This window comes from Dermacentor variabilis, chromosome 1 (assembly GCF_050947875.1).
Source record: "Dermacentor variabilis isolate Ectoservices chromosome 1, ASM5094787v1, whole genome shotgun sequence".
Lineage (NCBI taxonomy): Eukaryota > Metazoa > Arthropoda > Arachnida > Ixodida > Ixodidae > Dermacentor > Dermacentor variabilis.
In genome coordinates, this window is record NC_134568.1 from 33,664,871 (window position 1) to 33,809,049 (window position 144,179).

Genomic DNA, 144,179 nt, shown 5'->3' on the forward strand with positions numbered 1-144,179 from the left:
CTTTTCGTGCGCTAAAAACCTCAGTGAGGGAAAGGTCTCGCGTCAGCTTGTGGTCTAGGTAATCTTTAATGTTTTTTTTTTAATTTGAGCCTGGTTAACCTGTCGTGGCGTCATACTGTCGTGCCGGGTCACAGCAAACTACCACGAACCCGGTTGAATGCCATCTTGGAACTGTGACTTACGCCTGGCTGATAATTTGGCACCTTCTGCTCACAGCTGAATGAAGCCCGAAGTTGTCACAAGCAAATGGCTCTTTGCAGACCATGCTTGAACCGTTGAAGTAGTGACTCAACTTTGATAGAGGCGGATCAATGTAGATTGGACTGTCCCTTTATACATGACGTTCGAATCATCCCAAGAGCGTCTGAGTCGTTCTGGGTGCCGACAGAGACGACGGCAGTGCCCTGTTCATGATATTTGCCGGGCCCGTAGCAGCGGCTATGAAACACGTGAATGCGGCGTGTTAGATTCAGGTCCAGGCAACACTTGATGAAAACCGGCTCAAAGTCGCTTCGCATATCAGTAACGTTATGTAGTAAAACGATAGTCTTGTGAGAATATTTATCACCAAAGAGGTTAACCGAATGAACGACGTCCTCAAGCGCGAAGTCCCATCACTGTAAAACGAAGCACATTCTTTAGCGGCACCTGCCTCGATACGAAGCCGTCATCTTCTATCTGACATCAGCCAAACGATGGGCACGTTTCAAGATAAACTGGCAAGACATGAAGTCGTGTCCGGAGAAGATTTGGCTAAAATCCTGCACCTCCTGGTTGTCCAGTCTCTTGCCGTCAATGCCAACGTGTTAAATGTCTTCAACACATGTGAACAGATTGTCAATGTCTTCTCAGTCATCGACAATCCCTTCACACGTCTCAGAGGCGTTTAACGCGTTGTTTCTGACAACACTTGAAGGGTTGAGCGGAAATAAAAGTGTCTAACATCTTACGTTGTTTTTTTTTTTACAGAGAAGAGATTTCGGTTCAACTTCCTATAAAAAATAGCTATAAAATAGCTACAAAAAGGGTAACATCTTTTCCAACGTACATAATTTAGTTTGCATATCAATGCGATGAATAGCAACTGCCTATCTAGAAAGCGCTTCTTCAATTCAGTGATTATGAATAGGTCTCTCACCACCAGATATTCATTAGACGGTCACCAATTACAAACGCCCACGAGCGCATTACTAACATAGTCGCCTCCGGACGGGGCCACTTGAAAAAGCGCATTATCGGCGCTGCCTCTTCTAAAATGACAGCAAGCTTGCGTGCATCTATACAAACTAGGTGGCATGATTTAGCCACAAGTGCAGGCAAAACATGGACGAAAATCCGAGGGAAGATGGACAACCTGAGCCGAAACCCTTATGTTTTCCGTTTCGTTCCGGAGTGAAAAAATAAATAGTTGCGTTCCGGTTCAGTTCGGTTCAGTTCAGTACAAGCAAAAAGGAACAAATAATGTGTGATAGAGTAAAAAATGCAGGTGCGCCTGAAAACGGTATAGAGAATTTAGTGTAACGACTTCACCCGGAAGTTTATTCCAGTTGACTATTGTTATTGTAAAATAAGAGCATTTGAAGCAATTGTTATGCGGAGTTAATGGGGTTACTGCTAGGCAGTTTTTAGGACGAGTAGCATAACCAGTTCAAGGTGTTAAAATGTGCGAGCTATCAATATGGTAGTGGCCATTCACGAGCTGGAAAAATAATTTCTATTGGGAAACACTATTTTGTTCTGTAATCGAAGAGAAGCCAGTACATCTACGGAGATCTGTTATAGAAGCTCGACCGTAAGAATTGTAGATAAATCGGACAGCCTTCTTTTGAGTTCTTTCTAATTTTTCAATATTTGTTTTCCTGCAGGGCTCCGAAATGATTATTGCATATTGTGAAGTTGGACGAACTATTGTATTATGCGTCAGAAGGCGGCCAACTGGTGTCGACATATTTAACAACCGTTTTATGGTGAACAATTTGCGAAGATAATATTACGAGGATATAATGACCAATGCAACTTTCTCGTTCCTGGCACGAGGCGGGTTTTAAGAAATTATACAAGAAATCATGATAGATAATCTGCATGGCAATTTGCATTATCTCTGTGACGCAAGGATGATACCTTATCAATTCTGCTCAATCAATAATGGAATATTTCATCAATTCGCTGATTGAGTATTCGAAATCATTCTAATACTACCAAATCTGCTCTCTACATATAGTTATAATCATCTTTAATTCAGTTATTGCCAAGTAAGTTTGTTTCCTAACTATTAAACATTTCTACCTTACCCTGACTTACTTTCTATTTTAAGTTTTCACTCTCTCTCTTGCCTACAACCGCCGGCTTCTTGGCCATTCAATCCCCCGTAGTGGGTAAGCGCCACGAAATGAGGAGCAAACAAGATGCCGCTCGTGGGCGCGAGAGGATTACGTGCGAGTAAAAGGCAAAGAAGAAGCATGGCACCCTGTTCGATCCCGCACGAGACACCAGCGCACATATCAGATTATGTCTCGTCCGACCCCACTGACTTCCTTCGAGCCTTCCGGAATGAGTACAGGCAGCGTCGCCGAAGGCGTCATCGGCGACTGGACTTCGTCCAGCGTCCTGAACCCCTTCCCATCCTTTTTGGAGCTGACAGCGCCAGGGACCCGCCGTCTGACAAACAGTTTTCACCCCCGTCTCGACCTCACGAGGGCTGCAGCAGGTCTCGCCACGTCTTCCACCGCAAGTTTCCGCATGACGTCATCTCAGGCGGCCTTTTTCGGATCAGCAGCAGCGTCAGCGCCTCGCATTCCGCTACGCGTTACCGGAGGCAGGAGCGATGCGAGCCTTTCGTTGATCCTTCGTCCTGGCATCTTCAAGGCCACATCATTCTCCGGGCTCCGGAACAGACGGCTGCGAAGGTACGTAGGCAGTTTCGTCGAACGTCAGCACTGAAAACGATGGCTCTGGCGTCAAAATGATTTGATAGGCACAGATGGTACGACGCGTCACCCGTAATTCTTCAATTCATTTTCAGCTGGATCTCGATGACTTACTTTTTGTAGTTCGAAATACCTGAGGTTCACATTATTCGCAATTAAATATGTAGTGACTTACCACAAGTTTCTATTAATTATCTTTTCATTTTTTTTAGATCCCCCGTGTGAATGTAAAAAAGAAGAAAAACTATCAAAACTGCTTTTTATGTGCTTGATCGAACAGGCACAGCATATACGAGCTGAATTTATTGTGCCATTTTATAACAAGCTCTTAACGGTGCTAAAGGCAAGGAAACGGGCTCTAATTAGCCAATAGTCGAATCACTGCACAGTTCTCGACGTCAGGCGGGCGAACATTGCTGGAGCTTTATGGTGAGGCATGGATGTCTCTAAATTAAGAGGAAAGTACATTGCGTGTATTGCCTCTCACAATCTACGAGACAATAAATCAGCATTACCAAACCATTCTCTCAAGTGTCGGAAATGGCAATGTCCTTAAGAACACTAGTAATTTTAATTCAGCAGAGTCTACAAGCAGCCCTTCACCAATATTCAAAGGTGACGCACCAAAGCGAAATATCATTTAATAATCAAAAAGCAAACTCAGCTTGATACAAACAACAGTGCCCAAAATTTGAAACGCGAACGATTTCTAAACTATTCCAATGCGTCGTTTCGTTTCCAGATTCACCTACATTTGTAACAGCGGCCTATACAGATAAGCAAACGCCCATTTGGGATTACTTCATGCTTAGAAATGGGCTGCAGAGTGACTGCTCGTTGCAGTTCGATGTAACGACCCATGAAATGCCCTGGTTGCAGTCCGTTGCTGTTTGAGCTTCAAATTTTGAGCACTTTGCAAAACTGAAGGATTTTATTTTTAAAAAGGGGCATCCTTGCGAAGTGGCTATCCCTGGCCCCGCTCGACTATTCCCGAGCGACTGGCCCCTCGAGGCACTTTGTGTTTATTCGGGGGCTGCTTTCACGATCGGAAAAGCACTCATATGTAACGCGTATTGAGCAACTGAAAGCTGTACCGGGAGTTTTTCATGTCGCTATATGATTTTCTCATTGGCACGTTTAATATAATTGAAATATTTGAGAAGGTGCATAATTAAGGCTAATATCTAATTAGGCGGAATGCAAACAATCTGTCTCCAAGCGACGACAAACAATATACCTCGGTTCTGCAACGCTACGTGGAATTTGCATATTTTTAATCTTTGTGCAAGATAGTTGGGACACCCTGTATATAGCGAACGCCAGTCAACTCTCCAGCTCATCCCCAGCTCAATTCCCATACCAGTTAGTCATCACCACTGCTTGTAGCGACCAGAAAGCGATAGTGTCCGCAGTCACTGGCATAGCGACCTCTGTGTATATATAGGAAACACTCATCGACTTCACGCATTAGGTTAAGCAATGCATGGAGTTACGCGTCGCCATGCGCAAATGTTACGCAAGATGACGCGTAATTGGCGCTCAGTGGTAGCTTCAGTCGATCGCCCATGTTGCCTTCCGCTTTCTGTAGTCGACGTGGTCTTACGTGCCGTAAAAAGTTAAGAAACCTCTGTTAAGTGAGTGAACGTTCCAGCAGTATTGGATGGCATTTACTTTCAACAAATGGGTTCAAAGCAAGCAGGAAAATGGTGCGCGTTGCTCCGCATTCGCTAGCAAGGCGGCGTAGCTGTAGCTTGCAGCGTAAGAGTGGTCAAACAGCGACTTGGAAGCTGTATGTTCTGGAGGGCACGAAGGCAAATGGCAGTAAGGGTCGCAAGACTTGGTTAACCATTCAGAAGTATATTGAACGTTTTATAGGGCATGTTACCGTGAGTGTCTCCCTGCTGAAAATCGATCAATACCCCGGGAATAATTGGGTTTGCCATCAGCCTGCTTACTTCGAGACCCGTATCCATGCATTTATGAAATTTTCAGTCGGCATTCGCTCAATTCAAGCTGTGCTTGTGTTGACTGTCGCAGTGTCCCGAGCTGCCGTCGCGCTGCACTGTCGGCGACGTTGCGGTGGCTGCTCAATGCGGATGAAACACAGGCAGCAGCACAGTGACACGGGCCGCGTCCGTCATCAAGGGCTTCGGCTGCGGTAGCTGCGTCATCACCAGCTGCTCTGCTGTGCCGATGCGCTGTCGTAGACTACTGCGCCAGGGCAGAGTGTGCGCGCCCGTGACGCGTACTTTTTTCTGGGCGCTTTCATTTTTATGTACTGTCACTTCCCGCGGATCAAGTTCGCGCGGTTCTTTATCTACCTGCGTTATTTTTTGATTAAATAAGGATTTGATTGTTCATTTCTGTGGTGTCTATGCTGGAGCATTCTCGCTATGCTACGTCGGGTATAATTCATAGCTGTGCACCAGGATATCCTATCGAATACGCAGTATAAGAATCGGAAAAGTTGGGAAAAACTGCTGCACTAACTCCGTGGTGCCTTGCGGCCGCATGGGTGAAGGTCGGCGGGCCACAATAGAGGGCATAGAATCTCACTTTGTAGCTCTCAGAGCGAATTGCCGAGCTGCCCTTGGAAAGGATCTTGCTGCAAAAGGCAAGCATTTCGCACATCTCACGACTGCTTTCAAAAGTGAAGCACTCGAGCGCATCTCTCCGTGCTTGCATTTCTCGCTTTAACTGAAAAATTAATATGTGTCGTGCTAAAAAGAAATATGGCTGTTTACGTTTAAAAATATCTAATCGCACATAAATGCCTGATTCCATATTGCAGTTTTGAATTAAATGCGAGTGCACTTAACACTTTAGCACTACACTTTTGTAATGCACGTAGGAACGAGCGTTGCCCGCCACGAAGTTTGCTTTCTACTGCACTACCACGATTTACTCCGATGTAAGTACAAGCGCGGTATCAGGCTGGGCGCACAGTAAAAGCGAATGCGTTGTGGTGCATGCTTCGTGTTTGAGCAACACGGCGATATGTGAACACGTGCTTTCGGCTATCGGTGACTCAGAGGAAATTATGCTTAGTCTTTCCCTCAAGTGCGCGCAACAATAGAAAGCAAGGCCTGCGCGAGGTCTTTCCTTTATTGCACTGATAATGACGATGATGATTATGACGATGATTCCTTCAACAATGGCGCATCACGGAATTAGTGCTTTACGTCGCAGGGGATACCTCATATATAGGCAGCTCGATCGTCAGTGCATTTTACTGTTTTGAACATGGAGTCCACAAAACTGAGTGCATGCACCAAGATTCACCTAAACTTTTCTCATGTTGCTCTGTTAATTTATACTCTTAATGATTTTTATAAACTGCTCCATAAATGCGGTTGCGCAGCGGCTCTGTCATTCGCAAAGCACTTCATTACACGTCCAGATAACCGCCTCAGGCGTGCATGAACCGTCTTTTGTGACTCTATATACCAGCCTCTGCGCTTAGACGAGGACTTTACATTAGTGGCTTGTTCACGAAGTGGCCGCACTGTACCAGCCTTGCCTTGCGAAATGAGTATTGCTGCATACCATTCGAGTGGGTTCCCGGACACTGCTGTGCTGATGGAAATTCGCTCTGTGCTGATGGAAATTCGAGACACTTTCGCGATACCATGAGGTCACAGCCATTTGGGGGCTGCTGTTAGCGTTGGACTCAACCGACAGCTTGAGTACAAAGTCACTTATCTGCGTGCCGTCCTGGCCACTGGATGGCATCGTGATTTCGTTGACGTTGATTCCACATGTTCTAATAATGGCTTGGAGAAGGAGCACTGAAGTTGCTGACAATTTTGGTTAACTATTGGTGGGGATCCAAACGTTCAAGCATTTGTTTTCCTTTAGCTTTCGTTTAAATTTTCTTCACTCTGTCAGTCTAAATTCCGGCCGCGAACAAACAACAACCGTACTGTTAACCATCTTTTCGCGGCGTCTGTTGTACGGTCTGAATGTGCGCTCTCTTAAGTTCGCGATATAAATGATCATAACTGATATGGTGACACAACGCTGTGCTATCTACGCCTGCAAACATGCGCGCAGGTTTTTAGTTGTAAGCTTACTGAACAATGAGTGGTGTGTATGGTGATTCTTGTTTGCGTAACACTCTTTCCCTGCCGCCTGTGTGCTTTGCTTGCTGCCGTCTCCGTGGAAAACTGCAAAGCGGACGCACATCGCCAGAAACGTCCCCACGATTTTGGAACATGTACACGTCGCGCCGCCTCTCGGCGTAACTGCCGTAACTGATAGGAAAAAAGACGGAAAACATTATACCACGAACAAAATTAGGGCGCTATAACGTAAAACTATTCCAAACTATTCTATTCCAATTCTGCAATCACGCTTCCACGATGGGCCAAAAACTTTTTTGAAACACCCCTATGCACTTCGCCTGTCTTTCACGCGACGTCACGACAACCGCGATAGCTCCCCATCTGATATGACGTGTACAGACTGATTATGCATGATCGGACCGAACAAAAGAAAAATAGTTATTTAAGAGTCGACGTCTTTTCGCCGTTAGACCTCGGCTATTGGTCAAAAGCTTTAGGGCTGCACCCACTTCACCTGGCTGTCACGCGACATCACAAAACCGCGAAAACTCACCGCGTCAAAGTGACGTGTACGCGTTAAAGATGCATTAATATGCCGAACAAAACCGAATTTTCTTCTGAATAGCCGCAGGCTGCCCCGTTACGAAAGGAATAAAATATGGCTGCCGCCGATCGCTCAGGCACTGGCTACTCGCACCTGCCCGAGAGCATGGGTTCTTTTGCGTGTAATAAAACTTCTTGCGTGGCCGTGTAACGTTTTCGAGCACTTTCGGAACGTTTACAACCTCGTTCTGCCAGCTCTTGTTTACTGAGGATCCGTTTTAGCGTCATTCGTAAGCTTCCGTTTCTTGCCGCCAGGAATTTCGACCAACCACCGCAAGCTAAGTCGCACACGCCGGCACCACCTCTTTTATCCGGTTATCGATCTTTAGTGCAGTGGCTCGGCCCCATTGAATCCCTCTCCACTTGAGCGTGCTCCTCGTCTCTTGTGAGCTAATTAGATAAAAAAAACGCTCAATGTAGGCAATGTTATTCTTTTTTCAAGCAAACAAATGTGACCTCCTATGAACGAGGAGAACGTTTGATTGGCTTGTTCAGACAACCGTGCAGGTGACCGCCCGGTGCTTGCGTCGGCGGTCACGCAAATTTGACGTCAGGAGAATGGAATAAAAATATATTGGAATAGTTTTACGTTGTAGGGCCCTTAGTTATCGAAAACGACTCGCGGTTATACATACCAGAGGCCCGCTGGGACATTGCGGTGAAGTTCTAGTAGCATGCTGTAAAGCAGGTGGGTTCTTAACACATTTGAATATTTTACAACACAGCCTATTAAGAGTGTTACGGAATCGCCACGGTAGCGGCGCACGAAGTCCGGGAGTCACGCCTACAATCGCGGTCGTTGAATGCGCACTTTTCGCGGTGCAATCACGGCCACGAAGAGGCGCGTTCCGCCACGCGTTGACAAAAACCCAGAGTGAGCCAACCCAGAGGGATGAGAAAATATGCTTCTAGATATATACAAGAGATGGGCGGAACTACCTCGTATCTCGTCAACTTTGTGTTACTGCGAACATCCGTCTCGAGAGAGTAGAGAACGTGCCGGCATTCAGTGACACTGAAAAAGTTTATAGGGAATGGCATTCTTTACTCACTTCGGGCAATTCGAATCTATTTACCTAGCCTCACACGCCGACCCAACGACCCAAATTTTCTACCAGCTTTGGTCACAAGTATGTGCTCGTGGTGGCGATGCCGTCGTGGTCGCTCCATCATCATCACTGCAGCTTCGTGGTCCGACTCTCGTCGCACCGTGTTCGTCATGCCATCGTCGTCAAACAGTCGTCCTCACCCCATTGTCGTCTTGCCGTCGTCGCCTAACACATTCGTCGACCTGGCGGCGTCGTTCTGTATTCGTCAAGCCGTCGGAATCATTCATGATTCCATCATGATTGTGCCGGCGTTGTTATGACATCGTTATCATTGCATCACTGTCATACAGTCGTCGTCATGCATTCATTGCCATACTGCCGTCGTGATGCCGTTCCATGTTCCTCATCCGATTATCATGATACCGTCGCCGACATTTCGTCCTCGTCATGACATCGTCATCATACAGTCTTCATCACGCCATCGTCTTCATACACTAGTAATCGTCCCATCTGCCTTAAGCTGTCAACGCCACGCCATCATCGTCTTCTCGTTATCATCTTGCCATATAGCCGTCATAACGGCCTTGTCGTTCCCATGAACGTCATTTCTTCTTCGCTATTCCTTCTCCGCCATTCTATCGCCAACACTGCGTCGACGTCATACAGTTGTCGGGATGGCGTCGTGGTCATGGCCGACCCTGGCGAGCGAGCGTCACGGCATCGTCGACTGATCCCCCAGGCACTGTGTGTCGCATATAACCGAGGGAATATAAATTTCAGAATGAGCACTACATGTTCTAAATAAAGGTGTCTTCGGCGGTACAATGGGTCGCAACAGTGCCTGAACTATCACAACAATGTCCATAGACAGTCAACATCAGATAGTCTGTGCCGGAATTTTCGGGGGGGGGGGGGAGGTGGGTGTACGTTCTTGTTCTTTCAGCTGTAGCTTTTCGGTTCAAACAGGCACTGATATGAGAAAGGCCCACGCAACTGCATTTAGCTTTTACAAAAACCTGGTGTGCTTACCAGCAACGGGTAGTCTTCAGCATCGGCGCATGCCACTATGCTTTACAAGAAGAAAAAAAGAGCCGAGCGAGCGCTGACTAAGGAGCTGAAAGAGGTTTAGCGTGATCGCAGGAAAGTGAATTAACGTCGTTTCACATATACCAATAAAGCTGTACGGCTCTTCGGGTGTGCGATTCTTCATTCTTGCGAGGTGCTGGACATCTACAAAAATACCCGCGAACACACAAACGCGGAGCCAACAAACGACGTCGCTCGTCGGACAAGTCAGGTTGACCTGCTTGCTCTTCTTTTTGTAAATAATAATGAGCTCAAACAGGAAAGAAAGTCTTGCAAAATGTCTCAAATTTCTTTTGCTGCCTTTGCACGAAGCGGCCGCGAGTCAATAAGGCTACGCCAACAAAAATTTGTTTTCCTATAGGCGCCCGCAAATGCGGGAATAGCACTTCTTTCGATGCATATGAAATGGTAATGCGAAGACCATATATGCGGTTTTCTCAGCTTCGGAAGACGTTGGCAATCGTTGCACGTCAGAGTGGTTTAAGCAAAGCAGTCGACGAGCTTAACTGGCAAGGCCATCTTCCTTATAAAAGGAGCATTTCACACTCCGTCATGCTTACACGTTTGTAACTCAGTGCCGCTATCGCATTGCTAAGTGTCCCAAGGTTGAAGAGGACAGTCGCCTAGAGGCTTTGACGCCAGGTCTTGACTGTCGCTGGCCTGGGCATTACAATAGGGCAACTTGTACTCGTTGGAACGGAAAGTATGACAGTTCAGAAAAGTGGGATGAGTTATGTTACTGAAATAGCGGAAAATATTAGTCGGCGCGAAATCAATTGGAAGAAACATTAGTTTAGACAGGACGGGCGTAGATGTCAACACGAAAACAGTCGCTGCCCAATGCCTGCCCTGTGTTCCTTGTCGGTGCACATAGCTCTATTTTCGTGTTGCCATTACTGCAGTGTAACTGTCGTGAGCCCGGCTTGAAGATACAAAAATAGTCGTTCTAGGACGCGTGCCTGGCATGCTTGTGCATACTTGTCGCAACTATCTCAATTGCAAGGATGGGCTTCCCATAGAAAAAAAAAAGATAAATAGTGAACGCAGGAATTCGCGCGTGCTTTGTAGTAAAAAAAAATGGCAGAATACTAATACTGTTTACTATGATTCAGAACTAACGCAATGAAAAGCTGGGTCCCTATAACGTAAAACTATTCCAATATGTTTTTATTTCAATCTCCTGACGTCAAATTTGCGTAACCACCGACGTAAGCACCGGTCGGTCAACCGCAGGCTTGTCTGAACAGCCCAATCAAACGCTCTCCTCGTTCATAGGTGGTCATTTTTGTTTGCTTGAAAAACGAATAACATTGCCTACACTGACCGGATTGTCGTATCTAATTGGCTGACAAGAGGCGAGGAGAACGCTCAAGTGGAGAGGGATTCGATGGGCAGAGCCAGTGCACTGAAAATCGATGACCGGATGAAGAGGGTGGTGCCCGCGTCTGCGATTTGTCCGCTTTCTGTTACTTAGATTGTGGTGGTTGGTCGAAAATCCTGGCGGCATGCAACGGAAGCTATACGAATGACGCAAAAACGGATCCTCAGCAAAGAAGAATTGGCAGAATGTGGTCGTAAACGTGCCGAAAGAGCTCGAAAACGTTACACGGCCACGCGAGAATCTTTATTACACGCAAATAAGCCCATGCTCTCCGGAAGGTGAGAGTAGCCGTGCAGCGCCTGAGCGATCGATGGCAGCCATCTTTTATAACTTTCGGAACGGGGCAGCCTGCGGCTATTCAGAAGAAAATTCAGTTTTGTTCGGCATATTAATGCATCTTCAATGCGTACACGTCACTTTGACGCGGTGAGTTTTCAAGGTTTTGTGACGTCGCGTGACAGGCAGGTGAAGTGGGTGCAGCCCGAAGACTGTTGACCAATATCCGGGGGCTAATGGCGAAAAGGCATCGAATCAGAAATAACTGTTTTTCTTTTTTCGGTGAAATCATGCATAGTCAGTGTGGACACATCGTACCAGATGGGGAGGTATCGCGGTTTTCGTGACGTCGCGGGATAAACAGGTCAAGTGGAGGTGGTCCAAAAAAGTTTTTTGACCAATCGCAGAGGGCTGATAGCAGAATTTGAATAGAAAGGTTTGGAATAGTTTTACGTTATAGCGCCCCTGAACATGACATACGTGCAGGCCGTCAAAATATCAAGTAGTTTAATTCATAATATATATACAGAATGCAGAGTTTTCTGTTGAAAGCGAAAAGTGAACTATGCATTTATTTTAAGGATTCGGTTTTAACCGAAAATGGTGAGCGAAAGCGCATTTATCGGAAAGCTAAGACGTCGATCGGTGCTCGGCTGCGACCGGAACCTACATATGCTCCGATGCAGGGAGCCTAGCGAGAGAAAAGGTCTCGCGTCAGCTTGTGGTCTAGGTAATCTTTAACGTTTTTCCTTTTAAATTTGAGCCTGGTTAACCTGTCGTGGCGTCATACTGTCGTACCGGGTCACAGCAAACTACCACGAACTCGGTTGAATGCCATCTTGCAACTGTGACTTACGCCTGGCTGATAATTTGGCACCTTCTGCTCACAGCTGAATGAAGCCCAAAGTTGTCACAAGCAAATGGCTCTTTGCAGACCATGCTTGAGCCGTTGAAGTAGTGACTCAACTTTGATAGAGGCGGGTCAATGTAGATTGGACTGTCCCTTTATACATGACGTTCGAATCATCCCAAGAGCGTCTGAGTCGTTCTGGGTGCCGACAGAGACGACGCCAGTGCCCTGTTCATGTTATTTGCCGGGCCCGTAGCAGCGGCTACGAAACACGCGAATGCGGTGTGTTAGATTCAGGTCCAGGCAAGACTTGATGAAAACCGGCTCAAAGTCGCTTCGCATATCAGTAACGTAACATACTAAAGCGATAGTCTTGTGAGAATATTTATCACCAAAGAGGGTAACCGAATGAAGGGCGTCCTCAAGCGCGAAGTCCCATCACTGTAAAACGAAGCACATTCTTTAGCGGCTCCTGGCTCGATACGAAGCCGTCATCGTCTATCTGACATCCGCCAAACGATCGGCATGTTTCAAGATAAACTGGCTAGACATGAAGTCGTGTCCGGAGAAGATTTGGCTGCACCTGGTTGTCCTGCACCTCCTGGTTGTCCAGTCTCTTGCCGTCAATAGCAACGTGTTGAATGTCTTCGACACATGTGAACAGATTGTCAATGTCTTCTCAGTCATCGACAATCCCTTCACACGTCTCAGAGGCGTTTAACGCGTTGTTTCTGACAACACTTGAAGGGTTGAGCGGGAATAGAAGTGTCTAACATTTTACGTTGTTTTAGAGAAGAGATTTCGAGTTCAACTTCCTATAAAAAATAAATCAAAAAATCAAAAATCAAAGTTTTATTTCATCTCTCAAACAAAGAGAGAAAGGGGGTGGCGGGAAAAAGCTGCATTACTGCAGCTTGACTAAGCCCGGCCCCCTATGGTACAATTCGACAGTGTGCAGCAGTAGTATAGGTACATAACATAAGTCAAGGCACTGAACAGGAAATGTGAAGGAGAAAAAAAAATGGTAACATGGACGTACAGGCAGTAATCTTTTTTTGTGCAGGACAACAACAACAAAAGAAATTGACGAGAATAGAATTACATACGAAATGATTTCAGAAAATAAGCTGTGAATGCAGCTAAAAAATGAACAAAAATTGAATACATCATATGTATCAAACTCGATATAAATAGACGACATAAGCATATGTACATACATACACATATACATACACTAATACTAATGTATACCAATACCAATGTATGTACTAATATGTATACAATAATCTAATACAAGTACAGGAATCACACAGCGGGATTTTGCGAGAGAAATTAAGTGAAGAAAGAACGAGGAGACATAGTATCCGGGTTTAATCCACTTGTAGTTAGGGTGTTTAGTAGATCAGCTATGCGGTAGGACACTGACTGCTGTCCATAATTAGTACGACAAAAGCTTGTTAACCAAATGTCGGTATGCCTCGTGTTATAGGGAATTTCGCGACGATTCAGGTTAAACAACTTTACATAATCAACATTTCCCTTTCTCAACGTTGTTCTGTACAGGCATGCTAGACGAAATGAATAAATGAATTCAACCGGCATTATTTTGTATTCGTAAAAATATTTAGACGTGTGTTCTTTGGAGGAAAGATTAGCTACAGCACGAATTGCTCGTTTTTGACATAATTTTACTTTAGCGATGTTTTGTTTTGATGTCGTTGCCCAGACTAGGTGACAGTAATTTAGTGTAGAAAGAAAAAGTGAGTGATATACAGTTCGTTTCACAGTGGTAGGCAAGACATGTCGGTGTCTATGTAACAGTCCCGTTATTCTGTTTAGCTTTCCGCAAAGAGATTCCTCATGTTTGTTCCAAATCAGATTTTCTGAAAATGTAACTCCTAGTGTTTTAACGTCATTTAAAATTTTAATTTCCTCACTTTTTAAATACAACCTGTCTTCAAGATTTAGGGCCTTATGCTTTGGGCGAAACATGATCACTTGCGTTTTTTTAGCATTAATTCGTAAATAGTTTCTATCACACCAATTTGCGATATCCTGGAGCACAATGTTTGCATAATTGACCAGAGTGTCCGGATTTGTGCCCCTGAAAAAAATGGTGGTATCGTCTGCATAGCCTATCCATTTGATGCTTTCAGCGGTCGAAAAAAAGATCATCCATGTAAACAATGAAAAGAAGTGGTCCGAGAATGCTCCCTTGTGGCACACCATGTGGGATAGCTTTTATTTTTGAGTTTGAATGATTATGGCAAACGTACTGACACCGATGTTGCAGATACGAAGACAAAAGCTCGTTTGCGTGACCACGTACTCCGTGTTGTTCAAGCTTAGCTAAAAGTGTAATATGAGGAACAGTATCGAATGCTTTGGTGAAATGTAAATATATACCTAAGACTAGTTTTTTTGCATCAAACGCTGTAGCTATAAATTCTTTTTGTGTTAGTAAAGCCAATTCCGTTGATTTGCCTTTGAGAAAACCATACTGTGATGTCGAGATGAGCGAGTGTTTGTCTAAGAAACCATACAATTGCTTGTGTAGGATTTTTTCTAAGCCCTTCGAAAAGACAGACAAAATCGAAATGGGACTAAAATTATTTGGGTCGTTTCTTTTTCCACCTTTGTGGATTGCTACCACTTTTGCAATCTGCATCTCCTTCGGAAAGCAGCTCTTTTCTAAGCATAAGTTGTAGATTTCAACTAATATGGGCGCAATTATGTCTATAACAAATTTGACTGGTCTAACTTGCACATCATTTACATCACGTGATTTGGAATTTTTTAGGCTATAAAACATATTTTTATAGCTATAAAATAGCTACAAAAAAGGTAACATCTTTTCTAACGTACATAATTTAGTTTGCATATCGATGCGATGAATAGCAACTGCCTATCTAGAAAGCGCTTCTGCAATTCAGTGATTATGTATAGGTCTTTCACCACCACATATTCATTAGACGATCACCAATTGCAAACGCCCACGAGCGCATTACTAACATAGTCGCCTCCGGACGGGGCCACTTGAAAAAGCGCATTATCGGCGCTGCCTCTTCTAAAATGACCGCAAGCTTGCGTGCATCTATACAAACCAGGTGGCATGGTTTAGCCACAAGTGCAGGCAAAACATGGAGGAAAATGGACAACCTGAGCCGAAACCCTTATGTTTTCCTTTTCGTTCCGGAGTGAAAAAATAAATAGTTACGTTCCGGTTCAGTTCAGCTTCAAGAAAAAGTAAAGTTATTTTTCTTTTCTTTTTTTTTCGACTCGGCATAGGGCGCTATAACGCAAAGCTATTCAAATCTGGTTCAATTCCATTTATGCCATTAGCCCTCCACAAGTGAAATTTTCTGGGTTACGCCCCCACTTCGCCTGTCTGCCACGCGATGTCACGAAAAATGGTCAAAACTCCCCGTCGGGTATGACGTGTGCCCACTGAATATGCCCATGATTAGGTCGAACAAAATGAAAATACTTTATGGTTCTACACGCCTCTTTCGCCATGAACCCTACGCTAGTGGTAAAAAATTTCCGGGCTACAGCAACTTATAGCACTTGTCTGCCACGTGTCGTCACGTATTCAGCGAAAACTCCAATCGTCAAAGTGACGTGTACGCACTAAAGGTGCATTAATAATGACCGGCGTCTGTCCCGCTAGGAAATGAATAAAAGATGGCGGGCCACCGATCGTTCCACTGGCGACTTGCAGCTGCCAGCGAGAATAGATTTCTCAGAGTATAATTAAAATATTTGGGTGGCAGTATAACACTGTCGAGCGAAAAGACTATTTCAAACGCCGGGAGTTGTACGTCTGCTCCAAAGCTCACGCACCACGTGACGCTAGCTTTTAAAATGGTGCACCACGTCCGCGCCTGGGCCGTTAGCGGCGCCGGCTAACACGGCTAGCACATGGCTTGTATACACTTAGCACTAACACTCACCGAATTGGGTGGAAGGATCGCGCTATATACGGCAGCACAGTTGGTAGAGCACCGCAAGCAAAAAGCGGAAGATGTGGGTTCGGTCCAGGAGTGCCGATCCAAGCTTTTCTCAGGTTCGGTTCGGGAGCTCCGGAGCGAAAATTATTACGGTTAGAACCGGTTAGGAGATGAAATGCGGGCTCAAACGGGTTCGAGGAAAAAGAAAAAAAGAATTCGCGTGCCTCCGACTTTCGGGAAAATGCGCAGCGCACTTGAACAAATATCAAAATTCGCATGTGTATATTCTAGAACTTCTGTGAAGTATTTTCCTTTGCAAAAGCATTAACTCGAGACAAATCAGAAACATGAGGCGCCATGCACTGTCGTTCATATGCATGTCGCAATTTGCGCAATCTGGAGACTTAACGGCACCCTGTGAGAGTTTCCAATACGCTACCCACTTCCTCGCCCAAGTTTTCTCATTTAATGAATTTCGAAAAGAGCACAGACAAGAACTTTTCGCATGTTTTTTTTTCTATTTTTTCTTGGTTTGTTAGATAGCTGCCGGCCCGTTGAACACGATATGATATCTGACTTCCTCGACGGTGTATTTACTCCTGAATTATATTTCATCAGAAGGGTTCAAAATGCGCGCCAAATAAAGCGCTATTTGTTGCCGCAGGATTTGTTCGCAAAGGCTCCCCACGATGTCACGCAAATTGGAGATCGGCGGTCAAGTGGTACATCACTGATGCGGGGTCTCTGATAGGGATAGGTTTTCCTAACTTCGAGACAATAAATAATCATTCAGGCTGCTTAACAATTATACATTATTACTGAACCACTGCAAATTCTTGAGCAGAAATTATCTGCTTCATGCGTTCTCTCAAAAAATGTAGCTGAATTCACGAAGCTTTTCGTTACTTAAGCGCCCTTTGCACGTCGGCCGTGCGGTTTCGAGGGTGGACGGGTTATTACATGCCAACCTTCAGGATTGGTTCAAATTTGCTTTCGCGAACCATTCCAGCGCAAGAGGTTTCTTGTGAATGCGGGCCCTGCACCAGTCATTCTGCGGCAGAACAATTCGGAACAGTACTAACTTTTAGTCGGTTTCTTTCCGTCAAGACTCCAATAATTGTTGGTATCCGCCGCTCCAATAGAAGTGAATATTCGGCAATAATAGAATGGTGAATTCTCGAATTGAATACGGGTCGAATAGCAAGGACCTGCTTGACTCGTATTCGAAATTTTCAATATTCGCACAAGCCCACTTTTTTGTCGTTCCATCACGATACAGGTTCCGTCCTGCCTCTCTCCATAGCACTCGCGTAAGCTGCCTCACAAATAGTCATGCTGCCTAAAAGTTCTACAGGGAGCTTACAATTACATAAATTCGCGATCCGCTTACTAGTAGCCGAACACCGCGAAACAAACTAACTCTCTTTTCACTTTTTATTCGAGTAGTCGTCGTCTGCTCTTTTCCGTGGAGAATCTCCATGACGTTACAACGTCGAATTAATAGCGGTGCAGAAGCAGCAGCATTCACCGGTGACATGGTACGAACTGCAACACACTTATGGGACAGCGCAACCAGGGCACTACTACTGTGGAACACAATAAATACATTGAGCCAGAAGCCGTATCATCCACAATGACGCTGCACCGGTGACACTGTCTAGAACAGCCCGCGCAGACCATGTCCAGGAATTTTGGACAGGTTCGGCAATCTGTTGTACTTCACCACAATACACCAGCGTAACTCAAAGGGTAGAATTTTCAACAAAAAAAAAAGAACTATGTTTCAGAACCATTAGGGGAGTTTCAACAAATATCAAATTGTAACGCCGAGAGGGTACTTCTATATAATACCATACGAATTCACGCACTTAGTGGCCAATTGGTGCTGCGTCAGAACAGTGTTTTGGTCAGGAACAAAACACTGTTATAACGCAATACCAAATGCCCAACATGCGCCGTAAATGCGCATCTTATTAGAGGGAAGTACCTGCTCGATGTTGTTCATGAAAACGTGTTGAAACTGGACGATTCCCTCGAAATATAATTCTTGAATATACTGTCCATAGAGTTAAGTTGGTGTATCACGGTGAAGCTCAACAAATTCCGGAAGGAGAAATGACCAAAACTTCTGGGCATATATGTATGCGCACAGTGTGAAGCTGAGGCGACCATGCCTACAGTTGAGCGGGACGCAGCAGGCCGCGCACTTCACCGAATAGACGCAAGAGACTCTGTCTGCTCTTGTAAGATTTGAGCAACGATGACCCTGCGCTGGACCTTAAACCCTGCACCAAGATTCTTTCCCCGCAGGTCATGACGCTGCGTGATATTTATTTATTTATTTGTTTGTTTATTTATTTATTTTCAGATGCTGCGATATTTGACAAGATCTTAGCAGGGTGGAAACATAGAAGAACACTCATGCAAACATACATTATAAACAATCTTGTCGACGCTTGTATCCAAGATGGCAAAACGGACAGACTACAAGCAAAAAGGAACAAATAATGTGTGATAGAGTAAAGAATGCAGGTGCGCCTGAAAAGGGCATAGAGAATTTAGTGTAATGACTTCACCCGGAAGTTTATTCCAGTTAACTATTGTTATTGTAAAATAAGAGCATTTGAAGCAGTTGTTATGCGGTGTTAATGCGGTTACTGCTAGGCAGTTTTTAGGACGAGTAGCATAACCAGTTCAAGGTGTTAAGATGTGCGAGCTATCAATATGGTAGTGGCCATTCACAAGCTGGAAAAAGAATTTCAATTGGGAAACACTATTTTGTTCTGTAATCGAAGAGAAGCCACTACATCTACGGAGATCTGTTATAGAAGCTCGACCGTAGGAATTGTAGACAAATCGGACAGCCTTCTTTTGAGTTCTAATTTTTCAATATTTGTTTTTCTGTAGGCCTCTGAAATGATTATTGCATATTGTGAAGTAGGACGAACTATTGTATTATGCGCCAGAAGGCGGCCAACTGGTGTCGACATACTTAACAACCGTGTTATGGTGAACAGTTTGCTAAGATAATATTACGAGAATATAATGACCAATGCAACTTTCTCGTTCCTGGCACGAGGCGGGTTTAAAAAAATTATACATGAAATCATGATAGATTATCTGCATGGCAATTTGCATTATCTCTGTGACGCAAGGATGATACCTTATCAATTCTGCTCAATCAATAATTGAATATTTCATCAAATCGCTGATTGAGTATTCGAAATTATTCTAATACTACCAAATGTGCTCTCTCCATATAGTTATAATCATATTTAATTCAGTTATTTCCAAATAAGTTTGCTTCCTAACTATTAAACATTTCTACCTTATCCTGACTTACTTTCTATTTTAAGTCTTCACTCTCTCTCTCTTGCCTACAACCGCCGGCTTCTTGGCCAATCAATTCCCCGTAGTGGGTAAGCGCCACGAAATGAGGAGCAAGCAAGATGTCGCTCGTGGGCGCGAGAGGATTACGTGCGAGTAAAAGGCAAAGAAGAAGCGCGGCACCCTGTTCGATCCCGCACGAGACGCTAGCGCACATATCAGATTATGTCTCGTCCAACCCTACTGACTTCCTTCGAGCCTTCCGGAGTGAATGAGTATAGGCAGCGTCACCGAAGGCGTCATCGGCGACTCGACTTCGTCCAGCGTCCTGAACCCCTTCCCGTCCTTTTTGGAGCTGACAGCGCCAGGGACCCGCCGTCTAACAAGCAGCTTTCACCCCCGTCTAGACCTCACGAGGGCTGCAGCAGGTCTCGCCACGTCTTCCACCGCAAGTTTCCGCATGACGTCATCTCAGGCGGCCTTTTTCGGATCAGGAGCAGCGTCAGCGCCTCGCATTCCGCTATGCGTTACCGGAGGCAGGAGCGATGCGAGCCTTGCGTGGGTCCTTCGTCCTGGCATCTTCAAGGCCACATCGTTCTCCGGGCTCCGGAACAAACGGCTGCGCCACTGCGGAAGCTTGCGTCGTTGGAAGGTACGTAGGCAGTTTCGTGGAACGTCAGCAGCGAAAACGATGGCTCTGGCGTCAAAATGATTTGGTAGGCACAGATGGTACGATGCGTCACCCGTAATTTTTCAATTCATTTTCAGCTGGATCTCGATTACTTACTTTTTGTAGTTCGAAATACCTGAGGTTCACATTATTCGCAATTAAATATGTAGTGACTTACCACAAGTTTCTAATTATTATCTTTTCATTTTTGTAGATCCCCCGTGTGAATGTAAAAAAGAAGAAAAACTATCAAAACTGCTTTTTATGTGCTTCATCCAACAGGCACAGCATATACGAGCTGAATTTATTGTGCCATTTTATAACAAGCTCTTAACGGTGCTAAAGGCAAGGAAACGGGCTGTAATTAGCCAATAGTCGAACCACTGCACAGTTCTCGACGTCAGGCGGGCGAACATTGCTGGAGCTTTATGGTGAGGCATGGATGTCTCTAAATTAAGAGGAAAGTACATTGCGTGTATTGCCTCTCACAATCTACGAGACAATAAATCCGCATTACCAAACCATTCTCTCAAGTGTCGGAAATGGAAATTTCCTTAAGAACACTAGTAATTTTAATTCAGGAGGGTCTACAAGCAGCCCTTCACCAATATTCAAAGGCGACCCACCCCAAAGCGAAATATCATTTAATAAACAAAAAGCAAACTCAGCTTGATACAAATACAGTGCTCAAAATTTGAAACGCGAACGATTTCTAAACTATTCCAATGCGTCGTTTCTTTTCCAGATTCACCTACATTTGTAACAGCGGCCTATACAGATAAGCAAACGCCCATTTGGGATTACTTCATGCTTAGAAATGGGCTGCAGAGTGACTGCTCGTTGCAGTTCGATGTAACGACCCATGAAATGCGCTGGTTGCAGTCCGTTGCTGTTCGGGCTTCAAATTTTGAGCACTTTGCAAAACTGAGGGATTTTATTTTAAAAAAGTGGCATCCTTGCGAAGTGGCTATCCCTGGCCCCGCTCGACTATTCCCGAGCGACTGGCCCCTCGAGGCACTTTGTGTTTATTCGGGGGCTGCTTTCACGATCGGAAAAGCACTCATATGTAACGCGTATTGAGCAACTGAAAGCTGTACCGGGAGTTTTTCATGTCGCTATATGATTTTCTCATTGGCACGTTTAATATAATTGAAATATTTGAGAAGGTGCATAATTAAGGCTAATATCTAATTAGGCGGAATGCAAACAATCTGTCTCCAAGCGACGACAAACAATATACCTCGGTTCTGCCACGCTACGTGGAATTTGCATATATTTAATCTTGGTTCAAGATAGTTGGGACACCCTGTATATAGCGAACGCCAGTCAACTCTCCAGCTCATCCCCAGCTCAATTCCCATACCAGTTAGTCATCACCACTGCTTGTAGCGACCAGAAAGCGATAGTGTCCGCAGTCGCTGGCATAGCGACCTCTGTGCATAGGAAACACTCATCGGCTTCACGCATTAGGTTAAGCAATGCATGGAGTCACGTGGTGCCATGCGCAAATGTTACGCAAGATGACGCGTAATTGGCGCTCAGTGGTAGCTTCAGTCGATCGCCCATGGTGCCTTCCGTTTTCTGTAGTCGACGTGGTCTTACGTGCGGTAAAAAGTTAAGAAACCTCTGTTTAGTGAGTGAACGTTCCAGCAGTAATGGATGGCATTTATTTTCAACAAATGGGTTCAAAGCAAGCAGGAAAATGGTGCGCGTAGCTCCGCATTCGCTAGCAAGGCGGCGTAGCTGTAGCTTGCAGCGTAAGAGTGGTCAAACAGCGACTTGGAAGCTGTCTATTCTGTAGGGCACGAAGGCAAATGGCAGTAAGGCTTCGCAAGACTTGGTTAACCATTCAGAAGTATATAGAACGTTTTATAGGGCACGTTACCGTGAGTGTCTCCCTGCTAAAAATCGATCAATACCCCGGGAATAATTGGGTTTGCCATCAGCCTGCTTACTTGGAGACCCGTATCCATGCATTTATGAAATTTTCATTCGGCATTCGCTCAATTCAAGCTGTGCTTGTGTTGACTGTCGCAGTGTCCCGAGCTGCCGTCGCGCTGCACTGTCGGCGACGTTGCGGTGGCTGCTCAATGCGGATGAAACACAGGCAGCAGCACAGTGACACGGGCCGCGTCCATCACCGAGGGCTTCGGCTGCGGTAGCTGCGTCATCACCGGCTGCTCAGCTGTGCCGATGGGCTGTCGTAGACTACTGCGCCAGGGCAGAGTGTGCGCGCCCGTGACGCGTACTTTTTTCTGGGCGCTTAAATTTTTATGTACCGTCACTTCTCGCGGATCAAGTTCGCGCGGTTCTTTATCTACCTGCGTTATCTTTCTGATTAAATAAGGATTTGATTGTTCATTGCTGTGGTGTCTATGCTGGAGCATTCTCGCTGTGCTACGTGGGGTATAATTCTTAGTTGTGCACCAGAATATCCTATCGAATACGCAGTACAAGAATCGGAAAAGTATGGGAAAAACTGCTGCACTAACTACGTTGTGCCTTGCGGCCGTATGGGTGAAGGTCGGCGGACCACAATAGAGGGCATAGAATCTCACTTTGTAGCTCTCAGAGCGAATTGCCGAGCTGCCCTTGAAAAGGATCTTGTTGCAAAAGGCAAGCATTTCGCACATCTCACGACTGCTTTCAAAAGTGAAGCACTCGAGTGCATCTCCTTGCCTCCATTTCTCGCTTTAACTGAAAAATTAATTTGTGTCGTGCTAAAAAGAAATATGGCTGTTTACGTTTAAAAATATCTAATCGCACATAAATGTCTGATTACATTGCAGTTTTGAATTAAATGCGAGTGCACTTAACACTTTAGCACTACACTTTTGTAATGCACGTAGAAACTAGCGTTGCCGGCCACGAAGTTTGCTTTCTACTACACTACCACGATTTACTCCGATGAAAGTACTAGCGCGGTATCAGGCTGGGCGCACAGTAAAAGCGAATGCGTTGTGGTGCATGCTTCGTGTTTCAGCAACACGGCGATATGTGAACACGTGCTTTCGGCTATCGGTTACTCAGAGGAAATTATGCTTAGTCTTTCCCTCAAGTGCGCGCAACAATAGAAAGCAAGGCCTGCGCGAGGTCTTTCCTTTATTGCACTGATAATGACGATGATGATTATGACGATGATTCCTTCAACAATGGCGCATCACGGAATTAGTGCTTTACGTCGCAGGGGCTACCTCATAGGCAGCTCGATTGTCAGTGCATTTTACTGTTTTGAACATGGAGTCCACAAAACTGAGTGCATGCACCAAGATTCACCTAAACTTTTCTCATGTTGCTCTGTTAATTTATACTCTTAATGATTTTTATAAACTGCTCCATAAATGCGGTTGTGCAGCGGCTCTGTCATTCGCAAAGCACTTCATTAAACGTCCAGATAACCGCCTCAGGCGAGCATGAACCGTCTTTTGTGACTCTATATACCAGCCTCTGCTCTTAGACGAGGACTTTACATTAGTGGCTTGTTCACGAAGTGGCCGAACTCTACCAGCCTTGCCTTGCGAAATGAGTATTGCTGCATACCATTCGAGTGGGTTCCCGGACACTGCTGTGCTGATGGAAATTCGCTCTGTGCTGATGGAAATTCGAGACAATTTCGCGATACCATGAGGTGACAGCCATTTGGGGGCTGCTGTTAGCGTTGGACTCAACCGACAGCTTGAGTACAAAGTCACTTATCTGCGTGCCGTCCTGGACTCTGGATGGCATCGTTATTTCGTTGACGTTGATTCCACATGTTCTAATAATGGCTTGGAGAAGGAGCACTGAAGTTGCTGACTATTTTGGTTACCTATTGGTGGGGATCCAAACGTTCAAGCATTTGTTTTCCTTTAGATTTCGTTTAAATTTTCTTCACTCTGTCATTCTAAATTCCGGCCGCGAACAAACGACAACCGTACTGTTAACCATCTTTTCGCGGCGTCTGTTGTACGGTCTGAATGTGCGCTCTCTTAAGTTCGCGATATAAATGATCATAACTGATATGGTGACACAACGCTGTGCTATCTACGCCTGCAAATATGCGCGCAGGTCTTTAGTTGTAAGCTTACTGAACAATGAGTGGTGTGTATGGTGATTCTTGTTTGCGTAACACTCTTTCCCTGCCGCCTGTGTGCTTTGCTTGCTGCCGCCTCCGTGGAAAACTGCAAAGCGGACGCATATCGCCAGAAACGTCCCCACGATTTTGGAACATGTACACGTCGCGCCGCCTCTCGGCGTAACTGCCGTAACTGATTGGAAAAAAGACGGAAAACATTATATCACGAACAAAATTAGGGCGCTATAAAAACGCGACATCACAAAACCGCGAAAACTCACCGCGTCAAAGTGACGTGTGCGCGTTAAAGATGGATTAATATGCCGAACAAAACCGAATTTTCTTCTGAATAGCCGCAGGCTGCCCCGTTACGAAAGGAATAAAAGATGGCTGCCGCCGATCGCTCAGCCCCTGGCTACTCGCACCTGCCGGAGAACATGGGTTCTTTTGCGTATAATAAATCTTCTTGCGTGGCCGTGTAACGTTTTCGAGCACTTTCGGCACGTTTACAACCTCGTTCTGCCAGCTCTTGTTTACTGAGGATCCGTTTTAGCGTCATTCGTAAGCTTCCGTTTCTTGCCGCCAGGAATTTCGACCAACCACCGCAAGCTAGTAGCACACGCCGGCACCACCTCTTTTATCCGGTTATCGATCTTTAGTGCAGTGGCTCGGCCCCATTGAATCCCTCTCCACTTGAGCGTGCTCCTCGTCTCTTGTGAGCTAATTAGATAAAAAAAAACGCTCAATGTAGGCAATGTTATTCTTTTTTCAAGCAAACAAATGTGACCTCCTATGAACGAGGAGAACGTTTGATTGGCTTGTTCAGACAACCCTGCAGGTGACCGCCCGGTGCTTGCGTCGGCGGTCACGCAAATTTGACGTCAGGAGAATGGAATAAAAATATATTGGAATAGTTTTACGTTGTAGGGCCCTTAGTTATCGAAAACGACTCGCGGTTATACATACCAGAGGCCCGCTGGGACATTGCGGTGAAGTTCTAGTAGAATGCTGTAAAGCAGGTGGGTTCTTAACACATTTGAATATTTTACAACAGAGCCTATTAAGAGTGTTACGGAATCGCCACGGTAGCGGCGCACGAAGTCCGGGAGTCACGCCTACAATCGGTCGGTGAATGCGCGCTTTTCGCGGTGCAATCACGGCCACGAAGAGGCGCGTTCCGCCACGCGTTGACAAAAACCCAGAGCGAGCCAACCCAGAGGGATGAGAAAATATGCTTCTAGATATATACAAGAGATGGGCGGAACTACCTCGTATCTCGTCAACTTTGTGTTACTGCGAACATCCGTCTCGAGAGAGTAGAGAACGTGCCGGCATTCAGTGACACTGAAAAGTTTATAGGGAATGGCATTCTTTACTCCACTTCGGGCAATTCGAATCTATTTGCCTAGCCTCACACGCCGACCCAACGACCCAAATTTTCTACCAGCTTTGGTCACAAGTATGTGCTCGTGGTGGCGATGCCGTCGTGGTCGCTCCATCATCATCACTGCAGCTTCGTGGTCCGACTCTCGTCGCACCGTGTTCGTCATGCCATCGTCGTCAAACAGTCGTCCTCACCCCATTGTCGTCTTGCCGTCGTCGCCTAACACATTCGTCGACCTGGCGGCGTCGATCTGTATTCGTCAAGCCGTCGGAATCATTCATGATTCCATCATGATTGTGCCGGCGTTGTTATGACATCGTTATCATTGCATCACTGTCATACAGTCGTCGTCATGCATTCATTGCCATACTGCCGTCGTGATGCCGTTCCATGTTCCTCATCCGATTATCATGATACCGTCGCCGACATTTCGTCCTCGTCACGACATCGTCATCATACAGTCTTCATCACGCCATCGTCTTCATACATTAGTAATCGTCCCATCGGCCTCAAGCTGTCAACGCCACGCCATCATCGTCATCTCGTTATCATCTTGACATATAGCCGTCATAACGGCCATGTCGTTCCATGAACGTCATTTCTTCTTCGCTATTCCTTCTCCGCCATTCTATCGCCAACACTGCGTCGACGTCATACAGTCGTCGTGAGGGCGTCATGGTCATGGCCGACCCTGGCGAGCGAGCGTCACAGCATCGTCGACTGATCCCCCAGGCACTGTGTGTCGCATATAGCCGAGGGAATATAAATTTCAGGATGAGCACTACATGTTCTAAATAAAGGTGTCTTCGGCGGTACAATGCGTCGCAACAGTGCCTGAACTATCACAACAATATCTATAGACAGTCATCATCAGATAGTCTGTGCCGAAATTTTCGGGGGGGGGGGGAGGGGGGGGTGTACGTTCTTGTTCTTTCAGCGGTAGCTTTTCGGTTCAAACAGGCACTGAGATGAGAAAGGCCCACGCACCTGCATTTAGCTTTTATATAAACCGGGTGTGCTTACCAGCAACGGGTAGTCTTCGGCATCGGAGCACGCCACTATGCTTTACAAGAAGAAAAAAAGAGCCGAGCGATCGCTGACCAAGGAGCTGAAAGAGGTTTAGCGTGATCGCAGGAAAGTGAATTAACGTCGTTTCACATATACCAATAAAGCTGTACGGCTCTTCGGGTGTGCGATTCTTCATTGTTGCGAGGTGCTGGACATCTACAAAAATACCCGCGAACACACAAATGCGGAGCCAACAAATGACGTCGCTCGTCGGACAAGTCAGGTTGACCTGCTTGCTCTTCTTTTTTGTAAATAATAATGAGCTCAAACAGGAAAGAAAGTCTTGCAAAATGTCTCAAATTTCTTTTGCTGCCTTTGCACGAAGCGGCCGTGAATCAATAAGCCTACGCCAACAAAAATTTGTTTTCCTATAGGCGCCCGCAAATGCGGGAATAGCACTTCTTTCGATGCATATGAAATGGTAATGCGAAGACCATATATGCGGTTTTCTCAGCTTCGGAAGACGTTGGCAATCGTTGCACGTCAGAGTGGTTTAAGCAAAGCAGTCGACGAGCTTAACTGACAAGGCCATCTTCCTTATAAAAGGAGCATTTCACACTCCGTCATGCTTACACGTTTGTAACTCAGTGCCGCTATCGCATTGCTAAGTGTCCCAGAGGTTGAAGAGGACAGTCGCCTAGAGGCTTTGACCCCAGGTCTTGACTGTCGCTGGCCTGGGCAGTACAATAGGGCAACTTGTACTCGTTGGAACGGAAAGTATGACAGTTCAGAAAAGTGGGATGAGTTATGTTACTGAAATAGCGGAAAATATTAGTCGGCGCGAAATCAATTGGAAGAAACATTAGTTTAGACAGGACGGGCGTAGATGTCAACACGAAAACAGTCGCTGCCCAATGCCTGCCCTGTGTTCCTTGTCGGTGCACATAGCTCTATTTTCGTGTTGCCATTACTGCAGTGTAACTGTCGTGAGCCCGGCTTGAAGATACAAAAATAGTCGTTCTAGGACGCGTGCCTGGCATGCTTGTGCATACTTGTCGCAACTATCTCAATTGCAAGGATGGGCTTCCCATAGAAAAAAAAAAGAAGAAATAGTGAACGCAGGAATTCGCGCGTGCTTTGTAGTAAAAAAAAATGGCAGAATACTAATACTGTTTACTATGATTCAGAACTAACGCAATGAAAAGCTGGGGCCCTATAACGTAAAACTATTTCAATATGTTTTTATTCCAATCTCCTGACGTCAAATTTGCGTAACCACCGACATAAGCTCCGGTCGGTCAACCGCAGGCTTGTCTGAACAGACCAATCAAACGCTCTCCTCGTTCATAGGAGGTCATTTTTGTTTGCTTGAAAAACGAATAACATTGCCTACACTGACCGGCTTGTCGTATCTAATTGGCTGACAAGAGGCGAGGAGAACGCTCAAGTGGAGAGGGATTCGATGGGCAGAGCCAGTGCACTGAAAATCGATAACCGGATGAAGAGGGTGGTGCCGGCGTCTGCGATTGGTCCGCTTTCTGTTACTTAGCTTGTGTTGGTTGGTCGAAAATCCTGGCGGCATGCAACGGAAGCTATACGAATGACGCAAAAACGGATCCTAGCGAGAGAAGAGGTCTCGCGTCAGCTTGTGGTCTAGGTAATCTTTAATGTTTTTTTTTTTAATTTGAGCCTGGTTAACCTGTCGTGGCGTCATACTGTCGTGCCGGGTCACAGCAAACTACCACGAACCCGGTTGAATGCCATCTTGCATCTGTGACTTACGCCTGGCTGATAATTTGACACCTTCTGCTCACAGCTGAATGAAGCCCGAAGTTGTCAGAAGCAAATGGCTCTTTGCAGACCATGCTTGAACCGTTGAAGTAGTGACTCAACTTTGATAGAGGCGGATCAATGTAGATTGGACTGTCCCTTTATACATGACGTTCGAATCATCCCAAGAGCGTCTGAGTCGTTCTGGGTGCCGACAGAGACGACGGCAGTGCCCTGTTCATGATATTTGCCGGGCCCGTAGCAGCGGCTGTGAAACACGCGAATGCGGCGTGTTAGATTCAGGTCCAGGCAAGACTTGATGAAAACCGGCTCAAAGTCGCTTCGCATATCAGTAACGTAATGTAGTAAAACGATAGTCCTGTGAGAATATTTATCACCAAAGAGGGTAACCGAATGAACGACGTCCTCAAGCGCGAAGTCCCATCACTGTAAAACGAAGCACATTCTTTAGCGGCTCCTGCCTCGATACGAAGCCGTCATCTTCTATCTCACATCAGCCAAACGATCGGCACGTTTCAAGATAAACTGGCAAGACATGAAGTCGTGTCCGGAGAAGATTTGGCTAAAATCCTGCACCTCCTGGTTGTCCAGTCTCTTGCCGTCAATGCCAACGTGTTAAATGTCTTCAACACATGTGAACAGATTGTCAATGTCTTCTCAGTCATCGACAATCCCTTCACACGTCTCAGAGGCGTTTAACGCGTTGTTTCTGACAACACTTGAAGGGTTGAGCGGAAATAAAAGTGTCTAACATCTTACGTTGTTTTTTTTTTTTTTACAGAGAAGAGATTTCGGTTCAACTTCCTATAAAAAATAGCTATAAAATAGCTACAAAAAGGGTAACATCTTTTCTAACGTACATAATTTAGTTTGCATATCAATGCGATGAATAGCAACTGCCTATCTAGAAAGCGCTTCTTCAATTCAGTGATTATGAATAGGTCTCTCACCAGCAGATATTCATTAGACGGTCACCAATTACAAACGCCCACGAGCGCATTACTAACATAGTCGCCTCCGGACGGGGCCACTTGAAAAAGCGCATTATCGGCGCTGCCTCTTCTAAAATGACAGCAAGCTTGCGTGCATCTATACAAACTAGGTGGCATAGTTTAGCCACAAGTGCAGGCAAAACATGGACGAAAATCCGAGGGAAGATGGACAACCTGAGCCGAAACCCTTATGTTTTCCGTTTCGTTCCGGAGTGAAAAAATAAATAGTTGCGTTCCGGTTCAGTTCGGTTCAGTTCAGTACAAGCAAAAAGGAGCAAATAATGTGTGATAGAGTAAAAAATGCAGGTGCGCCTGAAAACGGTATAGAGAATTTAGTGTAACGACTTCACCCGGAAGTTTATTCCAGTTGACTATTGTTATTGTAAAATAAGAGCATTTGAAGCAATTGTTATGCGGAGTTAATGGGGTTACTGCTAGGCAGTTTTTAGGACGAGTAGCATAACCAGTTCAAGGTGTTAAGATGTGCGAGCTATCAATATGGTAGTGGCCATTCACAAGCTGGAAAAATAATTTCTATTGGGAAACACTATTTTGTTCTGTAATCGAAGAGAAGCCAGTACATCTACGGAGATCTGTTATAGAAGCTCGACCGTAAGAATTGTAGATAAATCGGACAGCCTTCTTTTGAGTTCTTTCTAATTTTTCAATATTTGTTTTTCTGCAGGGCTCCGAAATGATTATTGCATATTGTGAAGTTGGACGAACTATTGTATTATGCGTCAGAAGGCGGCCAACTGGTGTCGACATATTTAACAACCGTTTTATGGTGAACAATTTGCGAAGATAATATTACGAGGATATAATGACCAATGCAACTTTCTCGTTCCTGGCACGAGGCGGGTTTTAAGAAATTATACATGAAATCATGATAGATTATCTGCATGGCAATTTGCATTATCTCTGTGACGCAAGGATGATACCTTATCAATTCTGCTCAATCAATAATGGAATATTTCATCAAATCGCTGATTGAGTATTCGAAATCATTCTAATACTACCAAATCTGCTCTCTACATATAGTTATAATCATCTTTAATTCAGTTATTGCCAAGTAAGTTTGTTTCCTAACTATTAAACATTTCTACCTTACCCTGACTTACTTTCTATTTTAAGTTTTCACTCTCTCTCTTGCCTACAACCGCCGGCTTCTTGGCCATTCAATCCCCCGTAGTGGGTAAGCGCCACGAAATGAGGAGCAAGCAAGATACCGCTCGTGGGCGCGAGAGGATTACGTGCGAGTAAAAGGCAAAGAAGAAGCGCGGCACCCTGTTCGATCCCGCACGAGACGCCAGCGCACATATGAGATTATGTCTCGTCCGACCCCACTGACTTCCTTCGAGCCTTCCGGAATGAGTACAGGCAGCGTCGCCGAAGGCGTCATCGGCGACAGGACTTCGTCCAGCGTCCTGAACCCCTTCCCGTCCTTTTTGGAGCTGACAGCGCCAGGGACCCGCCGTCTGACAAACAGCTTTCACCCCCGTCTCGACCTCACGAGGGCTGCAGCAGGTCTCGCCACGTCTTCCACCGCAAGTGTCCGCATGACGTCATCTCAGGCGGCCTTTTTCGGATCAGCAGCAGCGTCAGCGCCTCGCATTCCGCTACGCGTTACCGGAGGCAGGAGCGATGCGAGCCTTTCGTTGATCCTTCGTCCTGGCATCTTCAAGGCCACATCATTCTCCGGGCTCCGGAACAGACGGCTGCGAAGGTACGTAGGCAGTTTCGTCGAACGTCAGCACTGAAAACGATGGCTCTGGCGTCAAAATGATTTGATAGGCACAGGTGGTACGACGCGTCACCCGTAATTCTTCAATTCATTTTCAGCTGGATCTCGATGACTTACTTTTTGTAGTTCGAAATACCTGAGGTTCACATTATTCGCAATTAAATATGTAGTGACTTACCACAAGTTTCTATTAATTATCTTTTCATTTTATTTAGATCCCCCGTGTGAATGTAAAAAAGAAGAAAAACTATCAAAACTGCTTTTTATGTGCTTGATCCAACAGGCACAGCATATAAGAGCTGAATTTATTGTGCCATTTTATAACAAGCTCTTAACGGTGCTAAAGGCAAGGAAACGGGCTCTAATTAGCCAATAGTCGAATCACGGCACAGTTCTCGACTTCAGGCGGGCGAACATTGCTGGAGCTTTATGGTGAGGCATGGATATCTCTAAATTAAGAGGAAAGTACATTGCGTGTATTGCCTCACACAATCTACGAGACAATAAATCCACATTACCAAACCATTCTCTCAAGTGTCGGAAATGGCAATGTCCTTAAGAACACTAGTAATTTTAATTCAGCAGAGTCTACAAGCAGCGCTTCACCAATATTCAAAGGCGACGCACCAAAGCGAAATATCATTTAATAAACAAAAGCAAACTCAGCTTGATACAAATACAGTGCTCAAAATTTGAAACGCGAACGATTTCTAAACTATTCCAATGCGTCGTTTCGTTTCCAGATTCACCTACATTTGTAACAGCGGCCTATACAGATAAGCAAACGCCCATTTGGGATTACTTCACGCTTAGAAATCGGCTGCAGAGTGACTGCTCGTTGCAGTTCGATGTAACGACCCATGAAATGCGCTGGTTGCAGTCCGTTGCTGTTCGGGCTTCAAATTTTGAGCACTTTGCAAAGCTGAAGGATTTTATTTTAAAAAAGTGGCATCCTTGCGAAGTGGCTGTCCCTTGCCCCGCTCGACTATTCCCGAGCGACTGGCCCCTCGAGGCACTTTGTGTGTATTCGTGGGCTGCTTTCACGATCGGAAAAGCACTCATATGTAACGCGTATTGAGCAACTGAAAGCTGTACCGGGAGTTTTTCATGTCGCTATATGATTTTCTCATTGGCACTTTTAATATAATTGAAATATTTGAGAAGGTGCATAATTAAGGCTAATATCTAATTAGGCGGAATGCAAACAATCTGTCTCCAAGCGACGACAAACAATATACCTCGGTTCTGCCACGCTACGTGGAATTTGCATATTTTTTAATCTTGGGGCAAGATATTTGGGACACCCTGTATATCGCCAGTCAACTCTCCAGCTCATCCCCAGCTCAATTCCCATACCAGTTAGTGATCACCACTGCTTGTAGCGACCAGAAAGTGATAGTGTCCGCAGTCACTGGCATAGCGACCTCTGTGCATAAGAAACACTCATCGACTTCACGCATTAGGTTAAGCAATGCATGGAGTCACGTGGCGCCATGCGCAAATGTTACGCAAGATGACGCGTAATTGGCGCTCAGTGGTAGCTTCAGTCGATCGCCCATGTTGCCTTCCGCTTTCTGTAGTCGACGTGGTCTTACGTGCGGTAAAAAGTTAAGAAACCTCTGTTTAGTGAGTGAACGTTCCAGCAGTAATGGATGGCATTTACTTTCAACAAATGGGTTCAAAGCAAGCAGGAAAATGGTGCGCGTAGCTCCGCATTCGCTAGCAAGGCGGCGTAGCTGTAGCTTGCAGCGTAAGAGTGGTCAAACAGCGACTTGGAAGCTGTATATTCTGGAGGGCACGAAGGCAAATGGCAGTAAGGCTTCGCAAGACTTGGTTAACCATTCACAAGTATATTGAACGTTTTATAGGGCACGTTACCGTGAGTGTCTCCCTGCTAAAAATCGATCAATACCCCGGGAATAATTGGGTTTGCCATCAGCCTGCTTACTTCGAGACCCGTATCCATGCATTTATGAAATTTTCATTCGGCATTCGCTCAATTCAAGCTGTGCTTGTGTTGACTGTCGCAGTGTCCCGAGCTGCCGTCGCGCTGCACTGTCGGCGACGTTGCGGTGGCTGCTCAATGCGGATGAAACACAGGCAGCAGCACAGTGACACGGGCCGCGTCCGTCACCGAGGGCTTCGGCTGCGGTGGCTGCGTCATCACCGGCTGCTCAGCTGTGCCGATGCGCTGTCGCAGACTACTGCGCCAGGGCAGAGTGTGCGCGCCCGTGACGTGTACTTTTTTCTGGGCGCTTAAATTTTTATGTACCGTCACTTCTCGCGGATCAAGTTCGCGCGGTTCTTTATCTACCTGCGTTATCTTTCTGATTAAATAAGGATTTGATTGTTCATTGCTGTGGTGTCTATGCTGGAGCATTCTCGCTGTGCTACGTGGGGTATAATTCTTAGTTGTGCACCAGAATATCCTATCGAATACGCAGTACAAGAATCGGAAAAGTATGGGAAAAACTGCTGCACTAACTCCGTTGTGCCTTGCGGCCGTATGGGTGAAGGTCGGCGGACCACAATAGAGGGCATAGAATCTCACTTTGTAGCTCTTAGAGCGAATTGCCGAGCTGCCCTTGAAAAGGATCTTGTTGCAAAAGGCAAGCATTTCGCACATCTCACGACTGCTTTCAAAAGTGAAGCACTCGAACGCATCTCTCCGTGCTTCCATTTCTCGCTTTTTAACTGAAAAATTAATATGTGTCGTGCTAAAAAGAAATATGGCTGTTTACGTTTAAAAATACCTAATCGCACATAAATGTCTGACTCCATTGCAGTTTCGAATTAAATGCGAGTGCACTTAACACTTTAGCACTACAATTTTGTAATGCACGTAGAAACGAGCGTTGCCCGCCACGAAGTTTGCTTTCTACTGCACTACCACGATTTACTCCGATGAAAGTACAAGCGCGGTATCAAGCTGGGCGCACAGTAAAAGCGAAGGCGTTGTGGTGCATGCTTCGTGTTTCAGCAACACGGCGATATGTGAACACGTGCTTTCGGCTATCGGTGACTCAGAGGAAATTATGCTTAGTCTTTCCCTCAAGTGCGCGCAACAATAGAAAGCAAGGCCTGCGCGAGGTCTTTCCTTTATTGCACTGATAATGACGATGATGATTATGACGATGATTCCTTCAACAATGGCGCATCACGGAATTAGTGCTTTACGTCGCAGGGGCTACCTCATAGGCAGCTCGATTGTCAGTGCATTTTACTGTTTTGAACATGGAGTCCACAAAACTGAGTGCATGCACCAAGATTCACCTAAACTTTTCTCATGTTGCTCTGTTAATTTATACCCTTAATGATTTTTATAAACTGCTCCATAAACGCGGTTGTGCAGCGGCTCTGTCATTCGCAAAGCACATCATTACACGTCCCGATAACCGCCTCAGGCGTGCATGAACCGTCTTTTGTGACTCTATATACCAGCCTCTGCGCTTATACGAGGACTTTACATTAGTGGCTTGTTCACGAAGTGGCCGAACTGTACCAGCCTTGCCTTGCGAAATGAGTATTGCTGCATACCATTCCAGTGGGTTCCCGGACACTGCTGTGCTCATGGAAATTCGCTCTCTCACAAGAAGGCTAAGTTGGCTCTCCGTAATAATCCCTCCATGTCGGCCCTGAAGATACCTTGCTGCGTTTCAATTAAACACGATTACACTTTCAAAAGGTACACTTTGACCGGTGGGTATTCGCTACATTTGGCCTCAACGCATCGATTCGTGCGTTTTGATTCCCTGCACATGCACATATAATCACTCACGTTTGACAGGCTATTGTATACGTATTCACTTATTATATATCATTGAACGCCGAATCACTGCAATGACGAGGAATGGTCGGTCAAAAAAGGTCACCTCCGCGTGAGCTGTTATCAAAATCTCGGGTGCTTTTTTAGGTCGCTACCGTCGTGTCTAAGCGTTGCGCGGAAGTGAGCACCACTATTGATTTCTGCGGTTGCTCATTTGGAAATATGAAACAGCCGCTGTCCGCATGACTCTGGTTTATGCTAACGAGGTAACATGGGCAGCCTTCTCAACCGCTCGTGTTTCGCATTGGAAGAGCGTGTCCTGGATCAAGCGCGTGTATTTTACACGGACTGGCTCTTGCTCTGCTGGAAAGAAAAAAGCCAACAAAACAAAGCAAGGACCAGTTTTACGGCGGGATCCATCTCCAGGCACGCGCTGTAGGTGCAGTGCAAATCAGTTGCGGCTCGGGTTGATGTAAGCAGCGTCTGCCGTCATCGCCTCCCACCGTAGTCTCAATATACTGCCATGTCGCCATCCATCTTCCTGCGCGTCTTCATCTGGATTGGCTGCCTGGTTGGCTTCCTGTACCAGACCAGCTCCATGCTGTCGCTCTTCTTCGATTACCCGTTCTCCGTGACGCTTGTCGAAGATGTCCGCAGGAACCTACTCTTCCCAGCGGCCACGGTGTGCCTGCATCGATGGTCAGTGGTGGACCCCGCCTGCTCGCGATATTTACTGTCCGAGGTGCCAAGCTTACTTGAATGGCTTGGCACTCGTACGCTATGGCCGCAGGGGTCTCGTCTTGGGGTTCTGAGCAAATTTTGCCCAGGTTATTCGTGTACGTTGCCACATTCAAGCGAGACAGAGTGATTAGTCCCCAACCAACCTCCAGCAATGATGTTAACACGGGTGAATCCCCTAATGTTGTGCTAGTGGTAAAATTGTGACATTCTTGAAAATATCGCTGAGATACGTGGCTGTAGTGAAACCAAGAGAAATAGTTCTCTCAGTAGCTGACAAAGAGATGTCGAAAGGTTGGCTGTTCTAGGGATAAGCGGCGGGGACAATCTCCATGGGGGTCGTCAGTGCATAGTTAAGATGCTGCAAGAGGGCAGCCATGTCACTTTGTATCAGCAGCGCTAAACGTACGCGCGTGCATAAGTGCACATATGTTTTTTAACTCTCACTTTCACTTTATTACCTTAAAGGCGCCTCTAGAGGGTACTAATCCAGAAGCGGTGTTACCGGATTGCACCCGATTGAGTACACAGTGATCAAATTTATGGAATAATGATAAGCTAGCAATGAAACGGTGACGGGAAAGGGTTCTCGCACCAGCATATGCTTTTGAAGAAGTTACGCTGATATCATACAAAAAAGTGGAGTTAATAAACCATGTGGCAGGATTCTGAAGGGCTTCAAGGGATTTTGGGAGGTAAATCTGACGAAGGTTCCAAAAGGATGGAGCGTATTCTAGTTCTGGTCGTATTCGTGTCTTCTAAGCTTGTAGTTTCACGTGCTGTGGAGCGTTTCGTAGGTGACCACTTAAAAGACCGAACGATTTGTTAGCCGATGAGATCAGGTTAGTCACATGGTCACACAAGTGGAGATCATTTGAAATGGTAACACCTAAGTACTTTAAGTTAGCAAGTGTCCCAATGGGCACGTTAGAAATTTCATACGAGAAGACTAAGGCGTTGACATTGCTTAGTAATTAGTAAGATTAAGCATCATTAACTAGCACTGGCACCAATTTTGAATGTTGGATAAGTCCTTCTGAAGAGCGATTTGGTCATTATTGTTAATTACTGAATGGTAAATAACGCAATCATCAGCAAACATGCAGATTTTGCAGGCGACATGCAATGGTAGATCGTTAATATATATTACCAACAGGAGGGGGTTAATACAGATGCTTCATGGGCACCTGATGTTACGGGAAGAGAATCTGAGGTAATCTTATTGACATGTAAGGAATGCGTGCGATTAATAAAAAAATTTCTATCCACGTTAAAACTGCCGGTTGAAAATTTAACCGTGAAAGTTTTAGTAGTAGGCGTTCATGACCAACTTTATCAAATGCTTTACCGAAATCAAGAAAAACTGGTTTGGTCTGCTCGTTAATACCAAGATTTGAATGCATGTTGTGAAGAAATATGGCTTGCTGTGTTTCGCAAGACATCTGCGACTTTTCGAGGCTTCGCAAAAAATTCTGTTTATTCACTCATCACAACACGGGTTCCTTGCGTAACCCGTGTTGTGATGGGTGATCAAGGCTGTGATGGGTGTTAATTAAGGAAATTAATTTTTAGGTTCGTGGATGACTTTCTAGTAATCTTTGACAATAGCTCCTTGGCACACAATTCGGTGTTGATGGCACATTGACAGCTTTTAGGCAGATTTTACAACTATTGCATGTAATTCATGAACTTCCATCGAATGGATCCATTAAGTTTTTAGAATTATGAATTAAGTTTCAGAATGACCAAACGTGCTGGGGTTACCAGCTAAGATCAAGCCGATACTGCCTTATGGATAGGCTCATTCTAAGTTTGTCAAAAGAAGCATTACCAACTTGTGTTTTAAAAATGCATTTAAAAAATCTTGCCTTCCCCTTGTACAGCAGCGTTTTTCGGAGCAAGTAGGTCGCCTGAAGGCGTCTGGCTACCCTGACGGCGCGTTTGTTTCAGTAACTGAGGCGGAACGTAAAGGCATCGGAAAGCAATTTCTCGGTCAGCAGAGAAACGATGAGACAAAAGTAGAAAGAAAGGGTAGCGGTGATTCTCCACATTCATCGCCTGTCACACAATCTTAAGGAAGCAGCATAAAGTTGGAGTGTTCAAGCAGTATTTTCCGCTCCCTTGAAGTTGTCCAGGTTGTGCGAGTTAACGGAGCCATAGGCAAAGATGGTAACTGTTGCCCTACCCCTCTTGGCTGGCGAAATCAAGATATGACAGCGTGCTGTGCCATGCAGTTCTTGCTCTTGATTTCAATAAAACTTACAGTACCTGGAAATCGGCAGTCACTTTATTTGCGTAGCCCAGGCAAGGACCATGCCGGCTCGTCCAGTCACCACTGCGCACGCGCACTGCCCTCCGGCTTCTCTGCTCGCGCCATTATCTCGGCATAGCAGCTGCCGCCATCGTTACACGCTGCGCGGTCGCGTGTTACGGCAGCGGTTCCGGTTTCTTCGATTTTTTTTTATTTCGTCAGCCGAGAAGGGAAGTGGGACAGTTATCATCTTTGCCAAGGCTTCCGGCCCGTTGCCAGCCTAAATGCGGCACGCAACAGCCGCGTCACATCAGGGAGGAGCTTTGCGCCGATCCTAACTCTCTTGCATGCGTAATCATGCGAACGACAATTAAAATTTGGAGTTCGATATCTCGGAGCACGGACACGCTAGAAGAATTTCTTCAACTAATACTCTTGTAGAAACACGACTACATCTAACTTTTCAGTACAAACATTTACTTACTGCAGTCAACAAAAAAAGAATTATTCAGTTTTAGTTAAGTGGGCTGCTCACAGCGATAATTATCATCTCACTCTGTGCCCACCGGCCACATAACTTATTTGCACAGGTGGTCTTCGCGTGCCTCCCAGCGCCTCATTTTAAGAAAACCGGAAGGCTTAGTTTTGAACCCGCCGTACATCGGGCAACCCGGTCGCTGCCTAAATGACGACTTACTGCAACAATGTCAAAAGCGGGCGCAACGGCCATCTCGCCGCCCAGTGCACCTGCACTACAACACTTGATAGCTGCGCCGTTATATCCAGGAATCCTAACCAATGGGCGAGGCTTATTATCGAAGAGCAGTCAATATGTGATGAAATAGGAAAATGTGTCAGTGAAGTGTCGCTGGCGTTGACAAAAACAACTTCGTTTTTTTGGATGTCTAATGAGTGCACTGCACATGACGAGTGTCACGTGCATAGAAGTGTCACGTGCGTATAGAAGTGACAACCGGATTTCCGAATAAACGAGTTGAAAGTGGAGCTGGGTGTGTTCCTCGCCTTCACCTATCGTCCACGTCATTTGAGCTCGTTTACAACACCGTCACGCCAAACCAACTTGTCCAACTAGGTGCACTGACCGGCAGTTCGGGTTTTGCTTAGCTTCACGAAGAGGTGCTTCGTTTTTTTTTTTTTTCGAGGGTTTCCACACCTTTCGGAACAATGTTTCATAGTGGTGAGCACAAATCGATATTATGGGCGTGTATTTTTCAGTTAAGTAAGTCAATTTTCTCTGAAAACGTGACCAATTTTTCTGCACAGAGCGGGGCAGAAAGCAGGCATCTATTTGATCGTAAATTTTTTTCTAAATAGTGATTCATTGCCCAGTAGTTACCTTTATTGTAAATGCAAATTTTTTTTTTTCTTATGCGAATGACGTTGGGAAGGAGTTAGGATGAAGATGGCGGGAACTACTTTGTCATCGCTTATACCACGATTGTAATTGATAGAAGAGAGAGCTTCATGATGGGGAGATAATACAAGATCTAGAATGTTAGCAGTAACCTGTGTGACACGAGTCGCTTGAGTTACCAATTGGGTAAGGTTAAAATTCAGACCAACAGTAATGAACGCTTTAGATTTTGTACTTCCGATAGCTATATGAAGGCTAAATTAATCGATCCTTGAGTAGTTGAAATCGCCGAAGAATAGAATGCACGTGATAGTGTATTTTCTGATTAGTTGACTTCGAATGTTAAAAATGCTTGAGGGCAATTAGAAGTGCTCTTCAGTTTTGTTTTTTTTTGGGGGGGGGTGGCGTTATACATCAACGATGATGAGCTGTGGTTTAGCTACGACTATAGAAGCCATAAAATCTCTAAATATGAACGTATGTCAACGGCAGAACATGACAGTTTCTCAGTAACAGGGAAGAGCATAGGTAAACCATGTTTCGGTTAGTATGATCCGATTACAGCGCAATAATGAAACAAGAGTCGCTGTACCGTAAAACCATTCCAACCTGTCTTTATTTCAATCGCCCCACGTCCAATTTTGGTACTGCCGACGTAATCATTAGGCGGTGACCCGCAGCCGTAGTTTGAACAGCCCAATCAAACGCTCTACTCGTTGATAGGAGGTCACTATTGTTTGCTTTCAAAGCGAATAGCATTGCCTACCTTGACAGCTTTTTCATATCTAATTGGCTGACAAAAGGCAAGGAACGCGTAGAAGTGAAGAGAGTGTCGGCCGAACTAGCGCCGTATAAGTAGATAACCTAATCTGGAGAGTGGTGCCGGCGCCCGCTATTGGCACGCTTCCCCCTTGTTTATCTCCCGGTGGTTGGCGGAAAATCGCGGCGGCGTGCAACCGGAGGTTAAAAATACCGCTAAAAAGGATCCTCAGCAAAAGCGAATTGGCTGAGTAATGTCGTACACCTGTCTAAATGGCTCGGCAACGTTAAAGTACCACGCTAAAATTTATATTATAGGCAAATAAGTACATTCTCCCACGCAGCCCCGAGTAGCCAGTGCGAGAGTGATGGACGGGCGACGATCTTGTGTTCCTCTCGGAACGGGGCAGTCTTTGGCACCTCCGGAAGACGTTCAGTTTTGTTCGGCATCATCATCATCATCATCATCAGCCTGGTTACGCCCACTGCAGGGCAAAGGCCTGTCCTATACTTCTCCAACAACCCCGGTCATGTACCAATTGTGGCCACGTCGTCCCTGCAAACTTCTTAATCTCATCCGCCCACCTAACCTTCTGCCGCCCCCTGCTACGCTTCCCTTCCCTTGGAATCCAGTCCGTAACCCTTAATGACCATCGGTTATCTTCCCTCCTCATTACGTGTCCTGCCCGTGCCCCCCAATTTCTTTTTCTTGATTTCAACTAAGATGTCATTAACTCGCGTTTGCTCCCTCACCCAATCTGTTCTTTTCTTATCCCTTAACGTTACACCCATCATTCTTCTTTCCATAGCTCGTTGCGTCGTCCTCAATTTAAGTAGAACCCTTTTCGTAAGCCTCCAGGTTTCTGCCCCGTACGTGAGTGCTGTACTGTTCGGCATAATAATGCATCTTTAATGCGTACACGTCCCTTTTACGCGTGAGTTTTGCCGTTTTGTGACGTCACGAGACAGACAGGCGAAGTGAGTGCAGCCCGAAAACTTTTGACCAATATACCGGAGGGATTATTGCAAAAAGGCGTAGAATCAGAATTTTTTTGTTTAGTCTATTTAGGCATGATCAGTGTGTGCACGTCATAGCAAACGGGGAGTTATCGCGGTTTTTCTGACGTCGCGTGACAGGCAGTAGTGGTAGTTGCTCGAAAAGTTTTAGATGAATCGTGGATGGCTGATTGCAAAAATGCAATAGAGACTGTTTGGAATAGCTTTACGTTATAGCGCCCGACGTTTGATACAAGTTCCCGTTTGGAAAGAACACTTGCTACATTATTAATGATAACTGAAAAAGGAACAACTGCAGAAGTGGAAGGTGTGGAAATGTATCGATATGTAACGGCAATGTATCCTGGACACGCTTGGATGATTCATCAAAGAGATATCGTTTGGAGTTGATCTTCAAAGTTCTGCAGTGAAGCACAAATGGCATACTATTTGTCTCTCGCAAAAGGCGACAAGATGCATGCGCGCAATCTAGAAGAGGGGGGGGGGGGCAGTCTTCGTCAATGCTGAATAGGGATTAAGGGAACAACTGTGGCGTTATGGAATAGGAACGGAAATATGAGCCTATCGTAATTCTCCTCTTGCGGAGTCGACCGTACGCCTACACCACACGGGTGTAGAGTGGTAGTTAAAGTAGCAAGCTGGCTTAGTTCATTGTTTGAATTGTGTGACATGTTCGCAGAGTATGATAGAGAACAAAACGTGAAATGAAGAGGACTGTTTCGCCTCGCCTTTAGCGCTGTGAATATGTCGCACGCGCACTTCGTGCGTAGAGCGGCAGACGTTTCGAGGAGTGCGCTGCTTCTTTTCTCACTTTGTTTTACGCTGAACCAGATGGACGGATTTTCGATGATCTACTGCTATGAGAGCAAACGAAGTGCCCCGGCCTCTCACGTGGTTCTATGGCTGCCGCGCACACCTGGCTCTCACCATAACTAATCCCACCACGCAAAGCCCACCATTATCAATATTGACTTTAAACGCCGAAGAAAACTGACGACGTATTTGTCGGGGTCCCTGACAGATGAAGTCTTGTCCTTGACGTGAGTTGTTACGGCAACGGATCTTTTTCGTCGTCTAGTGCTCGTATGATTTCGCGTTTCATTTAATACGAAGAGTTGCCACGAGGTATCCCTATACTGAAACATTGCATACGCACTTCAATAATTCCAGTCCATCGTTTTCGGTACGATTATTACGGAAATTACGCGGAATTTATGTGAAATCCACATAGATTTCATAATGATTACGCGGAAAGCGTGCAAAAACACGCAGGCCTGTTGGACTGGCATACGAAGCGTTTGAGAAAAATTTGAGAAAGAAGAAAGCTTGTAGCTCTGCACTGTGCGAGGGTTTACCGGACTACGATGAATATTATACCTCTAAGTATACGATCGCGTGGTAGAGGCTTAGGCCTAAATTCGTTTCCCTACTGCGCTGTTGCTCCATGAGGGTACGTGTCACGCACGGAATAGTTGCACTTAATGTCGGAAGCGAATTACAGCGCTGAATTTCCTTTTTTTTTTCAGGATTGACATATCCAAGTTGTGTCACGAATACATCAGCCAGTGTGCCGGAGAGGAGGAGGTAAGTGCGACGTAACATTGAGCGGTTCACTTTTTGATCGCCGTATTGCTTTGATCTCATTTCCTTCGTTCAGTGTGAGCAGTATCGAGATCGAAAGCCACACACGCCTGGCGTGACAAGCCTGATTACTAGAACCCGCCGTGGTTGCTTAGTGGCTACGGTGTTGGGGTTGCTAAGCACGAGGCCGCGGGATCGAGTCCCGGCCACGCATCGGCCGCTGTTAGATACGGGACCTTTTCCTGAGCCTCCCTCGAGTTCACCAGACCACATCGAATGGCGCCACAGCTAATTAAGGAGCGCAGAAGCACGTATACCACATTCCCGAGGCGCGGCACGTGCAAACAAGTTGGCGGCCCCCACCTCGTACGCCGCATTTGGAGCTATTCACTGCTTGACTCTTCCCGAAAGTGTAGCGGGAGCCTGGCACTGTTCCAGGTAACGTGGGTCCAAGAGGCAAGACTGGTGTAATGCACCGTGAAGCCCTGGCAGCAATCCCTCCCCCCGTCCGCCTTTGTCACGGTAGTTGCAGACCGGGAAGGCAAGACTGCAGAGAGAAGTAAGCACTCGGACAATTGGGGACAAATAAGGAGCGACCCTCTCCACCGGGTGGGACACAATCGCACGGGCGCCTACCATTGGCCGAAAATGACGACACCTGAGCGGGCTCGCCGATTGGCCGAAAATGGCGTCACCTGAGCGGGCTCGCCGATTGGCCGAACGTGACGTGACTTCGAGACACCGAAGGGCTTAAAAGCCAGAGACCGGGAGCAGCAAGAGAGCATTCCTTCATTGATCTCTTTCGAGCTTCTTGCCACGGGCCGCAGCGTCCGAGTTGCTGCCGGCCCGTAATGACTGTATGACTGTTAATTTCTTGGTCGTCTCACTGTAAATAATGTAAATAAACCTCCCGTTCATCATTCGGTATACTGCGCTGAGGTTTGTCGATGAAAACTAGACAAAGTCGTCTTTGTCACAGAAAGAAAATGATGGCAATCTCAGAATCAGATAGAAAAGAACTGAAACCATTATGCTTAGGATTACTCCAAAAAACCAATTCTGTGAACTCGAATTCTGTGAATAGTTTTGTATCTGTGAATAGATACAAAACTATTTCAGAAGGCAGTGCGTTGATTCTGGGCACCTCAGTAAACCTTATTAAGGGGGACAAAGTCAATGCGTAAGTATGTAGCGGAATACGTCAGAACACACGGTCGGATCGATTTCGTTAACAATGTTTCAGTGACATATTTTATTTTTTTATTTATTTATTTATTTATTTCGTACGAACTGGAAATGTTCGCAAGAAGTATAATATCTTGGCTTCTCCACTGCGCTAAATTTGTTAGATGATTGAAGAAGGATGATAGCTGAAATGAAACCGTGCGACTAAGCATTTCTCTATGAAATATCAAACGTGGTCCAATAACTTGCAAGTAATTAAAAAGACGAAAAAATATACCGCAATCCTCGTTGTCTGATAGGTGTTCATATCTGCAGGATATTCTGGAGCAACACATGATGCTAGTTCTTGTCCTTTTTGAATGTTTTAACAGATGTAGTCTGCATGACCGATATCTTTCCGGTCGGTAACGATACTTCAGTAGTGTTCTTTTTTTCATCTTGGTGGTTTTCTTCAGTTTTTGAGGCCCTTAATAAGAGCCTGCTCGCTGCAGTAACTAGGATTTTGCTTTCTCATCCAACTGCAACATACTTACTTGTAATCTGAGGCCTTGTTTCGTAACAGTTATTTCGATACTGCAGAAGAATAGAAGAAGAAGCGCCTTATTTCTGTAATGCAGAGAAAATCGCGGTAGAGCTAAAAGCCAGAGGCCTGACAAAGGCTTACCGCGAAAATATAAGCATCTTGTAATTTAAAGGGTCCCTGAACCTACATGTGGCAATATTTTATCGATGTCTACAAATGAATTTGAAGTTAACATAGACTATCTCAGAAATACTTACCTGCAAAAAGTACTTCAACGCGTTCAGCAGAAGCGGAGTCTTTCGCATTCAAAGGTCGCATATTATACCCTTCGCGGTGCAGCCGCTCCTTCTTCACTGCCTTGCACTGCGAAGGCTACGGCGGAGCGGGGCGTGCGCACAAAGCTCCGCCTACTAAACGTCACCGGGCGCCCCCTTCAAATTTGATTTTGGATGTTGCCGTAGAGGCCACTATTTCCGATTTTGGCACCTACGACGCTCCCAACGTATAGGGACTTTATCCCAACGTAAAACCCCTTAAACTTCGCAAAGTAGCGACACTCTCCTCCTCGCCTTCCCTCCTCCTCGTTTCTCCTCTTTTTCACGCTCCCTCCTCGACCGTGGCGCCGCCTACACCGCTCGAGCGTAGCAGACGACTTTTTGCAGAGTGAATGCACGCATGGCAAGGTGGTGGGCTTTAAGCGTTCGCGTTGGCTTTCTGGCTCCGAGTAACTTCGTGTACAGCATATATTATCTAAATGGACGGTTATACAAATTCAGTGACGGCAGCTTTTTTTCTGTTTAGGTAGCTATTTTTTAAAGGATCTGATCGAGCGTTAACGCTGTGCCATGACGACTCGGAATGTATCGCGTGCGCTACAATTAGGTACGCAACATTTGTCAAGTGCGTGTCGCAAGATCTTGTTGCGAATGGCTGTAAATGACACATGTACGATCGAATGCCAACATCCTGACCTCCAGCAAGCCCTCAGCAGCCTAAATAATCCGCGCTGTCCTTACCATGTTTATTCGCAGCGATCAGCTATGACGTAAAAAGGACGACAGAGAGCACGAATGAACGCTGCTCTGAAGGTTCGAGAGAGTATTACAAAGTACAGTGCTGCCAACGTGCGTGCTTGCTAATCTAAGCCAGCGCCAAAGGCTTAGTTAGAGGTGGGCGCTTGTGCCATTATGTTTCTCGTGCCTCAAAGTCGACAGAAATACGCGCGGCCGATCATCGAGTCGGGATTCCACGTATATAGAAAATGAAATTAGCTTTTTTAGTATTCGTTCGCGAAGCGGGAATGCGGGAACAGCGCTTCATTCAGGCTCAAACAAGTGCATTGTTTTTTCAGGTTAGTGAATCATCACGAATAACATTTCATCGTGCGTTAGCTTGTCCATTCACGAAGTGACGTACTTGTCGCGAACCGAGTTGCACTAAGGTGCATGCACTGAGGACGGTTGCGCTCGCTCCGAAATAAAATTTGCGAGATATGACTTTAGTGAAGTGGGGACCACGCAAAGAACTGCCGCGCTATGACGCGGCTAAAATTACGGTAAGTGAAATGATGTAGTCGTTAATATTGAGGCACCATTTGATTTGTTGTCTCATTACGTGTGTCTCAGATACATAGTGGTCGAACGAGCTAATAGTTGAACGAACGAGTAAGCGAACGACTAAACGAACGAGCGAACGACGACTAAACCAGGCAGTGAACGAGCGGGCGACCACACGTTTTCTTTTGCGAGTGCTCCACCACCTCATCTTAACCTACACACACTTTAAAGCTGACGGGGATTAATACGGACGTCTCAAAGACTCATGATGCTGTCGTTCGGCGAAGAACGCATTTCGGGAGAGCACGCACACATTTCCTTTGTATCCCAAATCCACCGGACGACCGCCAGTGACGAACACGAATAAAAGAGGCGAATAAAGCTATTTGGTCTAAAGAAGGCTAGTGAGTAACCACAAAATGCAGAGTTGCTTTCCTAAGATGAGTGCTCACGCTCGAGCCTCAAATTTTATCACAAGGAATGCGCTGAATCCTAAAGTTTTCGTAATCACGTTTTCGCACGCAACCTAGCGTGCCCGCGATTTCGAGCCTGCTGGCGTATACAATACGATGAAGCGCACCAAATGCAACCACGTGCTGCGTAAATAAACAACGTACACGTCACGTAGGAATCGTGTTAAAGCGTGCAGACAAATGGCAACCTCCTCAGTGAACTGTGCAATATCTACTACGCTATGGCCCGCAACAAATTACGCAAGCCTGATACAACTGCCTCATATAGTCGTGTGGAGAATGTTCGCCTGAAGTTCTCGCTCCCAATTCGATGAATCCATGTCTTTCTTCTTAACCCGTAGCGATTACCGGGCGGTATCGAGAACAGCTTCCTGTTTTTGCGGAAACTACACGAAGGCACAGCAGGTTATGGTGATAACAACACGGAGCAGAAACGGCGCCATCATGCGCTCCTTGCCACTCTGTAAACGCTTCTCAAGTGAAAATGGCGCTGAAGCGCGTAAACAAACGAAGCCCGCAAAGTTGCTTCTTTATTCTATGCGAACACGGCGCGAGGGCCCACGTGATGCCATTAGGCCAATAGCGACGCGGCGCAGGCCCCGGCCAGAGCGCGCGAGGAGGAGGCGGCATTCTTCAAAGCGTGGCGCTACTTTACGAAGTTTAATTAAGGGGTTTTATCCCAGCGCGGTTGTCCTCGGCGATCAGCACGAGACCAGTGCGTTGAGCCCGCAGACTCGTCGCGGCACCCCGCGGTGGCCGCGGTATCTACGCCACGTAGCAGACCGCAGCTACATGCAACTGTAGTGCGTATGCGCAGCGTTTGCTTTGTGCACGACAGCGCTTGAGCGCGCGCTCGCGCTCATAAGCTCCAGTCTGGCCGTGCTTCCACAACTTCTGAAACGTAACAACCAGTTTGATTAAGGTGCATATTTAGCAAGCTACGAAAGTTTCTATAGGTTGTTCGTGTCATCGCCATACGATTGCTCTGATTACGTAAAACGTAGTTTGCTGGCGCATCCTGCTACAGGCTGATCTAATTAGTTTTTGTAAATGTAAATTAGTACCTTATATTCACAAATTCTTCATGTCTCGGTAAACAATGTTTATAAAACCGGGGTGTGGCACGCAGGTCCTTTGTCCGCCCGTAGCACTCCTCAAAAATTCGTAGTACTTTTTGTGGCAGTGCCTCAAGCTTCGATAGTTTCTCGCCGTAGTTGTTCCCCAAACTAACAGCCTGTACGAGAACCCAGAGTAAAATAACGCATCGTGCATCGCTTTATTGAGCCACAATGGTATCGGAAGGCGCAGCTTATAAAGACAGCCTACGGTTTTGTTCAAGATCGAAGCCAGCTTCCCCACGTGCACGTTACACGGCATGTTCTCCTGAAACCAGATAGCAAGAAAATGGTGTGTTTTTGTACGCTGAAAAACTGTTTTCATAGGTTACAGCTATTTCTGCATCGTCTTGTTTATTTATTCGTTTAAGTACAACGCATTTTGTTTTACATAGATGAAGCTATATTTATTCTCACGTAATCATATGGTTCTAACTGAAGTACCTAGGTAAGCATTCTCATCGTGTTTCATATCAGTAAGTTTCTTGCAAGAAAAATATTTATTTGTGTCATTTGCGTACCCAATAACCTTAGACAAGTCCGCAGGGTTGCAAATGTCATTGATACTAATTATTAATAATAGAGGGCCCAAAATCGAACCTTGCGGCACGCCGTATTTAAGACGTTTTGCAGCGGACTATAATTTGTCAATCTTTACATATCGAGTTATCGTAGAAAGGCAATCTTCTATTAGGTTAAGGGCGGTGCCGCGCACCCCATAGTCAGAAAAGTGAGCTACCTTCTTCATTGATGAGGGCGCCACCACATGTGCCGCCACTATATCGCTGGGATGGGCCACTCGGCGCATCCTGTGATAAGCAAACGAGGAGAAAATGAACTTTAGTCGTTTAGTACGAAGGGGATGGCTGAGGGGCTTAAACATGGGTGAGGGTCAATGATGGACATCCTAAAATAACTAATATAAAAGAAAGAGCACGTTCATAACCTTTTGTTCGAGCTGGTCTCGCGCACAATATCCCATAGAGAGGTGATAGTTCTCCAGGCGATGCCCTGAAGGGGTGACGTAGTCCATTCCTTAAGCGAGATAATGGCGTGTCCACTGTTTCACTCTTGCTATCGCGAGACTGGGACAGTCCCACAATAGGCGCCTAACTGTCTGACGATCGCTGCTGGTGTACAAGTATTGCGCGTCGCTGGCAAAGACGTCACGTTCAGCTCGGTCTTTTCCTCTTCCACGTTGCAGAGGCGTTGCCCTTGATGAGCTCGCGTCCTTTTTGCGCCCCTCAGCCAGGGCGTCTTCGGCGAGGGCGCACCGGGCCCGGCTAAAGCCTCTTTATGTGCGGCACCTTCGCATTCAGCTTCCTTCCGCTTTGCTTGGAGTTCGACTCGCTCCCTCTCCTCCCCTGGGTCCAAACGCACAGGCGCGAAAGGCACTGGGTCCGAGGAAACTGCGCGGGAAAATAAAAGCTCTCTCGCTGCACCGGGGGCCACACCGTTGCCGATGCTGCCCGAGCGCCAGGGCCGGATTAAGAAGAATGGGGGCCCTGGGCTAACGCGCATGCAGGCTCCCTTTCCCTATACTGATACCCCCCCCCCCCCCTGTCGCCTGCTATGCTACTGGACATATGCCATGTTTCATTTTAATGCCACCAAATTAAAAAGAACGAAGTGCAATCAACGGGATTATTATTATTATTATTATTATTATTATTATTATTATTATTATTATTATTATTATTATTATTATTATTATTATTATTATTATTATTATTATTATTATTATAAGGAAAACAACAAAACTTGCTTGAAACGCGTGCTGTTGTAAACACCAACACATATGTTCACTTTTTGATTAATCTGCATTCTGTTTTCAGCAAAAGCTAGGCTTTAAGGAAAAGTTTAGTGCACTCAAGACGAACAAGAACGTAGAAAAAACAACATAGCTCAGATGTCGATCCTTCTGAAGCTCGGCTTTGTTTGCATCACTAAGTTTAATCCCGTGAGGAGACGCATGGTTGCATCCAAAACATTCTTTATTAAAATTCAAGCATCAGACTGCAGTAATCGTTATACACGTTACTCTATAAATATGCAATAGATATATACAATACTTAAGGCAATACAAACACCATAAAAATGCACTAGAATACAGATGAAAATTTCCAACTGTAATTACAAAACATTATTTGAAAATATTTTCATTAAAGGTAAGACAAGCAAGGACGACACCAAATAAACGTGGCACTATCAAAAACAACAAAAATACAGTTCTTTATAAGCACGCTAAATATCACAAGAAGAACAAACAAGAGACGAACAACGAAGATTTGCATATCCTGAATTACACTGATCAGCCTTTCATTGGCAACGTGAAGGCTGGGAGGCGACACAACGAACTTATTGGAACTATTCATGTATAGTGCAAATAGTCCTCTTTTAAAATGGCATCTTGCGTGCCTTCGCTTTGGCGAAATCAGATATAGTCTGTTCGAAGGATAGATCGCGGAGGAGGTCACTTTCAATGGACCTGATAGCAAGCGAGTTCACCTTGTCGTCAAGGAGGCTCGAACGAAGGCGATTTTTCATCAGCAACAACTTGGAAAACAATCGTTCGGTCTCACAGTTTGCCACAGGTATGCTTAAGTACATTCGCAAAGCAATACAAAGGTTCGGAAACACATCAATAAGCTTTCTTTCGTGCAGCAACTTCATTATTCCCAGGGGACTCGTGTCCTGGCACACACAGTTGTGCAGAAAGTTCGCAAACTGAACGATTTCAGCGGAAAATGCTGGCTCCAAATCATTTTTGTAGGTTTTCACCAACTTCCCAGCCTGCTATGCCAAAGGCCTCGCTCCCAACTTCGGTCAGCAATTTTAAGAATCCGAACCTTTCGCAGAGTTCAGTGTAGGCAGCCTTTCGCACTCGCAAAGCAGAGCCTAGACTGTCAAGTACAACATTGTAAGTCTCTACGATAAACTTTTTTCTACCTTGCAGCGCACTATCGCTTATTCCGTCTGGGTGCTTACAAAACGATGCGTTTGCCCTTATCCTGATAACATTGATTGGTACTTAGCGTGCGTGCTCTCTCCTCGAAGGTATCAAAGAGAGGTCGCAAAGAATTAACAAAGCCTTCTAGAGAGCTCAGCAGGTCTACAGCAGTTGAAATGTCTAGGCCTGGTTTCTGTAGTGCTACGCTCGTTTTGTCAAAGCGCTTCAAGATTTCACTCCAGAAAATCGCCGTGAATGCAGTCTCTAGTTTTGTCATTTTCTTAAAGAGAGATTGCGCTTCGTTCCTAGTGTCACCGTTTTCTTCCTCGTTCTTTGATAAGCTTCAAGGCAACGCAAGACTGCATTGAAATTTCTCAGAATGGCCTTACATGATTCAGCGTGTCTTGACCACCTGGTCTCAGAGAGACTTTTCAAAACAAGCTGCTGGCCAGTTCCGCCCATGCTGTCCAAAAGATACCTCCATCGCTTAGGTGAGGCAGCAAAGAAGACATACAGTCTCTGAATTACAGTGAAAAATTGGACTGCCTCAAGGCAACTGTCAACGCTACACGCGCCAACTAAGTTCAGTGAATGACCAGCGCACGGGGCATAGACTGCCAATTCGTTCAGGTGTTTGATTTGAGCTTGCAGTCCTTTGTATTTTCCTGACATATTACTCGCATTATCATAAGGTTGGCCCCTCCAATCATCAGTTGAGATGCCATTGGTCGTCAAGAGGGACATCATGGTATCGAAAAGATACAAGCCGGTATGCTATTCAATTGGAACAGATCCAAGAAAGCGTTCGTACACTTTCCCATTTAAATAGTATCGTAAAACAACTGACAGCTGATCAACGTGAGTAAGGTCTGGAGTCGAATCAACAATTAAAGAGAAGTATTTTGCACGTTTCACTTCGTCAACAAGACGTTCCTTGACAGCCTTTGCCATATGCTCGATAAATTCATCACAAATGGTTTATGACAGATACGATGTGTGACCTTTTCCTTTGTTCCCGTGGCGTTTCACGTGCTCCTCTAGAAAGGGATCAAACTTGGCAATGGCTCAAGCACTCCCATATAATTGCCATTTCTCGGTGAACCAAAAATCTCCTCACTGCCCCTAAACTCTAGGTTGCGCTCAGCTAGAGGCTTAACTACAACGATTACGCGATTCAAGACCTCTGTACAGTAAGCAGTCTCAGTGACAAGATGCTTAACCAGCTCCTTGTCAATTGTGCTGCTCGAGTTAGAGCGGGCAAGCCATGCTGCCATTTAGTTTATTTTCATGTGCGCAAACCTTTTCTTCTGCTCTTTTCCAATCAGAAAAGCCATGCGTTGTGAAAGCACTGGGGTTGCTTGAAATCGATAATAGTTTGCACATGAAACAGTAAACGCAACATTTGGACTCCTAGTACATTAACCTGTGTCGCTCGTACGCCGCCCCATTTACAGCCTTTCGCACGAAAAGATGACGTGACATATAGCGTTTCTGAGTTTTGTATTGCCTTTCGGAAGATGAAAATTTTCTGCCCGATTTTGAAACTACAATTGCCCTTTCTCAAGGCATACACTCCGAAAGCTGTCAGTAATAACGTCCGGCTACTTAGCAGGGTTACTTCGGAGAATCTCGTAACGTAACTCTTGCTGCGGGGGTGTCTGCACTTCTCTGTTGCCACAACGAGAAGCCGTCTCATTCGTCCTCTCGAGGCACACTTTGTGGCTGGGAACATGGTTATTTGAAGCCAAACTAATAGGAAACAAGTGAGTCGGTTTTTGGAGTGTTGTTTCCTGGCGCTTGTCAGTAGAAGGAGGCTCATCGGGGAGGTTCGGCACCTGTTGATCAGCAGTAGTAGAAATCGGGCGTGGCGGACCGGACACCTGGAGCTCTGTGGCAGGGGCCCGGCCGAGTAGCATAGACGCTGCTGACTCATGAACAGGACAGGGCTCAGTTAGCGTCGGTTGCTCAGAAATATGGACGACTGAAGTTGGCACCGTTTTCACAGGATCCAGACAACCGAGATGAGTCAAACCTTGCTTCTTGCCAGGAAACCGTGGTGATGGAGTTGGCAAGTCCTCCACAGAAGCACGGTCGCTACTATTGGGAGTTTGACACGGACTCTGGGTACAGCGATCATACCGCTCCGCGGAAGCTGCATTCAGTAGGTACTTTGTCATCTTTGGTAGCTTCTTTTCACGCTCTCATCTTTCTAACTTCGCCTTTCGTTTAGACGCACCACTTTGATGCTTCCGACCGAGCATTTTCGCATGAACGGATACTAATTGTTCACCGGGCACTTCATCTGTCCGACGCGACCGCAGGTCTCCAACGGTGGCCGTCCCGATGACTGGCGCACGCTGCCTGGATGGTCCGTGGCTGGCCGACAGTGGTGCGTTCCCCGGGAGCTTCTCAGCGGGCCGGCTTATGCAAGCTTAACCGGCGGCTCAGGGCAGAATCACAGCCCGCGATCAACTTCCTTTTATAGACGCGCGTCGCGTCTGTCTCTTACTAGAGCCGAAGCAGGCGTTCACATACGCATAGAGTTCCTTGTACAAATTCCCTCCTTCTCCATACAAACTCACTCCTCCCATTCCGGCCTCGTCTTCCTATTGGCTAGGAGCAATCGTCTGTTCTTGGAGGTTCTCGATTTTTCTTTCGCTCCGTCGACGCCGAGCGCGAGAACGAAGGGGAGAGGGCGACTCCTAGCGCGGGCGAAGTTACGCGCCCTCCGTCGCCTCTGAGTCATCTTTTTCTACTTGTTTCTGGAAAGTTCGGCGGCCAGTCTGACCCACTTTTTCCGTCGAGCGCGCGCGAGGGTGCGCTGCGACTAGGCAAGAATGGGCCCTGGAGACAGGCCTTTGTGTCCAGCTCTCCAACTTCCCGCTTCCCTCTTCCACAACCCTAGCCCAAACAGTGAACATTCCATGCCGTGGATCACATGGGAGAGCTGATAAGCAGCGCAACCCTAAGGAGCTGCACGGTACCAGAGGGGGAAGAAGCAGCTGTGGCTATAGCAGCGGCGGAGGGTTGCCGTAGAAACGGATCCTTGATAATACTCACAGACTCCAAAGAAGCATGCAGAAACCTCACGGCAGGTAGGATCAACAAAGGGGCGCTGCGAATCCTCCTCGAGGCAGGGCTTCCGAACGAAAATATACTGCATACGGTCTTCTGGGTGCCGGGTCACACCGGAATAGAGGGTAACCAGAGGGCCGACAGACTAGCTCGCGAGCTTACATACCGAGTGGGACAGTCAATGGACCCGGATACCACTATGATGGTGGAACCAACGTACGCGGAAACACTAAACCATCACAGAGGCAAAAGGATAATAGATCCACCACCCCACCCATCTTTAACACAACACGAAGCAGTCGGCTGGCGAAGGTTGCAGACAGGAACATTCTCCAATCTACACATCCTACATAAAATGTTTCCCAGTCAATGCAGGGACACATGTCCATGGTGTGGGGCCATCCCAACGCTATATCACTTCACATGGGAGTGCAGAAATAACTTCTCTTTCCACAAAGAAAAAAAAAACACAGTGTGGAACAGTGGGAGGGCCTGAGAGCGTGCTGCACAGTCCAAAAAGGACTGGTGCAGCACGCTCTCAAAGTGGCCAGGCTCAGCGGTGCTCTGGAATAGGGGCGCCGACCACTCAAGACGACGGAGACTTCAGTTAAACATGAAGACCTTTGTTAGCCGCTGAAAGCTGTAAATAGGGAAATAAAGTTTTTCCTTCCTTCCTTCCATGCCCCACAGCAGGCGGACAAAAGCACGTGTGACGTCTTCTTTCCTTTCCTGTCTAGACTCTGCCATCAGACTCATCGTCATCTGCTATCGATCGGACTCATCCTCCCCCGCCCAAATTACCATCATGGTAAAGAAAAGTCGAATGGGAGGCACTGTTGGGTACTGCAGCACATCCTTTCTATGAGAAGGACGGCGGCGGAACTATTTGAGAGGTGGAGGGTGGCGTGGTGGTGACGAGGGGCAAGGGAGATTTAGGTCCTCATTCCACATTACATGTTTTAGGTGTTTCCCCTTGCCCTTCCTCTCCAGACAGCACTGGACAGACGGACTGACAGAAAACCACGAAAACTCTTCCAAGCAAACGCACCTCGCTTCGTAAGAAAGAGGGCCTCGCCGGGGTGGCGGGTGATTCCTGTTTTTGCAGCTTGACAAGCTCTCCCCAAATGATCAGGCTAAACGCATGCCGTTACATTAGGCAGGGGGACCCGTCTGCTCCTTCTGGTTTTCACGCTTCGTACATGTCGCTTGAAGTTCCGTTGCCCATGGTTCCATATACTAAGCAGGTTGGAGTAAATGGACCCCCTTCTCCTACTGTCCGACGTGAGGCCCGGGGCTGCAGCCCCCTTAGCCATCATCATCATCATCATCATCATCAGCCTGGTTACGCCCACTGCAGGGCAAAGGCCTCTCCCATATTTCTCCAACAACCCCGGTCACGTACTAATTGTGGCCATGCCGTCCCTGCAAACTTCTTAATCTCATCCGCCCACCTAACTTTCTGCCGCCCCCTGCTACGCTTCCCTTCCCTTGGGATCCAGTCCGTAACCCTTAATGACCATCGGTTATCTTCCCTCCTCATTACATGTCCTGCCCATGCCCATTTCTTTTTCTTGATTTCAACTAAGATGTCATTAACTCGCGTTTGTTCCCTCACCCAATCTGCTCTTTTCTTATCCCTTAACGTTACACCTATCATTCTTCTTTCCATAGCTCGTTGTGTCGTCCTCAATTTGAGTAGAACCCTTTTCGTAAGCCTCCAGGTTTCTGCCCCGTAGGTGAGCACTGGTAAGACACAGCTATTATATACTTTTCTCTTGAGGGATAACGGCAACCTGCTGTTCATGATTTGGGAATGCCTGCCAAACGCACTCCAGCCCATTCTTATTCTTCTGATTATTTCCGTCTCATGATCCGGATCCGCCGTCACTACCTGCCCTAAGTAGATGTATTCCCTTACGACTTCCAGTGCCTCGCTGCCTATTGTAAATTCCTGTTCTCTCCCGAGACTGTTAAGCATTACTTTAGTTTTCTGCATATTAATTTTTAGACCCACTCTTCTGCTTTGCCTCTCCAAGTCAGTGAGCATGCATTGCAATTGGTCCCCTGAGTTACTAAGCAAGGCAATATCATCAGCGAATCGCAAGTTACTAAGGTATTCTCCATTAACTTTTATCCCCAATTCTTCCCAATCCAGGTCTCTGAATACCTCTTGTAAACACGCTGTGAATAGCATTGGAGATATCGTATCTCCCTGCCTGACGCCTTTCTTTATTGGGATTTTGTTGCTTGCTTTGTGGAGGACTACGGTGGCTGTGGAGCCGCTATAGATATCTTCCAGTATTTTTACATATGGCTCATCTACACCCTGATTCCGTAATGCCTCCATGAGTGCTGAGGTTTCGACTGAATCAAACGCTTTCTCGTAATCAATGAAAGCTATATATAACGGTTGCTTATATTCTGCACATTTCTCTATCACTTGATTGATAGTGTGAATATGGTCTATTGTAGAGTAGCCTTTACGGAATCCTGCCTGGTCCTTTGGTTGACAGAAGTCTAAGGTGTTCCTGATTCTATTTGCAATTACCTTAGTAAATACTTTGTAGGCAACGGACAGTAAGCTGATCGGTCTATAATTTTTCAAGTCTTTGGCGTCCCCTTTCTTATGGATTAGGATTATGTTAGCGTTCTTCCAAGATTCCGGTACGCTCGAGGTCATGAGGCATTGCGTATACAGGGTGGCCAGTTTTTCTAGAACAATCTGTCCACCATCCTTCAACAAATCTGCTGTTACCTGATCCTCCCCAGCTGCCTTCCCCCTTTGCATATCTCCTAAGGCTTTCTTTACTTCTTCCGGCGTTACCTTCGGGATTTCGAATTCCTCTAGACTATTTTCTCTTCCATTATCGTCGTGGGTGTCACTGGTACTGTATAAATCTCTATAGAACTCCTCAGCCACTTGAACTATCTCATCCATATTAGTAATGATATTGCCGGCTTTGTCTCTTAGCGCATACATCTGATTCTTGCCAATTCCTAGTTTCTTCTTCACTGTTTTTAGGCTTCCTCCGCTCCTGAGAGCATGTTCAATTCTATCCATATTATACTTCCTTATGTCAGCTGTCTTACGCTTGTTGATTAACTTCGAAAGTTCTGCCAGTTCTATTCTAGCTGTAGGGTTAGATGCTTTCATACATTGGCGTTTCTTGATCAGATCTTTCGTCTCCTGCGATAGTTTGCTGGTATCCTGCCTAACGGAGTTACCACCGACTTCCATTGCACACTCCTTAATGATGCCCACAAGATTGTCGCTCATTGCTTCAACACTAAGGTCCTCTTCCTGAGTTAAAGCTGAATACCTGTTCTGTAGCTTGATCTGGAATTCCTCTATTTTCCCTCTTACCGCTAACTCATTGATCGGCTTCTTATGTACCAGTTTCTTCCGTTCCCTCCTCAGGTCTAGGCTAATTCGAGTTCTTACCATCCTGTGGTCACTGCAGCGCACCTTGCCGAGCACGTCCACATCTTGTATGATGCCAGGGTTAGCGCAGAGTATGAAGTCTATTTCATTTCTAGTCTCGCCGTTCGGGCTCCTCCACGTCCACTTTCGGCTATCCCGCTTGCGGAAGAAGGTATTCATTATCCTCATATTATTCTGTTCCGCAAACTCTACTAATAACTCTCCCCTGCTATTCCTAGTGCCTATGCCATATTCCCCCACTGCCTTGTCTCCAGCCTGCTTCTTGCCTACCTTGGCATTAAAGTCGCCCATTAGTATAGTGCATTTAGTTTTCACTCTACCCACCGCCGATTCCACGTCTTCATAGAAGCTTTCGACTTCCTGGTCATCATGACTGGATGTAGGGGCGTAGACCTGTACAATCTTCATTTTGTACCTCTTATTAAGTTTCACAACAAGACCTGCCACCCTCTCGTTAACCTTAGCCCCCCCTTAGCCCCCCCCCTTAATCCAGTGCTGCCGAGCGCTCGGGACCCAGTGCACTCTGTGCCGTAATCCCGACGAAGGGATGCGCACCCTATCGTGTCCCATCGACGCTTTTAGGGCGTCGAAGGAGTCGTTGGATATTTTGTGGGACACGCGGAATCAGCTTACACCAGGTGGGCATCGAGAATGGGAAGGCAGCACGTCGACTTGTTCGAGGTACGGAACCACACAGCGCAGGCGTGTCGTTGGTGCTAAGGAACTTGACCGAGAACAATGGCGCGGCGTGGACTGCGCTTCGTTTGATGAACGGAGGGGGCCCGCGGAAGCTGTGGTCCACTTCCAAGGGCACGTCTCGAAACAGATGACAATGATTCGTGGATTTTATTGGCTCACGAAAGGGCCAAATATGGCCAAGGAGCGCCAGTCTGACAACAGAAAGAAAAAGAAGCCCAATACCGCCAGGATACTAACTCTGGCTACAGGCTGTTTGCCCCCTACCACTTCGAGCTGAAGACAGCGCGGACTTTCTTCCCTCAGGCAGACGTATATACCTCCCTATGCTAAAATTTACTAACACGTGGTTTCCAAGTTGGCAGAGACATCTAATCGCCTTTTACTGTGCGAGAACTCACCGTGGCTCTCGATTCTGTTAACTGAATCGGAAATTCGACAAAAGTGAATCTGAAATTAATTTAGGAAAGCACAGTACCAGTAACTAGCATAATTGATTTAGACTTAGTTCTATAGATTATTGGTTCTCCTTAGACTTTATAAAATGTTCATACGTTTAAGCATGCGGAAATTAGGCGCCTCAGCTGCATCTTTGGAACTCGTCCACGGAAAGCGCGAAAGATTTCTTGGGCGTGGTATGAAAAGAATTTTCGAATGATTCGCGACCGTCCTGCTGCGCACACTTGTCACCCATTTTTAGAATCTGCAAGCTTCGGGCGTTCGCAAAAGCGTACTGAATTTGTGACAGATGGCGTTCCCATATCGCGCAAAAAGTATGCCGCGTAAATGCTATTATTGTCTTACTCAGTTCCGTGAAATATAAATGCAGTATACTTTAAAAGCAAAATCCGGACCAGAAAGGGTTGAAAGATAAGAAAAAAAAAGAAAAGTTATGCACATCCAACGCCCATTTCGGAAACGATGTGAAGCGAAGCTTCCGTGAAGATGTTAATTAAATGATATAGTTTTACCCATTTCATTCCTGCCTCTTAGGCCTAAAAAAAAAGTAGACGTCCATGCATGTGCCCTTGCGCACCCACGCTACCCTGTGTCACAACTCTTGCATGGCCTTGTATTTCTACGAGTCCTTTTATTTATTTTAAATGTGCCACCCGCTTTTACGTGTACCCTATACTTAAATGGTGTATACCAAGATGTCTTTAAGCCTGTCCGCCGAATGTACATACTTAATGCCAGCAGGTGTTGGTGTTAAATCGTTTTTCTTTGTACTGCACGCAGCAACCCTCTTAGTTAAAACACGGTTGCAGGCAAGAGTTTATTATGTGCCATGGACAACAAATTTCGGCTTACGTCCACGTGAAGACACAATCAAATACTGCTTCATAGACTGCAGGGATGTCTTTTTTTTTTTCCTGGGACGTCCTTTGTAGAACCCCGAAGAAGGATGTCGACGTAAGGCAATTCTCACTTCTCTTTTTGCCTTTCAAGAATTGCGAAGATCGCCCACATGACATTGTCGTATTAATGCATCTACATGTGTCTCTGGAAAAGTATGATGTGCGACAGACATGCAGAAAGTCCACAATCAACGAAATAGCTTTTTTTTTCGAAAACGGCTGCATATGGTACGTAGTGTGTACGCGGCTCAAGAGGGCGCAGCCAGAATGGAAGTTTTTGTTAGATGCCTGTGTTTGCCTGCCTGAGTATCAATCGTGTATGCACCAGAACCTCATAGGTTATAGATAGCTACTGTCCTTTCTTCCAATAAGTAAAAAAGAAAAGAAAAAAGAAACGTCGACTGAGGTTAGAGCATCAGGCTGCTGGGCTTAGAAGGCCGAGGTTGGATTCCAGTATCGGTATATAAGGTAAATTCCGTTTTCTTTCTTCTTCCTCTTTTTTTAACCTATTCGGCATGACAGAAGCAAGCACCCAGGTGCGCGTTAAATAACTTCAGGGGCTCGAAACTGATCCCGAGTCCACAGCTACGGCGTATACCTTATAATGAAGCCTTGTTTAGGGCACGTAAAACTACACCGTTCATTTTTCTTTTGTCGATATCTAACATTCGGTATACCGCGCTGGTTGTCGCAGACGCTGATGGACCCTGAGCGGTGGCACTTCCTGAGGAAGGAGGTGACGGCGCGGGTGGCAGTGGCGCATCTGCCGAAAGAGCTCTTCCAGTGCAACATGCGCTCCAAGGTCACCGAGTGCGCCACCTTCGAGTGCAACTCGGCGTGAGTGCGCGCTTTTCGTCGGCAACCGTGGCATCGCTGTGTTTGGCGTGCACTCTGCAATGGCCACAACACGTTTCGCCGCAGGGGGGTCCTAAGGTCAGGACGGCGCCCCAACGTTTAGTCAAAATATCTCAACACGCACTAGGGTGGGCACGGTTACCTTGCATGCGAATGCGATGCAGTAACCGTGTGGCGAAGATAATCGAGGTGCTATAGCATGAACCGTGGCACGAATTTGCTCCACGCCGTTCTAACGACGTGATATGCAAACGTAAACTGACCGGTTGGAGGGACCCGGAACGCTGCACAATAGCGTTTAAACTCAATATGCGAGAATAAAATAAAAGAAAGAATACGCAGAAAATCTACGTAACGGTCGTGACTTTTGTCGGACATATATGACCAAGCTTCATTTCGTCGAGATTCGTAGACTTAATAAAACTAGCCGGAGTTGCCCCTGAAAAGGGCAGGTTCTTATGTTATTGTTAAACTTAGCGTAATAACCAGCTTGCACGGAGCAGCGGGAGGGAAACCAGCACCTTATTCACACAGTAAAGACGGCTGACTGTTTTAGCGGATGTTTCTTTCTATAACACCACCATTATGACCTATGGATCGGTGGATGTTATGAGCGTCCCCTTTGGAACGGGGCGGTGGGTTGCGCCACCAAGCTCTTGCTATTATACTGCCTAATTTCCTACCTAGGTTAAACAATAAAAAAAGAAAGAAAGCTATGAACTCCCACAACCAAATTTTCTGATCCCCTATTGCGAACTGTGCTTCTGTACGTCTCCGTTTTTTGTCGTTTCCCTACTTTATATACAGACATACCTATACCTATACATACCTATATACAGACGGGGCGCGCCATCTGTTAGTGATACACAGCACGAATGCACCGATGCGCGCTGTAGAGAGAGCCAGCTGTTGCTTGCGACGCAAATTAGGCTGACGCATTCCATGCAATGCTAGAAATTACAGCATAGTAATTACTAGTTCTGCGCGACTTGCGGGCACCGTCGATGCTATGGAGTCCAGGGACCCCTAAGTATGTTGTAGCGCGTTTTATTATTTTTTTTTAGTTCTGCTTCTCCTTTCACGTGCAACGGGAAGAAAATGAAACTATGACTTCAACTGCGTCAGACTCCGGCGAGCTGTGCCGCTGCGCTAGGGCAGCAAAATGCCAGTTTGCAGAGCCGCCATTACTCACGGGACAACAGCTTCGGTGCACACCATGATGCACGAGACAGTGATCAGCTATAGTACCAGCGCTGACACGCAATAACTTTAGCGAAGCCGGCGGCAAGAAGCGAAAGGCGCAGTTTTCTGCAGCACTCTTCATTTGCGAGCAGCTGCAAATGTTTACCGCAACCTGAACTGACACGTAACGCAGCTGCAAGGCTTATACAGCAAGCGCGCATAATAATGCGCTGGCAATCGCTGTCGCTGATTTGCACTTTGGATGAAACTGAAACTTTCCTTTGTTTCTCTGCCACTCCTTCCATTGAATCAAACCCCTCCTCGGACCATCAGGATTCGGCTGACCTACTACAGGTACCCGGACGAAATGTGCTACACGATCGACAACTACCAGTGGACAAACTCACAGCACCCGCTTCAGCAGTGCGAGTCTCCCTGGAACTACGGTGTGTACTCCTTTGTCCCTTTCGAGGTCATGCACCTGCGAACAGAATGTATTGATTGCGCTGGCAAGGCAACATCGCCGTTTTCTGCCTCCCGTCTTAAACCCCACCTCCCCGTTCGTTTTCTTAGTTCTCGCCTGTGCTGTTTAATGTTACCAGCGAATAGGCCGGAATTCACTAAGCGTTTCGTTTGTAAGAGACTAACGTCATTGGACGGTCGCTTAAGGTAAATAAACGTTCGCTGTAGAACACGACAGGCCGATGCCTTTTCTTACGAACCGCTCTAGCGTACCATCTGCTTCGCCCACACGCGCCGAGCTTACGTTAGCAGGTACCGCTGCGACACGGGAGGGTCTGCATGTTCGTGGACTTTGCTAATGCGAAAAAGGCTAGAGCTCTAATAGATACGCAAACGACGCGGGACAGTGACGAGGACAGGAGTAACGGCACATGTAAAACGCACACAGATGAGTGCCGCGGATTCTAAAGTTGTTTCTAAAATGCTGTTGTTCCTGAAATGTCGTTTCTAAAATTTTGTTTCTAAAAATGCTTTTCCTGGCATGTATGTATCGTCTACAGAATAAGAAAAATTGGTCAATTCTTCTTTTTCGCCACAGAACGGACATCGCGGGGAGGGAGCCAGACCGTTTAGCTGTTTTTTTTTTCTTCGACACTATACACGCTTACTACAACGAGAAAACGCTCGACAACCGGCCTTAATTAGAAACGTTATGCGTGAAGAAAACAAAAAAGAACAACCAATGACTCATATTTGACTTAGACCGCGGACAAGGCCACAACAAATGAAGACCAGGCAGGACTAAGCGCTACTTCAAACTAAAGTTTATTCTCGGAAAAACACGTCTGCTAACCAGTTGACACTGTTACGGTGATCACTTCGTGCGGCAATGAATGCAACGGATGCCAAACGCGTGAGACACGACGTACCTAATCGTCACGCTCGTCAACATGAAAAGACTTGTCCGTCGGGTGTGTGCGACGGGATTAAGCACCATTGCAAATCCTACACTTTCCTCTGTCCTCCATTCTCCGCCTCTACGCGAGGGAGTGGTTTCTCTTCGAATCCCTCTGTATGGGTTGACCAGTGTGCTGACAAGGCCCTCTACCAGGGAGCAAGAGAGAATAAGGTTGGCCGGATAGTGTATGGTATAAGAATAGCAGCGGGACATCACGGACAGATCTTCTCTGTCCTTGCGTGCAGGAGCACGCATGCCGAACGTTTCTGCACTTTCTGTCTTGGAGCGCATCGCTCACCCCCAAGGATGTATTAAACTTCTGTTATTTGTTTTAATTTCATCTAGTCTTCCCTTCCGGACCCTCTCCGATGGTCAGTCTGGTCCGAGCTCCAAGGAGACGCTGGTGAAGGTCGCCGAAACCCCGTCCCCATAACAACTGGTGGCAGCCTTAACAACACAGATCAAAAGCAATGTACCTCATGGCGCAAGTGTTCTCTTTGGTCTTTTGTGGTGTTATGAGCATGGTCGTCTCTAGGATTTAATTTTGCAGCTTTCGTAAACATTTTTTTTTTGGGGGGGGGGGAGGCTGGAAGGCGCTTGCGCAATGACCCCCATTGCTTGTGATCTGCGTCTACTAATAAAGAGGCGTGTTTTTCCGCGAATAAACTTTAGTTTGAGGTGGCGCTCGTCCTGGCTAGTCTTCCTGTCTTGTGTCCTTGTGTTGTTTGCGCCCTAAATCAAAGATGGATTCTTACAAACTCGCCCGAATTTCAGTTCTTGTAAAATAGTGACAGTGACTGCCGCACGAATGTTCTCAATTAAGCCAGCCACGTTCTGCGGATGTCCAGAATGTAGGTAGATTCATGAAATAGAGAGGGTGTCATGCTCGAAACCACAAAGGAAACAAAACGGAAAAGCTCCGCAGTTGAAGAAACAATTCGTCCTAGTCGAAAATTCAACCCGAGGGTACCATTTGACCAAGGCAATCTGTAGCTGTGTTAGGAGTGTGGTGTAGTGTTGTAGCTGCAGGTGCGTTTAGCTGGCCAATCGAGGCTGGCAATCACTCTACCTGAGCGTCTCTTGCAGTGTCACTGCGGTATGTTACCACGAGTTGATTACGAGGCACACCGTAGTGAGGGACTCAGGATTAAAGTTATGACCACCAGGGGATCTTTAACGTGCCCCCAATATACGGGACACGGGCGTTTTGGCATTTCGCCCTAATCGAAATGTGGCCGCCGCGGCCGGGATTTGATCCCGCGGCCTCCTCCTTAGTACCGCAACATCATAGCTGCCAAGCCACCACGGCGGGTATGTTGCTGCCTGTCGAACCTGTTAGAAAGTCGCAGTTTCGCCCAAAAGGCGAAGCAGCGATTGCGATAGCAACTTATTAGACAGCTATATGACTTAAGGATAATAGTTTTATTGGCCGTATAATCTTGTAAACATCCGCTTACTAACTAAATCAACTAGCGTGGGGTCACGCGCGCACAAGCAAACACGAACACCTCTTACTCGATGACCGCGGAAACTCGCTGTCAAAAATGTTGGCGTGATGAAACGCGGCAGCAGCAGCGAGAGAATTGACTTTTGTGCTGTCTCTCGCTTTAACGCGAGAGGCAGCATCCGACGAGAACACAGCGCACACTGAACTAGCAGCAATCGGTGCACTTTATCCCCATCGCAGATCGCTTGCAAGAGAGCGCTCTCCAGCGCGGCTCTCCACCTTTCTATCACTCCCCCCCACCCCTAGTGCAGCGCGGTTGAGGTGTCCTCCTCTGAGAGGCAGTTACTGCGCTGCACATTATCCTACCTTTCACCTTTCAGAAACTAAGAATCTCTCACCGCCCGTGTATCCGCGCTCGGCCACGACATACGCAGCCGCTGCTGGAGTGGAAGGCTCCCCAGTGCCTTGCGCGCAATAGAACACGACGCGCTTTCTCCCAGCCTTCCTCTCATGCGCACGCGAGATTGAGCCACCATCCTCGGTACATCGTGGCATGCTTTCACTTGCACCTGCCGCATAAGGTGCTCGGCCAGTACATTATCGCACTTGGACTTTATGTAGAACATCACGACGACGACGACGCCGATGGCGACGGCGGAAGTGCACCTCTACTGTCCATATAATTGCTGTCGCGATAAAATATAAGAAGAAGGCGTGAACATTATTTGCGGGCTATGGAAACACAAGATATGGACACATGTATCATTATGGAAACACAACACCCGCCGTGGTTGCTCAGTGGCTATGGTGTTGGGCTGCTGAGCACGAGGTCGCGGGATCGAATCCCGGCCACCGCGGCCGCGTTTCGATGGGGGCGAAATGCGAAAACACCCGTGTGCTTAGATTTAGGTGCACGTTAAAGAACCCCAGGTGGTCAAAATTTCCGGAGTCCTCCACTACGGCGTGCCTCATAATCAGAAAGTGGTTTTGGCACGTAAAACCCCAAATATTATTATTATGGAAACACAAGATGCTGCAGGGACGGATGTGGAAAGTGTTTTTTTTTTCTGTAGGCTCTTCCACCGCGGTATACACCTGGGCACAACGTTTGAAGCTAATACCTGTAGCTTAAGCGCATATCGACACGTGGACTTGTCTTTTTCGGGTGATCGCTTTTCACCGTCTAACAAATGTGATCGCTCAGTGCGGGACGCGCCTGCATGTATCGGAAGTTTCTGGAATGTTATCGATGGTTCTATCCGCTGTCTGTTGTCACCGAACCTTGTGTAATCTGATTGCATGTATGCGCGACGCGAATGGTGTATAACTTTCTGGAAGACGCGCGGGTACCAGCGATTAGTCTGGAACGTTCGATTGCTCTTGGATAAAAGCCGACGTTCTTGGCGGGCAGATCAGGTTTCGATGATCGCCGACTGTGTTCACCGCTATCGTTGTGCTTTAAGTGTAGCCTGTTTTTTTTTTTTTTTGGGGGGGGGGGCACAGGTTCACCCAATAAAAGTTTCGTCACTCACAGTATTGCTAATGTGTTCTTTACCGTCGCTACTACGTGACAATATACACTGCATTCAAAGAACTTTACCTCATGTAGAGAAGAAAAATCCAAGCGATCAAGGCAGAAAGCTGGGCTAGTTGGTGTGTCATCATTATTCAAAAGACTAGCGCAAAATAGCAGGGACAAAGACAGAGAAGACTCGTAACAGCGCTCGTCCTGTCGTCTTCTCTGTCTTTGTCCCTGCTATTTTGCGCTAGTCTTTTGAATAATGAAGAAAAATCCCTCCCTCTGGAGAACTTGACCACGAATTACCAGAATCCCCTCAAAGGGTACCACACAAATGGGTCCGCATTGTGAACTAGTACCGCTGCGCAGCTGCTTACTGTGTACTGTCTTTGAGAGCTACGTGTGGTCTGGCCGGCTGAACCGTCTGGTCTCATCAACAGATTTTGAGGGCGTGACAATAGCTGCTGGCCTACGCAAGCTAAAGACTTTGCCGACACAACATGTCGTGACCCTCATACAGACTCGAAGTCTGGCATCGTGACAACTTTGTCGCGGTTTACCATTCAGCGAGTTCCCGCGCAAGTTACTATCGTGCGTGAAAGGCTCCGACAACAAAGTACTCACATTGAAGTTTCAGGGGATCCCCTCTCACTGTCTCGCATTGGGATTGCTGGAAACGACGAAGCTGGTGGTCTTGCATACACAGCACTCTCACAACACGCTAAAGTCGACCAAAAAGCAAGCAAGTCATGAAATCGGGCATATCTACTTAATCTCTGTTGCTTTGCACCGACACAGTCACTATGTGCCAACACAGTCGAACGCTATAACATCCTGCTCTAGTGCAAATTATTCCATGACACGTAGGGATGGGGAAATGATTGATTAAATGAAATCAGTTTTATTGCTTCCATAGACTTACATTTGGGTCCCTCACACATCCATGCTCTCACTGTACGCTGGTGGCCGCAGAGCTGATGCTTCGGGCCTCCTGGGATCGAAACGCGACTGTGGCGCTGGCGGAGCCCGAGGCACTACCGCTGGTATTGCACAGCCCGTACTCGTGCCCACCCGACAAGCTCTCTTCGGTCATGATCAAGCCGGGCATGATGTACACCATCGCCATCTCGCAGGTAAGTTAAGGGTCCGCACCACTCTTATGTCTACGAACACGAGCCAGTGAAATGACTCGATCGGTAACAGCGCGCGTCTCTTCGCTGCATAATCTCGCTTACTGTCGCGACTTACTGTCTGACCCACAGGCAGACTCTGGCAGTGACTGCACTCAGTACGCAGATTAGAGTCAATGGCATTATTTGCTCGAAGTCGCCGGGGATCGCTTTAGTCGCGGTACTTCGTCGATTACTGCCGTATTCTTTTTTCGTTGTCAAAGTGAGTTGCATGCGTACCATCGATGTTTGCTTTGCCTATGAAGAGCAGGGCCGCGTAACGCTCGAGAGACAGAGAGAGAGAAAGAGAAAAGTTTAATGATAGGAAATTCAGAGAGGTCGGCCAGAGGTACGTTCCTCTACGTCAGCTACTCTGCGCTGGGGGAACAGAACGAGGGAAAGAAAGAGGTAAGGAAGAGGCGCGTGATGGATGACGATGAGCAGAGAAGCAGGGTGTAAAACATATAGCACGTAATTTGGCCTACTCAAAGCCTACAGACCAGGCCCGTACTCTTTAAAAGGTCAAGTGAGGCCTGGGTGGCCTTAAAACTCGATTTAACGTCTGGCAAAGGGCATGAAATGACGTCCTCCAACAGCGGCGGGATGTCGAGGCGCGTAAGGTCATTGCTCAACTTTTGTCGCTCTTCTACGTACTGCGGGAAGTCACACAGCACGTGACCAATAGTCTCATTCACAATTCACAGTCTGTAGACTGGGTGCGTCGCACGAGGCGTGCGTACCCGCACGTAAACGCCACCCCCAGTCTAAGTCTGTGCAGAAGTCTGGCACAGCTGCGTTTAATTTTTGGTGTAGCCTAAATTTCATGGTAGGGTCCAATCTTTGGAGTCATCTGTGGCGATTATCCGGATTGTCCCAGTGCTTTTCTGTCGCTTTTTGCATGATACTCGAGAAAAGGCAGTTGGCGTCCGCTTGAAAAAGGAATTGCAAGCAGTGGCTCTGGTTCTTCGAGTGCCTTCTTCGCTTCGGCATCGGCCATTTCGTTGCCGCGTACAGCACAGTGACTTGGAATCCATTGAAATGTTATGTGGAGGCCGTTCTCTTCCGCTAGAGTGTAAAGCTCGGCAGTTTGAAGAGCCAACACTCTCTAAGAGCTTTCTTTCATTATAACTCTAAGTAGCTCCAGAGCCGATTTCGTGTCACTGAAGACTGTCCATACATGAGGAGGCAGTCGTGAAATATGGTGAACTGCCTCTCTGATTGCCACTGGTTCCCTGGATGTTGGTGTCGTCTTGTTGCGCAAGCGAAACCGTCGTTTTGTTTGATGCGCAGGCACGACGAAAGCCACACCTGACGCATGCGACGAGACCGATCCATCTGTAGAAACCTTCACCGATGAGCCATATCCTTGCGACATATATTCAAGTGTTAGATGTCTGAGGCCCATGGTAGGCATTCGCAATTCTTTAGAAATTCCGGGGATTGAGAGACGTACCCGTATGTTGGACATCACCCACGGGGGCATACGTGGAAGGTTATCAGGGGCAAATTGTGATGGTATTGCGGATTCTTAGAATCTGATGGCTCTAGAAAAAGGGGAGGCCGGCCTTATGTCGGGAAGTGTCGATAAGAAGTGGCGTTGGTGACGGCACAGCAGCTGCCGGAATACTCGAATAGGTTCTCATTGTAGAAAGACAGCTACAGGGGTGACGCGAGCTTCCTCAATTGTCTCAGTACCTGCAGCGTCAACGACTGAAACTGGTCGCAGACAAATGTGCTGCGATTGCGTACACGCGGAAGCTTATCTGCCGGTATCGCATTATTATCAGCGGTAATGTAGTTCCCTATGTCACCCACCACAGATACATGAGCGTTCTTATCGACCGCGGTGTCTCATGGTCGAACCATGTGGCGATGTTAAAGAAAAATTAACTGGAATTTCTGGCTGGTATGAAGTGGGGCCCATCTGAGCATTCGCCACTCCGACTATACCAGGCTCTCTATGTTGGCTACATTCGGTATAGCCTGCCAGTTTTATCAAGTATGAGCCAGTCATATTTGCGTAAGCTGGAAATTGCCCATGCACAGATGCTGAGAACATGTCTAGGGGTTCCACGTTGTGCTTCATGTTGTGGTACAATTGCGTAACGCTCGAGAATATGTTGACTACCACTGAATGCGTGAAAGCCGAAAGTACTGATAGCTTTCCTGTGTCCGCCTTGTAATAACGGCCAGTTGTAGGAGTGTGAAGTTGTCCGAATGGAACAAGTACTCGCTTCATAGTGATACTCTACAAAGGAGTAAAGTTACCAGGAAATGGTTTAACACAATGCTGATCATGTGATACAGGTGGCGTACCACTGGTGATATTAGTGAGCATCACAGATTAAAGATAACTTGCTTTGGCTACCGCGGCTTTTTTTTAAACAGACCGAATGAGTTCGCCACTCGGGGAGAAGCCGGGGATATCGCCTCCATATCCGCGCATGTGTCGTGGTGCGGCGCGGAGATGGATAAACGGATTCATTTTTCACTGCGGCGCTCTCTCTCCAGTTGGTGCCCGCGCGAAGTCACGTGGTTTAGCGCCCGACTGAGAGAAAACGATTGTGGGATTTCTCGCATCCGCTGTGCAGCACTATGGTCCCCTTTACTCTCTTTCTCTTTTTATCCCCTGTGCACCCTTCCCCCCGTGCAGGATAGCCAACCGGAACTTCCTCTGCTTAACCTCCCTGTCTTTCTATTCATACTTTTTTCTCTCTGCTGCGCCATAAAAATCCCAATTCATCATCATCATCATACTTTTTTCTCTGGTGTGTTTTCTCGGCGCGGGGAGGACGGCGTTCTTCCGACTCTTCTTGGGTGAGGGACACGCTTTGGTGGCATGTTCAAGAACCTTTCATTTACAACAACGGACAGCAACGCGTCACTCTTACCTGGCACGAAGTGGGCATGCCAATGCTGAACATCGGATGCGCGAGGACGCAGATCCGGCTATTCGCTTACTTCAATAATAATCTTCGATTGCTTCCGCAATATTCTTTTTTTCTGCTACAAAAAAGCACGAATATGACCGAAATAGTGACACACACGCGAGTGCGCGTACTTGTCAATCTGACAGATTCAATTCCCGACCACGGCAGCCGCATTGTGACGCAGGCGATATAAAAAGTCCACAGTGTTCAGATATTAAAGGATACGTTTAAAAGATCTCCCGCTATAGCATGAGTCTTCTAGCAGTACGGTGTCTCGTATTGTCCAGATGTATAGCTTTGAGATGCCAAGCCACATATTTTTCTCTCTCTTTTTTTTGCCTTCACGTGACAATTTTCTATGACTTGGTGGAACAACGCAAAACTACCTAATTACCGAAGCGACAAGTTATGTTTGGGAAGCATTCATTTGCGCATGCGCGCCCAACTGAAGCGCACGCACAGTTGCAGGAACGCGAGCGTAAATCGAAGGAAGACCCACATCTGAAAGGGCCATCATTTCTGTGGTTTCTGTCGTACACAGGAAAAAGTGGAGCGATTGCCTCCCCCTTACAAGTCAAGCTGTAACGACTACATCTCCATGGGTATCCAGAAAAAATACTTTGGGTACTACACTCAGGACGTAAGTATGCTGATGTTTCAAACACCCTTGTGTGCTTCTTTTTTTTTTTCGTGCACGCCTTAAACTACATAAACCTCGCTGAAAGATCCATTAACTGATGTTTTTTTTTCTTGTTGGCCAGCACAGCCGGCTCATGTTTGTATGGCACACCGGCAATATAATTATTCTTAAGCGAGAACGCAGCTTTTCAGTTAACCACATTACCTGTATGCCTACAAGGAATACTGGTAAAATGGGCTCGTTCTATACTCGCGGACAACATTCTGTGGCTATGACGGGAAAGCTACGGGCGCGTGGCCGTTGCACATGTGTCACCGCGCCAAGTAGTCCGGCAGCGTTTGACAGTGCTTCTTCTTGCTCGAAACAGACGCTGAATCGACGCAGTTTCCACGTGATACGGCTTCGCGTTTGTCCCGACGCGGAAGGGGAAATCTGCAATATAAGTAAACCTTCACGCTCAGTGGTGTGTTCTGTCTTATTAAACTGTTGCCGATAAGGTGCTTTTGTTTTCTCTTCCTCATCCTAACTTCGCGTGGATTAAAACGCGGGATTCTTTTTAGAAGCGCTCTGACTTGTGTGCGCTTTACCTCAGTTGCTTTCCCTTTCCACAGAAAATTGTCCGCGAGTACAGCGACTCCGCTGGTTCAAGCATCTCTGTATTTCGCATGGAGCCGATCACACTAGTAGGACCCTTCGCGAATGGAAGGCAATTTTTTTTTTCGCTTGCATAAAATTTATCTGTACCCCTAATAACAAAACTTCTCATTCCTAAGTGTATTCTGCAAATGGCCATCACCGCGGTGATTGTCTTGTTACGATGCCATTCGCTATCACGGCCGCCGTGCGACGGAAACATCGGAACGCTGGCCAACGAGGAAATGTTCTTACGTGATAGGGAGCGTTATAACGTAAAACTATTCCATACTTTTCGATTCCAATTCTGCAATCGGCCCTCCACGATTCGTCAAAAATTTTTTGGACCACCCACACTTCACCTGTCCGTCACGCGACGTCACGAAAACCGCGATAGCTTGCCATCTGATATGACGTGTGCACAGTGATTATGCATTATTTGACCGAACAATAAAGAAATAGTTATTCCTGATTCGACGCCTCTTCGCCATTAGCCCTCGGCAATTGGTCAAAAGTTTTCGGGCTGCACCTACTTCACCTGCCTGTCACGCGACGTCACAAAACCGCAAGAACTCACTACGTCAAAGTGACGTGTATGCGTTAAAGATGCATTAATATGCCGAACAAAACTGAGTTTTCTTCTGAATAGCCACAGGCTGCACCGTTCCGAAAGGAATAAAAAATGGCTGCCGCCGATCGCTCAGGCACAGGCTACTCGCACCTTCCGGAGAGCATGAGTTCTTTTGCGTATAATAAAGCTTTTTGCGTGGCCGTGTAACGTTTTCCAGCACTTTCGACACGTTTACGACCTCGTTCTGCCAACTCTTCTTTGCTGAGGATCTGTTTTAGCGCCATTCTTAGGCTTCCGTTGCATGCCGCAGCAATTTTCGGCCAGCCACCGCAAGCTAAGTAAGGGAAAGTGGACCAATCGCAGACGCCGGCACCACCCTCTTTGTCCAGTTATCGATTTTCATTGCAGTGGCTCGGCCCCATCAAATCCCTTTCCACTTGAGCGTGCTACTCGCCTCTTGTCAGCCAATCGTATAAGACAAGCCGCTCAGTGTACGCAATGTTATTCGTTTTTCAAGCAAACAAAACTGAGCTCCTATGAACGAGGAGAGCGTTTGATTGGTCTGTTCAGACAACCCTGTGTGTGACCGCCCGATGCTTGCGTTAGCGGTTACGCAAATTTGACGTCAGTAGATTGGAATAAAAACATATTGGAATAGTTTTACGTTATAAGGCCCAGGATTTTCCTCAATATGGGACTGAATGATAGCGATTTTTCAGTATATACATGCACAAGTTCCTGCTGCAGTATATAAAAAGGGAGTGATAATAACTTTTGCAGCGCGGAATGTTTAGACATTTGTTAGGCGTAGTGTTCATAACGTAAGTTGTAATATCTAATCTAATTTAACGCAACGTGTATTTCCACCATATCGCACGTGATTGTCGGGGCAGGGAGTAAAAGCTGTCGCAATGACATGCTGACAAAGCAATAGACCCCGCATGGCAAACAGAACAGACGCCGTAGCCACATATTTAGGTGGCAAACCATGAACGATAATGAATAGAGACTGCGGAATGAAAAACTGTGCATCATGAAACTGGCGCTACAACAACAAAAATGAGTTTAAGATTATGTTGCGAAGAAGGAGTCATTCAGTTCAGAAAAAACAATTGCGTAGTGCGAATACTGGCTGCAGTTATTGCGTACCCTACACACAGAGTACGTCTAAGCGGCTGGTGCCGGAACTCGAGGTGGGCTTACGAGATTCTCTCTAAACGCGGTTTTCACTCTCAGGCCCTGTCGCTTCTGAGCGTCTCGAGAGGAAGGCGAAGCATACAGCGTCGTATACGCCGACAAATGGCTCAGCACAAATGCAGCGCGCCCATGCTACGCTGCCGGTTCCTTTTTGCCCGCCAGTGACGCGTCGACACGCGAGAGAGCAACGCCAGCCGAAATAAGGAGTGACGCGTGTTTACATGGGCGATACAGCTCGAGCACTACTAAGGGAAGCCGAGCTGTGTGGCAATGCATGCTGAAGCCGCAACCTCCTTCGCGGTCCGTCGCGTCGTTAAGTGACGACGCGATCATTTCTGATCACGCATCGATCACGATCGATTTCTGATCACGATCAAGTGATCACGCGTCACGTGACCATTTCTGAGTTTTCCCGGAATTTTAAATCATCGCCTCCGGCAGGTAGCATAATTCTTGTCCTTGAGTTGGACTATTCGAAGAGGCGGACATTACAAGAACGTTAAATGGAAACACATATTCAACTAAAGCGCAAAAATGTACTGATTAATTTCTTAATTAATTACATTACCGCGCATATTGCAATTTACAAATTCTAGCCGGTGAGTTTGCAAGACCTTTCCACTTGAATCTCCAGGATGACACCAGTTTCCAGATATTATTTCCCAAAAAGCGCGGGACGAAATACATAGGTGTTCCACTTACTTTTGTGGTTCAATGTATGAAAGATTGTTTTTTTCTCTCTTTCTTTTTTTTCTTTTTTTAAGGCAAGTGGAACAACAGCGCATATTTACGGCGAGTTTGATGGTGCACATCTCCAAACTGGTATCATTCTGGAAATTCATTTCAAGTGGATGCGCCTTGTAATCTCATCGGTTAGAATTCGTAAATTGCAATATGCGCCGTAAAGTAATTCTCTAACAAGTTCACTGGCCAATTCATTTAATTAGTTGAATAAGTGTTTCGATTTCTCGTGAAACTAATGTCCGCCTCTCTGAATAATTCAGCTGAAGGACTAGAATTATGCCATCTGCAACAGGCGTTTCTTTTTTTTTTAAATTCCAGAAAACTTAAATTTTATAACCCATATGCTATGGGGCAAGCCAAGAACGAGGTGGGGCATATGACCGCAAATCTATAACTAACCGTAACTAGCAAATGCCGCTTCGTTCTTGGCATTTACCGTGCCTGTACTTCCTGTGTGAAGCCGGGCCCATCGTTCCTCCTACGACACCACAGCGCTCGCCCGTAACGCAGTTCACAGGCCCATGGAAGCCAGTGTTGAGAGGCCAGAACTGATAACAACTGCCTAAGGCCTCGGTAACGTTATTGAACTGTGTATGTACGCACAGAGCATCACTTACGAGCAATGACAAATTTTTAGCCAGTGTTCGTGCTACATCTATAGAAACTTTGGTTCACGCTATAGTATAACTTAACCTCGTGCGCTATAGTGCATACTGACGGAGTCCATTTTGCGCGCTTGACGCTTCCTCCTCGTCCGCCTCTGCCTGCGCTCCTATTCCTCTTTCTTTTTTTTTTCTCCCGCCTCACCAGATATGCGTCCAGGACTGCGAAATGAACCTGGAGATGAAGCACTGCCAATGTGTTCGCACCCACCACGAGTTCGCGGCCACTTTCGGAGGCATAGTCTGCGATATCATCAGAGACGGTAAACAACCGTGTACTTACACAGGCATATGTGCAGCGTCGATCGGAGCCGTTTTCTCGCTCGTGTCAGCTTTCGTTTTTGTTTTTTTCGCCGAGTTACCCCTCACGGTCGGTGGCCGTTGGTCGAGCGTAAAGAATGGGCAAAAGTATAATTGCACGTGTACGACTTTTGATTGGGGCGATGCAGCTGTCAGCGTTTGTTTCAGCGCAACAATTCGGTCATCTATAGACCAGTTTAAATACCAGCGAATTGTCCAACGGCTGAAGTTTGCGAATGTGCTACTTCGTGTCGCCCATAGCCGGAATCAACGTTTGTTATATTTCATTTTATTATAATTATTTTTATTTTGTTTTGGAAATGCAATTCAAATAATATTGTTCCCATAATGGCTTTTTGTTAAATACGGGTATGGGTTTTAGCGTTATGCTGGGACGCGTTAAGCCAAAGATTAGTTGAGTAAAACTTTTTTTTTTTCAGTTTTAACTGCTCAAGCGGTCGTCCTGCATTCTTCCCTCGTCTTAGTCCGTTCGCGCTGTCTTTTTCCAACTTTTTTTGTGGTGCCTACTGGAGAGCCCCGTGACAAAATGAACATCCTGGTCAGCGGTTTAATAAATTATTATCACGATAAATGGCGATGTTGTGTGCTGGTGACGGCAGTAATTGGAGTGGCTGCGGTGGTGAGGGGTCGGCAGGTTTATTTGTGTAGTGTGGCCGAAATTGGCTCCGACAGAGCTCTCCTATTCCGCGCACATAGAGTTTGCGCATAATTATCGCACATTCAGAGACATACCGACATGCGAGCAGCCATTCTCCCTATATACCCAAATATTTTGGAAATATTAGCTGCCGCCCTTGCACACATTATATGGTGCGCGTTCGAAACAGTGGTCGCTGGTCCTACTGTCCACAGACGGAACGAAGTGAACGACGCAAAGCGTAATAATCTGGTCTTGCTGTTGATTCTGTGTCGAACGGCCGAGTATACTTGGCGACTTGTGTCGCAGGGGGTTTGCTACCCAGTTCAATACGCGTTTTTCTCTGATGCTGGCTGGTCTCTGAAGTAAATTGAATTGAATTATATAAAGTTTCGATTAAAGCGCACATTTTGGACGGACGAGGGTGAAAATGTATTGCTGGAAGTTGTGTTCAGCAACTCGTATTATTCCTTTGTTATTGTATTCTTTCTTTTCCTCTTTTATTTGCTATGCTTATCATTAGCTAATTAGTTCCGTCTACTTATGCAATAAAATATACATGCGCATGGTGTTTTTTTAAAATATTATACAGATTTTTAAAACACGGCTATGAGTGTAGCGAGTGTGCCGTTTTTGGAGAGGAGTCGTATAACAAGGCGCGGACATACTTAGCGGTAATAATATGAATATAAGAGGAATAATGAACAGAAATTCGTTAATTAATTTCTGTATTAGAACTGTAGGACAGTTTAGCTATTTTTCTTTCTATTTGCGATACTGCTACTCTCTTTCGAGAGCATGGAAGTTGGGCAATATAGTATATATTCATAAATGTCAGTACACAGGGGGAAGGCTGGGGGGGGGGGGACGAGGGCGTTAAGCACAAAGCGTCGTTAAACAACATTTAGTCAATATAGTTAACGGGAAGAAGGGAAAACAAGAAAGAAGCAACAATAGACCAATGACCAATAGACCAATATAAAGTAGTTAGACGCTGAGTTTAGGAATATAAATGTATATGTTTCTACATGATAATTAACCGACGTGATATTCAAAAAACATAAAAAGAGATTTTAAAGAACGAACATTTAAAGACGCGTACCTATAATCAGTTATACATATAATAAGAAGAGGGAAAATACCGCTTAACTCGTCAAAAAAAAAAAATTAAACGATTGTGTGAAGAGGTAGTCTGATAGATATATAACACGTAAAAGAAAAAAAGAAAATAAAGGACGGAAGAAAAGAAAACGTGAGAAGAAAACTTACCCAAGGAATAATATAGAATATTCAGAGGCGGTAATATTTTCACCCCCATTTTTTTTCAATCATGATAATCGCACCTAACCTGAGGTTATTCACACATAATCGACTTTTAACGTTCACACCAGGCACTATCGAAGCCGAGCGCGCTGGAAGCATAGAAAATGCATCTCCGCTATCAGATCAGATAGAATACGCCCCGTAAAGCAGTATGTGGCGAAGTCTCAATGATGGAATGCAGCGGCAGTGTTATACGGCAAGTCGCGGCAGCTGCTTGCCAAGAAAAACGTGCCGAGTCAGTATCTACCACGAGTGGCCGGACTCGCCGCCAAGGGGCCTTTCCCGTCTGATCTGGTATCGGAGATGCCTTTTCTAGGCTCCCGGCATGCTCGGTTTCGTTGTTGCCTCTGGATTGACCATTGAAATTGGATTATGCATATATCGAACTAGGTGCGATCTTCAAGATTTAAAAAAAAAAGTGAGGTTGCAATAAAGCACTGAAGTGAGACTGCCTCCAAATCTGTTACATAACCTGCCCCCGAGGTTCTAATAAAAAAGTTCGTTAACGTTTGTTTTTATTTATACTTGTCAAACTTACGATACTCGTGGCAACGTACATCTGCCGTGCCTGTAGGAAACACTGTGCAAAAGCGCCACCTTCCCTATACGCTCATAGACTTTCGATGAAAAAAAAAATCTATATAGTCTAAAAAAAAAGAAAGCTCCGCACAACAGGACCCAAGCATCAATCAGAAGTGTGTAGAACGCGTTGCGATGAACTCTCGATGAGTGCACTTTTGGAGTTCATGATTTTATAACTCACTGAATACCACCTCCCCCTGCTTTATTATTTTTTTTTATTGCTGTAGAAATCTCGCGAAATAGAAAAGGATGACATCACTAAGCACTTGCGCACCTAGGGCCAAGTTGACAAAGCTTTTCGTTTGTACTTGCGGTTTCCCTTTCTATTCCCCTTCCCCACAATTCCAATTAAAACATTCTTTTGCGAATACGTACCCGCCGTGGTTGCTCAGCGGCTATGGTGTTAGGCTGCTGAGCACAAGGTCGCGGGATCGAATCCCGGCCACGGCGGCCGCATTTCAGTGGAGGCGAGAACACCCGCGTACTTAGATTTAGGTGCACGTTAAAGAACCCCTGGCGGTCGAAATTTCGGGAGTCCTCCGCTACGGCGTGCCTCAAATTCAGAAATTAGTTTTGGCGGGTTAAACCACCTCATTCTTTTTTGTGTGTCTGTGAATACGGGCCAGAGTCTGCAACTCGGAACGCAAATCGTGCGTTAGAGCGGTTTGTATAAGAACAGGAGCCGGTCAGTCGTGATAGCCGCAGCATATCAAGAACAAAATGAGCAGGCCAACAAGAGGCGGTTATTTTCAACAATAGGCTACGTGTATTTGTGCGCTGAAAAATTCATCGGGTGTAATAAGGTCTGCTTAGGCCAGTTTCAACAAACGACCGGTCCTGCTAAAACAAGCCAGATAGCCTATGTCAGCCACTACATATCCAGCTTATCGCTCGCCATCTGCAGTCCGAAATGGCAAGCGATAAGCTGGAGGCCAAAACTTATCGAAACATTATCAATTAAAATTTAATTCTAAGGTATTACGTGCCAGAACCACTATCTCACTATGAGGCACGCCCGTAGTGGAGGACCCCAGGTTTGTGCATTTAGCCCCTTTCGAAATGCGGCCGCCGCGGCCGTGATTTGATGCCGCGACCTCGTGCTTAGCAGCGAAGCACCATAGCCGCTAATCCACTGCGGATGGTTGAAACTCTTTGAATCGCTTCCTTGTAGCCAGCCTGCGGGCTTTGTTCGTTGAAACCTTGCTTGAGAGCGCCTTAATTTCATGCGCGGAGGCAGTCAGTAGCATAAGTTTTTCGCATGCTGCTAGCTTTCTTCAGAGTTCCGGAGAAAGAACGCGCTCCACAATGTTTCAGTCAACACTCGATTCCTTATGGAAATATCCGGAAATTTTCACAATTAACCTTATTTATTCATTATGCAATTGGCACATTATAAAGAATGTTTGCTCGAGTTGCTGAATGTATCTTCCAACAAGATGCCCCCTGTCTCACCCGTGTACGACGTGACGCTGAAATATGTTAGTTCAAGCTATTATAGTATAATGTCGACAATTAGAGACCCTCGACTACTTAGCGTTGGGAAGCCACCTCCCAAGCGACTGAGCGATAGCGATTCTCCAACGATTTTATTCTTAGAAAGCTCTCCAGCCGTGCTTTTCGTGAGACTATCAGATATTTAGTCACCAGCAATTGCATTGATTGTCTTCACGCGAAGCTGGCAGGATCCCGCGACCCCTTCCATTATTCCGTTGATCAAGCGGGTCTTGTCGCATTAATACTACATTGGGGGAAAAGCGACCTTTACAGGAGCCGTCAATGTGTCGAGGATGAAGGGGCACCGACTCTGACCACGCGATATATCTGGCCTCTTGGTTGAAAGATGTTGCCACGAGCACTGCATAACTGAGTCCAGCAGTACCACATAAAGAGCATACGCAAACTATCATGCTATTTTTTGTCTTGAAGCCGTTTTGCCCGACGCGACGCACCAATTTTCGTGGCGTACATAGGAGATAGGCTGCGGACGAGGGTACGTATATAGGTACGATAAAAAGGAACATCACAACAGCGGGGGCCCCGTGAAGGTGGTCTCCGGTAGACAATTTTCTTTAGATACGTGTTTGCTAAGTGATACTTGCAAACACGATCACCGATCAGCCGGCTGGTCTGCACATTTGCCACTCCTTTGCATCATCAAAAGTAATGTTTACTACGGTTCGCGAAATAATGGACTCGGCTGAAGAAATGCAACCGAGTTGTGCTTTAATTGTTTATTTGGGTCTGCCACGTTCGGTACGAAAGATGACCGCCCTACTTGCCCATGTTCACTAATTAACCTTTGGCATGCATCCCTCTCAAAACGCCTTTACTCTACCATCAGCTTGAAATGAGAATAACCAATTTTCTCAGGACATCGCAGCGGAAATAGTTCTCTTTCTTTTTTTTTTCTTTCTAATAAAACCTTTACTTCTTTGTGGCACAGGCTGCAGTTTCATAATTGAAGCCAATCAGTACCCGGGCATGTTTACTTAGGAGACAACCTGAGACTGGCACCATTGTTGAGACATTGGTCCTCAAAGTACGACGTTGTTCCGTCTAGCTTTGTCCAGTGTCACACGAGGAAGGTCTTTTGTGAATAAATGAACAAGGGCACCAATGAATTCATATGCGTGTATAGGAATGATATATCACCACTGGTGCTAGTATAAGCGGTGTTAGCGCTAAATTTTCAACAGGATTCCTTTGTGCTTTTTGCAACAACGGGCTTCAATTCCGCAATATTATCGTGTGCACTAAATTAATTAGTTTAAATATTCTTTAAAGTTCAAGTTTATCTCAATTAAATCTAAATATAAAGTTCAATCTATCGAAAAATTTCTTAGCACCTAATTTTGCAATTTATTTTGTGGGTTTTACTATAGCTTTCGCCTTTGTATAAGTTTATTAATCTGCTATATGGCATTTCTGTAACGCGATGCCAGTGGTAATGGTACATAGATTTGTATATGTCGCAAGCTTCCTGAGCTAAAACAGTGCCTTGCGGTGTCTCATTGTATAAATTATTAATTAATAATTACTTACGTTGTAAGATACAGCTGCAATGAAGCGCCACGGAAATCACCATTACACGTCCAGCTATTTCAAAACATCACAATAGACTGATTGTCTTTTTACCCTTAGACCACCGTTAGTATGAGTGGCTGCCTTAAGGAATCTTGTTGGTTAGGTCTACCGATACAAAAAGGAAAAATGCTCACAGCTGCGTCGATCTTTGTTTTCTCGGGCACCGAGTTTCAGTACTTTCCGTAGTGTTCCTGCTCTTACGCGGTGTCGGGGTATAGGTGAACTTTTTTTCTTCCCCCACGCATTATTCCAGTATACTACTTTTATTGACGCGGTAACGAGTGCTTCTTCGTCACCCCCCCCCCCCCTTTTCTTTTTCTCTAGCCTCTGCTTCGGTATGGCGTTTGTGGGGGGCTTGCGCATGTTAACTAATATAACCGCAGCTGTTCACACTATGTAAACCTTCCTTCTGCGACAGACATATGTACGAGAAAAGTTGAGAACCTGGGCGCCTACCAGCTGTGCCTGAGCCGCTGCCGCGTAGCCTGCCAGTGAGTACGGAACTCTCGTCCTGTGTGCCAGCTTCTCGGCGCTCCGTTATAGCAGTGCGCTATGACGAGAACCTAGCGAACTGTTGTTTTGGTGGCCAGGTGCTCTGTAGACCGGAATTCTAGTGCTCTCGCACGCCCGTTTAGACCGAGCGCCCTTAAGCTCGGCCCTCCGCCGCCAGATGTCGGCGAAACCTGCGCAAGGGCTCGCGGTTCGATTACGGAGCAGTCGGCGACAAAGCCGCGGCAACCAAACACTGAGCAGCAAGCGTTATGGCGGTTGCTCTTTCGTTCTCTCTGCCAGTTCCCGCAGTTTACACAATTTTTCGCGTTCCATTATTGTGTAAATCAATATTTAGGCCGCAAGTGAGTAGACAGTTGCTCTGCCAAATGCTTCTGGCTTTTAACACGATGACTCGTTCGGGTGACCCGCCTGTAACTTTCTAAACCTTATACAACTGATAGCACGAATGAAATGACGTAGTGTCCCATAGAAGATTTCAGCGATTTCATCTTCTCTGTACATTTTCAGTACTAATATATAGGCACTTGGCACCTGTGAATACTGCGAGCTACTATGCAAACTAAGCGGGCATTGTCGTTGTGACGTTGCGGTTGGCATTGACGTTGAGTGGTCATCGTGTCAAGAACAATTTATATGCAACACACATACCGTATTCCAAGTCCAGTAAAGAGTGGCTCCTTATGGACTCAGAGATACACGCACAGTTGCCACTGTGCTCAGAGTCCACCGTCGTCGGGTGACAGATCTTGAGGCAATAGGGCTCTCGTCCCCCAAATGTATATTGCCTCACTCGCATGTGTTCAAATCCAAGTGGGGCCGGTTGTGGAGAAATTTAATTTTAAACTCCACGCTATATTTGAAGCATTTGATCGGACATAAACACACGTACACACATGCACCCTCCCCTCCCTCTACTTCCCTATCCCTTCCCAGTCAGAGATTGCGAGGCGGACGCCCCGTGTTTAAGGAAGCGCTGCAGTGGAAAACTTCATACGAAACCCCGTTGCCCACGTTTTAAACCGTACAGTGGCATCAAACTAAATCGTGGGTTTCAATGTCCTAAAGCAACGCGCACGCCACACGAGGTACGCCGTTCGTGGGGGCTCCAGATCAACTTCGTCAACCCGAGATTCCTTGAAAAGAGTGTTTACACTATGGCCCCATCGGAATGCGGTCGCCGCGGCTGGGGAGCCGAACCCGCGCGACCTCGTGCTGGGCAGTAGAACGTCGTATCCACTGAACCACCGCGCGGCGGAGGCATGGCGCGCATCGTCATGATGCAATGTGTTTGTTGCTCGGTTGAAAGGATTGACGCAGTTTCACCTCTTTGTTCCACGTTGCCCCCCTGCGACTGTCGTTCGAAGGGAGACGAAGTACGACGTGAGACTCAGCAGCCTCGCCGTGGACAAGGTACGTTCAAGCTGTGCTAACGCTGCCCGTGTCATCGGTGCCCTGTGCCTTGACACGCTGACCGGGAAATATCTTGTGCAGCTAGTGACACGAACCAATGACTGGCGGTTTGTAGCTGACATTGTTCAGCTATAAGGAATCTGCTGAATTTTCTTCTGCGGTCAATAGCGGAATGTCGCAAGTTCGTTTTTGTTTAGACTGCCATTTTTGACGCTGCCATCCAATCTGCGGTTTGTCAGTAGTGGTGTGTCAGCGTAACCCTCCATTACTGCAGGTAAGGAACAAATATCTTGTTTAAGGAGAAGGTAACGCGCATATTCTATCTACATATAATAAAGAGTACCAAAAAACAACACTGAATCGGTTTAGACTAGTATTCTTTCTAAACATTATTTTCAATATTTAGTTATTTTGTTTAATGGGAAAAAGTTGATTAGCGCCGTTGCGCGTTAATGTAACGTCGCGGATTTGAGAGCATATTCTCATGTTTGAGCCGGCATTGCCACTGAATATAAGTTCTTTAAACCTGCTGGGTTAAGCATTTGGTTCCTTTGCGTATACTGTGTAGCCCTTCTTTAATTAACGACAACACCAATCAGACGCAGTCAAAATCTATGACGTCACGGCAAGATTGTGCGGAAACTTCGGAGAGTCGTTGGCACCCGTCTTTCGTCTTTCTCCATGGACCCCTTAACGAGATTCAATTCCTCGATGCAAGAATGACCGTATTGATAATGCAGAAGTATTAGTTAATAACACAGTTTGACTTTCCCGGTGATAGTGTCTCTATCTCACATACCTGTGTGGCTTCACTGTTTTGAATTATTTTATTCAATTTCGTCCTATTTATTACCCCCTCCGTGCATCCTTAATTATCTTAATGTTAATATGCTTAATATTATCGTGCCAGCTTTCCTTAGGATGATCCCATTTACTCTTGTCAACGGAGTGTCACTGCGCTCATATGTCGTAATAAATATAATTATTATTTGGAACTCAATCTGCTGGTCTTAGAGTTTTTCTTTCTTTCTCTTTTTCGCAAGTGAAGAAGTAATGCACGAATCTATCAAGTAAGGCTAGCTTTAAGAGGAAGCTTTAGCTCGGGCCCAACTCCGACGCGGCCTATTCAAATACATGTAAAACGCAGAAACGCTTTTCGGAGGTAACCCCTGGACCGCCGATTCTAATGAAATATGTTGCATTTGAGAGAGAAAGGAAAATTCTAGTGACTGTGGAAGCGTAATTTCTGTTTAGGGCCTCAATTTTGTTAAAATAATTCTCAAAAATTCTAAAGTTCGAAAAATATAGAAGCACGAAGTTTACAAATAATTATCTCTGCATCAAAAACAGATCTCGAGTTTCTGTAAACTGCATCCGTTAGATTATTCAATGTGGACAAATTAGATATATATATTTACATCTTAGGTGAATTTATTACGTTGCGTACGAGGGTTCTGCAAACGCTGCATTTCCGTATTACTAATTTTTTTTCAGATTCATGTGTAACATATCAATTTTGTCCGCTTTAGATGTACTATTAGATTCAATTCAAAGAATTCTGATATCTTATTTCATTGCTGAGTTACGGAGTTGTACATTTGATGTTTCGTTTTTGAAAATTTGCGATTTTTGACAATTTTTAATAAAAAAATGACGACCTAAATCGAAAATTCGAAACCAACTGTCACTAGATTTTAAGCTTTTCTTTTAAATGCAATGAACCTTGTGAAATTTGGAGCAGTGGTTGCCGAGAAAAACGAATTCTCCTTTTATATTTATTTAGATAGGAGCTCCCGAGCTAAAGCTTCCTCTGAATGTAGCTCTTAATCATCTTCCAATTTGTAGCCTGCAGTAAGAAAAACAAGTTAGTTACTATGCCGCTTGGTCCAATACCGCCGAACAAAAAGAAAGATAACAATGCAAACATGAACATAATGTAGCCCTGTGTATTTTTTTTTTCCAGTCTATGCCCGGAAAAGGAACGTGAGTATGACCACCTTGTTATTCAATTTTGTAGATGTAGGCAGCTGCTTCTCTTGTCTCATGCGTTTTCATTTCTTTTTTTTTTTACTGATGTTGAAGGTTTAATGGCGTCGCAGCAACCTTAAAGAGCCATATGCATCAAAATTTATGAATCAAAATGCATCACAGCGGTTGAGAACGTGTCCTCAATCACGGCGAATGTCTACTTTCTTCCCGCAGAAAGGGGTTCGACGCACTGCAGTCCATGGCTTTTACCCACTGACATGGGAAGGCCCAGTTTGTACACGTAGTAATAGGTTAGTGGCAGAGATGCGAGGTCTCGGTGAAATAAAAAAAAGCGGTTTCTGGTTGCTTTTCTTGGATATCAAAAGCAGCAAAAAAAAAACTCAATTCATTCCATACAACGAGGCCCATTAGCAATGTGAATCCGGTACTATCGAGAGTTTTTGAGTACAAATGCTCAAGGCAACCAGCATTTCATGCAATAGTACATATATACTTAGTGTCAAATTGTGTGTCGCAATTGACACTAATCCCCCTAATCAACAAGTTCAACAAGCGCATCGCTTGTCCGGAGATACTAGATCCGACATTATACGGGAAAAAAAAAAGAAGAAAACAATAGATAACCGAAAAGGAAGTGAAAAAGAAAAGGTAGTAGTTCGAAGGATGCGCGCTTAAAAAATTGTCCACGTCTCGGCGTGATTCGCTGAATATAACGCCTAAGCGCGGAAGCGTGGTTGTGCCATGAATCAGTGCACGGCATAGGCATCAGGCGTCGGCCTTATAGCAACAGTTTCAGCTGAGCTGCCTCCCGTAGTTTTGCCAAGCGCCTATCCTTTCGCGGCAAAATGTCCGCACTATATAGCCAAATGAGCGCTCACAAAATTACTTAGTCACAACGGTCGACCCCAACATCCCCACGAATAATTTGCTATATCTGCAGCCGTTTATGCAGGAAAGCTAACTTAAATACATTAATCAGCATTTTTGACTGAGAAAGCTCGCGACGCCATCATTTTGGTTAGAAAGAGTACTACGTGAACTTGCCAGAACGACATCGCAGAATCGGGGATCTTCTCCCGCACTTTTGGCGTACATGCAGTGAGGTGCGATCATACTCCACTTGGTGTACTGTCAAACATTAAAGGGTCGAATCTTTTTTTTTTTTTTTAAGAGAGTACTTCGCTTAGGTAAGCCGACCTTGATGTCGCTGATAGCTGATAGAAAACTGTGGGGCAGGCGTGTGGGAGAAAACAATGGGATAATCTGCCGCGCCCATTCGAGCGCGATCGAGTGCGTTATTTTCCAGTAGGCTCGAGAAAGCACGCAGCCTTTTTGCCGGCTTGGTTCGTCACGTGAGGCCAGCACGTGACGCAGCAGATGCGAAGCTTGCGAGGGCATAGCCTCCTAGACGGCGAGGGAAGCTCGCATATGCCGGCTTATCGCAATGCAAGTACAGTGCGATGGAGCGCATGTGTGCTTTTCGTAATAAAACAATTCGTGGTATAATACTTGTGCAGGTACAGCACGCCCTTAGGTTTCTCTAAAGCACACATAACCAGCGAGTGTTAACGTAAAACCGCACGATATTCAACATTTTCGCTATAGTATACAGTGTAACATTTCAGCTGTTGCAATACCTTAGATGTTACGTAAGAACTCGCCAAACTCGCTGAATGGCATCTAAACAAGTCCTTACACGCTCACAAAAAAAATTCACGCGGAATCTCCTTTGGGAGTTGCGTAATAATGCGTAAGCATTGCGCAACTTGCTCATCGCCCCACAGCCCGGTGTCATTATAAATGTCATGAAACTTAATCTGGCCAGTACAAACGACAGCGCTGCGGCGGCACGACCTGATGCGGACATCGGCGCAAGGTACATTGATAGCGCAAGCAAAGTGCTGCAGCTGGCGGCGCCAGGTGCCCTGATGACGTTCCGATCATTGTAAGCCGTTATCGCTCCTTAGCGCCTTATCCATCCGCGTCGAACCATTATCAACCGTGAGCAAACGTACTCCGGCGGCAACTGCGTATGGCAAGGCCACGCGGAACGTATCTTGAAAGCGATCTGCGATGCGGACACAGAATGTCGACTGCTGATAGCTCCGTGCGCTGTGTTTTCGCCCCGCGGGCCCATATCTTAACGGGCAAGGTGCATATCTAAAGGGACAGGGTGCGGCGTGTGCTGAGAGCTTCGTGAGCGCTGTGTTCTGGCCGCTTCGTTCGCGTTGAAGCAACAGGCAGCACGAAGGTGAAGTCGCTCCCTGCTTTGGGCTCTATATTGAAAGCGATAGTCTAACCTTACGGGCGGACGGTATTCCTCGTTGGGTTAGCAGAGAAATGCTTACGCATTTAAACATTACGCAGGCACAACTCAGATCTTGGAATCCGGGAAGCGAAGCTTTCGTGAAGGGGTAAAATAAATGCAAACCAACTGATCATATTACCATAAAGATTACCTGCCCGCAAGGACGGCAAGACGCGGAGATCCCCCACCATATGTCTCACGTGACCCCGAGCTATATAGCGTCTCCGGTACTGGCCGCCTTTGCTATGACACTGTACCCGGGGTCGGCGCCTCGACTACAGCGGCCGATCCTGGAGATAGCGCAACAGTAAAGTGCACTTTATTCGCCGAAAGACTGATCAAGCAGATGGACAAACAAAAAAAAAATTCATTTATGGGGCTTTACGTGCCAAAACCACTTTGTGATTATGAGGCACGCAGAAGTGGAGGACCCCGGAAATTTCGACCACCTGGGGTTCTTTAACGTGCACCTAAATCTAAGTACACGGGTGTTTTCGCAATTCTACCCCATCGAAATGCGGCCACCGAGGCTGGGATTCGATCCCTCGACCTCGTGCTCAGCAGTCCAACACCATTTGCCACTGCAAACCCTGCAAAGTAGGCATATAGAAAGGTTCACTTTATTGAAGTTCTCTTGATGACGTATATTTTGTTGCGATGAGGCGATTTAGCTTTCGTCTATTAATCGCTGCGTAATTCCGTAGGAAACATGCAAAAATCAGTTCTTCGCACACAATGGTGTGCGCTCAGGAGGAGGAAGAAGTGAGTATACCATCACGTGCACGCAACCGAACGTGAGCGCGCGTGCGCAGCCGCGCGACGAGCGAGGCAGCGCGAGAACCCGGCAGCACAAGGGCACACGCAGACTCGGAGCACACCATCAAATGCGTTAGCTGAGCCAGCCTATAAAAGGCGCACGGCATAGAAGGGAACCTCCATGCTTCACTGCCTGATGATGGCGATGAGCACTAATGAGCCGGTCCATGCATTGGACCCAGGCCACTTGCACGAGGCGCATCTCGAGCGCCGCCCACACGATGGGTACCATACAATGCGGCGTGGGTCGTGTAACCGAACACACTCACCCCCACGACACACACTGGTGCTAGGCTGGTGACGGCCTTCACCATTCGCCCCGGCATGAGGCGCATCTTGAGCGCCCCCCACACGGTGGGTACCATAAGATGCCGGGGTGGTCTTCGGACCGTTGCGCCGACACTCACACAGCATAAGACACGCTCCCACATGACGCACACCTCCCGCATAAACATCACAATACACAACACCAACACCGTAATGAATCAAAAAGGAGACTCGTGTAACAACGTGCCGGTTGCATGCAACCGGCACCTTGCCGACGGTGGTGGCGTTGCCGTTGACCGGGGCAATGTAGTCGCAAAAAAGTTCGTACGCTAGAACTGAGCTGTCAGTCACTCGTGATGTTGGAAATATGTGATTAGCGAAGGCGGACAGGAAAATACCAGTTAAGAAGGGAAAGCTTTATGAATTCAATCCTTGGTCCCGAAACTTTTAAAGCGAAGCTTTCTTTGAGAACCCTTTTGAGCTTTGCTGGTCGTGGCTGCTGTTGCAGTAGTGCTGAATAGCTCAGACATACAAAAAATTATGGCCGCTCTATCACTTTTGCTTTCGTTTCAGTTATATGCCGTGCAAAAAGAGACAAATGGTGTGTGCAAATTTAATTTACTTCCAACGTTACTTCGCGCTTTACTATTTAGTCGCAGTATTATTGTGTCATTTGTCATCGCGATAACATGCGTGTAACTGTTCTTGTTTTGCACCGAGTCCAGGAGCACAGCGAATGCGTGCCTACCCTTGCAAGGCGGCAAGAACGCGGTTACCAAAATCAGATGACTCAAGCGACCCACGGGCCGCGGATTTAACTGTCTCTGGCTATCGTCCCAGTTTTCATTACATCATCTCCGGGATCGGCCTATGTATGTGTACGTGTAGCCTTTGCACCATCTCTGGGATTGGCCCGCTTTAATCGGCCCGAAAACGACCCAGCAGACGCGACAAACACCCTGTATACGATGGCACATGCAAGATCGCTTAATATTAAGACGCATACACGGCGCTGAGTATATCTCTTTACGTTCGTCCCTTTTTTTTTTTACGCGCTGGTATTTGGAGATCATGACAAACCAACCAGCACGAATTTCAACTTTAATTAAGAGGAACCTTCAACTCCAACGCCAACTCCAATTTCCTTGCTCAAGCTAATGTGAAACGTACAAATGCTTTTGTTAGACATCCGCTGGAACCATCTAAATGAAGTGTGTTCTACTTCAGATAAATAAAAAAATATAAGTTCTATTGACTCTAGCCTGGAAAATTTTGATTTAGGGGTTTAAAGGGTTCGCGAAAATTCCTAAACTTCGGTAAGCTCTAAATAAAGAAAAGAAATTGAACCACGAAATTTACGAAGCTGTAACTCCGCACCAAGAAATTGATTTCGCAGTTCTATGAGCAGCATCTGTTAAACAATCTCAAGAAAAAAAATTTATACCTGAATTTGCAGCTTACCTAAAACTTTTACAGTGTTTACGAGGGTTTTGCAAAAGTTCCGCTCACAAATTAGTGGCATATATCGTAGAGCAGCCTGCAATACATCAATCTTATTATTTGTGCGCTTCACACGTAGTATTCGGTGCAGTTGACAAAATTGTAATATCGCTTTTATTGCTGATTTAGACTTGTAAACGCCATACGTTATTTTTTTTTCAAATTCGTGATTTTGAACAATACTTGTGAAAAAAAAAAAACTCGATGGCTTAAATTAAGGAATGCCTTTCCTACAGTAACTTGATTTTAACTTTTGCTTTTAAATGCTAGACACCTCATCAAATTCGGAGAAGTGGTTGCCGATAAAAACGACTTCTCCGTTCCCGTGTATTTAGATAGGAACCCCCGGGCCAACGCTTCCTCTGAAATGAATGATGCGCTTCAAGGCGTACACTTGCTGCACTGATGACCTGCCCCTTTCGAAGAAAAAAAAATATCATTCATTGAACCCTAAATTCATAGTTTGAGGCATTTCACAAAGTAAGAGCGATAATGAATGCAATTTAAAGCTCGCGCCTTTAGGAGAGTCCCGTCACGGGGCGTCACGATTGGTGAGCCGTCGGATCGGCGCAAGGAAATCCCGAGCTAGATCTCGGTGCAGCCATCTTGCGCCCTGGCTCTTGTTCAACAGCACAAACAGCGCTCACTTGAGGCTCGACAACGAGCACTGCCGCTACAACAAAGCGTCCGGTCAACGGCGCATGCGTTGACTGCGCAATTTACGCCAGTGATGTGCTTCGCTCGCAGCGGTTCATAACAGCGACGACACGCAGATCAGGCAGCGCGCCAGGATGAATGCGGTGTTCGTTCATACGCACGCAAGCTTGAGAGCACTGCATTCGCCGCGCGCAATCCGCGCACGTACGGCACGTGCTTTGTTTTATTTAAACTTTTTTTTTCATATTTGGTGGACTTTCTTTACGACGCAGAAGAAATTAACACTTAACAAGTAGGACGGTAGCAGCTTCTCAATTGGATAATTTTAAAACGCTGCACAACTATATCGTTGAAAGATCGACCCTAACGTTAATATTTGCCAAGTGGCCTGATTTTGCTTCACTATTTATTCAATTAGGCAAAACGCCAAAAGTAGCGTGACTTGCTACATACAATATAGCTAACAGCGTGGTCGCATCCTCCTAGAATGCTTGGGCGTACTTTTTGGCCGCATTCTTGTCGGCGCGATGTTGTAAAGGCTGTCATCGAATTCTTGCACCAGAGCGGACTAGATTTGAGAGTGTAAAGAGTATTGAATGCTCAAGTTCACCCGATCACTCTCATCAACAACAACTCTCTCTCTCTCTCTCTCTCTCTCTCTCTCTCTCTCTCTATATATATATATATATATATATATATATATATATATATATATGCTGGGTAGCAGGAACTTTGATTGAGGACGACGTCTCTGCTTTTCAATCATAATAAATGTGTCTCTCTCTCCCTTTTATACCTCGGCTAAAGTTATCTGGCCCCTCCCCCCCCCCCCCGCCCCCGTATCCATCATCATAGTTCCGAGTCGTGGTGCGGCGCCTTTGAAAACACATGTGAGCGCGAGGGAGAGACAGAAATGCTTCAGTCTTATAACTCGGCTCTGATTAAGCCGTATCAGGTGCTTAGATTCATTTTGCCAGAGATGTGATGGCGGCAGGGGGCCAGCGGAGCTGAACGCTGTGTTGCTGCATCTATTTTCTGTCGTCTCCCCGACTGTTCGTTCAATTCATATGCAATTCGTGCCGACTTGCTGCGAACCAATTCTCATTACAGCTTTTCTTCTGTCCTTGCAGAGACAAGTTCACCTTCGTAGTAAAATTTTCCTCCGATACGCAACGAGTCCTGCAGTATCAGCCTAATCTTTCGGTAAGAACGGAACAAAACCTCTGACGTAAGGCACGCAGCTAAACCGCGCAAGTGTGTTCTGTTATGTTGCCCGCTATATGCACCAGGAGCAATGGTTCGCGTGATTTCTTTTGCTCCTCATTTGATCACGAGCCGTGGCTGGCCACGTCGGCTCGTCGGTGCGGTGTAAATTCTGTCGCTTGAACGTCCCAAAACTGCACAGTGTGTTGCGAGAGACGCTGTAGTGGAGGCCTGCCCGAATTGATTTTAACCACTCGTGGTTCTATCACGTGCACCCAAAGCACGCTGCACGAGCGTTTTCCTTTTTTTTTCTTTTTTTTTTTGCATTCCGCCTCTACGTGAACGCGGCCACCACGACCTCGTCTCCAGCAGCTGAGCCACTGGTCCACCGCGGCGGGTATTGGGGCAGTTCTGCAAGGTGTGCGCGTATAGGGACTGGCTCTGCAATCATCAACACTGGGCCCGTATGACATGCCAAAATAGTTCGTTCTAGGTATTTAGATATGCTGACGGTCCAGCATCTGTGTATGTTGTATCTCTGAACTACGTACCAGTAGTGCATACTTTGGAGACAGAAATGCACTTATATTTAGGTGTGTCCCTCGTCGACTGGTTCGCGAACTGCACAATAGAGAAGGTCGAGGTTCAAATGGAAACCATTTGTATACCCATGCGGAACTTGCTTACCACAGCCGCTATTTCTCCTTATCCCGCAGCAATATAGCTTAGTGGCATCCATTGCGCTGCTGAGGTCGCGGGTGTTATTCCGGCCGCAGCTGCCTCGTTAGACGGGGATGAAATCCAAAGATATGCCGAAATACTGAGAACTGTCTACAAATGCGCAAGTATTCTTTTGCTCCCGGCTGTTAGCTTTTGCTTTTGTTTCCCAAATTTCAGTTGGCCCAACCCCAAATGTCAAGTTGGCCCACCCCTACTATAGGCTTCCCCATTCATTTTCTATGGAGCTCTATGTATCCCTATGAGTAAGGTGTCACGCTTCTCGCGTTATGGACACAATTTTGTTAACAAAATTCTCTTTGATCAGTTTATTTTTAGTTTTCAAATGTTACTTATCGCTTATAAAGCTACCAATCATTTACATTTACACTATTATAGCGATTAAATGTATTCGCAAATTACGCATGTTCTGCGGATACAAGGCATTACACTTCTCGCGTGACAGACAGCTTTTGCTGGGGTACACGCGAAGGATTATTTATACGTATTAAAAAATCCTCATCTAACTTAGATTAAGGTGCCCGTTAAATATCCCCTGCTGGTAAAAATGAATCCGGTGTCCCCACCTGCGGCGTGCCTCCTGGTCAGATCGTGGTTCCGACATGTAAGGCTGCATAATTTAATTTTAATTTCTGCTTCCTCACGTATGAATACAAAACAAACGGAGAACATCAGACCGCGGGTATTTTTTGCCTGCCGCTTGATCTTTTAAACGTACGTAGGGAGTGCGGCTTGAAAATTGCGCATATAAACGACTGTAATTAAGTGTAAGTATGCTCGCTTCGTGGTATATAGGTCATATGCGAATTACGGGTTTTGACGCCCCAAAGCAACATCGGGTGCATGAGAGACGTCGTAGTACAGAAGGAAATAAGTCTTGACCAACTGGCTTTCTTTAACGAGCACCTCAATTGAAGCTCACATAGGCGTCTTCGCATTTCTCGCCCATCGAAACGAAACCGTCGCGACAGGGCGCCGAACCCTCGATCGGAGCAGCAGACCGCCTTAGCCACAAGCCACCGCGCGGCCGGAAATCGGTGTATATGCGAGGCACCACAAGCTGCACGAAGCGCCATGACGCTCACATCCGGATGCAGACACGTTAAGGTAAACATGCGCAGATAGACGCACTAGTAGCTCGAGCAGGTATGCAGGCAGCTATACAGGCAACTGCGCGCGCAAACGTGCGTATAGCCGCTGAAATGCAGGCGCATGCGTAATTCGCACGTTTTCCAGAATATGCGAACCTTTGCGTGCGCGCCCGCACGCGCGCAAATGTGGATCAAGTGTCGCGGAGAAAAAGGCTTAGGCTAGCGAAGCGTCAGATTACGCCCCTTTGCCGCTCGTCGGGTGCGTATACATAGAAAACGGCATCGATCGTTCAACACCCGTATATATATAAGCGAGTCACGTACTGGGCGCATCGTGTATCTGCGCGTGCGCTGATCCGGCAGAGTCACCGTCCACATCATGCCGAATACTATATCGGACTCCCTTGGTTTCGCAGAGTGCCTCCTATGACAAGGAAATGTCCTTTATAAAATTCGGTGATTTCTGGCGAAGATGTGGCAGCAGATGCAGCTGCCCATATGCTTTGCGTAAATAAATAAATAAATAAATCTTTTATTTTTGTGTTCAAGAATATCCGGAGGTCTGAATATACTGACGCACAGAGAAATAAAGCATAAAGGTAAAAAAGCTGTGCGACGAAACTATGGGATAAGGAAATAGAGTAAAAAGCGAGGGAGAACGAACTTACATGAAAAGGATGGCTCCGATCAGAACGAAGCCAAACCGTTTCGACAGATATAAAGACGGACAATATTACCGTTGTACAGACTTCGCAGTCTCTGGAACGGCGAGTGCCTCCCGAAAGGTGCAGGAGCGTGAAATAGCGTAATCAATCAACCGATAGATTGAATTAAACTATGAAGTTTTACGTGCCAAAACCACGATTTGACTATGAGCCGTGCCGTGGTGGAAGTCTCTACATTAATTTTGATCACCAGGGGGGTCTTTAACGTGTCCCCAATGCATGGGACACGGCCGTTTTAGCATTTCGCCGACATCGAAATGCGGCCACCGCGGCCGGGATTTGACACTGTTACGTCGGCGATGAGCATTCCTTGGACATTTCCCCCGAGGCAGCCCAGACGGCGACAGTCGAGAAACGAGCGCCGCGATTCGTCAGTGCGCATTCTTTGGGTTGCTTCCCTCGCGGATTCATCAGCGCCCGCCTATACGTGGAGACGGGGCCCAACACCGACTGTGACGCACAGGCAAAGAAGCTCAGAAGCGACAACATCCGCCGCCCTCCGTGGAAGCGGTATCGAGCGTGAAGACCAGTCTCCTGGCCCTGACAAGAGCGTCACTGAGAGTCAAGGTACCAGCTTCACGACTTTCGTGGAAGGAGCGCGAACGCCTGTTTCCAGGCTGTCTCGTCCTTGCTTCGAAGATTAGAATCAGAGGCGGAGTTCTGCGATATGTGCGACCCCTTTGATTGGGCACAACACGGTCATCGAATCCCCTTGTGTAGGGAACTAGGAAGGAAGAACTGCTTAAAAGAAGACACTTGAGGTGTGCTGACGGGCCCTGAAGTATGCAGACGTCTGCGTGATGACGTCTGCAGACATGTGTGTCTTGACTAGAATCTGACTACATGTCTCAATACGTAAATAATGTAAAATAAACCCCTTATCTTTCACTCTTACTCTCGGACGTAGTCACCCCTATGGCATGGAGGATCCCTGGCCTAAACGCTATCCCGAGTGCCAACAATACCGCGACCTCGTGCTTAGCAGCCAAACACCATAGCCGCTAAGCCACCGCGGCGCGTGGCGACATCGATCGCTCGATCAGTCAATAACTTATTTGTGTGCCAAGCAACAACACTGAAGTCTGAGTGCTGGGACACAGTGAAACAAAAACAAAAGAAGGTAGCAATTAAGGCAACTCCAACAAAATTTAAGGGGCAAGAAAATTTGACGAAGCACAGGAGTAACAAACATGATAAACAGCTACATAATTAAGCAACAATGCACCAATAGACCACAATTGCTTGATGGAGTACACATACGGAAGAAGCGAGAAACTATGTGAAGACAGGAGAGCAGTGCAGCTCGAAAGAAGGCTCAAGAGAAAGGCTGAAGCTCGGAACAGAAAGAAGACAACGCGTTTTGAAATACATCAAGATGGAGGAAATGAGTTATACAGACTTCCAATTCTGTGGAAAGTGCAAATGCCTGCTGAAAGAGTCAGAAACGTGCAAGGGTCAATGTTTCCTGATAGTCTTCTGTGGAACCCGCAGTGAAACAGAAGCTAGTAGATCCGAACATTAAACAACAGCAACAACAACAACAATAATAATAATGAACCTACGCGCGTGCGCATGCACAGATCCACCGCGGTGGCTCCGCTGCTGTGGAATTCTCCTGCTGTACACGAGGTCGCGAGTTCATTTCCCGTGCACGGCGGCCGCATTTCAATGGGGGCATAAGGGCTCATCCACACCGGCGACTGACAGTGGTCGCGCGACCAAGTTAGTCGCAAAGCGACCAGTCGCAAACGGTCGCTTTTCTCGAAAAGCGACCATTTTGGGCCAGTCGCTCTCTGCGCGATTTTTCATTCGCGCGACCGTGGTCCGAAAACTGAGAAACCAATCAGCGGCGCACCGGAAGTGATCTTTCATGTGTCTACGTCCGGCCTCCTCCCGCGTCGCGGCTAATTCCGTGTAGATTCCGAGAGTTATCGCTGAGAACGAATCTCTGGGATTGCGACTTGCGGGTCGCGCTCAGCCGGGCTTGCCGGTGTGAACATCAGTCGCCTTCGGTCGCTTTTTGATCGCGAGTCGCAAATGGTCGCGCGACCTCCTCAAGTCGCCGGTGTGAATGAACCATAAGAGATTTCATTAAAAAAAAATTATGCTATATGACCTTCTCTTGAAGTTTCGTCAATATATTTGTGCCATGTCAGTGTATGTTGTGTGGGCTCGGAGCTTTCTTATGCCCTGTGCAATCTTGTACACGTTACAGGGAAAAAGTTTACTCAGTACCAATTACAATTAGTTCGTTCAACTTGAAATGCAATTGATCGCCGCCACCTGCTACTGCCATAAATATAGCTGAATAATTCTTAAACATGTAATCGATAACTTATCCATTACATTACAAAAATGGCAGTTTAACCCGGTGGCGAAGCACTGAAAGCAGTAGCAAGGTGTAGCGACCGCCTGTCACTGTTTTGTCCCCTGCCAGCCACGTCGTATGGGCGTCGCGTCTCGACGATGCACGAAGACGAGACCGAAGGAAAACTGCTGGCCTTGGTCAGCGCCCAAAGAAAAGATTCGATAGATTTAGCTCGACGTTCATACTACTGTCCGTTCCGCTCAGACGAATGTGCGTAGCACCAGTTTGGTGCGCGCACAACCGTTCAGCAGCAACGATAATGTCACGTGTGCGCCCAGCAGTGGAAGCCAGAACGCTGCCCTGGCTCGGGTATAGAGTCGATTCAGCGGAGCGTATCGTATGGTGCGCCGCATTTGCAGCCGCGTCTCTGGAGGCCTAATTCGCCACGCGCGGGTCACGCATGCGCTTTGATACCGTGAAAGCAAGACGGTGCGATTGCCTCTCGAGCACTCGTATAATTCCTATCGCAGACACACAGACAGACAGACAACCTACTTTATTTGATCCTGAGAAATTCCTATACAATATATATATATATATATATATATATATATATATATATATATATATATATATATATATATATATATATATATAACTTTTATTTACAAATACTGCAGGCCGTATTCGGGCCCAAGCAGGAGTGCGTATACATACAACAACGTAAATTACAACTGCCAATTAGCAATTAAGAACACAACAAAACATGTACATACATCATTGTAACACTATACGTAACAGGAATAAACATGAACATACAACAGTGCCATACGTAAACAAAATAACAATGAAAAAGCGTAACGCAAAAGAAACTGCTTCCATTGCGGCAATTTAGAGATAAAAGAAAAGGGTATTTGAAAGCTGAACGAACGATTCTGTTGTATTAGCGTTAACTACTTCTTCGGGTAATTTATTCCATAGTGAAATTGCATGGGGAAAAAGAGAATATTGATGGATGTTAAGATTACTAAATGGTTGCTTAACTGTTTTGTTGTGGTTTGTACGAGCAGAGCGCATGGGGGGCTCAGGTAAATAACATTCACACGCTATTTTGTAATGACCATGGTACAGCTGATATAAAAATTTGATGCGAGATACAATTCTGCGATGAGCTAGTTTTTTCAATTTCGCCCTGTCGCGAAGAACGGACACGCTAGAAAAACGCGAGTATGTGGAGTATATAAACCGCAAAGCTAAATTTTGCACCCTTTCTATTTTCTTGATTAAATATTTTTGATGAGGGCTCCAGATCAAATCCGCATATTCTAATTTTGGTCTAACAAGAGCTTTGTATGCTGTTAACTTAACGGTCGATGAAGTACGGAGCAATTTCCGTTTCAAAAATGCCAGCTTTTTTAGCGCGTTGCTGCAAACGTTTTCTATATGGGGTTCCCAACTTAAATTGCTTGTGAGTGTAACACCTAAATACTTCACTCGCTGGGTTTTATGTATATAAGAATTATGAATAATATAAGCAAAATCGAAGGGTTCTTTCGTGTTGGTAAATGTAATTGCTGCCGTCTTCAAAGTGTTTAGCTTCAGTCCCCATGTTTCAAACCATACGCTAATTGAGTGCAACGCGTCATTAAGTCTTACTTGGTCGGAGTGATGGTTTACACTAGTATAAATAACACAATCGTCCGCAAACAACCGGATCTTCACAGGCGATTGAACAGATAAATAGATGTCATTGATATAAACTAAGAACAACAAGGGACCGAGAACTGACCCCTGTGGCACCCCTGAGTGCACTTCCAGTGTACCAGAAACGCAGTCTTTAACATATATATATATATATATATATATATATATATATATATATATATATATATATATATATATATATATATATATATATATATATATATATATATATATATATATATATATATATACGCGCAAGTGTACATGCTCCGTGTGTGAAATCGGTGAAATTATGCGCGTTGCCGCGAGCGAAGTTAGCGCTACAGCAGGAAGGTGCCTGGAGGTGCAGGAGGGAATGGCGCACCGGGTTCTACCGGGTTTGTCTCGTCATCGAGACGCCGAGCGAGAAAGGCGGAGTAGCGACGCAAGCGGCGGCAGGCCGAGCGTCAGCGTACCGCCTCTGAAGTGGTCGCCAATCGCAGAGCACGAGCTGAACAAGTCCGGCATAAGGCGCGTGCTTGGCTTTCCCAGGAGACTCCAGAAGAGGAAGAAGGATAATAAGGGAAAATGAATAGTGCGAATAGTGCAAATTTCTAATAATCAAGACTGTGCTTCTTTTTTTTTTACAGTGCCTCATCTTTCCTAATGCTACTTTACACTTCATAAAGATTGAAAAACGGAAATAAAACTAACAAGGAATACGCCTTGAAGAAAACCACCACACTTACACACGATCAAAGCATTTTTAAAACATTCTACGCACAATACAGAAAAGGGGATTATCACCCGTACGCTTGGGCGCAACCTGCTCTCGGGAAGTGAAAGATCACGGTAACTTGCTTTTTTAAAGTCCATCGCATTCATAAAGCTCTTAGTCTGAACACATGGTTCCGTGAATGTGAGTTAGCCCACGAGTGTGAGTGATCCTGCCTGAGTCCGATTTCTGGTACATTTTAGTCTGAGGGAGTACGGCTGTTTATTTTTGCCAATTTATACCCCTCATCTATTTTACAGCTTATTTTCTTTTTCGCCCTTTCCTCTTCTAAACTGCAGATAGTAGAAGCTTTCGGCTACTTCGGAGGATACATCGGAATATGGCTGGGATTCTCGTTGCTATCGGTGCTCCTTAATCTTGAAGCGCACGTGGCCAAAATATCAGCGAAGCGAATGCACAGGTGAGTGGTGTCCTTACCATTTGCTGCAGGACGTCTCGGCTGGCGGTCATTATGATGTGAAGCACAGAAATTATCTTGTATCCTGTGGTTGCAAGTGTAGTGTGCATCTATACACCCTCTTCTTGTGGAAATGTTTCCACTGGGCGAAGAGCGTGTTGCCTGAATGAGCGGCTGGCGCGAACATTACAACAAATTGAAATTTTAATACCCTGTTCGCATCTCTGCGCCGATTGTGTGTCGTTTTGTTTGTGCACACGTGTGTGTTAACTACATATAGAGACGAAAAATAACTGGGCCCGGCAACGAGATCATGCGAGCGTTTCCACATTAGAAAGAAACTCTGATAATTTGGCATCAGTGTCAATTATTCCGAATGGGAAATAGATTTTCGGAGCAAGCTTTTCTCTGAATGTGTATGTGTGCGCATACTCTCTTTTTGCATGTGCTTTCCGCGATTCATTTAAAAACATGTCAGTTAGCGTCTGTCCCCTTTCCTCATATGTTTGCTTTGTCCCCGTTTCGCGGCCAAAGCGAAACGGATGTCAACCGAATGGCCCAACTGCCGACCTTGCCGAGGTAGAAGGTCGTCTCAGGCGTCATTGCACAGCTGAGCCGTAACTAAGCAGCAGTACAACAGTGTTCTCTCCATAATAAAACAGTTCCCGATCTTTTTATTAGCAAATGCGTACTGCTCGACTAAAAAGAAATTAAATCTGGCGCTATATTATGTCTTTGTCTATATATAGACCCCATATATAACTTTCACCTTTCTGTCTTTTTTTCCCGGTAAAGCGGAATGTAATATTTGAAGTATAAACTTTTTCAACGAGAAAATATTGTTGTGGTCGCACCGCTGGTACGAGTTGTTGGGAACTCGGCGCTGACGCCCGTTGTTGCACCTGGGTCGCAAGCCCCAAGGGTAGCGTTGGCCTGGCGGCCTGGGGTACAACTGGAAGCATCCGAAGGTCCCGGCAAAGCATGAGTCGACTGGTAACAACAAAACAACTTGTTTATTCTAACATCGCAAAGAGTTGGCGGTCAGGTTGACCGAAGTAGAGAGACGGGAGAGCACGTTACTCAACAGAAGAAATCGGAGCCCTCTTGGCGTCCGGGGGCAGCTGCTTTTATACTCTCGCAGTTGAGGGCAAGAAGGAACCCCTCTATAGACGAGCACGTGACTGTGCCGCTCGGACACAATGGGATAAGGTGACGCAGCGTCGTGTCGGCGCCACTCGGACCCCCCTTGCTTCACAGTTGTTGGGAGCTCCTCTCCCCGGCTGCCGCGCTTCGACAAGCGTGGGCACAATGGGAACAGAAGGAGGAGCAGCCGTCGTGTCGGCGCCGCTCGGACCCCCTTGCTTCACAGTTGTTGGGAGCTCCTCTCCCCGGCTGCCGCGCTTCGACAAGCGTGAGCACCAATATGCACATACACTCACACACGCACATGAAGACACGTGGCATCGGAACATGCCTGGACGCGCTTGGCAGGGAGGCGTAGCGGCGGCGCCGAACGGGCCAAAATGTCTGCCGCTTTGAACGAAGCCCTGGCGTCTGTTGTATCCTCGCCGGCTTTACCGCGCGTCGTAGGCGAAACGTAACAGACCACCCCGCCGGGGGAAGGAGATCCCGATGGACAGGGGACTGCATCCGCTGTCCGGAGGGATGTCGCTCGATGATGCTCATAACCGAAGTCGGGCGTCCCTCGACGTTTCTTGAGCGCAGCGCACAGAGAAGGCCTCGTTCTCTCGTTCAGGTTCGCACGGGACACTGCAAAGTGACTTCGGGAGAGTTCACATTTTTGTTCTCGTCCCCGGCAAGCGTTAGAACTACGCTGAAACTCAACCGCTCAGTCAGCAAGCACGGCACAACCCTCACTAAGCCCTGCCAGGCTCTTTCCCCTTTTATACCACTGCCTAGTTCCTTACAGTAGTCTAGCAGCACTTAGAACGCGTCCACAAATTGGAAAATTGCACTAGAAAGCATATCGTCACTTTGAAACACTACACAAAAGCAATATGTTAAAAATCCTGCCTCAGGAACAATTTTGAGGCTGATTCCTACGTTAGGGGCTTCGACTTAAGCCATCGGCGTTACCGTTGAGACTCCCCTTTTTGTAACGCACCTCAAAGGAATATTGTTGCAAAGCGAGGCTCCAGCGCAGGAGGCGGCCATTTTTGGGAGAGATGGTCTGCAGCCATTGGAGAGGGCAGTGATCCGTCTCAATGATAAACCTCGAGCCGGCTAGATAGCATGACAATTTCTGAACGGCCCACACGAGACACGCACACTCTTTCTCGGTGGCGCTATACGCCTGCTCACGACTGGTCAGCTTACGACTAGCATACAGGACGGGGTGTTCTACCTCTCCATTTTCCCGTTGGCACAGTACAACGCCCATGCCTCGCTCACCAGCATCGCACTGAACTACGAACCCTTTTGTGTAGTCTGGCGATCGTAGCACAGGCTGGCTTGTTAGGGCGCTCTTTAGGGCGCTAAAAGCTCTTTCCTTTGTCTCGTCCCAGACGACTGTTTGCGGCTCTGTCTTTCTTAGAGCATCCGTCAGGGGAGCCGCGATATCAGAGTACCTGGGGATGTACCTCTGATAGTAGCCGGCGACACCTAAGAACGACCGAATATCGGTCTTCGTGCGCGGTTGCGGGAAGTCTCGCACAGCGGCTACCTTTATTTCAGAGGGGCGGCGACGACCCCGACCAATCACGTGACCGAGGTAGACAACCTCGGCCTGTGCTAACTGGCACTTGGGAGCCTTGACTGTCAAGCCCGCTTCGCGCAGGCGGGTTAGCACTGCCCGCAAGTGTGCCATATGCTCAGACCAGGATGCGGAGAATATCGCCACGTCGTCTAGATACAGTAAAGCGAATTCTTGCTGTCCCCGCAACACTTTATCCATGAGGCTTGAAAAGCAGTATGGCGCGTTCTTCAAACCAAAACTCAACACTTTAGGACGGAATGTTCCCATTGGTGAAATGAACGCCGCATACCTACTAGCCTCTTCTGTAAGTGGAACCTGCCAATAACCCCTGACAAGATCTAGGGTGGAAATAAACTGAGCGCTACTAACTTTCTCAAGGCGCTCCTCGATGTTGGGGATCGGATAAATTTGATCCTTAGTGATGGAATTAAGCCTGCGGTAGTCGACGCAAGGACGAGGTTCCTTGCCCGGTACCTCAACTAAAATCAAAGGGGAGGTATAATCACTCTCACCTGCCTCAATAACACCGAGCTGTAGCATTTTCTTTACCTCAGCCTCCATAATATCGCTCTGGCGGGGTGACACCCGATACGCCTTGGATCGTACTGGCTCTGGGGAGGTAAGTTCTATGTCATGAGTAAGGACAGAAGTCCTACCAGGCCTCTCAGAGAACAGACCTTGAAACTCTTGTAAGAGCTGGTGTAGTTCGGTTTTCTGCTCAGGCGACAGCGGTGCTCCACTGACCAAGTCACTAATGACTTGACCGGTGTCTTCCCTGTTCGTCACTGAGCCTAGTCCCGGAAGCTCGACCGGAAGCTCTTCAGGAACGTTTACCATCATGCACACCACTGCTTCCCTTTGTCTATAAGGTTTGAGCAGATTACAGTGGTAAACTTGCTGTGCTTTCCGCTTTCCTGGCAGACTCACCACGTAGTTAACGTCCGACAGTTTCTGAACAATTCGTGCTGGGCCCTCCCACTGCACGTCTAGTTTGTTGTTTAGCGATGTGCGCAATATCATGACCTCATCGCCCACCTCAAAACGACGGGCCCTGGCTGTCCGATCATAATAAACCTTGGCCCTCTGCTGGGCCTTTGCCATTGCTTCACCTGACAACTCCTGTGCCCTTCTTAAGCGTTCGAGGAGCTTAAGCACGTACTCCACCACGACTGGGTCGTCGCCCCTGCCTTCCCACGATTCTCGAAGCATGCGAAGCGGAGATCGAAGCGAGCGACCGTACACCAGCTCAGCTGGCGAAAACCCCGTAGCCGCATGCGGCGCGGTCCGTAATGCAAACATCACCCCAGGCAGACACAGCTCCCAGTCAGTTTGATGTTCAAAACACAATGCTCTCAACACGCGCTTCATGACGGAGTGGAGCTTCTCAACGGAATTCGACTGTGGGTGGTACACTGAGCTGTGTAACAGCTTTACCCCACACCTTTCGAGAAAAGTTGTCGTCAAAGCGCTAGTAAACACTGTGCCCTGATCTGATTGGATTTCCGCAGGAAAACCAACTCGCGCAAATATGGACAGTAGTGCATTGACTATCTCAACTGAGCTGAGTTCTTTAAGCGGCACTGCTTCAGGGAACTTTGTCGCTGGGCAGATCACAGTCAAAATGTGTCTGTACCCCGTGGCTGTTACCGGCAGAGGTCCCACTGTATCAATAACGAGCCGTCTAAAAGGCTCCGTAATGATAGGTACCAATCTCAACGGCGCCCTTGATTTGTCCCCTGGTTTGCCCACCCGCTGACAGGTGTCACATGTCCTCACGAAATGGTCGGCGTCCCGAAAACACCCTGGCCAATAGTACTCTTGCAAGAGACGGTCCTTAGTTTTCATAACTCCTAGGTGTCCGGACCACGAACCCCCATGCGACAAGCGCAACAGATCCTGACGATAGCATTGAGGCACGATCAGCTGATCGAACTCCACTCCCCTGCGGTCTAGATACTTCCGGTACAGGACTCCACCTCTTTCCACAAAACGCGCATTTTTCCTGGCGATAGCTTCCTTGACATTGCAGCGCACGTTTTCTAGGCTGCCATCCTTCTTTTGCTCGGCTATCAAAGCCGACCGGCTGACTTTTAGCAACCTATTAAGTCCATCTGACGTAGGCGCGATGAGTAAATCTGCAGATAGCTCTTCTAACTTTCCCGCATCGGGAATTTCCTCTCCAGTATCTGGTGCCTTTAACGTTACATACTCAAGTTTATTCAGTTCGGGCGTGCTCTGAATATCAGCTTGCTGCGCCTCTGACCCTTTCTCATTGTTCGATAACGTCGGCCCCGCAACTACCGCCTTTGCAGCGAGCTCCCGAACCTTCGATCTGGTTAAGGCCTGAACGCTAGCCTCACCAAACAAAAGCCCCTTCTCGCGCAGGAGGTGATCGGAGCTGTTCGAAAATAGGTACGGGTACTGGGGAGGCAGCATATATGACACTGCGGCCTCCGTCTCAAGCGCTCCGAAAGGTCCTTCGATAAGCACTTTTGCTACGGGCAGACACACGCTATGAGCTTCCACGGCTTGCTTGATCCATGCGCACTCGCCCGTGAACATATCGGGTTCTACGTAGGAGGGGTGAACTACATCCATTGTAGCTGCGGAATCGCGAAGCACTCGGCACTCTTTCCCGTTCACGAGGAGGTCTCGCATGTAAGGCTCGAGAAGCTTCATGTTCTCGTCAGTGCTGCATATTGACAAAAACACAACTTTTGGTTTTGTTTCCGGACACTGCGCCGAAAAGTGACCCGGCTTCCGGCACGTATAACAAACGCGCGCTTGCCTCATCTCGAACCGTTTTCTGCGTTCGGCTTCGGTTGCCGCCGTCTCCTTTTGTTCGTTTTGCCGCCGTCTCCGCCGTCTCCTTTCATCCGCACTACGTGTGTCGCCCCTTGCTCTCATGGGTGTGAACTTTGGCCTCTCAAACTTGGAGCCAAATTCACCCTTTTGACCGTCCTTAGCTCCGCGAGCCCGACGCGTCACAAACTCCTCGGCTAGCTCAGCGGCTTTAGCCACCGTACAAACGTCTGGCCTATCCAAGACCCAGTACCGCACGTTCTCAGGTAACCGACTATAAAACTGTTCTAGCCCGAAACACTGCAGAACTTTCTCGTGGTCACCAAACGCTTTCTCTTCTTTGAGCCACTCCTGCATGTTTGATATAAGCTTGTACGCAAACTCCGTATATCACTCACTTTTGCCTTTCTCATTTTCCCGAAACTTCCGACGGAAAGCCTCTGCTGACAGCCTGTGCTTTTTTAGCAGACTCGATTTCACTTTGTCGAAATCCTCTGCCTCCTCTCTATCCAAGCGAGCGACTACGTCGGCCGCCTCGCCGGGTAACAAAGTGAGCAAGCGCTGTGGCCACGTTTCCCGAGAGAACCCCTGCTTCTCGCACGTTCGCTCAAAGTTAACCAGGAACAAACCAATGTCCTCTCCAAGCTTAAACGGCCGCATCAGGTCAGTCATTTTGAACAATACGCGTTCTCCTGCACCGTGTGCCTGACTTCCATTACGAGCGCGTTCCATCTCTGCCTCGAGACGCTTCATTTCCAAAGCGTGTTCGCGCTCTTCTTTTTTCTCTTGTTGCTCTCGCTCTTTTTGTTCTTTAAGTTCGCGCTCCTGTTTCTCTTTTTGCTCTTTAAGTTCGCGCTCCTGTCTTTTTGACCTCTCCCCAATAGTCTCAAGGCATTCCGACAGCTCGTCATCCTCAGCCTCTAACTCAAGAATAGCCTTTAGCAGTTCTGGTTTTCTGAGTTTGTCTGAGACATCCAGACCCAACTCTCTTGCAAGCTCCAGCAATTTCGGTTTGCGCAACGACTTCAAATCCATGGCTGCTCTGAATGCTGCTTTCTCTACTGCTTACTATTGTCTTGCCGCAAACTAACCCGGCAGCAACGACAACCACAATTACCAGCTCTGTTTCTGACACAAACAAAAGCCTGGCAAAGCTCAGAAGAAGAAAGTCCCGCACTCACCAAACCTCGCAGTCAAGAATTCAGCGCAGTCGTTCCGCTGCAGGCAACCAGTCATCACACAGGGCTCGTTGCACTGCTCCCGGATCGTCGATGAGCTGCTCAGCATACAGTCAACTGCATCTCTTCGCTGCTGGCCTCCGTTGTCGCGATCCCACCGCTGCCACCAGTTGTTGTGGTCGCACCGCTGGTACGAGTTGTTGGGAACTCGGCGCTGACGCCCGTTGTTGCACCTGGGTCGCAAGCCCCAAGGGTAGCGTTGGCCTGGCGGCCTGGGGTACAACTAGAAGCATCCGAAGGTCCCGGCAAAGCATGAGTCGACTGGTAACAACAAAACAACTTGTTTATTCTAACATCGCAAAGAGTTGGCGGTCAGGTTGACCGAAGTAGAGAGACGGGAGAGCACGTTACTCAACAGAAGAAATCGGAGCCCTCTTGGCGTCCGGGGGCAGCTGCTTTTATACTCTCGCAGTTGAGGGCAAGAAGGAACCACTCTATAGACGAGCACGTGACTGTGCCGCTCGGACACAATGGGATAAGGTGACGCAGCGTCGTGTCGGCGCCACTCGGACCCCCCTTGCTTCACAGTTGTTGGGAGCTCCTCTCCCCGGCTGCCGCGCTTCGACAAGCGTGGGCACAATGGGAAGAGAAGGAGGAGCAGCCGTCGTGTCGGCGCCGCTCGGACCCCCTTGCTTCACAGTTGTTGGGAGCTCCTCTCCCCGGCTGCCGCGCTTCGACAAGCGTGGGCACAATGGGAAGAGAAGGAGGAGCAGCCGTCGTGTCGGCGCCGCTCGGACCCCCTTGCTTCACAGTTGTTGGGAGCTCCTCTCCCCGGCTGCCGTGAAGACACGTGGCATCGGAACATGCCTGGACGCGCTTGGCAGGGAGGCGTAGCGGCGGCGCCGAACGGGCCAAAATGTCTGCCGCTTTGAACGAAGCCCTGGCGTCTGTTGTATCCTCGCCGGCTTTACCGCGCGTCGTAGGCGAAACGTAACAATATTGACATAAATAACTAAAATTAATTTTAATGCATGCTTTATACGGTACGCATGTCTGTGCCAGTGTAAAATCGATACGAAAATTGTCGCGCCCACTGCGCATTATATTAGATTCTACGTCAAAATAAATCAATTTGATTAGCTAATCAGCGCCGTTGATCAGTACATTAGCGGTTGTCACCTTTTTTTTTACTACCTGTTTTACATTTATCGATGGTTCCGCACATTAATATGCATTGGAAGCGGAAGAGAACGACGAAGGGAGACCGAGATCGAGAGAGAGAGAAATAAATAAATATGACACTTGTTATGACAGTGTGACAAAAAGAGAAGCATAAAAAGGGCCAGTACAGGGCCTGTGCGATCCTCAGGTAAAACATTTGTTTCGAGCACATGTAAGCGTATATACGTTTGGCCTGCAGATGCGTCCGTTTGCCCCCTTTCCTTTTTGCAGAGTGAAGGGAGCTGACGATGCCGTGAGGGTCTTCCGGCTGAAGCAACGCTTCTGAGGCCTTCTCACGCAGCTGACGTCGGCTGGAGGACGGCGAAACGCTATATCCGCACGCATAGATCAAGCAGCGCGCACGCTCGTGGTTGTACGCCTCAAACGCTCGGCTGTGTGACTAGGAAGAATGCACTTTGTGAAACAGCTGCCGCGTTTTTTTTTCGTTTTTTTTTTTTGCGAAACTGAACGAACTGCTCTGAGCAAGCAAGCAGCGCTGTCTCATGCTTCTACAATTGCTTATAGCACATAATAAACTGATGGATATCCACACTGAAACGTTTTACTGCGGAGCTATATACCGCCCAACCAACGGCCGGAAATTTTGTACGGCCCAACCTACAGATAGACATTCCTGCTCTGTTAATCGAGTACTTCTGTTCTGCAGTAGTTAGTGTGTGGATGGTCCTCTGGTGCCGGGATATTACTTCTCTCCACCTTGAGGGCTTCCGCAGAACTATTACGTCAAACTCCCGCCTTTGATTCTGAGTGGTCGATAAATTCGACTTCGCCTGCTATCTGCTAGCCGCCTGGTTAGCTCAGATGGGCTGCCCCGGAAAAGCGGTGGCCCCGGGTTCCGGACCAGGACTAATTTTCCTTCAACTGCGAAGCTTTTCTTTCGAAGAACCCGTATGGGTTTCCTTTGTAGCACTTAGCTACGGTTAGGTGGATGACTCATTTTCCCTTTATTAGAAACGACGTTTTGTTAACAAACTAACTGGAGCGCCAATGCATTTCGCCGCAAAGTTCGGGAATTTATATCTCGAAGCTGGTCTCATCTTGGAAATTGGTTCCAAGTGGATTCGCCTTGCGAACTCCACGGCTATAATTTGTAAATTGCAATACGGGCCATAATGTAATTAGTTAAAACGCAATAAGTGAATTTTTTATTAATTAGTCAATTTCTCATCTAAATTTTTTGTGCTAGTATCGTCCGCCACTTCGGGTAGACCAGCTCACGAACTAAAATTGTGATATCTGCCACAGGCAACTTTTATTAAAGATTTTTGAAAGTGTTCGCTGAAACACCCTATATATATATATATATATATATATATATATATATATATATATATTTATATGTTTATATGCGTGTGTGTGTGTGTGTGTGCGTGTGTAAACAACGAGAAAAACGGAAAAAATTTAAAACACGAAGAAGAAAGCACCTGAGGGAGAGAGTCGCGAGCTAAAGAGATTACTACTAAGTAAATATAAAACTGCGCGTGAGCTAATGTCTAATATCTAATAAGATAATAAGCTAATAAGTGAGCTAATAAGATAGTCGCCCTCGGTAGTGGTAGGTGCGCCTACGTGTGGGAAAGAGAATATATACTTTTCTCGCTGCCCTTCAAATAAAGTTAGTAGCGCCTGTGACGTTTTCTGTGTCTCTTCTGTGTAATTGTGTCTTCGCGCTACATTATGTCGGTAATACGGGATGGCTTTCTTGCAATGTTGTGGATGGCTACTTTTGAAATGAAGGTAATGTTCGTGGTCTGTTGGTTGTTTACATAAGGTTGTGAATATTCGATTATCTATCATTTGTACAGCGACGCCAAGAAAGTTTAGAGCTGATTTATAACAACTGTGTGTGAAAGAGAATGATGGATGAGCTTAATTATTATGTCCTACGAATCTAACGAGAATTTCTTCGCCGTGGTGCCACATGCAGAGCGAAAAAGAACACAGCTTCACTTTCTTCGTCGGCACGTACTATTTCCATATTACGTCCCCACTCAACTTCCGCCAGTACTTTTGTTGCCAAGCATAATAATCTTAGAACACATTTGAACAGAAAATTTTTAATGTGCTCGTACGAATAAACAGTTGACTTCGTCCATTGGCACAAGTTCACCGACTCGAACACGCACCTTTCGTTCACGTCCTAGTTTGGTCATAGGTGCAGAGTTCGTCGTCGTTGCTTCACCGGAAGCAAAATCTTCTGAACGTACACGTGACGAAGATCACGACTTCAAGTGCTTTCTGTTTATGCTAGCATTCCAAAGCCGACGCGTGTCTCCAACCTCAGTGGCGGAGTCCACCGAGCCAGCGCGGCTGAAGATGCACTTCACAATCGCTTCCAGAAGCTAATTATCCAGCCAAATGCAGCCTACAGGTTTCCCTGTAGATACAAAATACAAGTGTTGCCTGTATTTTCTTTATCGGACCTTCAACTAGCATTTGGCTACAGTTCCAACAAGTGTTTGCTTGCCGGTATTTTGTGACACGTAAATGAATAGTTCTTATTCTTCTTATTCTTCTTCACCTTGGTAGCCATCGCAGCAATCACAGACGAAACACGTTAGAATTTCACCAATTTCCAGTGACACCGCTACCTTTCCAAGCTGCCGCTGGGAGAAACGGCCGTCCGCGCATACCAGTGCGAGGAGGAGACCGAGGCGCCGCGCTGGTTCCAAGCTGCGTTCCTCCTCGCCGATAAAACGGTCCATATGGGAATGAAACGATCTACCATTCTCAATGCTAAGCGATACTGATTCTTCAGAGCGCATTAATTATTGATGATACACTTTTTGAATTAGAATGTGACTTGTTTGTTCTCTCAATGCCCCTCTGCATTTTTCTTGTTGTGTACTTTTACAGCCTTATGGTTGGGCCCAGTTGAACTTGCAGTATTTTGTATTTATTTATTCATTGCTGGATAAATATTTCTAATAAGTTAAATCATAAATTTGATATGCGGGTTAAAGTGGGCGCCCGTGAAGTTCTTCCGTCGGTCGGCACCAACACTGGTCAGAGTTTGAGAACGTGTTCTCAATCAAGGCGAAAATCTGCCTTCTTCGCGCAGTTAGGGGCTCGACATACTGAAGTTAACGGCTTTTACCCACTGACATTGGAAGGTCCTGTTTATACACGTAGGTTAGTAGTAGAGATGCGAGGTCTGGGCGAAACAAAAACAAGAAAGCGGTTTCTCGTTTCTGGTTGCTTTTCTTGGACATCAAAAGCGGCAAAAAAAATCAATTCATTCCATGCAACGATGCCCATCAGCAATGTGAAGTCGGTACTATCGACACTTTTTGAGTATACATGCTCGAGGCAACCAGCATTTCATGCAATAGTATATACTTATTCTCAAGTTGTCTGTCATAGCCACGAAGTTCGTCCCCCTAATCAACAAGTTCAACAAGCGCATCGCTTGTCCTGAGATACGATATCCGACATTATGGGGGGGGGGGGGGAAGAGAACAATACACAACCGAAAAGGAAGTGAAGAAAAAAAACGTAGTAGTACGAAAGATGCGCACTTAAAAATTTTCCGAGTCTCTGCTTAATTCGCTGAATATAACGCCTAAGCGCGGAAGCGGGGTTGTGCCATGAGTCAGTGCACGGCATAGGCATCAGGCGTCAGCCTTACAGCAACCGTTTCAGCTGAGTTGCCTCCCATAGTTTTGTCAAATAACTATCCCTTCGCGATAAAGCGTACGGAGTATATAGCCAAATTAGCACTTACGAAATTAGTCATACACAGCAGTTGGCCTCAACGTCCCCACGAATAATTTACTATATCTGCAGCAGTTTATGCAGGAAAGCTAACTTACGTACATCAATCATCCTTTATGACTGGGAAAGCCAGCGACCTCATGATTTTGGTTGGAAAGAGTCCTATACTTGGATTCGTCAGATCGATATCGCGGAAACAGTGATCTCCTCCCGCACTTTTGGTGTCCATGCAGTAAGGTGCGTTCATACTGCACTTAGCGTACTATCACACATTAATGATTTTAATTGTTTTAGAGCGCAGTTATTAGGCGCCCGTTCCTGGGTTGAGCGTCGCCGTCCCTCGGCGTGAACACGCTTACACGGTCATGCCAATTCTCGCGCGTTCGTCGTCGTCTTCTTCCACCGCTGGCTCCGATGCCGCTCATCATGCCAGCGTTCCCATACTGCCCCTCTCTCTGCGAAGGCACTGACGGCAATGGCCCGCTGCCAGTCGGTGCGGCGATTTCGGTCTCAAATTTTTTGTCTCAATATATTGCGAAATGAAAACACGTATCACCCGCCGTGGTTGATTAGTGGCTATTGTGTTGGGCTGCTAAGCACGAGGTCGCGGGTTGGAATCCCGGCCACGACGGCCGCAATTTGATGGGGGCGAAAACATCCGTATACTTAGAATTAGTTGCACATTAAAGAACCCCAGGTGGTCCAAATTTACGGAGTCCCCCCACTACGGCGTGCCTCATAACCAGCAAGCGGTTTTAGCATGTAGAACCCGATAATTTAATTCATTTAAAATACGTGTCAAGCTCTGACCAAGTTTCGCATTAGGGAGTATCATCGAAACTTTTTTTAAAGCGAACAATTCGCTTAGGTATCTTGACCTTGACCTCACTGATACCTGAAATAACACTGTGGTGCGGGCGTGCGTCAGAAAACAATGCGATAATCTGCCGTGCCAATTCGACCGCGAGTGTTTTCTTTTCCACAAGGGTCGAGCACATATACGTAGCCTTCTTGCCGACTTGGTTGTTCACGTGAGCCAAGCAGGTGAGGGAGCAGATGTGAAACGTGCGAGGGCTGCTCGAATGTGCCGGCTTTTCGCATTACAATATATAGAGCGCGTGAGGGCATGTTTGCTCTTCGTTATGAAACGAAGGCGGCAAATAAAACGACGGACGAAGGAAGACGACACGGGACAACCACGAAGGCGCACGAGCGATTGAGCGTTTTATTTCTTGACGCGGGAACAAATAGCTACTGCCAGGAATCAAAACATCAGGGAAAAAGAACAGTGCCGTCATGAGCATCACGCAACGAAAACACGATACACAACAGCTTCTTAAGCGCCGCTCCCAAGATACGCCAGTTCCTTTGTCGATACAGAAACTGAGGGTTCACTGATACAAGCATCACCACGCTTCTTGATCTCAAGCGCTTCCAATATCTCCCTAGTCAGTTGATCATCTGCCCTGTTCAAAACACAGGTTCTATCAAAATCTGGAGTGCACTTGTGAGCCTTACAATGAGCACTATTGTGACCCGAGAGCTGGATTTCCATCTTATATTGATGCCCATACAATCTGTCATTCAGACATCTGGCCGTTTGGCCAACGTATGATGAACCACACGACAAGGGACCAGAATAAACTACTTTCTTTACACATCCGACCTGCTTCTGCCCATGTTTTTTTGCACACACCTGGTTATTTTCATGATGTCCTGCATTCATGTGGGCACACATCAAAGCAAGACGTTTCGGAGGGGAAAATAAAACCCGAACAGCTGTTCATATGCCTACTTTTTTCAGATTGTGAGATATGCCATGGACATATGAGATAATAGCAAACCTGGTTCCAGAAGTGTCTGCTCGACCCTGGTCTACAATGTTAGGTTCCTTGAGTTGCCTGACCATTTTTACTGCAACAGATATGATCACATGGTGAGGTTATGTGCCCCTTTGAGGCGGCTGACCTGATAATGAAAACTTCTTTGCAGCCGATGCACACATGACTTGTTAAGTGCGTTGGTTAGACATAATTGAATTATGCTTCTTTTTATTACTTTTGAGTGAGCTGAATTGAGGGACGGTATGGGTTGCTAGCCCTTGGCTTGAACTGCCAGCAAACAAGACACGATGAGAAAGTAATTTCCAAATCTAAAAACATTAAACAGTTGTCGGCCGGAAGCTCGTGAGTCAGGATTAGAGGATGCAAGGCTGTTTTAAACTCTGACAGTACTAATGATGACTGGGTTTCCAATTCTGGACTGTTACAATCTAAGAACACTAAAAAATCTAACTAAACTAAAAGAAAGAACACCACAAATCTAAAGGTCTGCATCACATTTGTCCCTGATAAGCACTGCTTTAACACCTTGTCTTTTGAAGCTAAAAAGCTGTCGCTTAAAACAGGCGCTATACATGAACCTATACACACCCTCTTTCTGTAGAAAGATGTCACCATTCCATTGTATGTGCGCAGACTTCAGGCTCATGGACAATAGTTCCAAACAAGAACCTTCTGCTATGCCAGATGCGTTCTGGAAAGCAGCTGCTCCAAATTTATCGATACAGTCAGTGACGGATTCCATCAATTCATTTTGTGGTATCGAGTAATACAAGTCTTTTATGTCTACTGAAAAGGCGGATAAGATTTTATTTTCATTCTGTGCGAGATATTTTACATCGTGTTCAGTATTCTTCCCGCGAAACGGGTCGTCAACGGGTAGTTTGCTCAAATATTGCTGGAGAAACAAGGAAACCTAATAATATCTGCATAGATATAGTTGGTCCATAGTTATACCTAAGGCACACATACATGTCAGTATTAACGTAAAAGCGCGTGATATTGAACGGTTTCATTACCTAAGAGTAACATTTCAGCTGTTGCGAAACCTTAGGTACTTGTCAGTGTCAGGAACTTGTCAAAGTCGCTGAATGGCATCCAAAGAGGCATACAAAAAATTCTGCACATCCCACTAAGATGTCGGAAACCGAGAAGCGAAGCTTTCGCAAAGCGGTAAAATAAGTGCCATGCAACTGATTATATTTTCCACCGCCTATTTAACCATCACGATTACCTGCCTACCTGTGAGGACAGCAAGACACGGAGAACCCCACCAGCTGAACCATGTGGCAGCGCTTTGTAGTGTCACCGGGATTGGCCGTATCCAGGGTCGGTGTGCCGACTACAGCCAGACGATCCTGGAGATTATGCAACGGTTAAGTACACATTATACTGCAAAATACCCATCGAGCAGATGCGCCACACCTTAAAACCTAGGAAAGTAGGCATAGAGAGGTTCGCTTTATTAAAGGAATTCTGCTCTTGATGACGTATATTTTGTAGCGATGAGCACATTTAGCTTTCATCTTTCAATCACTGCGTAATTCCGTAGGAAACTTGCAAAAATCAGTTCTTCGCACACAATGGTGTGCGCTCAGGAGAAGGAAGAAGTGAGTATACCATCACGTGCACGCAACCGAACGTGAGCGCGCGAGCGCAGCCGCGGAACGAGCGAGGCAGCGCGAGAACCCGGCAGCACAAGTGCACACGCAGACTGGGAGCACACCATCAAATGCGTGAGCTGAGCCAGCCTATAAAAGGCGCGCGGCATAGACGAGAACCTCCATGCTTCACTGCCTAATGATGGCGATGAACACTAATGAGCCGGTCCATGCATTGGACTCAGGCCACTTGCACGAGGCGCATCTCGAGCGCCGCCCACACGATGGGTACCATACAGTGCGGGGTGGGTCGTGTGACCGAACACACTCACCCCCACGACACACACTGGTGCTAGCCTGGTGACGGCCTTCACCATTCGCCCCGGCATCAGGCGCGTCTCGAGCGCAGCCCACACGGTGGGTACCATAAGATGCCGGGGTGGTCCTTGGACCGTTGCGCGCACACTCACACAGCATAAGACACGCTCCCACATGACGCACACCTCCCGCATAAACATCACAATACACAACACCAACACCGCAATGAATCAAAGAGGAGACTCGGGTAACCACCTGTCGGTTGCATGCAACCTGCAGCTTGCCGACGGTGGTGGCGTTTCCGTTGACCGGAGAAATTTATTCACACACAAGAAAAAGTTCTTAAGCTAGATCTGCTCCCAAGAGCAGCTGTCAGCCACTCGCGATGTTGGAAATACATGATCAGCGAAGGCAGTCGGTCGATGGAAAAGTCCACTTACGAACGAAAACCTGTGGGAATTCAGTCCCTGGACACGAAACATTTAAAGCGACGCTTTCTTTGCGAAACCCCAGGGACTTTGCTGATTGTGGCCGTTGCTGGTCGCTGCTTCTGTACTGCGGATAGCTTCGACACAGAAAAAAAAATTAGGGCAGTGCATGTGACATTTAGTTTATGTGTAACTGTGCCTTTCCGTGGGTCTATGTGATTATATGTTGGTGAGTGAGGACTCGGACATCACTTTCAAAACGTGCCGTGTTTCGTTTTTTATATGTTATCCTCCTGGTGGAATTATACCGTGATTGGTGGCTCAGTGTTCGTATCGTCTCCAGTAGAAATAAACGTTTTCTAAGCACAGTGTGGGGCAGAGCGTTGGGACGTCTGTGACAATACCCGAACACAGCGGCACAGGCGTCGATGCTGGCGACTCATCCAGTAAACGAACCCGAGCTACGGACGGAATGCCGTGGCAGGCACAAGGCACGGCTTGCTTCGGTGTGGTGTTCGAGTGCGCGTCACAGACTGCGACTCTGCCGAGCGTCATGGCCCGACGACTACGATGGGCGTACATCACTGCGGCTGGAGGCGTTCCTGTACCGTGCCTTGAGCGTGGGACCGTGACTATTGCTCGAGTGAGCCGTGAATAAACTGGAGAAGACCTCTTGCATGGCTCGGGCCGGTGGGGGGGGGGGGGGGGGGGGGAGTTCTAAGCAGACATTAGGGGAGAGTCTCCGCAGGCGAATTTCGGAATGCGCCGAGGGCGCATCGTGCAATAAACGAATTGCATTCACTCCAGTCTGAGTCTCCTTTCATCAGTGGCCCATACAAGAGCCGGCTCTCTCAGTAGCGGTCAGTCCTGAAGAAAGGCGTTCGCGAACGTCACTGGGAGCTCCGTCACTTCTGCTGGAATCAACGTTAAGCGAAGCTCTCATGGAACGTTTCAGTTAAGCGCTATGCAAAGAGGTGCTTGCAAATTTACTTCCAAGCACTGCCCAAACAACTGCTCGCATTGCGATGTAGTCGCAGCAGTATTGAGTCATTCGAATTCGCGATAAGGCGCGTGTAACTGTTCTTGTTTTGCACCGCGTTTTTTGCAGCATAGAGAATGCGTGCCTACCCTTGCAAGGCGGCAAGAACGCGGTTACCGAAATCAGATGACTCAAGTGACCCACGGGCCCGCGGATTTAACTGTCTCTGGTTATCGTGCCAGTTTTCATTACATCATCTCCAGGATCGGAATATACGTGTAGCCTTTGCACCATCTCTGGGTTTGGCCCACTTTAATCGGCGTGAAAACGACCGAGCAGACGCGCCAAACACCCTGTATACGATGGCACATGCAAGATCGCTTAATATTAAAACGTATACACGGCGCTCGGTATCTCTCTTTACGTTCGTCCCTTGTTTTTTACGCGCTGGTATTTGGCAATCACGACAAACCAACTAGCACGAATTTCAGCTTTAATTAAGAGGAACCTTTAACTCCATCGCCAATTCCAATTTCCTTGTTTTCTTTTATGCTTTTAACGTGCCAAAACCACTTTCTGATTATGAGGCACGCCGTAGTGAAGTGCTCCGGAAATTTCGACCACCTGGGGTTCTTTAACGTGCACCTAAATCTAAGTACACGGGTGTTTTCGCATTTCGCCCCCATCGAAATGCGGCCGTGGCCGGGATTCGATCCCACGACCTCGTGCTCAGTAGCCAAACGCCATAGCCACTGAGCAACCACGGCGGGTTCCAATTTCCAATTTCCTTGCTCAAACAGATGTAAAACGTACAAATGCTTTCGTTAGACATCCGCTGGCCCGATTTAAATGAAAGGTGTAGCCCATCACACACACACACACACACACACACACACGCACACACACACATATATATATATATATATATATATATATATATATATATTCTTACTAACGGGCAAGTGCAAAAGAAAAAGTTGAACCACGAAGTTTACAAAGCTGTAACTCTGCACCAAAGAGTGATATCACTTTTTGGTGCAGAAACTGTGATATATATCACAGTTTCGTAAACAGCATCTGTCAGATAATCTAAACAGAACCAATTTGATATATGAATTTTCAGTTTACCTGAAACGGTTACTACGTTTACGAGGGTTTTGCAAAGATTCCGCTCAAATATAGTGGCTGATCTGAGAACAGGGCATATTACATCAATCTTATGCGCTTCAGATTTAGCATTAGGTGGAGTTTACAGAATTGTGATATCGATTTTATTGGTGAGTTAGACTTGTAAACTCTATAGGTGTTATTTTTTTTTTAATTTTGCGATTTTCAGACATTTTAGTAAAAAAAACTGATGGCCTAAACGAAAAAATTCACTGTCCACGGTCACTAGACTCACTTTTTTTTCCTTTTAAATGCAACAAACCTAATCTAGTTCGCTGCAGTGTGGCTTCCGAGAAAAACGATTTCTCCGTTCCCATGTATTTAGATAGGAACCCCCGAGCCAACGCTTCATCTGAAATGAATGATGCACTTGAGGGCGCACGCTTGCTGCAGTTATGACCAGCTCATTTCGAAAAAAAAATTATTATGCATTGAACGCATTGAACACGTGCATTTTTTTTTCATATCTCGCGGGTTTTCTTGACGAAGCAGAAGAATATGAATACATGCCAAGTAGGAAGATAGCAGCTGCTAAATTAGATGTTTGTTGTTTGTTGTCTTGGTTTTCAACGCAAATGCGACGTAGTCGTGTGGCTTGGCCTTTAAAGATGCCTTGCTTTCAATGTTCGGGATGCTGGCTCGTATATTCTGGGTACTGTTGTTTGCCTAAAAGTTTCCTATACAGCGTTGTCTTTGGTGTCCTATTGTCAATGTGTATTGTTGTGTCCAGAAAGTTTAAGCACTCCATCGAAAATTATAATGTGAATTTTATTATTGCGTGAAAAGAATTTAGAAATGCTACACATTTATCTAGACTGTCTTGACCATGTCCCCATATTATGAATATGTCGTCTATGTACCGTAGGTATGCATGGCGCTTATCTGTGCAGCGCGATAGCAAATCTGTTTCTAGAATCCCCATAGATATGTTCGCGTAGGTTGGTACAACAGGCATAACCATACTTGTCGCATGTATTTGTAGACAGTAACTCTCCTCAAATTCGAAGCAGTCATGTGTTATAATTAATTCAAGGAGAGAGAAGTAGACTTCAATAGAGCGTTGTGCATTGTGTTTCGACAGCGTTTCTTTTATCGAAGATAGACCATCGGGGATTGGAACGTTGGTGTACAGGGCTGTGACGTTTAGTGTTGAGAGAATTAGGTTTTGGGGTAGTGTGCATTTAGTATTAATGTCATCAGTAATTCTCAGTAGGTGGGGCGTATCGTGTACAAATGACGGAAGTGTTTTCGGAAAGTCACCAAGGAAGTAGTGAAGGAATGTGGAGACGCTCTCTGTCGGAGTGTTGTTGTTTGATACTATCGGGCGTACTGGGATAGTAGCGGTGCATAGTTCTGTGGATGAAATTTTATGCATTTTTGGTAGGAGGTAGAAGCACCCGACAGTTCTGTTCCTTTGTTTAAGAAATGTGCATTCTGACGGTGTTATTAATTCATCAGCAAAAAGTGATTTCAGCCTGTTGGTAATTGTCAGTGTGTAGGATAATGTCGCATCGTTACATAGCCTACTTAGTTGTCTGTAAGCCTCGTGCTTATACTTTTTTACTGGCCAAATAGCCATACTTCCACCCTTATCTGCTTCCTTGATAACGATGTCATTCCGGCAACTAAGATTTGACTAAATTCTTTTCACCTTTTGGCGATATCAGCTGTCGCTGATATCACCGTCACCGAGCTAATTCGAGCGCTTGGAAGCAGTTACAGAAAGGGACTTCGCTTGGCGATGGGAGTTCCTCAGGCGGCTTCAAACAAGAAGGTTAATAATGAAGCGGAGTCTCTTCCAATCCGCATTTTGGCATCTCAGCCATTGCTGATGCAGCTTTCAAGGCTGGGCGAGTCCCCCGCAGGCGCGGCGCTTCTCCGGTGGCTAGCAATAACTCGCTATCATTTCCATGCGGCGCTGAACACCTTTCGATTTTTAGGATTGGAGTGGCCTAAACGGAGTCGCCTCGACCCGCCATTGTCTTTATCGGACGTTACGTGCAGCCCCAGTGTACCCCATCTACCGGCTAAACGCACCATTCCAACTGCCGAAGCAAAGTTTCTTGTGCTAGACCACTTCAGCACATGTATTGTTTCAAGGCCACCTAAGTGCACACAGACGGGTCGCTGTGTGCACAGACCGACAGCTGCGCAGCGGCATTCTGCATACCCTCCCTTAATGTGTCCTGGCCCGGCCGCCTGGATCGCGTGTCGTAGTGACACCGTGGCCTACCTCGAGACAAATTTACGAGGCAATATCTGGCACTGATCAAAGTTTTAATGAGCAAGGGATTTACCATAAAATTTCAATGGATCCTATCCCACGTAGGAATTGAAGGAAATGAAAAAGCTGACGCTCTTGCACGCAGGGCACCGACATGTGTCCCAAAAGTAAGAGCGCCAAAGACATTTCAGAACTCTAAGAACGTAATCCGCAATCACTTTAGGGCGATCTACCAGGCTCCACACTCAGCCTGTGTGATCCATGGACTTACTTGGGAAGAAGCAACGCTGTTGTACCGCATCTGCATGAACCAAATCCGCGTTCACCCCGGCTTGGTTATTCAAGACTGGACGATGCGCTTCCGCGTACTGTGCCTTCTGTGGTGAGATCGCCGACATCGAACATCACATTTGGATACGCCCGCAGTTCGACACAAAAAGGAAAGCGATGGTCGACAGCCTGCAAAAGAATGGTATTGCGCACAGGACCTTTGAAGACGTCGTTTTCCCCGGAGGGTACCTGCCGTGGTTGCTCAGTAGCTATGGTGTTGGGCTGCTGAGCACGAGGTCGCGGGATCGAATTCCGGCCACGGCGGCCGCATTTCGACGGGGGCGAAATGCGAACACACCCGTATACTTAGATTTAGGTGCCCGTTAAAGAACCCTAGGTGGTCGAAATTTCCGGAGTCCTCCATTACGGCGTGCCTCATAATCAGAAAGTGGTTTTGGCACGTAAAACCCCGTAATTTTTTTCCCGGAGGGCCTGCGGCAATCAGGAAGAGGGCGCAACGACTGCTGATTGCCTTCATTCGAGGCACAGGGATCTTCGACACCTGGTGACACACACTGTGACACTCATAGCAGGCTCAGGCGGAACAATTGCCGGCTATGTATGCCAGGCTGACCCCGCCTCCTGCAACACCACCACCTTAGGTTTATCCAAAGCAGGCATACCTTGCCATTTGTTGGGCGTGTTGGTAAACTGACTTGGTAAGCATACTTAGCGCCAGCGAACAAGGACAGAAGGGAGACGACATCACAATGCGTTACTTGGGGCCAAGTCCAAGAACAGCGTATTGTGGTGTCGTCTCCCTTCTGTCTTGTTCGCCGGCGTTAAATATGCTTTCCAAGGCATACCTGTCGGTGTTAACGTAAAACCGCATGATATTCAAAATTTCCGTTATAGCAGTGTAACATTTTAGCTGTTGCAATACCTTAGGTGTTACATGGGAGCTCTCCAAACTCGCTAAATGGCATTCAAATAAGCGTTTACCCGCTTGCAAAAACATTATGCATATTTAACCAAGGTGTTGAAATAAAGCTTTCGCTAAGCGGTAACATAAATGCCATGCAACTAATTGTATTGCATCCCGGCCTCGGCGGACGCACTTAAGAAGGGAGTGGGCAATGCGACAACATCTGTGTATTTAAATTTAAGTGCACCTTGAAGAACTCCAGGTGGTCCAAATTATTCCGGAGGCCCCCATTACGGCGTTCCTCCTAATCAGATGGTCGTTTTGGCACGTAAAACCCCATAACGTATTTTATTTTCTGATTATATTGCACACAGCGTATTGAGCCATAACGACTACCTACCTGCCACTGAAGATGGCAAGACGCGGAGATCCCTCGCCACTTGAGTCACGTGATCACGCGCTATATAGTGTCTCCGGTAGTGGCCGCCTTTGCTATGACAGCGCATCCAGGATCGGCGCGCCGACTAGAGTCCCCGATCCTGGAGATAGAGCAACAGTAAAGTGCACTTTATTCGCCGAAAGACCGATCAAGTAGATAGACAAGCCCAAACCCTGCAAAGTAGGCACACGTAGGTTCGCTTTATTAAAAGAATTGTGCTCTTGATCACATATATTTTGTTGCGATGAGGAGATTTAGCTTTCATCTATTAATCACTGCATCATTCCGTACGAAACATGCAAAAATCAGTTCTTCGTGCACAATGGTGTGCGCTCAGGAGAAGGAAGAAGTGAGTATGCCATCACGTGCACGCAACCGAACGTGAGAGCGCGAGCGCAGCCGCGGAACGAGCGAGGCAGCGCGAGAACCCGGCCGCACAAGGGCACACGCAGACTGGGAGCACACCATCAAATGCGTGAGCTGAGCCAGCCTACACAAGGGCACACGCAGACTAGGAGCACACCATCAAATGCGTGAGCTGAGCCAGCCTATAAAAGGCGCACGGCATAGAAGGGAACCTCCATGCTTCACTGCCTGATGATGGCGATGAACACTAATGAGCCGGTCCATGCATTGGACACAGGCCGCTTGCACGAGGCGCATCTCGAGCGCCGCCCACACGATGGGTACCATACAATGCGGGGTGGGTCGTGTGACCGAACACACTCACCCCCACGACACACACTGTTGCTAGGCTGGTGACGGCCTTCACCATTTGCCCCGGCATCAGGCGCATCTCGAGCGCCACCCACACGGTGGGTACCATAAGATGCCGGGGTGGTCTTTGGACCGTTGCGCCCACACTCACACAGCATAAGACACGCTCCCACATGATGCACACCTCCCGCATAAACATCACAATACACAACACCAACACCGTAATGAATCAAAAAGGAGACTCGTGTAACAACGTGCCGGTTGCATGCAACCGGCACCTTGCCGACGGTGGTGGCGTTGCCGTTGAGGCAATCTCTTCGCAAAAAAGTTCGTACGCTAGAACTGAGCTGTCAGTCACTCGTGATGTTGGAAATATGTGATTAGCGAAGGCGGACAGGAAAATACCAGTTAAGAGGGGAAAGCTTTGTGAATTCAATTCCTGGTCCCGAAATTTTTAAAGGGAAGCTTTCTTTGAGAACCCTTTTTGAGCTTTGCTGGTCGTGGCTGCTGTTGCAGCAGTGCTGAATAGCTCAGACATACAAAAAATTATGGCCGCTCTATCACTTTTGCTTTCGTTTCAGTTATATGCCGTGCAAAAAGAGACAAATGGTGTGTGCAACTTTAATTTACTTCCAACTTCGCGCTTTACTATTTAGTCGCAGTAGTATTGTGTCATTTGTCATCGCGATAACATGCGTGTAACTGTTCTTGTTTTGCACCGAGTCTAGGAGCACAGCGAATGCGTGCCTACCCTTGCAAGGCGGCAAGAACGCGGTTACCAAAATCAGATGACTCAAGCGACCCACGGGCCCGCGGATTTAACTGTCTCTGGTTATCGTCCCAGTTTTCATTACATCATCTTCGGGATCGGCCTATATATGTGTACGTGTAGCCTTTGCACCATCTCTGGGTTTGGCCCGCTTTAATCGGCGCGAAAACGACCCAGCAGACGCGACAAACACCCTGTATACGATGGCACATGCAAGATCGCTTAATATTAAGACGCATACACGGCGCTGGGTATCTCTCTTTACGTTCGTCCCCCTTTTTTTTACGCGCTAGTATTTGGCGATCATGACAAACCAACGAGCACGAATTTCAACTTTAATTAAGAGAAACCTTTAACTCCAACGCCAACTCCAATTTCCTTGCTCAAACTAATGTGAAACGTACAAATGCTTTTGTTAGACATCCGCTGGAGCCATTTAAATGAAATGTGTTCTACTTCAGATAAATCAAAAATATAAGTTCCATTGACTCTAGCCTGCGAAATTTTGATTTAGGGGTTTAAAGGGTTCGCCAAAATTCCTAAACTTCGGTAAGGACTAAAAAAGAAAAGAAATTGAAGCACGAAATTTACGAAGCTGCAACTCCGCACCAAGAAATTGATTTCGCAGTTTTATAAACAGCATCTGTTAAACAATCTCAAGAGAAAAAAATTATACCTGAATTTGCAGCTTACCTAAAACTTTTACAGTGTTTACGAGGGTTTCGCAAAAGTTCCGCTCACATATTAGTAGCATATCGTAGAGCAGCCTGCAATACATCAGTCTTATTATTTGTGCGCTTCACACGTAGTATTCGGTGCAGTTGACAGAATTGTAATATCGCTTTTATTGCTGATTTAGACTTGTAAACGCCATACGTTATTTTTTTTCATATTCGTGATTTTGAATACTTGTGAAAAAAAAACTCGATGGCTTAAATTAAGGAATCCCTTTGCTACAGTAACTTGATTTTAACTTTTGCTTTTATATGCTAGACACCTCATCAAATTCGGAGAAGGGGTTGCCGATAAAAACGACTTCTCCGTTCCCGTGTATTTAGACACGAACCCCCGGGCCAACGCTTCCTCTGAAATGAATGATGCGCTTCGAGGCGTACACTTGCTGCACTGATGACCTGCCCCTTTCGAAGAAAAAAAAAATGTCATTCATCGAACCCTAAATTCATAGTTTGAGGCATTTCACAAAGTAAGAGCGATAATGAATGCAATTTAAAGCGCGCGCCCTTAGGAGAGTCCCGTCACGGGGCGTCACGATTGGTGAGCTGTCGGATCGGCGCAAGGAAATCCCAAGCTAGATCTCGGTGCAGCCGTCTTGCGCCCTGGCTCTTGTTCAACAGTACAAACAGCGCTCACTTGAGGCTCGAGAACGAGCGCTGCCGCTACAACAAAGCGTCAGGTCAACGGCGCATGCGTTGACTGCGCAATTTACGCCAGTGATGTGCTTCGCTCGCAGCGGTTCGTAACAGCGACGACACGCAGATCAGGCAGCGCACCAGGATGAACGCGGTGTTCGTTCATACGCACGCACGCTTGAGAGCACTGCATTCGCCGCGCGCAATCCGCGCACGTACGGCACGTGCTTTGTTTTATTTTATTTTTTTTTCATATTTGGCGGACTTTCTTTGCGACGCAGAAGAAATTAACACTTAACAAGTAGGACGGTAGCAGCTTCTCAGTTGGATAATTTTAAAACGCTGCACAACTGTGTCGTTGAAAGATTGACCCTAACGCTAATATTTGCCAAGTGGCCTGATTTTGCTTCACTATTTATTCAATTAGGCAAAACGCCAAAAGTAGCGTGAATTGCTACATACAATATAGCTAACAGCGGGGTCGCATCCTCCTAGAATGCTTGGGCGTACTTTTTGGCCGCATTCTTGTCGGCGAGATGTTGTAAAGGCTGGCTGTTAAGAACGGCCAGCTGAAGTGCATGTTTTGCCAGCCACTTGCGACAGGGGCGGCAACTTTCGTTGGCGTTACGCTCTAGCCTCGTCGCCGTTGTGACTGAATGAGTTCGACGAAGCAGGCTTTGTGCCGCAACACGACACCGCCAACCGGGTCGGCCGCGAGCGGGGGAGTTGCCGCGGGAACGTCGGCTGCGGCTCCTTCCCACGCGCCGTCCGAGACGCAAGACAAAGGGGCACCCGGCCACGCTGCGGGGGTCAGCCCCGAGTTCTACGAAGTACGTGTGACGTCGGTTCCGGACCGTGAACGTGTGTGTGTGTGTGTGTGTGTCTGTGTGTGTGTGTGTGTGTGTGTGTGTGTGTGTGTGTGTGTGTGTGTGTGTGTGTGTGTGTGCGTGCGTGTGCGTGTGCGTGTGTGTGTGTGTGCCGCCTCCCCGGGACGGCTTACGCGCGCGCGCGCGCGCGTAAGCCGTCCCGGGGAGAGGCGGCATGTTTACAATGCATGTTTACGGCATGTTTAAACCGCTGTTGTGCGGATGCTCGACACACTCTCTCAAGCAGTCGTGTTAGACTGACGCACTTTCTCTCGCAGTCATGGTAGACTGATGAGCTGCATGTAAATACTGTAAATAAACCCATATTCCTCGTTCTCTAGGAGAAGCAGTCCTTCCCTTCATCAACGTCCTCAGCGTGGATAAGTTGGACGACGGCATGGGCCAGCTACCTTCGAATTCATGCCGGACTCCAATCTTGACAACGGGTTACGAGCGATGGGACTGAGCCCCCAATCCTTACAAGGCTGCAATCGAATTCTTGCACCAGAGCGGACTAGATTTGAGAGTGGGAAGAATATTGAAGGCTCAAGTTCACCCGAGCATCCTCATCATCAACAGCTCTCTCTATATATATATATATTTCGCTCAAGGCTTCCTTCACCCATGCTGGCTAGTAGGAACGTTGATTGAGGCCGACGTCTTTGTTTTGCAATCATAATAAATATGTCTCTCTCCCTTTTATACCTCGGCTAAAGTTATCTGGCGCCACCCCCCTGCCCCTCCGTATCCATCATCATAGTTCCGAGTCGCGGTGCGGCGCCTTTGAAAAGAGATGTGAACGCGAGAGAGAGGCAGAAATATTTCAGTCTTATAACTCGGCTCTGATTAAGCCGTATCAGGTGCTTAGATTCATGTTGCCAGAGGTGTGATGGCTGCAGGGGGCCAGCGGAGCTGAACGCTCTGTTGTTGCACCTATTTTCTGTCGTCTTCCCTACTGTTCGTGCAATCCACATGCAATTCGTGCCGACTTGCTGCGAACCAATTCTCATTACAGCTTTTCTTCTGTCCTTGCAGAGACAAGTTCACCTTCGTGGTAAAATTTTCCTCCGATACGCAACGAGTCCTGCAGTATCAGCCTAATCTTTCGGTAAGAACGGAACAAAACCTCTGACGTAAGGCACGCAGCTAAACCGCGCAAGTGTGTTCTGTTATGTTGCCCGCTATATGCACCAGGAGCAATGGTTCGCGTGATTTCTTTTGCTCCTCATTGCATCACGAGCCGTGGCTCGCCATGTCGGCTCGTCGGTGCGGTGTAAATTCTGTCGCTTGAACGTCCCAAAACTGCACAGTGTGTTGAGAGGGACGCTGTAGTGGAGGCCTATACGAATTGATTTTAACCACTCGTGGTTCTATCACGTGCACCCAAAGCACGCTGCACGAGCGTTTTCCCTTTTTTTTCTTTTTTTGCATTCCGCCTCTATGTGGACGCGGCCACCGCGCGACCTCGTCTTCAGCAGCTGAGCCACTGGTCCACCGCGGCGGGTATTGGGGCAGTTCTGCAAGGTGTGCGCGTTTCTTTTTTAGGCTAAAACCAAGAAGAAGAAAAAGCCAACGTATAGGGACTATCTCTGCAATCATCAACACTGGGCCCGTATGACATGCCAAAATAGTTCGTTCGAGGTATTTAGATATGCTGACGGTCCAGCATCTGTGTATGTTGTATCTCTGAACTAAGTACCTGTAGTGCATACTTTGGAGACAGAAATGCACTTATATTTAGGTGTGTCCCTCGTCGACTGGTTCGCGAACTGCACAATAGAGAAGGTCGAGGTTCAAATGGAACCCATTTGGATACCCACGCGGAACTTGCTTACCACGGCCGCCATTTCTCCTTATCCCGCAGCAATATAGCTTAGTGGCATCCATTGCACTGCTGAGGTCGCGGGTGTTATTCCGGCCGCAGCTGCCTCGTTAGACGGGGATGGAATCCAAAGATATGCCGAAATACTGAGAACTGTCTACAAATGCGCAAGCATTCTTTTGCTCCCGGCTGTTAGCTTTTGCTTTTGTTTCCCAAATTTCAGTTGGCCCAACCCCAAATGTCACGTTGGCCCACCCCTACTATAGGCTTCCCCATTCATTTTCTATGGAGCTCTATGTATCCCTATCAGTAAGGTGTCACGCTTCTCGCGTTATGGACACAATTTTGTTAACAAAATTCGCTTTGATCAATTCATTTTTAGTTTTCAATTGTTACTTATCGCTTATAAAGCTACCAATCATTTAAATTTACACTATTATAGCGATTAAATGTCTTCGCAAATTACGCATGTCCTGCGGATACAAGGCATTACACTTCTCGCGTGACAGACAGCTTTTGCTGGGGTACACGCGAAAGATTATTTATACGTATTAAAAAATCCTCATCTAACTTAGATTAAGGTGCCCGTTAAATATCCCCTGCTGGTAAAAATGAATCTGGTGTCCCCCACTACGGCGTGCCTCGTGATCAGATCGTGGTTCCGGCATGTAAGGCTGCATAATTTAATTTTAATTTCTGCTTCCTCACGTCAGAATACAAAACAAACGGAGAACATCAGACCGCGGGTATTTTTTGCCTGCCGCTTGATCTTTTAAACGTAGGGAGTGCGGCTTGAAAATTGCGTATATAAACGACTGTAATTAAGTTTAAGTATGCTCGCTTCGTGGTATGTAGGTCATACGCGAATTAGAGGGTTTTGACGCCCCAAAGCAACATCGGGTGCATGAGAGACGTCGTAGTACAGAAGGAAATAAGTCTTGACCGACTGGCTTTCTTTAACGAGCACCTCAATTGAAGCTCGCATAGGCGTCTTCGCATTTCTCGCCCATCGAAACGAAACCGTCGCGACAGGGAGCCGAACCCTCGATCGGAGCAGCAGACCGCCTTAGCCACAAGCCACCGCGCGGCCGGAAATCGGTGTATATGCGAGGCACGACAAGCTGCACGAAGCGCCATGACGCTCACATCCGGATGCAGACACGTTAAGGTAAACATGCGCAGACAGACGCACTAGTAGCTCGAGCAGGTATGGAGGCAGCTATACAGGCAACTGCGCGCGCAAACGTGCGTATATAGCCGCTGAAATGCAGGCGCATGCGTAATTCGCACGTTTTCCAGAATATACGAACCTTTGCGTGCGCGCCCGCACGCGCGCAAATGTGGATCAAGTGTCGCGGAGAAACAAGCTTAGGCTAGCGAAGCGTCAAATTACGCCCCTTTGCCGCTCGTCGGGAGCGTATACATAGAAAACGGCAGCGATCGTTCAACACCCATATATATATATATATATATATATATATATATATATATATATATATATATATATATATATATATATATATATATATATATATATATATATATATATATAAGCGAGTCACGTACTGGGCGCATCGTGTATCTGCGCGTGCGCTGATCCGGCAGAGTCACCGTCCACATCATGCCGAATACTATATCGGACTCCCTTGGTTTCGCAGAGTGCCTCCTATGACAAGGAAATGTCCTTTATAAAATTCGGTGATTTCTGGCGAAGATGTGGCAGCAGATGCAGCTGCCCATATGCTTTGCGTAAATAAATAAATAAATAAATCTTTTATTTTTGTGTTCAAGAACATCCGGAGGTCTGAATATACTGACGCACAGAGAAATAAAGAAAAAAGGTAAAAAAGCTGTGCGACGAAACTATGGGATAAGGAAATAGAGTAAAAAGCGAGGGAGAATAAACTTAAATGAAAAGGATGGCTCCGATCAGAACGAAGCCAAACCGTTTCGACAGATATAAAGACGGACAATATTACCGTTGTACAGACTTCGCAGTCTCTGGAACGGCGAGTGCCTCCCGAAAGGTGCAGGAGCGTGAAATAGCGTAATCAATCAACCGATAGATTGAATTAAACTATGAAGTTTTACGTGCCAAAACCACGATTTGACTATGAGCCGTGCCGTGGTGGAAGTCTCTAGATTAATTTTGATCACCAGGGGATCTTTAACGTGTCCCCAATGCATGGGACACAGCCGTTTTAGCATTTCGCCGACATCAAGATGCGGCCAATGCGGCCGGGATTTGATATTGTTACGTCGGCGATGAGCATTCCTTGGACATTTCCCCCGAGGCAGCCCAGACGGCGACAGTCGAGAAACAAGCGCCGCGATTCGTCAGCGCGCATTCTTTGGGTGCTTCCCCCGCGGATTCATCAGCGCCCGCCTATACGTGGAGACGGGGCCCAACACCGACTGTGACGCACAGGCAAAGAAGCTCAGAAGCGACAACATCCGCCGCCCTCCGTGGAAGCGGTATCGAGCGTGAAGACCAGTCTCCTCACCCTGACAAGAGCGTCACTGAGAGTCAAGGTACCAGCTTCACGACTATCGTGGAAGGAGCGCGAACACCTGTTTCCAGGCTTTCTCGTCCTTGCTTCGAAGATTAGAATCAGAGCCGGAGTTCTGCGATATGTGCGACCCCTTTGATTGGGCACGACACGGTCATCGAATCCCCTTGTGTAGGGAACTAGGAAGGAAGAACTGCTTAAAAGAAGACACCTTTGAGGTGTGCTGACGGGCCCTGAAGTATGCAGACGTCTGCGTGATGACGTCTGCAGACATGTGTGTCTTGACTAGAATCTGACTACATGTCTCAATACGTAAATAATGTAAAATAAACCCCTTATCTTTCACTCTTACTCTCGGACGTAGTCACCCCTATGGCATGGAGGATCCCTGGCCTAAACGCTATCCCGAGTGCCAACAATACCGCGACCTCGTGCTTAGCAGCCAAACACCATAGCCGCTAAGCCACCGCGGCGCGTGGCGACATCGATCGCTCGATCGCTCAATAACTTATTTGTGTGCCAAGCAACAACACTAAAGTCTGAGTGCTGGGACACAGTGAAACAAAAACAAAAGAAGGTAGCAATTAAGGCAACTCCAACAAAATTTAAGGGGTAAGAAAAATTTGACGAAGCACAAAAGTAAAAAACAACATGATAAGCAGCTACATAATTAAGCAACAATGCACCAATAACCCACAGTTTCTAGGTGGAGTACACATACGGAAGAAGAGAAAAACTATGTGAAGACAGGAGAGCAGGGCAGCTAGAAAGAAGGCTCAAGAGAAAGGGTGAAGCTCGGAACAGAAAGAAGACAACGCGTTTTGAAATACATCAAGATGGAGGAAATGAGTTATACAGACTTCCAATTCTGTGGAAAGTGCAAATGCCTGCTGAAAGAGTCAGAAACGTGCAAGGTTCAATGTTTCCTGATAGTCTTCTGTGGAACCCACAGTGAAACAGAAGCTAGTAGATCCGAACATTAAACAACAGTAACAACAACAACAATAATAATAATGAACCTACGCGCGTGCGCATGCCCAGATCCAACGCGGTGGCTCCGCTGCTGGGGAATTCTCCTGCTGTACACGAGGTCGCGAGTTCGTTTCCCGTGCACGGCGGCCGCATTTCAATGGGGGCATAAGGGCTCATTCACACCGGCGACTGACAGTGGTCGCGCGACCAAGTTAGTCGCAAAGCGACCAGTCGCAAACGGTCGCTTTTCTCGAAAAGCGACCATTTTGGGCCAGTCGCTCTCTGCGCGATTTTTCATTCGCGCGACCGTGGTCCGAAAACTGATAAACCAATCAGCGGCGCACCGGAAGTGATCTTTCATGTGTCTACGTCCGGCCTCCTCCCGCGTCGCGGCTAATTCCGTGTAGATTCCGAGAGTTATCGCTGAGAACGAATCTCTGGGATTGCGACTTGCGGGTCGCGCTCAGCCGGGCTTGCCGGTGTGAACATCAGTCGCCTTCGGTCGCTTTTTGATCGCGAGTCGCAAATGGTCGCGCGACCTCCTCAAGTCGCCGGTGTGAATGAACCATAAGAGATTTCATTTAAAAAAAAATTATGCTATATGACCTTCTCTTGAAGTTTCGTCAATATATTTGTGCCATGTCAGTGTACGTTGTGTGGGCTCGGAGCTTTCTTATGCCCTGTGCAATCTTGTACACGTTACAGGGAAAAAGTTTACTCAGTACCAATTACAATTAGTTCGTTCAACTTGAAATGCAATTGATCGCCGCCACCTGCTACTGCCATAAATATAGCTGAATAATTCTTAAAAATGTAATCGATAACTTATCCATTACATTACAAAAATGGCAGTTTAACCCGGTGGCGAAGCACTGAAAGCAGTAGCAAGGTGTAGCGACCGTCTGTCACTGATTTGTCCCCTGCCAGCCACGTCTTATGGGCGTCGCGTCTCGACGATGCACGAAGACGAGACCGAAGGAAAACTGCTGGCCTTGGTCAGCGCCCAAAGAAAAGATTCGATAGATTTAGCTCGACGTTCATACTACTGTCCGTTCCGCTCAGACGAATGTGCGTAGCACCAGTTTGGTGCGCGCACAGCTGTTCAGCAGCAACGATAATGTCACATGTGCGTCCAGCATAGGAAGCCAGAACGCTGCCCTGGCTCGGGTATAGAGTTGATACAGCGGAGCGTATAGTATGGTGCGCCGCATTTGCAGCCGCGTCTCTGGAGTCCTAATTCGCCACGCGCGGGTCACGCATGCGCTTTGATACCGTGAAAGCAAGACGGTGCGATTGCCTCTCGAGCACTCGTATAATTCCTATCGCAGACACACAGACAGACAGACAACGAACTTTATTTGATCCTGAGAAATTCCTATACAATATATATATATATATATATATATATATATATAACTTTTATTTACAAATACTGCAGGCCCTATTCGGGCCCAAGCAGGAGTGGGTACATGCAACAACGTAAGTTACAACTGCCAATTAGCAATTAAGAACACAACAAAACATGTACATACATCATTGTAACACTATACGTAACAGGAATAAACATGAACATACAACAGTGCCATACGTAAACAAAATAACAATGAAAAAGCGTAACGCAAAAGAAGCTGCTTCCATTGCGGCAATTTAGAGATCAAAGAAAAGGGTATTTGAAAGCTGAACAAACGATTCTGTTGTATTAGCGTTAACTACTTCTTCGGGTAATTTATTCCATAGTGAAATTGCATGGGGAAAAAGAGAATATTGATGGATGTTAAGATTACTAAATGGTTGCTTAACTGTTTTGTTGTGGTTTGTACGAGCAGAGCGCATGGGGGGCTCAGGTAAATAACAATCACGCGCTATTTTGTAATGACCATGGTACAGCTGATATAAAAATTTGATGCGAGATACAATTCTGCGATGAGCTAGTTTTTTCAATTTCGCCCTGTCGCGAAGAACGGACACGCTAGAAAAACGCGAGTATGTGGAGTATATAAACCGCAAAGCTAAATTTTGCACCCTCTCTATTTTCTTGATTAAATATTTTTGATGAGGGCTCCAGATCAAATCCGCATATTCTAATTTTGGTCTAACAAGAGCTTTGTATGCTGCTAACTTAACGGTCGATGAAGTACGGAGCAATTTCCGTTTCAAAAATGCCAGCTTTTTTAGCGCGTTGCTGCAAACGTTTTCTATATGGGGTTCCCAACTTAAATTGCTTGTGAGTGTAACACCTAAATACTTCACTCGCTGGGTTTTATGATATAAGAATTATGAATAATATAAGCAAAATTGAAGGGTTCTTTCTTGTTGGTAAATGTAATTGCTGCCGTCTTCAAAGTGTTTAGCTTCAGTCCCCATGTTTCACACCATACGCTAATTGAGTGCAACGCGTCATTAAGTCTTACTTGGTCGGAGTGATGGTTTACACTAGTATAAATAACACAATCGTCCGCAAACAACCGGATCTTCACAGGCAATTGAACAGATAAATAGATGTCATTGATATAAACTAAGAACAACAAGGGACCGAGAACTGACCCCTGTGGCACCCCTGAGTGCACTTCCAGTGTACAAGAAACGCAGTCTTTAACATATATATATATATACACGCGCAAGTGTACATGCCCCGTGTGTGAAATCGGTGAAATTATGCGCGTTGCCGCGAGCGAAGTTAGCGCTACAGCAGGAAGGTGCCTGGAGGTGGAGGAGGGAATGGCGCACAGGGCTCTACCGGGTTTGTCTCGTCATCGAGACGCCGAGCGAGAAAGGCGGAGTAGCGACGCAAGCGGCGGCAGGCCGAGAGCCAGCGTACCGACCCTGAAGTGGTCGCCAATCGCAGAGCACGAGCTGAACAAGTCCGGCAGAAGGCGCGTGCTTGGCGTTCCCAGGAGACTCCAGAAGAGGAAGAAGGATAATAAGGGAAAATGAATAGTGCGAATAGTACAAATTGCTAATAATCAAAACTGTGCTTTTTTTTTTTTTACAGTGCCTCATCTTTCCTAATACTACTTTACACTTCATAAAGATTGAAAAACGGAAATAAAACAAACAAAGAATAAGCCTTGAGGAAAACCACCACACTTACACACGATCAAAGCATTTTTAAAACATTCTACGCACAATGCAGAAGAAGGGATTAACACCCGTACGCTTGCGCGCAACCTGCTCTCGGGAAGTGAAAGATCACGGTAACTTTCTTTTTTAAAGTCCATCGCATTCATAAAGCTCTTAGTCTGAACACATGGTTCCGTGAATGTGAGTTAGCCCACGAGTGTGAGTGGTCCTGCCTGAGACCGATTTCTGGTACATTTTAGTCTGAGGGAGTGCGGCTGTTGATTTTTGCCAATTTATACACCTCATCTATTTTACAGCTTATTTTCTTTTTCGCCCTTTCCTCTTCTAAACTGCAGATAGTAGAAGCTTTCGGCTACTTCGGAGGATACATCGGAATATGGCTGGGATTCTCGTTGCTATCGGTGCTCCTTAATCTTGAAGCGCACATGGCCAAAATATCAGCGAAGCGAATGCAGAGGTGAGTGGTGTCCTTACCATTTGCTGCAGGACGTCTCGGCTGGCGGTCATTATGATGTGAAGCACAGAAATTATCTTGTATCCTGTGCTTGCAAGTGTAGTGTGCACCTATACACCCCCTTCTTGTGGAAATGTTTCCACTGGGCGAAGAGCGTGTTGCCTGAATGAGCGGCTGGCGCGAACATTACAACAAATTGAAATTATAATACCCTGTTCGCATCTCTGCGCCGATTGTGCGTCGTTTCGTTTGTGCACACGTGTGTGTTAACTACATATAGAGACGAAAAATAACTGGGCGTGGCAACGAGATCGTGCGAGCGTTTGCACATTAGAAAGAAACTGATAATTTGGCATTAGTGTCAATTATTCCGAATGGGAAATAGATTTTCGGAGCATGTTTGCTTTGTCCCCGTTTCGCGGCCAAAGCGAAACGGATGTCAACCGAATGGCCCAACTGCCGACCTTGCTGAGGTAGAAGGTCGTCTCAGGCGTCATTGCACAGCTGAGCCGTAACTAAGTAGCAGTACAACAGTGTTCTCTCCATAATAAAACAGTTCCCGGTCTTTTTATTAGCAAATGCGTACTGCTCGACTAAAAAGAAATTAGATCTGGCGCTATATTATGTCTTTGTCTATATATAGATCCCATATATAACTTTCACCTTTCTGTCTTTTTTTCCCGGTAAAGCGGAATGTAATATTTGAAGTATAAACTTTTTCAACGAGAAAATATTGACATAAATAATTAAAATTAATTTTAATGCATGCTTTATACGGTACGCATGTCTGTGCCAGTGTAAAATCGATACGAAAATTGTCGCGCCCACTGCGCATTATATTAGATTCTACGTCAAAATAAATCAATTTGATTAGCTAATCAGCGCCGTTGATCAGTACATTAGCGGTTGTCACCTTTTTTTTTTTACTACCTGTTTTACATTTATGGATGGTTCCGCACATTAATATGCATTGGAAGCGGAAGAGAACGACGAAGGGAGACCGAGATCGAGAGAGAGAGAGAAAGAAATAAATATGACACTTGTTATGACAGTGTGACAAAAAGAGAAGCATAAAAAGGGCCAGTACAGGGCCTGTGCGATCCTCAGGTAAAACATTTGTTTCGAGCACATGTAAGCGTATATACGTTTGGCCTGCAGATGCGTCCGTTTGCCCCCTTTCCTTTTTGCAGAGTGAAGGCAGCTGACGATGCCGTGAGGGTCTTCCGGCTGAAGCAACGCTTCTGAGGCCTTCTCACGCAGCTGACGTCGGCTGGAGGACGGCGAAACGCTATATCCGCACGCATAGATCAAGCAGCGCGCACGCTCGTGGTTGTACGCCTCAAACGCTCGGCTGTGTGACTAGGAAGAATGCACTTTGTGAAACAGCTGCCGCGTTTTTTTTTCGTTTTTTTTTTTTGCGAAACTGAACGAACTGCTCTGAGCAAGCAAGCAGCGCTGTCTCATGCTTCTACAATTGCTTATAGCACATAATAAACTGATGGATATCCACACTGAAACGTTTTACTGCGGAGCTATATACCGCCCAACCAACGGCCGGAAATTTTGTACGGCCCAACCTACAGATAGACATTCCTGCTCTGTTAATCGAGTACTTCTGTTCTGCAGTAGTTAGTGTGTGGATGGTCCTCTGGTGCCGGGATATTACTTCTCTCCACCTTGAGGGCTTCCGCAGAACTATTACGTCAAACTCCCGCCTTTGATTCTGAGTGGTCGATAAATTCGACTTCGCCTGCTATCTGCTAGCCGCCTGGTTAGCTCAGATGGGCTGCCCCGGAAAAGCGGTGGCCCCGGGTTCCGGACCAGGACTAATTTTCCTTCAACTGCGAAGCTTTTCTTTCGAAGAACCCGTATGGGTTTCCTTTGTAGCACTTAGCTACGGTTAGGTGGATGACTCATTTTCCCTTTATTAGAAACGACGTTTTGTTAACAAACTAACTGGAGCGCCAATGCATTTCGCCGCAAAGTTCGGGAATTTATATCTCGAAGCTGGTCTCATCTTGGAAATTGGTTCCAAGTGGATTCGCCTTGCGAACTCCACGGCTATAATTTGTAAATTGCAATACGGGCCATAATGTAATTAGTTAAAACGTAATGAGTGAATTTTTTATTAATTAGTCAATTTCTCATCTAAATTTTTTGTGCTAGTATCGTCCGCCACTTCGGGTAGACCAGCTCACGAACTAAAATTGTGATATCTGCCACAGGCAACTTTTATTAAAGATTTTTGAAAGTGTTCGCTGAAACACCCTATATATATATATATATATATATATATATATATATATATATATATATATATATATATATATATATATATATATATGCGTGTGTGTGTGTGTGTGTGTGTGTGTGTGTAAACAACGAGAAAAACGGAAAAAATTAAAAACACGAAGAAGAAAGCACCTGAGGGAGAGAGTCGCGAGCTAAAGAGATTACTGCTAAGTAAATATAAAACTGCGCGTGAGCTAATGTCTAATAGCTAATAAGATAATAAGCTAATAAGTGAGCTAATAAGATAGTCGCCCTCGGTAGTGGTAGGTGCGCCTACGTGTGGGAAAGAGAATATATACTTTTCTCGCTGCCCTTCAAATAAAGTTAGTAGCGCCTGTGACGTTTTCTGTGTCTCTTCTGTGTAGTTGTGTCTTCGCGCTACATTATGTCGGTAATACGGGATGGCTTTCTTGCAATGTTGTGGATGGCTACTTTTGAAATGAAGGTAATGTTCGTGGTCTGTTGGTTGTTTACATAAGGTTGTGAATATTCGATTATCTATAATTTGTACAGCGACGTCAAGAAAGTTTAGAGCTGATTTATAACAACTGTGTGTGAAAGAGAATGATGGATGAGCTTAATTATTATGTCCTACGAATCTAACGAGAATTTCTTCGCCGTGGTGCCACATGCAGAGCGAAAAAGAACACAGCTTCACTTTCTTCGTCGGCACGTACTATTTCCATATTACGTCCCCACTCAACTTCCGCCAGTACTTTTGTTGCCAAGCATAATAATCTTAGAACACATTTGAACAGAAAATTTTTAATGTGCTCGTACGAATAAACCGTTGACTTCGTCCATTGGCACTAGTTCACCGACTCGAACACGCACCTTTCGTTCACGTCCTAGTTTGGTCATAGGTGCAGAGTTCGTCGTCGTTGCTTCACCGGAAGTAAAATCTTCTGAACGTACACGTGACGAAGCTCACGACTTCAAGTGCTTTCTGTTTATGCTAGCATTCCAAAGCCGACGCGTGTCTCCAACCTCAGTGGCGGAGTCCACCGAGCCAGCGCGGCTGAAGATGCACTTCACAATCGCTTCCAGAAGCTAATTATCCAGCCAGATGCAGGCTACAGGTTTCCCTGTAGATACAAAATACAAGTGTTGCCTGTATTTTCTTTATCGGACCTTCAACTAGCATTTGGCTACAGTTCCAACAAGTGTTTGCTTGCCGGTATTTTGTGACATGTAAATGAATAGTTCTTATTCTTCTTATTCTTCTTCACCTTGGTAGCCATCGCAGCAATCACAGACGAAACACGTTAGAATTTCACCAATTTCCAGTGACACCGCTACCTTTCCAAGCTGCCGCTGGGAGAAACGGCCGTCCGCGCATACCAGTGCGAGGAGGAGACCGAGGCGCCGCGCTGGTTCCAAGCTGCGTTCCTCCTCGCCGATAAAACGGTCCATATGGGAATGAAACGATCTACCATTCTCATTGCTAAGCGATACTGATTCTTCAGAGCGCATTAATTATTGATGATACACTTTTTCAATTAGAATGTAACTTGTTTGTTCTCTGAATGCCCCTCTGCATTTTTCTTGTGTACTTTTACAGCCTTATGGTTGGGCCCAGTTGAACTTGCAGTATTTTGTATTTATTTATTCATTGCTGGATAAATATTTCTAATAAGTTAAATCATAAATTTGATATGCGGGTTAAGGTGGGCGCCCGTGAAGTTCTTCCGTCGGTCGGCACCAACACTGGTCAGAGTTTGAGAACGTGTTCTCAATCACGGCGAAAATCTGCCTTCTTCGCGCAGTTAGGGGCTCGACATACTGAAGTTAACGGCTTTTACCCACTGACATTGGAAGGTCCTGTTTATACACGTAGGTTAGTAGTAGAGATGCGAGGTCTGGGCGAAATAAAAACAAGAAAGCGGTTTCTCGTTTCTGGTTGCTTTTCTTGGACATCAAAAGCGGCAAAAAAAAAATCAATTCATTCCATGCAACGATGCCCATCAGCAATGTGAAGCCGGTACTATCGACACTTTTTGAGTATACATGCTCGAGGCAACCAGCATTTCATGCAATAGTATATACTTATTCTCAAGTTGTGTGTCATAGCCACGAAGTTCGTCCCCCTAATCATCAAGTTCAACAAGCGCATCGCTTGTCCTGAGACACGATATCCGATATTATGGGGGGGGGGGGGGGGGAGGGGGAGAAGAGAACAATACACAACCGAAAAGGAAGTGAAAAAAAAACGTAGTAGTACGAAAGATGCGCACTTAAAAATTTTCCGAGTCTCTGCTTAATTCGCTGAATATAACGCCTAAGCGCGGAAGCGGGGTTGTGCCATGAGTCAGTGCACGGCATAGGCATCAGGCGTCAGCCTTACAGCAACCGTTTCAGCTGAGTTGCCTCCCATAGTTTTGTCAAATAACTATCCCTTCGCGATAAAGCTTACGGAGTATATAGCCAAATTAGCACTTACGAAATTAGTCATACACAGCAGTTGGCCTCAACGTCCCCACGAATAATTTACTATATCTGCAGCAGTTCATGCAGGAAAGCTAACTTAAGTACATCAATCATCCTTTATGACTGGGAAAGCCAGCGACCTCATGATTTTGGTTGGAAAGAGTCCTACTTGGATTCGTCAGATCGATATCGCGGAAACAGTGATCTCCTCCCGCACTTTTGGTGTCCATGCAGTGAGGTGCGTTCATACTGCACTTAGCGTACTATCACACATTAATGATTTAATTGTTTTAGAGCGCAGTTATTAGGCGCCCGTTCCTGGGATGAGCGTCGCCGTCCCTCGGCGTGAACACGCTTGTTGTTGTTGTTGTTGTTGTTGTTGTTGTGGCCTGTGATGCGTGTGGCTCCTACCCACGATGGGGGATTGGCCAAGAGATGGGTGGATTATTCGAAATTATTATGGAGCATAAATTTCCTAATACTTATTGAAATAGCATTGAATAGCGCAGAATTGCCTGTTAAATAACATCAGGAAGGTAATATTGAATTGGTAATAATTAACTTAAAAGTAAAAACAAAAATAAAGGAATTTAGCAGGACATTCGTTTAGATTTCATAAGGAATGTTCGGACAGCGAAGCATGCATCCGTGTGGCTGAATCCCAAAGTGGACGCTCCGAACGAAAGAATTGCAGGTTCTGTCAAGTCCAGGCCAATTCTTCGAAAAGGTATTTCCAACCATCTTTTTCTAAGCGCAGTAAAGCGGCGACAAGATAGAAGAAAGTGGTGTATCGTCTCTTCCTCATTACAAAAAGAACAGAGGGGGGAGGGAACCAAACCCGACCTGTGTAAGTAGAAATTCAGCGAGGGTATGCGGCAGCGTAATTTGGTGAGGCAGACCTCCAGCATCTTTGTGTCACAGGATTCGCTATGCCAGGTAAATGCCAGGTGCTTATACTCTGGAGAAGCAGTCAAATGTGGGTTTGATAAGGCTAATCTTATTGATCGCATCCGAAATCTTGTCGCCGTGATCTGTGCTGTCACTGGTAGAATAGGAAGAACAGGGCCGGATAGTGATGCATTTGCCAGTGGATCAGCAGTTTCATTAAAAAACAAACCTTTATGACCTGGTACCCAAATCAAATGAACACATCGCACATGGGCAGGAACTAGTAAGCGGAATAGTTTTAGCATGGGTGACTCATTGGTAGCGGTAAGGCAAGAGCATACTGAAAGGAAGTCAGTCAGAATGGCAGCCGTTGTAATAATTGGGTCTAATTTACGTAAAGCTAGGATTACTGCTAACAACTCGGCCAGAAAAATAGGCACAAAATCAGGCAACCTTAAAGAAAAAGACCAGTCGAGCGCAGGACAAAATATTCCAATGCCAGCTTTTTCCTCGCACTGTGAGGCATCTGTTGCAATGATAACGTTTACACGGTCATGCCAATTCTCGCGCGTTCGTCGTCGTCTTCTTCCACCGCTGGCTCCGATGCCGCTCATCATGCCAGCGTTCCCATACTGCCCCTCTCTCTGCGAAGGCACTGACGGCAATGGCCCGCTGCCAGTCGGTGCGGCGATTTCGGTCTCAAATTTTTTGTCTCAATATATTGCGAAATGAAAACACGTATCACCCGCCGTGGTTGCTTAGTGGCTATTGTGTTGGGCTGCTAAGCACGAGGTCGCGGGTTGGAATCCCGGCCACGACGGCTGCAATTCGATGGGGGCGAAAACATCCGTATACTTAGATTTAGTTGCACGTTAAAGAACCCCAGGTGGTCCAAATTTACGGAGTCCCCCCACTACGGCGTGCCTCATAACCAGAAAGCGGTTTTAGCATGTTGAACCCGATAATTTAATTCAATTAAAAGACGTGTCAAGCACCGACCAAGTTTCGCATAGGGAGTATCATCGAAACGTTTTTTAAAGCGAACAATTCGCTTAGGTATTTTGACCTTGACCTCACTGATATCTGAAATAACACTGTGGTGCGGGCGTGCGTCAGAAAACAATGCGATAATCTGCCGTGCCAATTCGACCGCGAGTGTTTTCTTTTCCACAAGGGTCGAGCACATATACGTAGCCTTCTTGCCGACTTGGTTGTTCACGTGAGCCAAGCAGGTGAGGGAGCAGATGTGAAACGTGCGAGGGCTGCTCGAATGTGCCGGCTTTTCGCATTACAAGTATAGAGAGCGCGTGAGGGCATGTTTGCTCTTCGTTATGAAACAATTCGTGCATAATATCTGCTTACAACGAAGGCGCCAAATAAAACGATGGACGAAGGAAGACGACACGCGACAACCACGAAGGCGCACGAGCGACAGAGCGTTTTATTTCTTGACACGGGAATAAATAGCTGCTGCCGGGAATCAAAACATCAGAGAAAAAAAAACAGTGCCGTCATGAGCATCACGCAACGAAAACACGATACACAACAGCTTCTTAAGCGCCGCTCCCAAGATACGCCAGTTCCTTTGTCGATACAGAAACTGAGGATTCACTGATACAAGCATCACCACGCTTCTTGACCTCAAGCGCTTCCAATATCTCTCTTGTCAGTTGATCATCTGCCCTGTTCAAAACACAGGTTCTATCAAAATCTGGAGTGCTACTGTGAGCCTTACAATGAGCACTAATGTGACCCGAGAGCTGGATTTCCATCTTATATTGATGCCCATACAATCTGTCATTCAGACATCTGGCCGCTTGGCCAACATAAGATGAACCACACGACAAGGGACCAGAGTAAACTACTTTCTTTACACATCCGACCTGCTTCTGCCCATGTTTTTTTGCACACACCTGGTTATTTTCATGATGTCCTGCATTCATGTGGGCACACATCAAACCAAGACGTTTCGGAGGGGAAATAAAACCCGAACAGCTGTTCATTTGCCTACTTTTTTCAGATTGTGAGATATGCCATGGACATATGAGATAATAGCAAACCTGGTTCCAGAAGTGTCTGCTCGACCCTGGTCTACAATGTTAGGTTCCTTGAGTTGCCTGACCATTTGTACTGCAATAGACATGATCACATGATGAGGTTGTGTGCCCCGTTAAGTGGCTGACCTGATAATGAAAACTTATTTGCAGCCGATGCACACATGACTTGTTAAGTGCGTTGGTTAGACATAATTGAATGATGCTTCTTTTTATTACTTTTGAGTGAGCTGAATTGAGGGACGGTATGGGTTGCTAGCCCTTGGCTTGAACTGCCAGCAAGCAAGACACGATGAGAAAGTAATTTCCAAATCTAAAAACTTTAAACAGTTATCGGCCGGAAGCTCGTGAGTCAGGATTAGAGGATGCAAGGCTGTTTTAAACTCTGACAGTACTAATGATGACTGGGTTTCCAATTCTGGACTGTTACAATCTAAGAAGGCTAAAAAATCTAACTAAACTAAAAAAAGAACACCACAAATCTAAAGGTCTGCATCACATCTGTCCCTGATAAGCACTGCTTTAACACCTTGTCTTTTGAAGCTAAAAAGCTGTCGCTTAAAACAGGCGCTATACATGAACCTATGCACACCCTCTTTTTGTAGAAAGATGTCACCATTCCATTGTATGTGCGCAGACTTCAGGCGCATGGACAATAGTTCCAAACAAGACCCTTCTGCTATGCCAGAAGCGTTATGGAAACAAATTGCTCCAACTTTATCGATACAGTCAGTGACGGGTTCCATCAATTCATTTTGTGGTATCGAGTAATGCAAGTCTTTTATGTCTACTGAAAAGGCGGATAAAATTTTGTTTTCATTCTGTGCGAGATATTTTACGTCGTGTTCAGAATTCTTCCCGCGAAACGGATCGTCAACGGGTAGTTTACTCAAAATATTGCTGGAGAAACAAGGAAACCTAATAATATCTGCATAGATATAGTTGGTCCATAGGTATACCTAAGGCACACATACATGTCAGTATTAACGTAAAAGCGCGTGATATTGAACGGTTTCATTATCTAAGAGTAACATTTCAGCTGTTGCGAAACCTTAGGTATTACACAGGAACTCGTAAAAGTCGCTGAATGGCATCCAAAGAGGCATACAAAAAAATTATGCACATCCCACTAAGATGTCGGAATCCGAGAAGCGAAGCTTTCGCAAAGCGGTAAAATAAGTGCCATGCAACTGATTATACTTTCCACCGCCTATTTAACCATAACGATTACCTGCCTACCTGTGAAGACGGCAAGACACGGAGAACCCCACCAGCTGAACCATGTGACAGCGCTTTGTAGTGTCACCGGGATTGGCCGTATCCAGGGTCGGTGTGCCGACTACAGCCAGACGATCCTGGAGATTATGCAACAGTTAAGTACACATTATACTGCAAAATACCCATCGAACAGATGCGCCACACCTTAAAACCTAGGAAAGTAGGCATAGAGAGGTTGGCTTTATTAAAGGAATTCTGCTCTTGATGACGTATATTTTGTAGCCATGAGCACATTTAGCTTTCATCTTTCAATCACTGCGTAATTCCGTAGGAAACATGCAAAAATCAGTTCTTCGCACACGATGGTGTGCGCTCAGGAGAAGGAAGAAGTGAGTATACCATCACGTGCACGCAACCGAACGTGAGCGCGCGAGCGCAGCCGCGGAACGAGCGAGGCAGCGCGAGAACCCGGCAGCACAAGGGCACACGCAGACTGGGAGCACACCATCAAATGCGTGAGCTGAGCCAGCCTATAAAAGGCGCACGGCATAGACGAGAACCTCCATGCTTCACTGCCTGATGATGGCGATGAACACTAATGAGCCGGTCCATGCATTGGACCCAGGCCACTTGCACGAGGCGCATCTCGAGCGCCGCCCACACGATGGGTACCATACAATGCGGGGTGGGTCGTGTGACCGAACACACTCACCCCCACGACACACACTGTTGCTAGGCTGGTGACGGCCTTCACCATTTGCCCCGGCATCAGGCGCGTCTCGAGCGCAGCCCACACGGTGGGTACCATAAGATGCCGGGGTGGTCCTTGGACCGTTGCGCGCACACTCACACAGCATAAGACACGCTCCCACATGACGCACACCTCCCGCATAAACATCACAATACACAAGTCCAACACCATAATGAATCAAAAAGGAGACTCGGGTAACCACCTGTCGGTTGCATGCAACCTGCAGCTTGCCGACGGTGGTGGCGTTTCCGTTGACCGGAGAAATCTATTCACACACAAGAAAAAGTTCTTAAGCTAGATCTGTTCCCAAGAGCAGCTGTCAGCCACTCGCTATGTTGGAAATACATGATCAGCGAAGGCGGTCGGTCGATGGAAAAGTCCACTTACGAACGAAAACCTGTGGGAATTCAGTCCTGTTTGGATCGGACTGCTGGTACGATCTGTTGGGAACTCGGCGCTGACGCCCGTGGTTGTACCTGGGTCGCAAGCCCCAAGGGTAGCGTTGGCCTGGCGGCCTGGGGTACAACTGCAAGCATCCGAAGGTCCCGGCAAAGCATGAGTCGACAGGTAACAACGAAACAACTTGTTTATTTTAACATCGCAAAGAGTTGGCGGTCAGGTTTGACCGAAGTAGAGAGACGGGAGAGCACTTCACTCAACGGAAGAAATCGGAGCCCTCCTCTGGCGTCCGGGGGCAGCTGTTTTTATACTCTCGCAGTTGAGGGCAAGAAGGAACCCCTCAAAAGACGAGCACGTGAATGTACAATGGGCTAATGGTGACGCACACTGTCGTAGCGATGCCGTAGCACCATGTCGTGGCGCTGCGCACGATCTCGTAGCACCTGGTCGTGGCGCTGCGCAGCACACTGTCGTGGCGCTGCGCAGCATACTGTCGTGGCGCTGCGCAGCACACTGTCGTGGCGCTGCCGGTCGGACACAATGACTGTAACGAGAAGATGGTCCCTGCTTTGGCATCGCCTGTTTCGGGCACAATGACTGGAACGAGATCCCTGCTTTGGCATCGCCTGTTTCGGGCCCAATAACTGGAAGGAGATCCCTGCTTTGGCCTCGCCTGTTTCGGGCACAATGACTGGAACGAAATCCCTAGGCGGTCGCATCGCCGCAGACGCGCCTGGAAACACCTGGCGATGAGTGTTGCGGTGACGACGATCGGGCCAAAATGTCCGCCGCCCCGCCGCCGTCGCGCCGGCAAAACCACGTGTCGCAGGCGAAACGCAACAGACCGCCCCGCCGGGGAAAGGAGATCCCGATGGACAGGGGACTGCATCCGCTGTCCGGAGGGATGTCGCTCGATGATGCTCATAACCGAAGTCGGGCGTCCCTTGACGTTTCTTGAGCGCAGCGCACAGAGAAGGCCTCGTTCTCTCGTTCAGGTTCGCACGGGACACTGCAAAGTGACTTCGGGAGAGTTCACATTTTTGTTCTCGTTCCCGGCAAGCGTTAGAACTACGCTGAAAACTCAACCGCTCAGTCAGCAAGCACGGCACAACCCTCACTAAGCCCTGCCAGGCTCTTTCCCCCTTTTATACCACTGCCTAGTTCCTTACAGTAGTCTAGCATCACTCAGAACGCGTCCACAAATTGAAAAATTGCACTAGAAAGCATATCATCACTTTGAAACACTAAACAAAAGCAATATGTTAAAAAAAATCCTGCCTCAGGAAGAAAAACATCAGTAACAAACAATTTTGAGGCTGATTCCTACGTTAGGGGCTTCGACTTAAGCCATCGGCGTTACCGTTGAGACTCCCCTTTTTGTAACGCACCTCAAAGGAATATTGTTGTAAAGC

General features: G+C 46.6%; 4 protein-coding genes across 4 annotated transcripts; all 4 read left to right on the forward strand.

Annotated features, from left to right (window-relative positions):
- The first annotated feature begins 2,506 nt into the window (after nt 1-2,506).
- LOC142570791 (uncharacterized) lies at nt 2,507-5,281 on the forward strand. The gene is made up of 2 exons (XM_075679123.1): nt 2,507-2,906; nt 4,965-5,281. The coding sequence occupies exons 1-2, from the start codon at nt 2,509-2,511 to the stop codon at nt 5,047-5,049; spliced, it is 483 nt and encodes a 160-aa protein (XP_075535238.1). The 5' UTR covers nt 2,507-2,508; the 3' UTR covers nt 5,050-5,281.
- Nucleotides 5,282-29,743: 24,462 nt separating this feature from the next.
- Nucleotides 29,744-33,510, forward strand: LOC142570807 (uncharacterized). The gene is made up of 2 exons (XM_075679130.1): nt 29,744-31,138; nt 33,187-33,510. Exons 1-2 carry the CDS (start codon nt 30,741-30,743, stop codon nt 33,269-33,271), a joined length of 483 nt encoding a protein of 160 aa, XP_075535245.1. The 5' UTR covers nt 29,744-30,740; the 3' UTR covers nt 33,272-33,510.
- A 1,935-nt stretch (nt 33,511-35,445) lies between these two features.
- On the forward strand, nt 35,446-106,754 carry LOC142571222 (acid-sensing ion channel 2-like). The gene is made up of 13 exons (XM_075679502.1): nt 35,446-35,621; nt 42,589-42,646; nt 59,711-59,853; nt 61,387-61,499; nt 66,412-66,572; nt 70,080-70,178; nt 74,134-74,248; nt 80,351-80,423; nt 81,810-81,855; nt 83,819-83,838; nt 90,523-90,595; nt 98,215-98,336; nt 106,482-106,754. The coding sequence occupies exons 1-13, from the start codon at nt 35,446-35,448 to the stop codon at nt 106,534-106,536; spliced, it is 1,254 nt and encodes a 417-aa protein (XP_075535617.1). The 3' UTR covers nt 106,537-106,754.
- A 13,745-nt stretch (nt 106,755-120,499) lies between these two features.
- On the forward strand, nt 120,500-134,201 carry LOC142571302 (uncharacterized). Its single transcript, XM_075679587.1, has 4 exons — nt 120,500-120,558; nt 124,935-125,007; nt 132,620-132,741; nt 133,929-134,201. Exons 1-4 carry the CDS (start codon nt 120,500-120,502, stop codon nt 133,981-133,983), a joined length of 309 nt encoding a protein of 102 aa, XP_075535702.1. The 3' UTR covers nt 133,984-134,201.
- The last annotated feature ends 9,978 nt before the right edge of the window (nt 134,202-144,179 follow it).

Coding starts and splice junctions, on each gene's coding strand:
- LOC142570791 (XM_075679123.1), top strand. CDS start 2,509: ATGTCTCGTCCGACCCCACTGACTTCCTTCGAGCCTTCCGGAATGAGT. Junction 2,907..4,964: donor CGGAACAGACGGCTGCGAAG/GTACGTAGGCAG, acceptor TGACTGTCGCAG/TGTCCCGAGCTGCCGTCGCG.
- LOC142570807 (XM_075679130.1), top strand. CDS start 30,741: ATGTCTCGTCCGACCCCACTGACTTCCTTCGAGCCTTCCGGAATGAGT. Junction 31,139..33,186: donor CGGAACAGACGGCTGCGAAG/GTACGTAGGCAG, acceptor TGACTGTCGCAG/TGTCCCGAGCTGCCGTCGCG.
- LOC142571222 (XM_075679502.1), top strand. CDS start 35,446: ATGTCGCCATCCATCTTCCTGCGCGTCTTCATCTGGATTGGCTGCCTG. Junction 70,179..74,133: donor TTGGGTACTACACTCAGGAC/GTAAGTATGCTG, acceptor CCGCCTCACCAG/ATATGCGTCCAGGACTGCGA. Junction 74,249..80,350: donor CTGCGATATCATCAGAGACG/GTAAACAACCGT, acceptor CTTCTGCGACAG/ACATATGTACGAGAAAAGTT.
- LOC142571302 (XM_075679587.1), top strand. CDS start 120,500: ATGGTGTGCGCTCAGGAGAAGGAAGAAGTGAGTATGCCATCACGTGCA. Junction 120,559..124,934: donor TCACGTGCACGCAACCGAAC/GTGAGAGCGCGA, acceptor CTGTCCTTGCAG/AGACAAGTTCACCTTCGTGG. Junction 125,008..132,619: donor AGTATCAGCCTAATCTTTCG/GTAAGAACGGAA, acceptor TCTAAACTGCAG/ATAGTAGAAGCTTTCGGCTA.